The following is a 123,916-nucleotide window of genomic DNA, read 5'->3' as shown; positions in this document are numbered from 1 at the left end:
GGGTGTATAAAGCCATATTCATTGGTAAAACAACTTGATAACATTTTTCATATACCTATAAATGATAAATGTTGTATGGTTTTCTTCAGGGTGTATAAAGCCATATTCACTGGTTAAACAACTTGATAACAATTTTATCATATACCTATAAATGATAAATGTTGTATGGTTTTCTTCAGGGTGTAAAAAGCCATATTCACTGGTTAAACAACTTGATAACGATTTTATCATATACCTATAAATGATAAATGTTGTATGGTTTTCTTCAGGGTGTAAAAAGCCATATTCACTGGTTAAACAACTTGATAACATTTTTATCATATACCTATAAATGATAAATGTTGTATGGTTTTCTTCAGGGTGTAAAAGCCATATTCACTGGTTAAACAACTTGATAACAATTTTATCATATACCTATAAATGATAAATGTTGTATGGTTTTCTTCAGGGTGTAAGATGGACCTGATTATTCAAAACCTTATAAGTAAAAGAAGAATTTTAAATTCTATTCTAGAATTAACAGGAAGCCAATGAAGAGAGGCCAATATGGGTGAGATATGCTCTCTCCTTCTAGTCCCCGTCAGTACTCTGAATGAAATGAAACATACAAAGGAGTACTTGTAAAACTTTACCACCAGAAACTTTTAACGCAAGGCACCTGTCACATTACATTGGGGCGGTTGTCCAGTTTTTCTATTCCATCAACTTTACTTTCCTATAGTTTAGCAGCTTGTTAAAAACAGGTTATACCCCAATTACAAGAGTGTTTTTATGCTGTCCCGATGTACAGCTGTTTTAATTAGTTGAGAAATTGTCTTATGTCAGGTGTTTGTTTGACACATATTGTAGTGTGGGGAAAGTATTGCTTTAAAATGTGACTTTAACAACTAAACAAACTTTTAAGAGTTCCATTCTACAAAATGTCAAATTATTTGAATCTTTTCCAGACGCAATTTCCATCAAGGAACATTTAAAAATTTGCATCTTTACATTGCCTGCTGAAATACTAGAGGACAACACAGATGAAAACTAATCATATGCTATGACATTCTGTATGTCTTTACTGTTGTAATATAAACTGACATAAGCATACAATGGCACCATTAAAAAGTTTATGCACGCCTACAATTCAGTAATTAGACTGATATCATGGCTATGTGTCTGTTCAACGTAAATTGTAGCCTGTGGGTAGTATAGCTTTAATGTTACATCAACAACTAAGTACAGGCTTTTAAAAGTGTTTATACAAAATAAACTGTTATGCATTAAATCCACAGGTTCCAACAACAGACATCTTAGAGCTGGGTCATGCTGCCCGCTGGACTCTAGTTCTGGGAATTTCTATGTGGCTGTTTATTTTTGTTTGCATGTTTGACAATTCTTTGCTTTATTTTGTTCACCTATTTTTCATTATTGCTAGTATGGCCTAATCAGTTGGTCACTCCTCTCGAGTCTGGTCTGCTTGAGGTTTCTTCCTCAAAAACGGCAGAGGGAATTTTTCCTCTTGCCTACATGCTTACTCAGCGGGGTTGCTAAGGTTGGCCCTTACCCTTGTGAAGCGCCTTGGGGTGACTTATGTTGTGATTTGACTCTATATAAATAAAATAAATTTAATTGGAATTGATGTGACATTTCAAAAATTGTATGTTGACAGTGCATACTGAATATATTACAATACAGAAAAATATTAATAAAGCTCACGCAATGTAGCATTTTGTAAGTTTTTTGTATAAATGGATGTAAACTTCTAAAAATAGCTAACACCCAAGATTGTATGTCTGCTTAATGAAAGGATTCTTATTGCATAAGGAGGTTGTTTTTAATTTTTTAATTCTTATTGCTATTATTTTTAGGCCAAATTTAGAACATGTGCATTTCAAAGATGTTTTGTATTGTATTTTTTCCACAAATAATAAAACTATCCTTTTTCCACATTTCTGCATTTGTATTATTTATAACTGAGTTATCGTTATTACAGGTTTGCAAGCTAATAAATTAGTCAATAATGTACTACAATTACACCAAGATCCTCAAAATAGATATTGTGGATACGTATCAGATTTTTGTAAATACTTTGCATTTTCATGCTGCCTCCACTTTGAAATTTTTGGACAGATTTCTCAACATGATTGCACATGTTTTTTAATTTGTCACACTTGGGACAGAAAATGCACCACAACCTTAAAAAAAATAAAATAAACACAGACTTGCCTCAACTACATTTTTTTCTTATGTAAAAATCAATGACACACTACAGGCCATGGTTTTGTACACTGCAGTAACAAATGATCATCATGATTTTGTGTTTGTATAGGCACAATAATGCTATTACTATGCTGTATGCAAAATAGGGAACAAATAGTTAACTGTTGCCATGTGCTCTACAATAACTGAAAATGATGGGACTGTTTACACCGAAATGAAGGAACAAATGTAAAATGTGACCACGTCATCATGTGGAAGGCACAGTTGTAAATTGTGTCATTGTTTTTAAGAAAATGAGGAAACAAATCATAAAACATGGTACTGTAGCACATAGAAAACATAGAATGTGACCATGAGTTTGCTGAAATTAAGGGAACAAGTTGTAAATTGTGGCAGTGGTTTTAGGAAAATGAAGTAACACAGTAGAACATTGTCATTGTGGCACTGTTCCACTAACACGGTGCAACAAATAGTAAAAGGTGGCAATGTGTTAGCTAAAATGAGGGAACAAGTTGTAAATGGTGGCACTATTTCTATGAGAATTAAGGAACAAGTAGTGAAATATGTTAGCTAAAATGAGGGAACAAGTTGTAAATGGTGGCACTATTTCTATGAAAATTAAGGAACAAGTAGTGAAATATGTTAGCTAAAATGAGGGAACAAGTTGTAAATGGTGGCACTATTTCTATGAAAAATAAGGAACAAGTAGTAAAATGTGTTAGCTAAAATGAGGGAACAAGTTGTAAATGGTGGCACTATTTCTATGAGAATTAAGGAACAAGTAGTGAAATGTGTTAGCTAAAATGAGGGAACAACTTGTAAATGGTGGCACTATTTCTATGAAAATTAAGGAACAAATAGTAAAATGTGTTAGCTAAAATGAGGTAAGAAGTTGTAAATGGTAGTATTTCTGTGAAGATTAAGGACAAATAGTGAAATGTGTTCGATAAAATGCGTTAATAAGTTGTAAATTTTTTAAAAAAAATAGGGAACAAATAAAACATGCTCATTGCGGCACTCTTCTAATAAAATTATAAAATAAATGTTAGCTACGTGGGAACAAGTTGATGTACTTTTTGCATGAAAATGAGGCAACAAATACTAATGGGCAAATATTCGCTAAAATGAGGAACGTTTAAACGTAGCTATGAGTACAAGGAACAAATGAGTAAGCGTAAATATGATTTGCATAAAACAAGATTTTGAAATGGGGGGAAACAGCGGCCATAAATCCGGAAACAAACAGTAAAATGTTTTTACTTAAAAGGCCAACACCTTTGAACTCAACCAGGAAGTATAGGGAAGACATAATAATAATAATTTTAAAAAATGGTTTATGTTCAAGAAAATAAAAAATAATCACGATTTAATTTGATGAGTTGAGTACGTGTTAAAAGATGTTCTGGCGGATGGGTAATTGCTAACGGGGATGTAGCTCAGTGGTAGAGCGCATGCTTCGCATGTATGAGGTCCCGGGTTCAATCCCCGGCATCTCCACAGCTTTTTTTTGTTTGTTTTTCCTTTTCTCCATTTTATGTATTATTTATCCCATATCGTGAAAAGTGTACCCCAAAATGTGGTGTGTCGGTTAAAAGAATATTGACGTTTTTCCAACCGATAACGTTAAGAAAAAACGAAGAGGAGAGTCGCTGTTTTTGATTGGTCAAATGGACGATTTGGTCGAAAATGATTGGACGTTGGGAGGTATTCGGCTGTGGAGATTACAGAAATGGCAAATATGAATTTTTCATCGGTTAAAAAAAAAAAGTAAAGAAATAACAAAACGGGACAAGTTAGTCAGCGGTATCTCTGGAAGTTAGATTTACTATTATAATAATTTGTATAATCAACACTGAAGCGTGCAGTGTCGGCCTCTCACCCTAACTTGAATGAGTCCAGCAGACGTCACTCATCTGCATAGTGAATAAAAATGCATTGATCCTGCGCTGCACCGTGCATGCACGCCGAAAGGAGGGAAGGATAGAAAGAGACAAAAAAATCCGAAGGCTCTACTCATTGCTACGCGTGCAAAACTACAAAAATGGAAGGTACGATCATGTGAAAGGGGGGGGGGGGGGGGCAAAATGTACATGTATGTTTGTTGAGACCACATCTGGGTTGCAAACTGCCCAAGATGGATGCAGCGCCGCTGTGCACAAGGATGCACGGATGAGCTGCAGCGCATCCGAAGCGCCGTCATCCTCACGATGATCGCTTGCATTTAAACGTCAACATCACCTCTGATTTTTTTTTTCTTCTTTTTCTCTCGCCTCTGCAGGAGTAGGATGTTACTAGCGTCCGCAGTAGTTGTATGGGAATGGCTGAACGAGCACGGTCGCTGGCGGCCGTACAGCCCGGCTGTGTGTCACCACATCGAGGCGGTCATCCGGAGCGACCCCGGTGTGGTAGCGTGGTCCTCGGTCAGGTGGACTCTCGCCTCTCGCCTACATAATCGATTTGCATTCCATGCACCAGTTCCGACAAGACACAGGTGAGAGGGCGTTAAGATGACAAAGCTGAGGCCTCTGATCAGGTGGAGGCCCAGGTGGTCATTCATCTCCAGGAGGTTTTTGTTAGAATATTAACAATCCAGCTACTTAGAAGGATGATCAAAAGACCCTCCATTAATTTTGGGTCTTGATTGGAATTGGGATATGGATATGGATTGGGTCCTCTTTCAAATCACACTTATCTGAAAAATCTGTCAATCCATGTCAATCCATCCACTTCCATGTGAACTAGAAGCTCAAGGCACTTTAGTTGATGCCAGGAGCAACTTGAGGATATAGAAGATTATAGACCCTCCATTTTTGGGTCTTGATCGGGATTGGGATATACATATGGATTCTGGGTCCTCTTTCAAATCATACTTGATGTCTGAAAAACCTGTCAATCGATCCATTTCCATGTGAACTAGAAGTTCAAGGCACTTTATGTGATGCCAGGAGCAACTTGAAGATATAGAGGATTATAGACCCTCCATTAATTTTGGGTCTTGATCGGGATTGGGATATGCATATGGATTCTGGGTCCTCTTTCAAATCATACTTGATGTCTGAAAAACCTGTCAATCGATCCATTTCCATGTGAACTAGAAGTTCAAGGCACTTTATGTTGATGCCAGGAGCAACTTGAAGATATAGAGGATTATAGACCCTCCATTAATTTTGGGTCTTGATCGGGATTGGGATATGGATTCTGGGTCCTCTTTCAAATCACACTTGTCTGAAAAATCTGTCAATCCATGTCAATCCATCCATTTCCATGTGAACTAGAAGCTCAAGGCACTTTATGTTGATGCCAGGAGCAACTTGAAGATATAGAGGATTATAGACCCTCCATTAATTTTGGGTCTTGATCGGGATATGGATTCTGGGTCCTCTTTCAAATCACACTTGTCTGAAAAATCTGTCAATCCATGTCAATCCATCCATTTCCATGTGAACTAGAAGCTCAAGGCACTTTATGTTGATGTCAGGAGCAACTTGGGGATTATACACCTTGGTGATTTTTTTGTCAGATGGGGATTTGAACCAGGGATCCTCTGGTCTCAAACCCACCGACTGTTAAATAGTTGTTTTGATCTTGATCCAGATTCCTTTTTTCAGACTATTATGATTCATCTTTTGAGTCAAGGCCTTGTTAAAGTATGATTTTGATCAGGAACCAGATATGTATTTTGGAATCTTTTTTCAATTTCACTTTTAGTCAAGTCAAGCACTTGCCCAGCATTTCAACTGATGTCTCACAAATCTGCCAATCTCCACAAAACCTCATAGAATGGTTGCTCTTATTAAGGGGAAGACTCACGTAAAATTTGGATTTTGGTGTTGATCTGGATCCATATGTGGATTTCACATCCTTCGCTATGAAATGAGGCATTTGTCCATATCAGTCCAGACCAGTTGATCTGTTTAAGAAGAATCAAATCAAATCAATTTTATTTATATAGCGCCAAATCACAACAACAGTTGCCCCAAGGCGCTTTAGGAACAAGAAGACCCCATTAAATTTAGGTGTTGATTTGGATGTAGATTCTGTCTTATTTTAACCTTTCTTTTTGTGAAATAGGGAATTTTCCCAACATTTAGAGTGATTTATCAAAAACCTCACATTCTGTAATCTTCACAATACGTAGTGAAGTTTTGGTCCTGTCAAGAAGATTAAATTTGAGTGTTGATTGGAATCCAGATGGGTATTATTTAGTTAAGTGGCTATTTATATTGTACCATATTCCTTCAATTTGTATGCTATACAATAAGAATAGAGCTTTAATTGTCACTGTACATATATACATACATACATACAGTGAAATTTTTCTTCTGCATTTAACCCACCCTAATAACAGTTAGATACAAGCTAACCACTAGGAGCAGTTGGCAGCCACAGTCCAGCGCCCAACTCCAGAAGTAGAGATCCTGCCTTGGTCACTGGCAGAGAAAGGAGCAGACCCAAAATAAGCATGTTTTTGATTGTGGGAGGAAACTGAAGTACCTGGAGGACACCCACACATACACGGGGAGAACATGCAAAGTCCACACAGAAAGGGCAAGAAGCGATCCCACGACCACCACGCTGCCCCCTGAATGATCAAAGATGGACATCATGATGTTGTACCCTGATTGCAGCACTTCAGAAGCTGAGCGAGAAACAGAAGCATCCATGTTTGCGATTGTCCTGGATCAAGACTAAGATCCAGGCTTTCACTGACTTCCTCGACCCGGCCGTTAGAAGTGTAGTTGTATGCAGCGAAAGTGTTGATCTCGTAGAGACGTTCAATTATCTTATGGAGTCTTGAAGTCCCTGGGCAGAGGTGTTAGGTGATGCAGATATATATGCACAAGAATGAAGGTCCAAGTCTTTTGGTTCCTGGTGCTTTCTGTCTTGCTGAATGTTTGTGAGACTTGCATACTAACCCGTGACCTAAGATGGCTATTAGATGGCTTTAGTACAAGGTCATTTTTTGGAGGATCCTTGGGTACTGGGGGAATGACCAGTGGAATAGTAGATAAAAAAAAATATGTTCTTGAAAGCTGGCTAGTCAAGTGTATCATGGCTGGCGTACCTAATAGATACTTAGGGAGACTAAGATGAGGAGTATCACTTGTATTTGTAAGGGCATATCAGCTATGACATTTTGGCTATGTGGTACATATCTCTGGGCGTTATCCAGCATGCAGGTGCCTCAGTTTTGAGGACCCCACTGGCCAGATTAGGCCAAGGGAATGCCCACATTTGATTTGGCTCTTGCAAAGAAATGGTTGAGGGCGTGTACCTGTTGTTTGACTGAGTGGTCGTCTTCTAGGACTCAGGGTAATTCCATGATGTAGTTGATGCGGCAAGATGTTATACTAACATGCTCCCCAGACCTGACCTGAATTGAAAGAAATTTCCCATTTTCATTTGCAGATATATAATGGATCACAGAAAGGGTCTTATGTCAGCTCAGGAGATTGTGGTTGCCCCCCAATTCAAGGGCTGTATACTTCTAAGGCTGTGTGCCTGACAAAGATTTGGCTCTCCGAGACTGGACGCCAAACCAACCATTCTGAAATGAGATTATACGTATATATCATGTTTTTGGGGGGGCTTTGGTGGATGATCGCTCTTTGCTTTCTGACGTTGGTTGGACGTGGAATTATAAAATTATTTAACTGCTTCTGGATTCATTATTGCTCCCGCTGATGGAAGGAAATTGGAAAAATATACATTATTATACCTGATGTGAAAAATACATGCTGGATGGAAAGAATAATCATCTCTATTTGAAACACAAAGTGGAATCATGATTGCAGGAAGATCTCATCTGTCACTGTAAGATCAGGCACCAATATTTGCCCCACTTTGTGTTCTGTCCATAGGCTTTGATGTAGAAAGGCTTTATGAAGTAACTGTAGAGTTTCTCTGGACACCCTGGGAAAGCAAACACAGCCAGCTATAGGTCAGATCAAGCCAGCCAGCCAATCAGAATTCAGAGCACAGTGTGCTGTTACCAGGGGCAACCTGTTTGCCCAAATTCTTAGCAAGCAAACACAGACATGTTGAATTTTATAGAGCTGTAATCTCCAACATGCTTGTCCAGTGCAAACAGTGATGCAGCTGTGTCAAATAGACATTTACCTCATATTTAATCTGTGTTTCATCCTCCAACATAATAACTGTAGTTCAACTGATTCAGTAGACTTGATGTGAAACACGCTTCAGAGGTTATGTTACAAAAGGCCTGCAGATGTCTAGAAATCTGTATCAGCTCGTCTCTGCCCTTGTTCCAGGTACCCTTCGACCAGTACGACGTAGTTTCTACGATCCCGCCTCGGCGCCCGGCCAAGGCTGGTTGTGGGAGTGGGAGAACGACGCTGGGAGTTGGACAGCTTACGACACTGAGGTGGGCATCGCCATTCAGGCAGCACGTGACCGTCAGCAGCCCTGGCTGGACCTGGCACCACTGGGTTTCTGCTACCTCATTGACTTTGAAAGCATGACCCAAATCAATGGGCAGACACAGCGCTGCCGACGCATTCAGCGCCGTTCCGACTTGGCATACCCACTGGTATCAGGGGCCCTGCCCAAATCCCACCATGCCTGGGGTCCCACATCCATGCCTGCTCCTGGAGGGCTCCTAGGAGTGGATGTATCCAGCGTGGGCATGGGACTCAGAATGAGCAGCAGTGGGACGGGTAACGGGAGTGCTTACCCGAGTGGAGAGCCTTCCTGCATCTGCCATCACTCTTTAGGACAGCCTTGTGCCTGTCAGCAGTGTATGTTGGTGCTAAGTGTCAAAGCAGGCACTCTGTCGACTGCTCACACGCTGGGTCGTAGAGACCACAGACCAAACCTCCTAGTCCTAAATAGGCGGACATCCTGTTTCTGGAGGATCTTACTCACTTACCCTCCCTCGGCCTCCAACACTGACTCGGTCACTCTCCCCTCACAGGACGTCAATAGTTGGTGCGGCAGGTGGTTTCAGTGTTGGTGGTATTGGGGGTCCAGGGGGTGTGGGTATTATTGGTGGCAGTGGTGTAGGTAGTTCTGGCTTTGGCATTGGAGGAGGTTTCCCCCACTCTCTCTCCTTCCTTAACTCTGCCACTGCTGCCCTGTCCATCTCCTCTTCTCGGCCCCCTCCTCCACCTCTCCCACCTCCTCCACCCCTCCTCCTCCACCCACCACAATCGCCACCACCCTTCATCAGCCACCGCCGCCCCCTTAAACCCCCCCAACTCCTCCCTCTCTGCTTCAAGTTCAACTGCTATGGCAACAGCTCCCAGTCCACCCCTCTTTTCCACAGCCGCCTCCACCTGCACGCCCTCACCTTCTGCCCGTGTTCTGGGCCCAGTGTCCTCGTCTGGTGCTGCCGCATGTGCAGCCCCGCTGCCACCCCGCTCCAGCCTGGCAGGACTGAGCCGTCCTGCACTGCAGCGCATCGCCATGGCTCAGTCACGTGCACTCATTGCCTCTGGGTGAGTAATGAAACACTACAGCACTATAACCTGTTGTGAAGAGTTTGATGCTGGCGTGTGCTTGGAATTTTCTTGTTGAATCCAACAGGTGATGTTATAAAAAAAAAAAAACAATCAAGCAACCATCAGAAGAAGTAATTAATTCAGAGTAGCGGCCTTATGTTTGTTTGTATTTTGGTATTAGCTATCCAGCTATTAATTCTGGAATTTATATACTACAGTAGGACTCTTAACATTCTGATCAATTTCTGTTCAACTAATACACCCTACGTCAGTTGTGCACAGGACTGACAGTAAATTGAATGCAGATTTGTGTTCCAGTCTAGATCCAGGATCCCTGGCAGATTTCCTAAATACACTTGCTGTTTTCCATTTTGTCACTGACAGTCAGCGAAATGTGTAACGTTACTGCTGTTGATTTGTTGTCCTGATTCCACAATAAAAGTCAGCTCACATCAAAGCAAGGGCTTCGCTTTACGATAAAAGCTTGACATCTTCATTGCATGGTGCTAATATTAGCAAGCTTAAAAGGCTTCATTAACATGAATCAAAATTTTTGTCAGGAAACCTCTCAAAAACATTGCATGTTTAAAACAGATGCCGCCATGAAAGAAAGCAAAGAGGATACTTGGAATTATGACAATACTTGTTGTGATACTTTGTATTACAAACTGGAGTACCGTCTTTCATTTCTTTCATTATGCTATTTAATCTCAAAAGATGCCTCTTATTATACTGCATATGTAACAAAACAAGAGTAAATAATGTGCATGAATTTCCCATTTTGTTAAGAGCCTCATTACACAATGGCTGGGTACAACATTCATTAAGCATTCATGAGCTTTAAATCTTTGTGACAAAGTCCGTCAGGCCGTTCATTTCCCCGAGAAATAAAGCAATGCATTCATACCGAACAAATGAAGCTCTCACATCGTTTCAGGCATTCCAGACATTAGTCATCCAACTACGTAATGATGGATTTAGTTCATTATCCCCTCATCCCCAAACATTAGAGCATACTTGATGTAGTTTTTATGCATGTTTCAAACAGCTAAGACCTGGGAATTTTGTTCTCAAAATTCCAAAGAGGGAAAAAGACAAAGAAACTAAACACTGGAATCACAGGTACAACTGGGAAATTTGAGTGTGGGTTCTAAAATGGCATAAGTAAGCTCTGTTTCACAATGACTGTTCACTGTGTCAACAGTCTAACAATTTTACGGCTGCGCATTTCTGAACAGTTGTGCATCACACAGTCCAAGAAATTTGATTGACAGGTGATAACATCCGATGCTACACAGTATTCATATAAAATCACCAAAATAATTCCAGTTTGTAATGACATTTTCAACACTAATGTTCTGTATTTCAGGAATATATCCTAAGAGTGTCAAAGGCTGAGGGGATTGCGAGGAAGGCAACTGAAAATGTTTGTTTCTGTTGTCTTGAATACTCATGGAAAAAACAAACAACTCAGAATTTAAGAAAAGTGCCACAATGTGACTGTTCCCACAGTTTTGTGCACATGCACCATAGGAAGCAGCACATTAATTCACAAGTCATGCCAAAACACAGACTCGGTTAACCTGTGATGCCTAAGAATTGTTAATCATACATCTAATAGTAGCTAAATTAGCAAGTTAGCCATTAAGCTAGTCGCTATAGCAACACTTGCTGTTTTTTTCTTGCTCACAAATGTATCAACTCTCAATCCACAGGAAAAACACCTCCGTTGGAAGCCTTAAGGACAAGTTGGAACATGCCCTGCTGTTAAACAATTTCTCAGATACTCACTCAACTGAAAGCCACCAAAAGCCGCCTGGATTTTACAAATGGTTATCAACACGGGGGTTTTTCCTGTGGCGGGCGCACGGCGCCAGCTGCGAGCCGACGCGCCAATCCGTCCGCACGTCTTTCGTTAAAAAAAATCTTTAACAGTGGAATGTCCGGATAAACTGCTGATTCCGACCTCTTCTGAAAGTTCTCTGTTCTCTCACGACATCCTGGGTCAACAGAGGCTTAAATCTGGAGGTTTTCAGCTTGAAACAGGATGACGACGTCGCCTCAGAGTGCTGCGCGACGTCCCGCTCCGTGGGAAGTCCTTAAGGCGATAGAAACAATCCAAAATCTCATCAGCCATTAAAATTTTCACCGAAAACCAGCTGAATTTCTTGAATGGTGTCCACTTGGATGTACCTCACAGTTTTTGAAAAAATTTTGATCAAGCACAGCGCCAGTCTCTCAGCAACTTCTCAGACAAAGGAATTCTGACGAGGGGGCTGGACCACCCCTTCCACAAGGCGTGCTCACAGGCGAATGACATCACCGACAGGCATGAAAAAACTCACGCATGCGCACGAGGGTTCAAGCTTGGCTGATGTAATCACACGTGATTCAAATCCATATAGTTTTTTTAAAAAATAAAACTGTCGGTTTCTTTTCTCGCAGACCTCATATTATATATATATATATATATATATATATATATATATATATATATATATTTTTATTTTTTTTTTTTAATTTATTTCTTCCGCAGCTTACAAGTTATCATGATACAACTTTTAACTTTGTGTTATGTCTTCAGAATTGCTCTTTTGCGTGCTCTCCACCTGTGTTGCCGCACAGCTCCTGCTCTTAGCTGCTCCACTGGAGTTATTATCTTCCATGGCTTTAAACACACATCCACTTTCACGCAGTCACCCAAATTTTAACTTTGTGTTTGTTCAATATTGACTGAAATATCACTCTTTTGTGAGCTGGAGCTCTGCCTAAATGCTCGTTTGAAGCGTGATGAGTCACTGCCTCAGTGCGCACACACAGCGGAGCTCATGTGATCCATTAATTCCAGAAGTGATTAGAGGTGTTTCAGCATCCAAGGTTTGACAGACAATGATTAATCCGCTACAAAATAATTATTTTATATAGAGTCCAGCGCACAGAGCAGGTGGAATTGTGTGCGCAAGAGCCGCTCCAAAAATAGCCTCTCAGGTCTTGCCTCAGTGCGCACACACAGCGGAGGTCATGTGATCCATTAACAAGATATTAAATCAACATACTTTTACATACAACAAACATCAACATACAGACATACTTTTACAGCTAGGAACTGTTTTATCAAGCTATAAAAAACATTAAAAATAATTACCATAAGCTGTTTAAAATACATTCCACATGGAGCAGGAAAGAAAGGGAAAAAAAAAGCGTCCAGATGAAACAGTCCTCTGATTCTAGAAGTGATTAGAAGTGTTTAACATCCAAGGTTTGGCAGAAAATCATTAATCCACTACAAAATAATTATTTTATATAGAGTCCAGCGCACAGAGCAGGTGGAATTGTGTGCGCAAGAGGAGAGCTGTTCCAAAAATAGCCTCGCAGGTCCTGCGAAGGTGCCAGGCGCACGGATAATGGACTTTTGTAGACTCGTAAGCACCACGCAAATGCCTCTAAGCCATCGCAGTAACTCGAACAGAAACTGCGCCACGCTGTTGTTGCTGCATCATATCAGATCTGCTCGTTAGTCTGCATCTAAAAAGGAGTGAACACACCTTGGAGAGCTGTTGCACCAAGTGGACTGACATGAATCATGGCTCCAACACGAGAGATGTCAATTGAAACAAAGGAGAGGATTATCAAACTCTTAAAAGAGAGTAAATCATCACGCAATGTTACAAAAGATGTTGGTTGTTCACAGTCAGCTGTGTCTAAACTCTGGACCAAATACAAACAACATGGGAAGGTTGTTAAAGGCAAACATACTGGTAGACCAAGGAAGACATCAAAGCGTCAAGACAGAAAACTTAAAGCAATATGTCTCAAAAATCGAAAAATGTACAACAAAACAAATGAGGAACGAATGGGAGGAAACTGGAGTCAACGTCTGTGACCGAACTGTAAGAAACCGCCTAAAGGAAATGGGATTTACATACAGAAAAGCTAAACGAAAGGCATCATTAACACCTAAACAGAAAAAAAACAAGGTTACAATGGGCTAAGGAAAAGCAATTGTGGACTGTGGATGACTGGATGAAAGTCATATTCAGTGATGAATCTCGAATCTGCATTGGGCAAGGTGATGACGCTGGAACTTTTGTTTGGTGCCTTTCCAATGAGATTTATAAAGGACTGTCTGAAGAGAACATGTAAATTTCCACAGTCATTGATGATATGGGCTGCATGTCAGGTAAAGGCACTGGGGAGATGGCTGTCATTACATCATCAATAAATGCACAAGTTTATGTTGATATTTTGGACAATTGAAAGGATGTTTGGGGATGATGAAATCATTTTTCAAGATGATAATGCATCTTGCCATAGAGCGAAAACTGCAAAAACATTCCTTGCAAAAAGACACATAGGGTCAATGTCATGGCATAGGGTCAATGTCAATGAGCAGATCTGATTTGATGCAGGTGTTAATTTGGGGGATGAAAATTTACAGGGTGATTCCATAATTTTTTCCTCAGAATTGAGTGATTCCATATTTTCCTCTGCTTGGTCTAAAAAAGTAACTGTTACTGACTGCCACAATCTTTTTTTCTTGATTTCTTATAGTGTTTCTTAAAGCCAGAAAGTTGCCATTTGAAATGACTTTAGTTTGTCATGTCTGTGATCTGCTTTTTTTCTACAAAATTAAACAACTGGACCCAAACTGTTTATTTTGTATATCAATGATTTTGTGAATGTATCCAATGTGCTTGGCAGCATTTATTTGCTGATGATACAACGCTGTTTTACTCTGGATCAGATATACAGGAAGTAGCACAAGTGATAAATACAGAGTTGGAAAAAGTTAAACATTGGTTTGATATAAACAGATTGTCACTAAATATTAATAAGACAAATTTCATATTGTTTAATGATAGAGCGAAAAAAAATAATGTGTCATTACAAATAGATGGAATGGATATACAAAGGGTAAAAGAAATGAAATTTTTAGGAGTCATGATTGATGAAGATCTTACATGGAAGTCACACATAAATTACAAAAAAAAAATAGCGAAAGCCATTGCTGTTTTGCATAAAGTAAAATATTCATTAAATAGTTATGGTTTATTAACATTGTACAATTCATTGATTGTCCCATATTTAACTTACTGTGTAGAAATCTGGGGATCAACATATACAACCTATATACAACCTTTATTTATTTTGCAGAAAAGAGCTTTAAAAGTGATTAGTAACAGTGGTTTTAGAGATCCATCTAATCCATTGTTATTAAGTATAGGGTACTTAAATTTCATGATTTAGTCGATTTGAAAATATTACAAACGATGTACCAAGTTAATAAAAATACTTTACCAACAAACATTCAAAATATGTTTGAAAAAAGAGTAAGTAGTTGTAAATTGAAAGGAATAGAAGTCTTTAAAAAACCAAGATTTAGAACCAAAGTAAAGGAAAGGAGTATTGCAGTAAATGGTGTCAAATTATGGAACAATCTTAATAAAGAAATTAAAGAATTAAGGTCGCTTAAATTATTTAAAAAACATATTAAATTAGATGTATTAAGTAAGTATGAAACTATGAAGTAAGTCAGTGGGCTGCAAGAAAGTCAAAAAAAAAAAAGTAAACTTAATAATGTTTGGAGTGTCTTAAGTTTAAATGTAACCTATCAGTGATGTAATCTATTAATTAATGGTCATAATTATGAAATGGGTCAGTGGTATGTAACAAGTTAAAGAAATGCAATCTGTTAAATAATGTTGACTATGATGCTGTATATTGAAAGATTGTATTGTTAAAAGGGGCAGAAATCATAAGACTTGTTCTTCTTTCTGCTCCTTTTCATTCTGGTATTGTGGTGCTTTTGTTTTTTGCTTTTCTGTTTTCTTTTAAATGAATGAAATAAATATAAAAAAAAAAAAAAAAAATGAACCATGATTCCATAATTTTTGCCAGGGGTTGTATAATGCCACGATAGCTCACAAAACAAAAAAAAAAAAAAAAAAACAGGGTGCGTGGCTCTTTCTTCATCCTTCATTATTCGGTGGGACCGCGGCTTTAGTCTCAGCACATTCCAGTCCCTGGAATGTGCTTTGACTTTTAAGAAGCATTTGAAGACTCTTCTCTTTAATAAGGCTTTCAGAACTGACCAGTTGTTAACCTTGTCCTTTGTTTTATGTATGTTTTATTATTTTTAATGGTATTTTAACCTGTGAAGCACTTTGTGACCTATGTCTGTGAAAGGCGCTATATAAGTCATGGTCTAGTGGTTAAGGTGTTGGGCTTGAGTCCAGAAGATCATGGGTTCAAATCCTCGCCTGACTGGAAATCACTCAGGGTCCTTGGGCAAGGCCTTTAATCCCCTATTACTCCCGGTGTGTAGTGAGCACCTGTATGGCAGCACCCTGACATCGGGGTGAATGTGAGGCATAATTGTAAAGCGCTTTGAGCGTCTGATGCAGATGGAAAAGCGCTATATAAATGCAGTCCATTTACCATTTGTCACTTTTATGTTTTCACTCCTTCCTCTCCTGTCTATTTTAAAAGTTTTTGCAGCGCGCCTGCTGATTACATCTTGATCATGGATCAAATACGTTTGACAGGAAAGTCCACAAATATGACCAGCTTTACAACAAGGAGTCAGAAAAAGATGCTGCAATTGAGAAATGACCTGCAATTTATGGAAATTGTACATACAGTATAATTGGTTTTTGGGTTGATAATTGCATAAAGAAGTGGAGCTCACTGAGGGACAAATTAATCCAGAAAAGGCTGCTGTTACTGCGGCAAACTGCATAAAGACGCAACAGAGAACTTTAGGGTCACGCGCACGTCAACGTCATTGCATGGCCACAGAGTTACAGAGTTGCAGAAGCATAAATCGGGCTTTAGGATTTTAAGGTACCACTCTGCAGTGGACTTATAAAAAATGGATTTTGCCCATTTTATACATTTAGCAGAGTTTCTCAGTTTTATACATAACATTTATTAATTTATTTTATAATGGACAAAATTCGCTGGTCCACCTGAATTTATTATATGCAAGTTTTACTGTATGTATAAAAAAGTAAGCCCCTTCGGCTGCTCCCTCATTTTCACAGATCACGTTAATTTGCACAAGTTCTAACACTGGATGCTCTTCTTGACGCACTCCACATTACATGGAGAAATGTGGCATATTACATCAACAAAAATAAAACGCAACACTTTTGGTTTTGCCTCCCATTTTGTATGAGATGAACTCAAAGATCTAAACTTTTTCCACATACACAATATCACCATTTCCCTCAAATGTGTTCACAAACCAGTCGAAATCTGTGATAGTGAGCACTTCTCCTTGCTGAGATAATCCATCCCACCTCACAGGTGTTGCATATCAGATGCTGATTAGACACCGAGATTAGTGCACAGGTGTGCCTTAACTGGCCCACAATAAAAGGCCACTCTGAAAGGTGCAGTTTGTTTTATTGGGGGAGATACCATCAGTATCTGGTGTGACCACCAATTGCCTCATGCAGTGCAACACATCTCCTTCGCATCATCCGTAAAGAGAACACCTCTCCAACGTGCCAAATGCCAGCGAATGTGAGCATTGCCCACTCAAGTCGGTTACGACGACGAACTGGAGTCAGGTCGAGACCCCGATGAGGACGACAAGCATGCAGATGAGACTTCCCTGAGACGGTTTTCTGACAGTTTTGTGCAGAAATTCTTTGGTTATGCAAACCGATTGTTCCAGCAGCTGTCCGAGTGGCTGGTCTCAGACGATCTTGGAGGTGAACATGCTGGATGTGGAGGTCATTGGCTGGTGTGGTTTCATGTGGTCTGCGGTTGTGAGGCTGGTTGGATGTACTGCCAAATTCTCTGAAACGACTTTGGAGACGGCTTATGGTAGAGACATGAACATATCAATACACGAGCAACAGCTCTGGTTGACATTCCTGCTGTCAGCATGCCAATTGCACGCTCCCTCAAATCTTGCGACATCTGTGGCATTGTGCTGTGTGATAAAACTGCACCTTTCAGAGTGGCCTTTATTGTGGGCAGTCTAAGGCACACCTGTGCACTAATCATGGTGTCTAATCAGCATCTTGATATGGCACACCTGTGAGGTGGGATGGATTATCTCAGCAAAAGGAGAAGTTCTCACTATCACAGATTTAGACTGATTTGTGAACAATATTTGAGAGAAATGGTGATATTGTGTATGTGGAAAAAGTTTTAGATCTTTGAGTTCATCTCATACAAAAGGGGAGCAAAACCAAAAGTGTTGCATTTATATTTTTGTTGAGTGTATATAAATAAATGTACTATATGAATGTCCTAAAAATATCAGGTTCATGTGGCTATTGATGTTGGTGTGTTTTGGCTGCCTCCATTGTCCAAGGTGACCACAACGGATCTACTGCATTGGATTTGGCACAAGTTTTATGCTTTGTGCCCTTTTTAGTTCAGCAGATAACTGAAACAATCCTTCACATGGTGATACAAGCACCAAATTTGGCACAAACCTCCTTATAATACATTACGGTACTCTTAAATAAAAAAAAAACGACTGGCCACTTGAATTTTCATTTGGCGGCCAGGTAGCGGTCAGTTGAAGAATTACACAAGGGCCAAATTGAGAAATGCTCCAATCACATTATAAACTGTACCATATTATGTGTCCAGTCATAAAGATTCTAAAAAAGAAAACTTGGACTGTCAATGACTGAATGTTATGGGTTTAAAAACTGCAAGAATGGTGACAAAGGTCAATTTCAGTTTGTACTGGGTCAAAAGTATAATTTGCTTCTATTTGGTAAAAGTGAAGCAAATAGGGCCAGCACAGTCTCATTTGAACCCCTGCATGATATCACGGGATTTGACCATTTCTGGGGACAGCCTCCCATTGCGCAATACAAATACAGCATCACTTCTCACGGCAAAATGGTGTACCGTTTTGTTTTTTGGCTGCAATCATCGAAGCAGTCGTGAAAAGTGCAGGTTTTTTTTCGGTTCCCAGTGGACAAGGGAAGACGATGCAAATGGGAAAGGTTGTGTCTGTGTTAGCCTACACAGCTAGCCAGAGTAGCTGGATTCTCTCACCCGCAGGACCGCTTCGACATGTTTAAGCTCCGGGTCATAAGCAGACCTCAACACCTGTCTGTTCTCCACTGCATTGTCACTTTTTCTTTGCATTTTCACTTTGTTTGCCGTGTAATTTTCCCAAAAACTCAAGAGGTCTGCCCCCGGATGTAGGATTATTGTAGGGTATCAGTTAAAGCTCACAAATCCAGGACATAAATGGCACTCTTGAAGTCACTCGAGCCTTGTAATTTTGCGGTCTGGATGGAAGCCACGTTCATGCTAATAGATTAGCGAGGATCACAGAAACATGAATAGCTGACATTCTTTCTCACCATTTCTCTCCTTTAAATTCCCTCTGTTAATTTTTCCCTGTTTCTCTTCGTCATACATTCATTATCAAACACAAAAAAATATCATCTCCGAGATGTATCTAGGGACAAAACACTAAAAAGAAAAAGAAATGCTGCTAATTACGTGACTTTTTTGAAAGAGGGGATCTGCTAGCTTTTCAGTTGGGAGAATATTGTCTGTTTTTATTGAGCTTTTCAGTAGCTTTAAAATTTAGTTAGCATTTAGACCTAAACTGCAACTAAAAAGCTAACAGACTATAGGTTTAGCTAAATCTTCGCTAAACCTCTATTCTGTTAGCTTTTAGTTAGCATTTCATCTATATATTAAAAGCCAAGTGGCCTCTGTGTTGGGGGTTATAGCTAACAACAGTGAACAATGGATTGTTGATAATCAGATCTGAACTCACACGCCATTCCAGCAGGGGGCGGTAAACCATCAATACATTAAAAGCCAAGTGGCCTCTGCATGTGCCTACCTTTGAACACAGACAAACTGGGGCGAGCTGACATTTGCCGTTTGGTGTGCTTATGTATTTTGGGTCAACGATGAACCTCGCCAAAACGGAACATTGATGGACTATATGTTTTAGAGAAATTACGGCCATTGCGTAACAGTGAATAATGGCTGTTGATAATTACATTCTGGACTCACGCAATTCAACTCATTATAGAAATTTTGCATCATTTATTAACACCCTGAAAAATATCAGCTACCTATTTTATAACACTACCCAATCTAAAACCTGTGGATCCCTACTGGCAACGTTATCTTTGTTTTTGCTTTGTTTTTTGTTAGCTTTTTAGTTTGCTTTATTTTCTGTTAACTTTTCAGTTTGTTTCAGAGTTAGTTTGCTTTATTTTCTTAGCTTTATAGTTATCTCATTTCACAGCTAGGACCATAATGCCATCATTGGCATTCTTGCCTCACAACTAGAAGCTGGTATGTTTCGCTCTAGCCCACTTTCTTTCTGAACGGAGTTTCATATTTTCCCATGTCTGTATGGACTTCAAAACATCCACGTTAAGTTCACCTTCTAGTGGAGTAGTTGGCAGGTTCAGCACTACAATCACTATTTTAAATAAAAACATGCCCTGCGATAGATAAGCTGGCGTCCTGTCCAGGGTATACTCCACTTTACATCCTAAAGATTGCTGGAATAGCGCCAGCTCATCCCCCGTGACCCTTGATTGGAGTAGCGGGTATGGAAATGATGAATGAATGTGGGTTTTTACCCAGTTGAAACCCACATGAAGATAAAGACTGGTGTGGTGCTCGGGTCCGGAAGGGAATCAGCAATGTCCAAGTGGAAAGTGCACGCTCCTCAATCTTTCGTGCATGAGCTCGACTGTGTTCCCTCTAGCTTTCTAGTTTCCTGGCAGTATGATGTGGTAACTGACAGGTAATCCTCCAGTGACGCCTGTCTGCTGCAACCAATGTTTAGGCAACAGATGGAAACAAGTGGATTATCACTATAAAAAGAGGAAGAAGACCTGACACACACACACACGATTGTTGACAGTGAAGGTGAGACTGCAAAGAATAGTGATATGACTAAAAATAAAAGAAGCCAACGGATACAAGACCAATGCTGGTGGAAAAGTCTTGATTTATACTTGTGACTTCTGGCAGAGAAGATGACCGTTATCAAAGTGGGCAGATCGTAAGTCATCAAGTCTGATAGGAAAGTCATGACAGATTTCTTACATTTCTTACTGGATTGGCCCAGTTCAGTAATTCAGAATCATATATCAAGGCTGTTATTCTGGTCTGTGACCAACTATTCGTTTCTAAACATGCTTGACAGGGTGAACTCCAAAACCAGCATATGCTGTAGGCAGCTGTGTGTAATTCTAACTATTTACACATCACTCATTGGATCTTGACACCTTGATTTTGGGATAAGATGACCAGGCAGGGTTGGGATTTTGACTTGAGGGTGCCAAGTATCTGGAGATTTATGTGATTTTTGTGTTCTTGCTTTTCAGAGTGCCAACAGTTCCAGTGAAGAATCTGAATGGATCTAGCCCTGTTCACCCTGCATTGGCAGGTGACAATATTTCTTAAATTTTTCAGAATGACATCTTTCCACGTCTTGTTCGGGGTATGCTAAGATATGAACCCAACAGTTGCTTCTACTGAGTCTGTAAGCCATGGATGCACTACAACATTTTGGTCTTTCTGGACTGTGTATGGATCCCTACGACATGGGGCAGGAGATCAAGCTTTTATGTGACGGGTGGTCTCAACTGTGACCAGATTGTCAACTGTTCAATCCCCCAAGCATACTAATACATCTAGATTTAGATATGGTTTAAAAAAAAAAGTGCTTGCCCCAACCTCATTAGAACCACCAAGGTGCCCGTAATCAAGGCCCTTTGTCCTTAAAGGCTCCAGTGGAGCTGCTCCACTCCAGAGAGGTAACTGCCCAACTATAATTCAATTAGTTAGGCAGGGTGTCACCTATTTAAGAAGTTGTTGGGCTCAGTCCCGTTTAAGTGTCTTGAACTCATGTATTGTTCAAGCTTGTGGGATATGAGGAATTCTTTGATTGTACAAAGTGGGCCATTGAAATAGCCTGTTGTGATTCTGCTGGACTGGCATTGTCCGCCATTGTGACTATTCTGCCATTGTGAAGATGGGAGGTACCGTCAACAGCTCTTAAACAACAGCAGTAGCTTGTGGTGTTGAAATTGATCCAGGTAACAGATGTAGTAGACATCCAGCGAGCCACATGTCACAGTCATCCAAAGCAGTTTATCTAAGACATTGTGTTGTTCAGCCAAAATCCAATTAGAAAACATCCCTAGGACGTATATAGAGGTTAGCATGAACGTTGTTTAGCCTTCAAGATGTTTTGCCAAAATGGTGAAATGTCACAAGGCATGTGGCAGGCTTTTATAACCTGATCGTCTAGAATCTTGGTGAGCTCATGATAGTTTTCACCCAATAGTTAATCCGCAGATGCAGTGTCTGACATTGCCCTCTACTGGTCGTACACAGGTATTACAGGCATACTTATGAGTGCGGCAGGACTCCCAGTCTGTCTGACTCGTCCCCCCAAGCTGGTTCCCATCCACCACCTGTCAGAAAGAGTGAAATCAAACCTGTTCCTGGTTTGGGCCCTGCTGTCGCAAGACCACCAAGAAACAGGCCCGCAAAGGTGGGTTGCACCAGGATGAAGCCCATTCTACAGACGTCTCTCTCATAAATATAAACTCACAGGCTTTATTGGAATTGTGTGCTGGAGAAAAAGGTCAGTATCATTCTTTTTGTGTAGGAAAGACCCCTGAAGAGGTGGTGAAACGGTACCCTCCACAAGGTCCGCAATCCCCCAGAGGAAGTGAGTTGTAAATTTACAACCAGCATTGGCAATTAGGGTTGGATGAGACATATGATACAGCTAATATGTTCTCAACACAGGACTGCACTATCTGCATGGAGGCTCTGGCTGGTGCATCAGGCTACAAGGGGCCTGGCGTAGGTGGCATCTCCCGTGCAGAATCAGTTGGCCGCCTCACACAGTGTGGTCACCAGTACCACCTCCAGTGCCTTGTTGCTATGTACAACAATGGCAACAAGGATGGCAGTCTGCAGTGCCCAACCTGCAAGACCATCTATGGAGTCAAGACTGGAAACCAGCCCCCCGGCAAGATGGAATACCATGTTATACCTCACTCACTACCCGGCCACCCTGACTGCAAAACCATCCGTATCATCTACAACATCCCTCCTGGCATCCAGGTATAGTCGGGGTGCCAATGTTTGTGATGTATACCAACTACAAAAAGTAGCAAAACATGAAGCCTTACTTTGTCATTGTTCACTAGGGGCCAGAGCACCCAAACCCAGGCAAACCCTTCACTGCCCGTGGGTTCCCCAGACACTGCTACCTCCCTGACAGTGAGAAGGGACGCAAGGTAAATGACAAATCCCATTGACTCTCTCACTTCAGCTTTCTGCTTTGACTATTACCTGACCAGATAAAGGCTATGTTTTATTTCAATCTCTCCATGAAGGTTCTGAGGCTGCTGCTTGTAGCATGGGACCGTCGCCTCATTTTCTCGGTGGGAACATCCAGCACCACCGGCGAGTCAGACACAGTCATCTGGAATGAAGTGCACCACAAGACCGAGTTTGGGTCTAACCTGACAGGTCACGGCTACCCGGACCCTGGCCATTTGGACAATGTTCTCGAAGAGCTCAAGGCTCAGGGCATCACTGAGGAGGAGTGCCTACCCAGAGACTGAACAGGAAGGAAAGCAGATAGGAAACCCGCCTGGACACAGCTGGATTTTCAGCAACAAAATCTGGAAAGAATTTTAGAAAATTATTTTAAAAACTCTTCACGAGAACTTTACTGACTTGGGGTTTCAGCTGAAGTGGCTGAAATTAATTCATCTAACGAGTGCATGAGTCAGCTTCACTCTGTGGGGAAATCTGTTTTTCCTGATGCAGTAACAGTGTCATGGTTACAGATGTTATTCAGTGTGAAATTTAAGACCACTGTGCACATAGAAGTCAGTGTTAGATAAAAAAAAAACATTTATACTGTGAGAATTTAACAAGAATGTAAGTGTCTTTTGTTGAACTGACAGCAGAATTTATCCAAGGTTAAATAAGAACTGGGATTCTTTTAAATGTTAGTCACAAGGCAGAAACTGAACTTTTTCTGCTACAGACTTCATATATTGCAACTGGGGCCATAAGTATCTGACAAGTGTTCAGCATATTGGAGTTTGTCTTTATGTCTACATCCCCCCCAACCTTGTTGTTTTCTAAGTTTACATCTGTTCTCAAATACACAAAATACTTGGAGGGTGTTTTGATCTGGCCACTTGTTTGTTTGCCCTCAGTACTTGTTTTCTAAGATTACTAGTTTAACCTGTGTTGTGGCTATATTTCCCTTCTCAAATACACAGAATTCTTGGAGGGTGTTTTTTGATCTGTTTATCTGTGGTAAAGTTTTTCCTTTGCTCTGATTTTCTTATTTTCTAAATTTCTAACAGTTTATATGTGTTAAACACATACACAAATTTCTTGGGGGGGCGGGGTGTTTTTGATATGGTTATCTGCAGTAAATGTTGGTTTTTTTCTGTCCTCTTTTTTTTTAAGTTTAATTCATGTGTTAAACACTACATTTTCCCTTACACATACAACAAAATACTTGGAGGGTGTTTTTGATCTGGCCATCTTGGGTAAATGGTTGGTTGTTTGCCCTAAACCACTTGTTTTCTAAGATTACTAGTTTACCTGTGTTTTTTTATGTTTTCCCTTCTCAATTAGACAAATACTTGGAGGAATGTTTTTGATCTGGCCATCTTGGGTAAATGGTTGTTTGCCCTAAACTACTTGTTTTCTAAGATTACTATTTTACCTGTGTTTTTCTATATTTTCGCTTCTCAATTAGACAAAATACTTGGAGGGTGTTTTTGATCTGGCCATCTTGGTAAATGGTTGGTTGTTTTCCTAAACTACGTGTTTTCTAAGATTACTAGTTACCTGTGTTTTTCTTATGTTTTCAACTTCTTAATTACACAAAATTCTTGGAGGGTGTTTTTGATCTGGTGGTAAATGTTTTTCCTTTGCTCTGATCTTATTTTCTAAAATTTCTAACAGTTTATATGTGTTAAACACATACACAAATTTCTTGAGCGGGGAGGGGGGGTGATATGGTTGTCTGCAATAATGTTTGTTTTCTGACCTCATTTTTTTAAGTTTAATTCATGTGTTAAACACTACATTTTTTCCTTCACCCATACACAAAATACTTGGAGGGTGTTTTTGATCTGGTCATCGCTGGTTATGGGGTTCTATTTTTTCAGTATCAGACTGTTATGTCACAAACTCAGTGTATTAGCCTTTTTTTTTTTGGTTTGTTTTTTGTTTTGTTTTTTTTAAACAAACGTACTACATGTGGCCACACCTGTTTCTGCAGTCCTTCCAGTTGGTTCGTTTGGGTTTTTCCAGCTTAACGGTAGCCAGCTTCACCGGCGGTGACAGCTCTTTGGACTTCACCTCGACGTATTACAGCCACAGATTCTTAAGTGCAACTCCGGACCGTTTTATTACTTTATCTGTAAATGAAATCAATGTAAATGCCTGTTGTGCTTTTGGTGAAATGGGAAAACACAGACTAATAAAGTGCAGTTTTTCTTACACTGTGCATTATTGAAACTGAAAATCTTCCCTTTGAGCTCATGGCAGTTTGCTTTCAACTCCAATATGCTGTAACACAGTGAAAAGTGAAACCTTGCCGGTGTCCAAATAGTTATGGTCCTAACTTTTAACTGGACATCTGAGCATGGATATTTGCTGACCCCTAGTGTTACTTTTCTTTTTTTTTTTTTTTTTTTTAGAATTATACACCTTTCTAAGTTTGATTTGTATTACTAAATTTTATTGCTGTGAGTACTTTATATATTGTATTATTTCCATGATATAATTTTAAAAAAAAAAATTTCATTCTATGTCTTGATTTCATACAATGTAATTTAACTGCATTGTTTAGGGGCATGGTATGACAAAGATATGCTATTTATTAACTGGAGTGCCAGAATTTGGGGGTTTTTTTCCGTATTTTTTTCTTTCTTTCTTTTTTTTGACATTCACAGACTGACATTTCGTAATTGTTCTTTGTGCATGGTTGCATAATGGCTTTTCTGGTGTCCTTTTGCATCTGTGTTGCCATTAGATAGTGGAGACATCTATGGATTCTTGCAGGAGGAGTGATTTCCTCAGGTTTGGTTTGGACCAGCTGCCTGAACTCAGATTTGCACAAAGCTTTTTTCTATTTGATATGATAGTCAAAAGTCTGTTTGTTTGTTTGTGTGTGTAGAACACCAGCCTCAAATGCTCTAATCACACTCCAAGTTGTAGAGGTCAGGGTTTTTTTGTTGTTGTTGTTTTTGTTTGTTTGGGTTTTTTGTTTTTTTGCCATCATATGTTTTAACATCAGCAGGTGCAGAAAACTTATTGTGGATCCGGCTTTGGTTTGTTTGTATTCAGTCAGTTGAGGGTCTGTTTATTAAGCCGTGGCAGGAACAGTATGTGCTCACATTATTAATGTAAGACAACATTAAAAACATTCTTACTTTATAATAATTTATGTATGCACTGTAGATGTTTAATGTGCACTAATTTGCATTAAAAAAAATTCTAAACAGCAATACTCAGGCTCACTAAGTCTTGCATAACATTGATTTTACTTAACCTTTATTATGAGTAAATTCTGACATCTTGAGTCTCTTTTGAATCTATTTGCTTTTGATTACTTTTTTCTTGCACATATATGGTATTTAATCATTTTAAAGCAGAATCTGACACCAGTTCATTTCGTCAGCACTGATGTTGAACTGTTTCTAAGACCAGAAATCATTTGGTTATTGAATGCTTTGCATTTACTGAATGGATTGATTTTCAAAGTTAACTCTCACGACTGACTTCTAATACTAGGCTTTAGTGGCGCACGAAGAGTTCATCTGTAAGATTAGTCTGGTTCCCAGATTAGTCATCTGGATTAGCCCCCATTGAATAAATAACAATTTAAAAAAAAATGCAGTTAACTGGATAGTTGGATGGATTTTCGTTATGATTTTTAAATCGACAAATCTAGAATTCTAAGACACCATGAGCCAAAAGTTGGAATTTTATCTGTAACAGGATCATCAGCATTCAGTAACCAGGCAAAAATATGTTACCTTTAAGGTGGTTAGTGAAGATATGAATATTAAAGCTGTACAGCCTTTTTTTTTTTTTTTTTTTTTTTTTTTTTGGTAAGATTTAAGTCATAAAAATAATTTTCTATGGCACTACTGTGATTTTATTCTTTAGCATTTAAATAAGAGATTCATAATATTATATTGTCAATATGATCAAAATTTATGCTGTCTGGAAACAATTTCAACCCCTGAAGGGGAGAAATTCAAGTGATCACACACCATGACCTACATTTGGTAGCACCATTACAGATCACATGGGGGCTTTCCCTGATCTGTGGAGGGATGCTGGGAAAGACACAGCAACTGCCAATCAGAGTAAAGAAAGGCAGCATGACATCAGCTGGCTGCTAGCTCATACAAAATAAACCAAGATAGTGGAAAATGCTCCGAAACAGCTTATTTCTGTATAAATCTAGAATGTTTGTCATATATTTTGTAAACTCTTATTATATATATATATATATATATATATATATATATATATATATATATATTCAACAAAAATATAAACGCAACACTTTTGGTTTTGCTCCCATTTTGTATGAGATGAACTCAAAGATCTAAAACTTTTTCCACATACACAATATCACCATTTCCCTCAAATATTGTTCACAAACCAGTCTAAATCTGTGATAGTGAGCACTTCTCCTTTACTGAGATAATCCATCCCACCTCACAGGTGTGCCATATCAAGATGCTGATTAGACACCATGATTAGTGCACAGGTGTGCCTTAGACTGCCCACAATAAAAGGCCACTCTGAAAGGTGCAGTTTTGTTTTACTGGGGGGGGGGATACCAGTCAGTATCTGGTGTGACCACCATTTGCCTCATGCAGTGCAACACATCTCCTTCGCATCATCCGTGAAGAGAACACCTCTCCAACGTGCCAAACGCCAGCGAATGTGAGCATTTGCCCACTCAAGTCGGTTACGACGACGAACTGGAGTCAGGTCGAGACCCTGATGAGGACGACGAGCATGCAGATGAGCTTCCCTGAGACGGTTTCTGACAGTTTGTGCAGAAATTCTTTGGTTATGCAAACTGATTGTTTCAGCAGCTGCCCGAGTGGCTGGTCTCAGACGATCTTGGAGGTGAACATGCTGGATGTGGAGGTCCTGGGCTGGTGTGGTTACACGTGGTCTGCGGTTGTGAGGCTGGTTGGATGTACTGCCAAATTCTCTGAAACGCCTTTGGAGACGGCTTATGGTAGAGAAATGAACATTCAATACACGAGCAACAGCTCTGGTTGACATTCCTGCTGTCAGCATGCCAACTGCACGCTCCCTCAAATCTTGCGACATCTGTGGCATTGTGCTGTGTGATAAAACTGCACCTTTCAGAGTGGCCTTTTATTGTGGGCAGTCTAAGGCACACCTGTGCACTAATCATGGTGTCTAATCAGCATCTTGGTATGGCACACCTGTGAGGTGGGATGGATTATCTCAGCAAGGAGAAGTGCTCACTATCACAGATTTAGACTGGTTTGTGAACAATATTTGAGGGAAATGGTGATATTGTGTATGTGGAAAAAGTTTTAGATCTTTGAGTTCATCTAATACAAAATGGGAGCAAAACCAAAAGTGTTGCGTTTATATTTTTGTTGAGTGTATATATATTAAACATTTTTTTAAAGGTTGCATTTGCATATTAGCAAACAGAAAACACAGCCATTGATGATTTCCGTTGTTGCATTCCCTCTTTCCCTTTATCCCACTGCACAATGGACTTGTTGGCACATTTCCATAACATGACATAAAGTTAGCATGCTAAGCCACAATGAATCATGACATGGTATCTTTCGAAGTGTCTTCTGGTTGTTGTTTTTTGTAACATTGAAAATCATTTCTGTTTCTACGATACAGACAAGAGTGCAACTCCACTCAAAGTATGGGGCATTTGGTTTCTACATGTTTTCTGTCAAGCTTCTGTGAAGGCTCTCAGTTATCCAGGTGGTTTCCATACTAGAGAAGCTTGAATCTCCGGCTGGACTGGGTTGCTTGATGCGAGAAGAATAGAGAAGTAGAGAAGAATATTCTTCTCTACAAGAGTCAAGACAAATTCAAATTTATTAATTTATATAGCGCCAATTCACGACAAACATATATATATACATATATATATACATATATATATATATATATATAATGTGTTTATTTCTGCTCTAAAATTGGATATTTTAACATGCTTTTCTATGGAGATCAACTTTTATTGCCAGCCTCGAGTGGCCATTCAAGGAATTGCATGATTTTGCACTTCCGCATGGGCTTGATTTTTCTGCACCGGAGGTTGCTGCTTGGTTTTCAGCTATATTTTCCAATAATATGTGTTTTTAACACCCATTCTGACTTGTTAGCTCAGACCAAATGTGGAGAATGTGACCCCCTAAACACTCTGAGGAAAAAACAAAACAAAACAAGACACACGAAAAACCTTTCACACTAACTTTCAGTTGCCTTCTTCTATTTGTGCAACAGCAGAAGCTTATCTTAAGTGACAGATGTGATGGATTGGATGAAGCCGCCAATTTTGTTGTATATAAATGCAACCGGCCTCCTGTCAGGGTGCGGAGGAACAGATGGGATAATCGTTTAATCAGGCCAAAACCACGTTAAGATGGTCTGACAGCAACCAGTGGCCAACCCCCCCCCCCCCCCCCCCCCCAAAAAAAACAGACAGATTGCAGAAAAGACTTTTGCATGCAAGAGATGCTTCATGTTCTGTGCCAGAATGAACATTCATAGAAGGAGAAAGAAAGGAGTGCAGGAAGGGGAATATGGCGGTGGATTCGGGGTGGTTGGGGCGAACAGAGGGGCAGTCGAGGCAGATTTGCCCCCCGCCTCCTCTCCTTTTGCTGGAACCTGAATGGGGGAGGGGTCTGCTTAGAGAAAACCATTGTCAACAGGCCCCTGCCACCAACAGAAAGCTGATTACAACAATCAGCATATTGTAATCCAGCGCACTGAACCTACGGGCGATTCCCCACGTGGTGCCATTTCGTCTCCCTCCCTTCTCCTCTGATTTGTGTTTCACTTGAAAAGCTTTTGGTTGCCTTTTAGGCACAGAGTGGAAGCATTTTTCTCCACGTTCTGCATCGCGCCGGATAAAACACACCCTCTCTCGTCTATTATTAAAAGCTTTTAAACAGAGTGACGTCTTGGCTGACTACCAAATGGAGCGCCTTGTTGCCAGGGAAACGCTGTCTGGCTCTCTTTTTCCTTCCTCCCCCCCCGAGCCTCATATTTCAAACCTGTCAGCTCACAGTGCAGCCTTTCAGCTAAAAGCTTTTTGTGCAGACACTGGAGCAAAGTGCAGCAGATGGGCGGAGTTAGGAGGGAGGGAGGGGAAAGGAAGGGCCGCCCTCCCCGTTGCTAAGGCAACAGTGACATCACGCACCACTAAAAGCTTTTAACCGGATTCCTCTCCTGCCTTAGGCCCCATTTTGAGTCCTCTTTCAGCTAGTCTAGGGGGAAGGGCCGGCCGGGGCTGGACAGTCTGCGTGAGCTCTCACTCCTCGCTGCAGAGTGTAGACAGCAACGAGCAGAGTAAAAAGGCTTTCAAACTCAAGATTTCAGGCTGAGGCGGCCCTTTCAAAATGGCACTCGAGGATGGTTTCAGCTACCTGATTCCAGGCCACAGTGAGAAACACAGGCGGGCCCCCAACTGGACCGATGGCGAAATGAAAGCCCTCCTGTACGTGTGGGAAGAACACCACAACGAACTGAAAATGAGCAAGAGGAACGCCAAGGTTTACGAGAAGATGTCCCAGAGGTTTTTCCACCTCACCGGAGAACATCGTTTCAAAGAGGAGATCAAGATGAAAATCACCAACATGTCTTTCCAGTACAGGCAAGTGCACCAACATTCGGAAAAAGCAACCTCTGGTGAAGCTAGAAAGTATGAACTTGTCTGTTTTCCCCCTCTCTCTCTGACAGGAAATTAAAATCCAGCCTCACGGAAGGTTCAGAGATACCTGACTGGCCATACTACACGGCCATTGAGAAGATCCTCTCCAAGCCGCTGGAGAACGGGAGGGTGAACTCTGCGGAGTTACAAGCCTCCGCTGCAGGCCCGTCTACATCGTCCCAGTCAACAGACAACCTGGCATCCCAGTCAGAGGAAGGCATGATGGGATACCTGCCCGAGTACACAGGCTCCTCAGACGAGATGGAGATCAAACAAGAGCTGGAGTCTCTGAGCTCCGACAGCGAACACACGCAGGGCTCCAGGTAACGTGGCGGGGGTGTGGGTCTCACTCTCAACCGTCAGGACCGGCAGATAAACAGTTTCAGGGAAGCAAGCCATCAAAGCTGTGCAAACATTATTCAAATCAGATGATAGAATTGCCCTGCAGAGTTTGTCATGATCACATTTCCAAAAGACAGCATGGGCCAGATCTTCACCAAATTACAGGTTTTAGGACATCTTCACTTCGGAAAAACATTTAAATTGTAGTTTTCTTTGGGGAAGCTTTTACCTCAGTGTGTCTACTTAGCAAAATTATGAGAAAACTGATGAAACGTTTGTTGTTCCTTTAGTTATTATAATGATCCAAACTCCCCTGTCTTGTGAGATAGGGGCGTTTTTAGCAATTTTGTCGAGAACTCTAAAAAAAAAAAAAAACAACAATGCTAAAATACCCTCGGCCGTATGAGTATAAAAACAGGAAACAGAATGTGACCTTTTGACCTCTTAAAGTAGATCAAGGTCAGCCATCTTTGAACTTATCCAAGGTCTGTGTCCCAAGAATGCTACCTGTGAATTTGAAGACCCTGAAAATAAGACAACTGGACTTATGGACAGACGGATGGACGGACTCAAGGCCTTTACAATACCTGATGGCCATATTTTGGCCTCAGGTAACTAGTGGGCAACAACAAGAGAGCACATATTGCACAACATCCCTTTGTTTGTGAGGGATGTGGTTTTGACAGCCATGACCACACTATGCACACATGCACGCACGCACACACACACTTTGTTGGCATTTGGTGTAAAACATCCATTTCCATTTGTAAGAAACAGCTCTGTTGACACTGCACTTTTACACAGATATTACGGCATTGTTATGACAGTAATGTCAACATTTAACTTGTGCACGCTTTTATTTAGCTTTATTTAGCATGCCTACATTTCCATCTACAGTATCGCCTTCAAGGGTGCCGTTTTTGTTGTTTGTTTTTTTTTACATAATGAATGTTCCCATTTCAGTTTGTATCATTCTTTGTTATTTTTGGCACCATCCCAACTGCAGTTCATCTCCTTTTCCAGAAATGTACCACCTGCCATTGGTTGTTGGAACTTGCTCAGAAAAAATATATAATATTATCAGTTATCAAGTTGTTCACCAATTGGTTTTCTTCAGGGTGTATAAAGCCATATTCATTGGTAAAACAACTTGATAACATTTTTATCATATACCTATAAATGATAAATGTTGTATGGTTTTCTTCAGGGTGTATAAAGCCATATTCACTGGTTAAACAACTTGATAACAATTTTATCATATACCTATAAATGATAAATGTTGTATGGTTTTCTTCAGGGTGTAAAAAGCCATATTCACTGGTTAAACAACTTGATAACGATTTTATCATATACCTATAAATGATAAATGTTGTATGGTTTTCTTCAGGGTGTAAAAAGCCATATTCACTGGTTAAACAACTTGATAACATTTTTATCATATACCTATAAATGATAAATGTTGTATGGTTTTCTTCAGGGTGTATAAAGCCATATTCACTGGTTAAACAACTTGATAACAATTTTATCATATACCTATAAATGATAAATGTTGTATGGTTTTCTTCAGGGTGTAAAAAGCCATATTCACTGGTTAAACAACTTGATAACGATTTTATCATATACCTATAAATGATAAATGTTGTATGGTTTTCTTCAGGGTGTAAAAAGCCATATTCACTGGTTAAACAACTTGATAACGATTTTATCATATACCTATAAATGATAAATGTTGTATGGTTTTCTTCAGGGTGTATAAAGCCATATTCACTGGTTAAACAACTTGATAACGATTTTATCATATACCTATAAATCATAAACTTTGTATGGTTTTCTGAAGGGTGTAAAAAGCCATATTCAACGATTTTATCATATACAGTGGTCCCTCGTTTATCGCAGGAGTTACGTTCTAAAAATAACCCGCGATAGGCGAAATCCGCGAAATAGTCAGCGTTATATTTACAATTATTATAGATGTTTTAAGGCTGTAAAACCCCTCACTACACACTTTATACACTTTTCTCAAACAGGCATTAACATTTTCTCACTTTTCTCTCCTGTGTAAACACTCAAAGTTCAAACCTTAGTAGAAAAAAAATAGAACGATTTCCTATAAATAATTATGATGGCTTTTAGAACTAACGAATTTAATTTTAACGATCAACCTACGAGGTCGGACACACAAGAAATTATTAATAGTGACTCACCAGTATTTCACAGTTCCTCTGACAGCGCCTCTTCGTCGTGGCGCCGCCCCGGTGTCCGGATTGGCTGATTACTCGGGTGGTATGAAAAATATTACCCGTCCACGAAAAGGGTGTATTGCTATTTATTCTTTAGTGTTTTATCCAATCATACTGGCGTATCATTTATAGGTATATGATAATATATGATATTCCTTTGCGGCATTCTGACTTGGGGCCATTTAGATCAGGCACCTTTTTGACTAGGGGCCATTTCAACCAATTTGCACCATAGATTGTCATTAGGCCATGGAAGACTTCATTATCAATCTGGATGCAGATTGGCGGACGTCAGAAATCTCTGGTAGCTCTTGTTACACAATTGCAATTTGCTCAGGAGATAACAGACCCATGTATGACACTTAGTGACTGCATGCACCCTTCTGCACAGCTGTCTGATTCCTGGATGTGAAAGATCTTCTCACACAATTCCCTCCATTCTGCAGTTCCCATCCTGCTCCACCCAGGAAGAAGCACATTTTCAAGCACCTGTCCTTGAAGAAGAAGAAGCTGAGGCTCATGCAGGCCACGTTACAGCAGCAAAGGAGGTCCAGCCGAGCCATTGAGGAGACGTGCAGGGAGGTGCGTCGAGCTTTGCACCAGCAGAATGTCCTCCAGGTCCAGTGTCTCCAGCTGCAGGAACGTATGATGAACATTCTCGAGAAGATGATCCAGCCTCCCTCCATCATGCCAGGATCCTGGAGTCAGTGCGGGGTCAAAGATCCAGGGAAGCCGTGAGGTTTGAATGTGTCCAACCTCACCTGTAGTTCCAAAAACACAGCTGTGCTTTAGGTTTATCAGTGCAAGAAGTGTGGCAGCATTTAATGTCTTTAGGTGGCAGAAATGACTGCAGATGGTTTTATAGTAAGTCTGGTTACCAGAAGAGTTTTCACCTTAAGGATAGCTGTATTATGATCCTTTATCTTGATTATGGAGTAGCCTCATGTACATGTACTGTGAGAACAACAGGCTTGTCAGTTTATATTTTGGTGATAGACGATGGTTAGGTTTTGATGCCAAAACAAAATGTGTAGCATTATAAATTACATCTTATCTGTCAGAGTGGAGCTTTCTGACCAGATACGTAAACTTGGATTGAAATGGGTTTGGAGCCACTTGTTAATATTGAAAACATCAACGACACCATTAAACCTAAGCAATTAATATTTTTTTTTAGAAAGTAGTCCTTTTTTGTTTCTTTTTTTTTTTTTTTTTTTGGGGGGTTTTTTTTTTTAACATCAGCAAACCACTTTAAAAAAAAAAATCACATTTTTGTTATCAGTTGACAAACATCAATCTACAGAGGAAAGTGGAGGATCTGTTAATTTATGCAGGAGAAATTGCAAACAAGAATGCTCAAATGTTACAAAACCTTTCAGAGAGGGCCACAGGGAAATTGATTTAAAAGGTCACACTATGCAGAATCAGATTTCATTACAAGTTAAATATGGTTTGAGTTTCAGGTTAATCTTCCTTGAAGTCCAGTAACTGTTTGCGTATGTGTAAACGTCCTGCTTTAAGTGCAACATAGGCCTGAAACAGAATGTTTTACACTTCCGTGACATATGTCACGGAAGTCGTTATCCGAAATCTTACTTCCTGTGACACACCCACTGAGTTACCTCCCTTCACAGAAGGGGTGTGGCCTGCTCCTTTGCTATTTAAATCAGTAGGCACAGAAACAGGTTATTTCTGAAGCTGTGTTTGCAGATTGATGTTAACGTAGCAATGATATGCTCGTGGCATTACGGCTCGATAGGATGATGGTAATGACATCTACATTTAAATGCTAAGTTACTGACGTATCAAGGGGCAATACTGAGCCTAAAGGTGCCCTGACACTTGCGTGACTTTGATCTGCGTACTTGCACGCACTCTGCTGTGCAGGAGAGTAAACTTGTCGCAAACCGTTGTAAACTGTGCGCGGCTTCCTGTAAGTGCGCAAAGAAAATTTTTAAATGTTCAAAATCTCTGTCAGGCATTAATTATGTGAACATTGCGCAAACAATTAAAAAACACTGAGTGCGAGTGATTGCGTCAGCGCGCCGCATCACAGCGCATCTCATCTGAATGATAACGAGATGTTAAATCAATCATAAGCATAGTTTTACAGCTGCTCATAAGAAGGAATGAACATGCAACTGTTTTACCAAGACATTACAATATAAACATTAGAAATATTTACCTTTTAGGCTGTTCCAAATGCATTCACCTCATGAAGTGCAGAAAAGAGAGAGGGAAAAAAGCTCCTTTGTGATTCCAGAAGCGATTAGAGGTGTTTTTAACAGCCAAACTCAGAGAAAATTATTAATCTACTATGAAATAATTATTTATATACGCAGCATCCAGCGCACAACACACTGCATCGAGCTTGGAACAACGCGGGTGGGATAGTCACGACTCAGTGCATGAGAATGTGGAGCCAAAATGCCTGCAAGTGTCAGGGTACCATAACCTGGTGTCACTGAGCTCATCCTCAACTTGTGCATGGACTTAACAAGGTATAATCTACAGTCGTCCAGTGGTGTCATCGTGTACATTCGGATTCAGAGACTCAACCCCGTTGACAACAATTTGAATCAAAATGCACCCAATGTCTTACTTGTCCAAGGTCTTAACGGGGTGACCTTGCATACCAAGTTTTATCTTGACATACATCATCTTTGTCAAGATATTGTGGACACAAGGTTTCAAAGACAGCCCCTGGTGGAAACAAGTAGAATTTGTACATGCCTAACGTCAAACTTACCCTGTGTCTTAGTAAAGTGACCTGTATACTAAATTTCATCTTTCTACACAAAATGTTTTTAATCTATCCCAGGCACATGTTTTCAGAGACTTTGCCCCCTGGTGGCAAAACGTAGGACCGAAATATACCCTTGGTCGAACATGTCTGAGGTGATGTGACCTTCTGTACTATGTTTTACCCTGAGACATGAAGGCTTTTTGAAGATATTGCATATGCGTACAGTAGACCACATGAACAGACAGACAGACAGACAGACAGACAGATGCACGCACAGAGTCAAACAAGTCTTAGACATGTTCTTTCTTCTGTGATGAAGGGAAAATAATTACACTCTGCTCTGTGTTGGAAAAACAGGACTTTGACCATTTCCATGATAATAAAAATAGAGTAGATACTTGGAAAGAAGTTATCACAGCAAAGTGCTACATTTTCTATCATGGAATAACATATGTTACAATCTGTAGCGTAAAAATGTGTGAATATTGTCTACTTAGGACATTTGGGCCTGGTTTTATGAAGCGGTACTAAAAGGCTTTGGGCAAAGTCATCATCCAAGACACACTAGACCAGTTAAAATTTTTTATCATACAAAAAAAAAAAAATGCGCTATGTGCCCTTTTTATGTTGCCTACTGAAATGTTTTTTTTTCCAACTATGGAAAGTCCAAGACTAAAGTTGTGTACAATTTTTGGATGCTCGATAGTCAGGAAACACTTTGTTGTGGTTTGGTTTTCACCGTCGTCAATGCGTCTTCTGTCAATGTGAAACCTCTCTTTGCCTGTAATATCGAAACGATGCCAAAAGGAAAACAACAGAGAATTCCACAAAGAGAAACAATGCGGCCAAAATTAAACGACGACGTGACAAAAACACACAAATTAGAGGTTGGTTCTATGTTAAAATTTTAGTGTGTTAAAATGAAATATGAGTGGATTCTTGGTTGTGGTACTTTGGAAGGAACACAACACTATGGGATGACGTTTCCGAACCAAAAATTAAAGTTATAATCTTGATTTCCCTATTTTTGCCAAACTGTCAATTTTGCAGCAATTTTTAAGATGGAAGAGGAATTCACTCAGGTGTCAAACACAGTTTTAGCCTTAGCAGGCTTAATACCACATGCTTCTAGCTGCACCTTTCAAAGAATGTACTCAGTCAAATGTCCTTTAATATTGTATCTGGATTAACATAATTCAAACATTTTTTGAATTAAATTAAAATCAAATTTAAATCAAAATTGGCTGAAAATATCACAGATTTTAGGGACTGGAACCCAAGTACAGATCTTTAAAAAGAAAACTTAAAAAAAAAAATTGGATAACGGTGAATTAATTGATGAAATGTTTTGAAACTCAAGAACCTTGTAGTATCTCCTCTGCATGTAAAAAAAATATCTAAAATTTTATTATTTTTACATGCAGTCCTTCATGGTCAAAAGTAATTTTTTATATTCGACAATACATGACTGGTTGCCCGATACAAAATAAAATATCATTTGGGTTTTTTTTTTTTTTTCCAGATATGGTGTCAACTTGCCCAAACAAACAGCTCAAGAAAGTTCTGGTGATCTTGAAAAATGCTCTCTTGATGTCTATGTCTTGAAGCACATCAGTCTGTGCCTTCTTTGCCAGAACTAACAGGCCTCAACCACCGTAAATGGGTGGTCTACATTTTTAGATCTTTGGACTAGAGACAGACAGGTTTAACTTGTCCAGTCTGTCCCCATAGCACCCCACCATTTTTAGCTTTTGGATAATATTTGAATTCGTAGATAGTCTCAGTCTATCTGTTTTAGAACTGCTTCATGAAACCTGGCCCTGATTATCCTACTTGTCTTGTTGAAAATGTTTGTAAGATCATGTCTTTAAGGTAAATGAGACAATATATCTAGGGCAGTGGAACTGGCAGCAAATATAGCAACACAGCCAACCAAAATTTGTTAATTTATCATCATGAAAAATGATGGAAATGGACATTTTTACATGTTTATTATAGCATTGCAGGACTGCAGTCTACCACTTCCCATAGATTAGGGTGTTTGTGACATTATCAATGTGACTTTTCTATCAGTATGAGCACACTGACACTGCAACCCTGCTGAAAATCTCTCAAATGTTATTTTTGTGCTCAGATGTAACAACAACAGATGTTCACAAAGGCTCAGATGTTTAATATGACATTTCAGCCCTTTTATTTGCAGAGATGTCCTGTTCTTGTTTGTATGTCTGACTAATTAAACTGTATTATTCTGCCATTGCTTCATGCGTTTTGTTGTTCTTTCTCCGTTGTTAAATGGGAACTTCCCACTAGTCTTCGGGTCCACTAGTCCTAGTATTAAGGAGAGCATGTTGAAGTGGTTTTACCCAAGGCCAAAACAGCCATCAAGTATTGCGAAGACTTTGCATCCATTCGCCTGTGCTCAGCATAAATGGACTGCATTTACATAGCACTTTTCCATCTGCATCAGATAAATTTACAAATAATGCTTGACATTCACTCCGATGTGAAGGTACAAGGTCACTACACCCTTGGTCAGGCTAGGATTTTAACTGAGGATCCTCTGGTCTAAAGCCCAATGCTTTAACCATGAGACCATCACTTACCCACATAAATTATTTGTAATATTACCATAACAGCATTAAAGATGCCATTTGTCACATTTTTAATCACTTTTTAACAATGGTTGTATGTTTCAGAAAATTTTCCACCATGTATATTTTTTTTTTCAGTTTTTCTGAGGTAGAAGTGCACACGTGACTGTGCAGCCGTTACAGCCCTTTGTACAGGTGTTGTTTGCAGATTACCCAGAGTGCAACGCTGCTTTTTAAGTGTGGAGATACAGTGATACAGATACACACCTGCAGGTATAAGTGAACGGGTAAGTAAAGATATGCATGTATGGTAACAGGGGAAAAAACAAATCTGTTTTTTTTTTTTTTAACTTATTTATGTTAGTTTAGCTTATTATTTGAATATTTGTAAACATGTAGTGTAAATGTTTTAATTTGATCAAATTCAAAAGTTTTAAACTCGTTTTAACTCCTGCTTTATTTGGTTATTTATGTTCAGTAACGTCTTTTAAACGTCATTTATTTCCGAATATTTTTTGTTTCTGGGTGGAAAAAAAATAGTACGATTTTAGAATCAATACAAATCCTCAGCCAATGGCGTTACACGGGTAATTTGAATGTTGACCGGGCGGGCGTGGTGATTGGTCAGGGCTGGTCATCACGTGCCACCCGGACGTTACGCTGTCATGGTTACCAATGAAAAAGGCATTGTGGACGAATGGAGGGGTGTCCGTCGTGGAGTCTTTGAATGACTTCAGTGTAATACTTTGATTTCAAAACAAACAAATAACAACAATAACGTGGGAGGGGGAAAAAGGAGCCGTACCGCAAAGAACGTACGAGTGTGACGCTGCAGGCGCTTTGGCGGAACTTTAGCGCTGGAAAAGGTAATAAAGTTTAATAACGTTCGGTGTTTTTTGGCTAGTTTTGGACATGCAGCTTTTATTTATTAAAAGTATTCGTGGTTAATGCACTCTGTTGTTGGTGAGCAGCTGGGAGACTTTTAACGAGTGGGTGTTGGGGTGAAATAAGAGTAATTTACAGCCTGTGCTGGCCCCGAATAGCTTTTCTTAGCTTTGACGCATAATTAGAAAATTAAGATCGACTGTCTTACTTATTAAATTACTAAAATCAGAGTAAGCAATGTTACAGCCACAATGGAAATAAGTGGTTATATAGCATTTTATGTGTGTTATTTAATAGTTTCACGGCTACGGAGAATGAAACCATTTTTATATATAATATATAACATAATATTATATATATATATATATATATATAAAAATAAGATAATATAATATACATCTCACAGTGAAAGCCACCTCTCTGAGATCTTGCAAGATTTCCTGGGATTTGAATCCTCAATATTTAATTTAATCTTTATTTAACCAGGTTAGTCCCATTGCAATGGGGATCTCTTTTGCAAGGGAGACCTGGGCAATTATAAAGTTTCCAATTCACCTCACCTGCATGTCTTTAAATGTGGGAGGAAACCCACGCAAACACAGGGAGAACATGCAAACTCCATACAGAAAAGCCACTGGTGGGGATCGATCCCATGACCTTCTTGCTGTGAGTCAACAGTGCTAACCACTAATCCACTGTGCTGCCATAGCGTGAATAGCACAAATTGATTGCTGGCTATGAAGAGTGTTGCGTTCTTGGCCTATTTAATAAGTAAGACCGGCGGAAACCAGTCTTAATTTACGAATTATGTGTCGAAGCTTTTTAATGACCAACAACCCCCACCCACTCCTTTATCTTTCACATTTACTTGGTTGACTTTATTTGTTGAATATGTTCAATGTGTGACAATTCTATGACTGTGCATATGAAAATGGTCCTCCTATGAAGAAAACATGTAACAAAAGTTCATCTGTACTCACGATGGCTTTGAGAAACGCCCACATTATTTGTGTGTATCTATGTGTAGCACTTATTATATTACTTAATGCAACAGATTGATGGTCATTCGCATTACCAATTGGTAACAGCATAGGGCTTGGACCGTGAGTTAGTCCATCTTTGTGTTGGTAATAACACAACCACAACAAACACTGTCATCTTCTACACCATCAGTTTTATAGGGCATATTACAATGACAGACTGATTGAAATCTGGTGAAGTTTGATGCACCAGATCAGTTAAAAAACAACAGTATTTAGACTATGTTATGTCCCATAGACATGTCTACCACCTGCTGGCTGCAGCACCCGCTTTCACATGAGCTAACAACATGGCTCATGTAAAAGTTTTTTTCTGTGTCTTCAAATTTTTATCAAGCTTCATGAAAATCAGTTTAATAGTTATGCTTCCAGCAGTCATATAGATCCCATGACCTTCTTTCTGTGAGTCAGCAGTGCTAACCACTAATCCACTGTGCTGCCATAGCGTGAATAGCACAAATTGATTGCTGGCTACAGAGTGTTGCGTTCTCGGCTAACAACTTGGCTCATGTGAAAGTTTTTTTCTGTCTTCAAATTTCTATCAAGCTTCATGAAAATCAGTTCAATAGTTATGCTGCCAGCAGTCATATAGAGCAATAAGCGTTTTAACAGACTTGAGAAAAATTAACATTTTCATGAGATGGAATTAATTGAGCCACAGAAAATTAGTCAAGTTATTTTTGTGATAGTTTGTAATTCGTTGAAGTAATTTAACAACCAAAAATCCTGAGTATGTTCTGGGTTAATGTGAAGATTTAACGATTTGCCGGCATTTTTGGCTATTAATCAGAAAAGCCATTTGAAAATTAAGCAGTCACCTGAACAAAGAACCCCACAGAGAAATTCTGATAGCTGAATTGATTAGATATTCCAAGAACATTTTTGAGATATTTAACTCATTTCGGCAATGGTAGACACCCAAATTCTTTCAGTCTTGCATTTTTCAAATGCACTGCTTTAAAATGTATATCTTCCTGTCTTTTGTTGTGTTTCTAAATCTATAGGATGACAAAATCATAATAGTGTTGGCACACAAATGTGTTTGAGTTCCCACTCATTGGATCTCACAGCATCTACGGTGAAGATGAGGATACATGGACAGCCTGAGGCAACAAGAAGGCGTTTGTTTTTTAATCCATTTGGACAACTCAGAAGTGTGGAGGTTGTTCGTGGTCGGACAGGATATGGCTTCACTATTTCAGGACAGAAACCGTGCCTGTTGAGTGGGATCCTAGATGGAAGCCCGGCTGACCTGGTAGGACTCAAACAGGGTGACTGCATTATGGGTGTTAATGGAGCAGACGTGTCCACAGTTTCACATGAGACTGTAGTGCAGTTAATTGGGAGCTGCAAAGGTCCTTTGCGACTGGTGGTGCTTGGCGAAGAACGAATAATAAAGAACCCCATCCTTAATGATACCAGATTTGGGATTGGTAATAAAGAGAGTAGTTTCCAGAAGGTTGCTGTTCTTCGTACTGTTTCAGATGATTCAAGCAATTCTTCCTTTAACTCAAGCCATGGTTTCACTGTTAAACACAGGCCGGTATCAGAACCTGATCTGTCACACTGGCTGCAACACTGGAGCTCTTCAACCAAGCAGCCAAATGTGCAACCTGCCAGGGTGGAGGACTCAGACTCTGTCTTTACAGAGTCAGAAGACGCAAATCCAGACTGGAGCATTTTAAATGTGACCATGGTTGTCGGCTACTTGAGCTCCACAGAGTTGATCTTGAACACTGCTGAATCAGAGGTGGACTGTTTAAAGGCCATTCGGGGGCGAATCCGGCAGCTAGGCATGGAGCAGAATACCCACACGCTGGTGATGATGAAGATCACCTTTGATTGCATCCACCTTTGTGACGATGCAGGAGTTGTTCTGGCAGCTTTTCCTGCTGAAAACCTCATCTTGGGAGCGCTGTGTGCTGAAGACCCTCGTTTTTTTTTGCTTGGTCACAACAGCTCATGTTGTCAATGGCCGAATCTCAGAGGATGGTCCACTGCGGGCCTCCTCCCATGTGTTCTTCATTGATCCACTCTTAGGTCACCATGAAGACCACATAGGCATTGCCGGTCTCTTTGGCTTTGATTGCACCTCAGATCCAGATACTTTGGGTTGCCTGGAATTCCCTCATACCCCAACTGATGTCCTACACTTTGTAACTGTCCTGTACAGTGACATGGGAGGGGCTGTGGAGAGACTTCGAGTCAAGCTTGATATGGAAACTCGGGACCAAGATAAAGAGAATGGCAGCACTGGAAAACAAAGTAGTAGTAGCAGTAATGGGGACAGTGGGATTGGCAATGCATCCCCCCCTGAGGGGAGACTGGACAGGGATTTCCCTTCTGCCGCCCAAAACCACCCTGGAGGCCACCTCCCCAGCTGTCCCTGGGATTATCCTCTGCCTGAAGAGCTCACCCCAGCAAACCCTTCTGAGACTATTCGATGCCTTAATCCAGGGAGTGATGCGGGCACAGATTCCCTTTTTGAGTCGCTGTCTGGCCCCGATTCTCTTGCTAGCTTTTATGGAGGTCCACCACCCCTGCTTAAGTTCCGTTTTAAGCCCCCTCCACCTCCTTTGCCTTTAGCTAAAAAGACAAATTTCCTTGGAGATCCTCTGAAAAGAAGTAGTCAAAGATGGTTCTCAAAGCCAAAGTGGTCTAAACCCCAAGGGAATGATCCTGAGCCTCAAGTGACGTCCATAAATAAATGGTTCTCCATTGATAGCCTTAGCACTGGTACAAATGTCCTGCCTCCCCCTATGAGTCAGATCCCACCAGACAAGTCCTTGTCCACAGAGGTGTTGATGCTGCCTCCTAGAGAAGAATGGACCAGACAGTTCTTTGAGCAGAGGGAAAAACAGCAGAAGGATGGTGCCTGCAAAACTGTGAGTAAGACGCTTTAATTATGGATTTTTTAGAATTTTAGGAATTTGTATTTGATTATATATTATTTCTCAGCCATGTGTTGGAATCCAGTGTAAACAATGTGACTATGAATAGCTGCATTGTAAGTTACTGAGAAAAGAACATCTGTGTTTGTGTTTCATTCACGATAAACACTGCAACACCGGAAGGATTAAGTGGCCGTAGAGAATTGGATACCAGAAACTGAAGAGGTGTTGGTGTTTTTTTGTTTTTTTTTGTAGTGTAAATAAAACACCATTCTGCAATTTCAAGTCATTCGCTGGTTGGCTGTTGGTATCCTCACCATCCACAAGATGTCACTGCTTGTTCATGCAAGTCTTTCAGGAAACTTGTCATGATATTTGTTTGGAGTTTGAGCTGTCAATATGCATGACTTAGATGCTTAGTTATACTGGGTAATAGGGTCATATATTTGTAAATGGTTTAAAAATTCAAATGCAGTGCAATTTGTGTGATACTCAGATCTACATTTCTGCATTATTAATTAGGGATTTTGACAGTGCTTATTGCCGATAACCGTTTTCCTGTGTTTATAAATCTGAGGTAAATTGTGTTTGTCTTTCAGCTTGCATTAGATCAGAATGAAGACAAGCTTACACAGGAAACCAGGCAAATTACAGGGTAGAGCCCATGTTATGCAGCAGCAATTATGTGCATTTCTTAAACTATTGTTCTGACACAGCGTCTCATACCATACGTACCATATGTGTTTCCGGAAAAAATAAAAAATGGGATGTTAATGGTGTCTAGTTTACATTATCTTGAACATGCATGGTGTAGATCATGATCATGTTATGGAGAAACCAGACTGCTTTTCTGAGAATACAGAATGTGATCCAAAACCTGCAGAACTCTTTGCATATCCAGATGATATTATTCAGCATTTTATGCAAATCTCACTTTTTGTTGGTAAGGCTTCCATGTTACTTTTGTCCCATTTGTCAAAAACTCTATTCAGTATGGAATGTCGTTGAATTTTTTTCCCTGAGTCGCTTAATTTTAGACAATAATATTGACAAGCTCAAAACTAATCTCAAACAAATGTGTTTGTAACACATTGTAGTATGCAAAGATGGCAGTGAACCGGTGTTGCCGACAAAACGGCCCCCCCTGCCTTCACTGCGCATGCGTCATTAGCCGCTGTTCACGGATTAACACCTCGTTTCTGCTTAAAACTGTACTCCAGTCATCATCTATCTCAGCGACATAAGCTTTTGTACAATTATTTCCACATAAATTCAGCATTATTTCATCATAAAAGATGGAAGAAGAAATCAGAACGCTGCAGCTACACGAGCTGCTAGCTGATGAGTTCACTGCATATCAGTCATTTCAAAGCGTCACGGAATTTCGCCTCGTTTCTGCTTAAAACTGTCTTTAGAATATTTAAGAGGTTTTACCGTGTCATCTGATGATTAATAATCACATCAATGTATTTGATTGCTTTGAGTGAAGAGACTCCGCCTGCTGCTTTGACCTGCTGCGGTCCGAAATGGCGCATGGGCAATGAAGGCGGGCGGACAGATTTTTAGGGGGGGGGACTGTTCAGTCTGCGACACTGGCCTTTATGTCATTGCCTTTTTTGTTGTTGTTTTGTTTTTTAACAGGGCTCCAAATTTTGGGGCAGAGGTGTCCGTGCTTCTAAGAGGCGATCTGCAAAACGTCTCAGCCTGGCACGATCGCTGGATGACCTCGAGGTAGGCATGAAGCTCTTTTACTTCCCACCGATTTCTGTGACATGTCTGTAAGTCTTACTTTTATCCTGTTTGAAACACAATATTCATATTGTTCATCTTGTTGTTCTTTTTTTAACATAGCAATTGAAGATTCACTGAACAGTGACAGGGTTTTCTCGAAAATGTTTAATCCCCTCTTCATATTTCGTTTATTATGCAGTTTTGTGATTCTGATTAAAATGAGATCTGTCCTGAAGGAGTAGTAACTTCCACTGAATCGACACTGTAGAGTAGGGGGACACATATTGTATATAGGCAGTCATTGACACTGAAATCATCCCTGATTTGACCTAGGAAACACAGGTCAAGCTCAGTGCCATCTGAACTCACGTGAGATGTTTGTGAGATTAACTTTTATCACAAAAATCTTGGGTCTGTAATGACATGATATCAACTAATGAGATGGAGGAGGCCTGTTTTTATGTGTTGACATGGATTTGACCCAGAAAACATAGCTCAAGGTTGGCACCAACTTATGCGAGACATTTGTGAGATGAACTTGTTTTCCCATTATTTTGTGTCTGCAATGATTTAGGGTTGTGTATTTGTGTGAAGGCCAAATATGCAAGTGCTGCAGCAACTGGTACACAAGTTTATACATAAACCTCATCTTTGGTGTTAAAACATTGTAGTAAGTATTTCTGAAATAAAAATTTGTAAATTATTTTAAGCAATAAATGTAAAATATGAAAAATTGAGTTCCTTATAAAAGCAATTATTTCTTAAATCTTGTAATATTTTGTATATTAATATATCCATAAATTATATATTGTGTGGAGGTATGGGTCAACACGTAAAAAATACAAAGCTGTGTTTATCTTCAAAAAAAAAAAAAAAAAAAGTTCTGTAAGGACAGTTAAAGTACAATATTCATTATGTAACCCATTGTTTAATAAATTGCTTATTTTTGAAGTGAGGAGGCTTAATGCTGTACATATTTTACTACTACAGAATATTGAAGAATTGTTCAAACTTAATGGTTCTAAACATAATATGCACAGACTGTGCATACTAATAAAAACGATGGAAAAATTAAATTGTGGTCAACCGAAATGTGTGGAACCTTTGACTATTTTTTAAAAACCTCACCTTACAGTAATTACCAAATATATAGATGTTTAACTGTTGTTCTTGTAAATTTTGGATGCATCTGAATGGGCTTTCATTGTATATTATTATTGTCTATGATTTTGCCAGTGTGTGGAATAAGATGCCCCAAGTTAAAATTGAAGCAGATTGATTCATTTGTGCAAGAAGTGTAAGGAAAGAAGCAATGATATAATTGACAATGAAGGCTATATTACATCTATAAAATGGCACTTTAACCTACGCCAGTGAATCCAAGCGGGCATGAGCTTATTGTTCTCATTTGTTTGTATAAATACCTGTCTGTTAAGCCTATATGCAGAGAAGGTCAACTCGACTGATGTTGACGTTTGGTTCAACCATCCCTCTTCTCATTCTCCTCCACATTTTTTTTTTTTTTTTTAAAAGGCTGTCTTTTCTGGTGCCTTGAACTCATACATTTGGTGTTACACTTGTGGTAAGAGGCAGCTTACAAAGTGGTCTTTGTGTAGACCAGAGTAATGCCCATGTTTGTTTGGCCTTCACTAATGAGCACCACTGAATCTCATGCTGACTGAAGTAGTCACACAACTCAGTTTTTTTCTTCTTGTTCTTCTTCATCTGCTTCTTATGATCTAAAACATGCATGCTAAGTAAAACTCACAAATTCACATTGAAATCCTGCACCAGCATCACATAATTCACTGCTAACACTCGTCTGCAGACACAGTTAATATCTAAAACGGCCTGCTGTATTGTCTTTCCATGCATCTGTCGCAGACGGACACCCCCCCGCAGACCACACAGTGTCCTCAAAGCTACGCACCACAAACCTCACACAATAAACACTGTTGTTAGAAAGCTGCAGGTCTGACCCAGACGTACAGCTGCAGGATTACAGATGATGATAAAACATAACGACAGCTGCAGCAGTTGTGCTTCTATATCAAAACGTGAATGCCTTTGTTCATTGTTGACTGATTGCAATTCCCGCGCCACACAGTGTGCATAAACAATGCAAATTGTAATTATTCTCCTCTGCCATTCCTGTTTCTTCATATACTAAATAACTTTCTTTGAGGTTGCTTTATTCAGACTAATTGTATACAGTGGGAGATACTGACTCACTGTGATGTTACAATTGTGTGAACATTTTTTATGCGTTGGTGGTCCATTTTTTCATGTTGTATTTTTAATGTGCTGCCATGGTATTTGCTAATTAGGCTGCTTCAATCAGGGTTAAAATTACTTTGCAGTTGACCATCATTCCTATCATTGGGTGTATCTGTTCTTCACATATGAGGTCTGTTAGAAAAGTATCCGACCTTATTTTTTTCAAAAACCATGTGGATTTGAATCACGTGTGATTGCATCAGCCAAGCTTGAACCCTCGTGTGCATGCGTGAGTTTTTTCATGCCTGTCGGTTGCTTCATTCGCCTGTGAGCAGGCTTTGAGTGAGGTGTGGTCTACCCCTCTCGTCTATTTTTTATTGCGAATAAATGTCTGAACGATATGGATCTTTGCTGCATCAATTTTTTTCCAGAAACTGTAAGAGACCTCCAGGTGGACACCGTTCGAAAAATTAATATGGCTTTCAGGGACGATTTTATGGGGATTAAACAAGATTAGGGGGTGTTACTGCCCCTTTAAGGACGGCCCACAACTGCTGAGAGCGCAGCGCGCGCCCAGCGCTGATGGACAGGCTGACACCCCGCACAAACAACCAGATAATTTCCAACGTGAAAGCTTTGTTGATCCGGGACCTCGTCTGACTTTCACAAAAAGGCAGAAGATGTGGACATCAGCACTTTTTCCGGCACATTCCACCGTTACAGGAGTTTTTTTTCCATGGAAAAAGAAGCAGAGGGACGCGCCACGGAGCCGTTCATTACGCGGGACAAAACCACCTCGGTGTTGGTCTCACAGGACAGCTTAAAGGTGGATTTCAGACGGATACCGGTTGCTTTCCAGTCGTGTGAATATCCGATTGTGATTGTGCATGAGCTGGACATGCCAGAACATGTCCTGTGAGGCTTCATCACGGCGTTTCTTTTCGCCATGCAGCTCCGCCGCGACGCGCGGAACTCCTCCGCCTTTGTTCCTCTTTCCATGGCAAAAACTCCTGTAACAGTGAAATGTGCCTTTCATTTCTAAATTGGACGCTGTCTTGATCCGGTATGTCCTCTGACTAGCACAGGAATTGTGAAAAGACTTCAATTTTGTCACTGATTTATGAACATTGTTCTCAAGAATCTGTTGATTTGACTGGAATCCATGTGACCCTCAACTTTAACAAGATTCCCAGTACCTGCACTGGCCACACAGCATGATGGAACAACCTCCAAATTTTACTGTAGGTAGCAAATGTTTTTCTTGGAATGCTTGGAGTGTTCTTTTTCAGCCATGCATACCGCCCCTTGTTACGCCCAAATAACTCAGTTTTACTTTCATCAGTCCACAGCACCTTATTCCAAAATGAAGCTGGCTTGTCCAAATGTGCTTTAGCATACCTCAAGCAACTCTGTTTGTGGTGTGTACGCAGAAAAGGCTTCCTCTTCATTACAGCATCATACTCTTTGTGCAAAGTGTGCTGTATAGTTGAACGATGTACAGAGACACTATATGCAGCAAGATCATGTTGTAGGTCTTTGGAGCAGGTCTGTGGGTTGACTATGACTGTTCTCACCATCCTTCGCTTCAGCTTATCTGCGATTTTTCTTGGCCTGCCACTTCGGGCCTTAACTACAACCCCTGGCAAAAATTATGGAATCACCGGCCTCGGAGGATGTTCATTCAGTTGTTTAATTTTGTAGAAAAAAGCAGATCACAGACATGACACAAAACTAAAGTCATTTCAATTGGCAACTTTCTGGCTTTAAGAAAGACTATAAGAAATCAGGAAAAAAAATTGTGGCAGTCAGTAACGGTTACTTTTTTAGACCAAGCAGAGGGAAAAAAAATATGGAATCACTCAATTCTGAGGAAAAAATTATGGAATCATGAAAAAACAAAAGAACGCTCCAACACATCACTAGTATTTTGTTGCACCACCTCTGGCTTTTATAACAGCTTGCAGTCTCTGAGGCATGGACTTAATGAGTGACAAACAGTACTCGTCAAAAGGTCTCTTCATCAATCTGGCTCCAACTTTCTCTGATTGCTGTTGCCAGATCAGCTTTGCAGGTTGGAGCCTTGTCATGGACCATTTTCTTCAACTTCCACCAAAGATTTTCAATTGGATTAAGAGCCGGACTATTTGCAGGCCATGACATTGACCCTATGTGTCTTTTTGCAAGGAATGTTTTCACAGTTTTTGCTCTATGGCAAGATGCATTATCATCTTGAAAAATGATTTCATCATCCCCAAACATCCTTTCAATTGATGGGATAAGAAAAGTGTCCAAAATATTGACGTAAACTTGTGCATTTATTGATGATGTAATGACAGCCATCTCCCCAGTGCCTTTACCTGACATGCAGCTCCATATCATCAATGACTGTGGAAATTTACATGTTTTCTTCAGGCAGTCATCTTTATAAATCTCATTGGAACGGCACCAAACAAAAGTTCCAGCATCATCACCTTGCCCAGTGCAGATTCGAGATTCATCGCTGAATATGACTTTCACCCAGTCATCCACAGTCCATGAATGCTTTTCCTTAGCCCATTGTAACCTTGTTTTTTTCTGTTTAGGTGTTAATGATGGCTTTTGTTGAGCTTTTCTGTATGTAAATCCCATTTCCTTTAGGCGGTTTCTTACAGTTTGGTCACAGACATTGACTCCATTTCCTCCCATTCGTTCCTCATTTGTTTTGTTGTGCATTTTCGATTTTTGAGACATATTGCTTTAAGTTTTCCGTCTTGACGCTTTGATGTCTTCCTTGGTCTACCAGTATGTTTGCCTTTAACAACCTTCCTATGTTGTTTGTATTTGGTCCAGAGTTTAGACACAGCTGACTGTGAACAACCAACATCTTTTGCAACATTGCGTGATGATTTACCCTCTTTTAAGAGTTTGATAATCCTCTCCTTTGTTTCAATTGACATCTTTTGTGTTGGAGCCATGATTCATGTCAGTCCACTTGGTGCAACAGCTCTCCAAGGTGTGATCACGCCTTTTTAGATGCAGACGAACGAGCAGATCTGATTTGATGCAGGTGTTAGTTTTGGGGATCAAAATTTACAGGGTGATTCCATAATTTATTCCTCAGAATTGAATGAGTCCATATTTTTTTTCCCTCTGCTTGGTCTAAAAAAGTAACCGTTACTGACTGCCACAGTTTTTTTTTCTGATTTCTTATAGTGTTTCTTAAAGCCAGAAAGTTGCCATTTGAAATGACTTTAGTTTTGTGGCATGTCTGTGATCTGTTTTTTCTACAAAATTAAACAACTGAATGAACATCCTCCGAGGCCGGTGAGTCCATAATTATTGCCAGGGGTTGTAGTACTGTGCCTGCCGTCTCCTCACTATGTTCCTCACATTGGAAACTGACAGCTGAAATCTCTGAGATAGCTTTTTGTATCCTTCCCCTAAACCATGATGTTGAACAATCTTTGTTTTCAGGTCATTTGAGAGTAGTTTGAGGCTCCCATGTTGCAAAGAGGAGAAACATTTGCAAATGGCCACCTTAAATACCCTTTATCATGATTGGATTCACCTGTATAAGGAGGTCAAGGGTCAATGAGCTTACCAAACCAATTTTGTGTTCCAATAATTAGTGCTAAATGTATTCAAATCAATAAAATGACAAGGGTGCCCAAATTTATGCACCTGCCCAATTTTGTTTATTGCACACTTTCTGTAAATACTAGAAACTTCATTTCACTTCTCAAATATCAGTGTGTACGTCTGCTATACGATATATTTAACTGAAATTTCTGATCCAGACAACCAATGATTTATGAAGGAAGATCATGAAAATTATCAGGGGTGCCCAAACTTTTGCATACAACTGTAGATGTCTCAGTATCGTGTACCCCAGCAGCTGCGGAAAGCCAAGGAAATGCCAGTATTTGACCTGCTGTGACAGATTGATGATTAGTTTTGAGATGTCGGGATGAATTGGTTCTGCCTGGAGGGGTGCCATCCAGGAACCAAGGTGGTTCAGTAATGTTGTGGATGTGGTATAACCAGTGCAAGACCTGACCTAAATTAAAAGTTATACATTTTCTGGTGAGAACAAATGAGGGCGAAAGGATTTGAGATTTAGAGGATGTGAGTGCTGGGTGTTAAATTTGTTGGGTGGAAACTAGCAAACTTCAGTTGTAGTATGCACAAAGTTTTGGACCGGGTGCAAGACAGGACCGCAAATGTTGACCAGAATTGTGGTCGATGTCGTGCACATTTACAGACTGAGTGGCTGAGTGGTTATTTTCTGGAGCACTTTAAGTTTTATTTTGAAGGATACTTTGAAGGTCTTTTCTCATGGCGTATAAAAAAAAAATCTGAAACAAGCTCACTCAGTCCAAGCATCTGGGCTCACAAGGACATAGCAAAACTATTTTGGAGTTCACCATCAGTGCTTGGGGCAGGCCCGCGTGGATAACCCCTGCTTGTGGCCTTGCTGCATGCTGTGAACAAGTTCAGAATAATTTGGACACGTGTGGCTGTTTCTTTTTCCTGTGGCTGATGGTGTGCGTCACAGCGGCTGGAGCAGGAATAAGCAAACGCTTAGGGTCTAACATGTAGATTTTGCTGCCTACGCACACACTCACAGTGGTGTGTGTATATATAGTCTTGTGTATTTTAATGTCTTTCTGGCTCCAAGGGGGAGAAAATGCAATCTAAATTTATGTTTCTTTGGATTTGCTTTCACTTTGTTCCCTGCTTTGGTAGCTACGAAGGGCTTGTGCCACACAAACGTACAGTGGTGGGTGGGTGAGTTAGTCAGCAGCTTAAATGCTATAATTTTGTAACAATTCAAAATAGAAGAGCACATGTTAAAGATGAAGTGACGTGACATGGTTAGCATTGATGCACCAGATCATTGAAAAGCCAACTTTATTTTGCCTATGTTATATCTTATGGATGTATGTGCCACCTGCTGGATGGATTATGAAAAATTTTGAACAGCTGTGGTTGAACTTGTAGTTTGTGTGCCGCCTGCTGAACACCGGGCACATCATGTGTTCTTTGGTACGTTCCGCCCACCGGTACACAACATACACAACAGACCGAGAATTTTCGTTAGTATGCCAAAATAGTGATGCCAAACTCAAAATACTGTTCTCGAGTGTTTGAAACCTTTGCAACACCTGTGTTTCAGGACATCATTCTAGGAAGGAAGACCTCGCGTTTGGCCGCTCCCTTGTTTGCACTCAGGGTTGCCACAGCAGATCCGAGGTGGAACTGCATATTGATTTGGCACAAGTTTTACGCCGGATGCCCTTCCTGACACAAATGATTGAAAACAAATGATTCAAACTTTTCCCCACTGGATTTGCCCCCTCTGCTGTTGAAACATTAATTCATTCATTCATTTTCTAGACCTGCTTATTCCAGTTCAGGATCACGGGGGGCTATTCCAATGGCTCATTGGGTGTGAGGTGGGGTACACTCTTGACAGGCCACCAGTCTGTCACGGGGCAGACATCTACAGTCAATTTAGACTCACCATTTCATCTAGCCTGCATGTTTTTGGAAGTGGAAATAAAATGGAGCAACCAAACCCATACTAACACTAGATTAAAAAGCCCTTATTATTTATCTGTTGCACATACGTATGTGTTTCCACCTGAGATTTTCTTGTTCATTTTTATTCTTATTGTTTGTATTGTTTTGTTTTATTTTTATCTTTTTGAGATACCCGGCTGCTACGACAACTCAAATTTCCCTTCGGGGATTAATAAAGTTATCTATCTATCTATCTAACACATGGAGTCTTGTGTTATCTTTGACGGCCCAAAGTAGATGTCACCGGTGTGTAGTGAGCGCCTTGTGTGGCAGCACCCTGACATCGGCGTTAATGTGTGGCATTATTGTAAAGCGCTTTGAGCATCTGATGCAGATGGAAAAGCGCTATATAAATGCAGTCCATTTAACGAGTAATTTTCTACAGTGACAGGGTTCAATTTTCAGGAACATCACATATGGCTAATGAATACACAATGTAGCTAGCCGAGTTTGCTTGAGAATTATCATGTGACTAATAGAAAAATAACCATAAAAATCTGAGTAGTACAATTGGCAAAAACTACGATTTCTGCCCTTTTCTGATGAGCAGTAAAGGCCTGTATGTGATACACTCTGAATTCCATTATTTTCAAAGGCATTAAACATCATGCACTGCAGGCTTAACTACAGCTGCCGCTGCCTGACAGGAAAAAAAAAGAAATCAATCACTGTAAACATTGAGGGTATTTTAATGAGTTAATAGTTTAGTTCATGGTTGTTTGGCGAAGAACGATAAAATGTCTCCATGTGTAACAAGTGTAATGCAGTTTTTCGCAAAGTACTTTTTGACACGACTGCTGATCATCTCTATCATTTACAACCCCAGTTCCAATGAAGTTGGGACGTTGTGTAAAATGTAAATAAAAACAGAATACAATGATTTGCAAATCTTCTTCAACCTATATTCAATTGAATACACCACAAAGACAAGATATTTAATGTTCAAACTGATAAACGTTATTGTTTTTGTGTAAATATTTGCTAATTTTGAAATGGATGCCTGCAACACGTTTCAAAAAAGCTGGGACAGTGGTATGTTTACCACTGTGGTTACATCACCTTTCCTTCTAACAACACTCAATAAGCGTTTGGGAACTGAGGACACTAATTTTTTAAGCTTTGTTGTTGTATTTTGTGCTTCATAATGCGCCACACATTTTCAATGGGTGACAGGTCTGGACAGGCCAGTCTAGTACCCACGCTCTTTTACTACAAAGCCACGCTGTTTTAACACGTGCAGAGGGACATCCCTGAAAAAGACGCTGCTTGGATGGCAGCATGTGTTGCTCCAAAACCTGGATGCACCTTTCACCATTGATGGTGACATCACAGATGTGTAAGTTGCCCATGCCATGGGCACTAACACATACCATCACAGATGCTGGCTTTTGAACTTTGTGCTGGGAACAATCTGGATGATCTTTTTCCTCTTTGTCCGGAGGACACAACATCCATGATTTCCAAAAACAAATGAAATGTGGGCTCATCAGACCACAGCACACTTTTCCACTTTGCGTCTGTCCATTTCAAATGACCTCGGGCAGCGTTTCTGGATGTTGTCAGTGCATGGCTTTCGCTTTGCATGGTAGAGTTTTAACTTGCACTTGTAGATGTAGCGACGAACTGTGTTAACTGACAATGGTTTTCTGAAGTGTTCCTGAGCCCACACAGTAAGATCCTTTACACAATGATGTTGGTTTTTAATGCAGTGCCACCTGAGGGATTGAAGGTCACGAGCATTCAGTGTTGGTTTTCGGCCTCGCGTTTTATGTGTAGAAAGTTCTCCAGATTCTCTGAATCTTCTGATTATATTATGGACTGTAGATGATGGAATCCCTAAATTCCTTGCAGTTGAACGTTGAGAAACATTGTTCTTAAACTGCTGGACTATTTTTTCACGCAGTTGTTCACAAAGTGGTGATCCTCGCTCCATCTTTGCTTGTGAACGGCTGAAACCTTTGGGGATGCTCCTTTTATACCCAATCATGATACTCACCTGTTTCCAATTAAGTGTTCTTTGAGCATCCATCAACTTTCCCAGTCTTTTGTTGTCCCATCCCAACTTTTTTGAAATGTGTTGCAGGCATCCATTTTAGCAGGTGTTACAACAGCGTGGCTTCATAGTAAAAGAGTGTGGGTACTAGACACAGTGGTAAACATACCACTGTCCCAGCTTTTTTGAAACATGTTGCAGGCATCCATTTCAAAATGAGCAAATATTTGCACAAAAACAACAAAGTTTATATTTTGTCTTTGTGGGGTATTCAATTGGATATAGGTTGAAGAGGATTTTCAAATCACTGTATTCTATTTTATTTACATTTTACACAACAATTGGGGTTGTAATTATGATGAAGTCTTTATGTGAAGGCAGAAAAAGTTTCATGAAAAATTCTGTAAATCTGTGTATGACTTTAGTTCAGACTGTGTGACAGTTTTGTGGTGTTGGACAGCGACATGGAAACAGAAAAGAAACATCAGTATTCATTTAATCGTTTTTGTACACACTGCGTGTCATGCTTTTATTTATTTTTTAATTACAAGTGTTACATCATAACATCTCACAGAGTTGATGAAAATATCGAGTAAAAATGCTGCATCACACCTGTGAATAAAGTATAACATTTGGATCCAGTTAATAACAGAACCAGGGGCAGATTAATACATGGGCTTGCTTGGGCTGAAGCCTAGCGACCCAAAGTCACATGGAACTCCACATTATTGGCTGCTAGAATTTCTGTTCATTTGCATTGTGCCGCTGAAGCAGAGAGAGAGTGTTATTGAACCGCAGTAACGGGATCAACGTTGAACACCAGAACCAGCTGAGCATTACCACCTTATATTGCGTTGTCTGACTCAGCTATGCTACTAAGCAGCGGAGGACTTCCCATTTCAGGAAGCTGCTGAACTTTTCCTGCCTCACCCGAGGCAGCAGGATATCATGACTTGTGTTGACAGTCTGATTCCTTTTTCAGAAAATCTCCAGCAAAAATAAATAAATAAATAAAAATCCTGTTTTAAGCGCTTCTCCCAGCTGCTTTTTCACATTGCTCGTCTTGTAGTGCACAGAAAAGTGTTTTGATACTTGCTGCACATTTTTGCTGTCAAGGTCCTTTCTGTTTTGGGCATGTCAAATAATGCGGTGCTTTTTAACTCGCTCTTATTTCCACGCAAAGTTGCACAGTGCCACTGGGAGGGCATTTCCTCTTCATAAGCAGACTCCTTGTTTCTGTATCTTCAAGCAAATCCAAGCAAGACCTAAAGATGGATGCAGTGTCCATTAATGTTTAATAGAGGTTCCAGACGTATTGTCCAAAAGAACCTCCAAAACCCTCAGTTCACTTAAATTAAATAAATCTTTCTCAGTAACCAACTGTTTGGTTGACCTGTAGGTGTCTGCTGGTTAATTTGGGGTTGCCTTCTTTTGCTCTTTTTTCCCCCTTCTCTCCATTCTTCCTTTGAGTGTGGAGCTATTTGCTGCTCCTTTTGCGCGCTTGTGGGTAATGGATCTGTCCTGTGGGCGTAGTACAACCAAAAGGAGGCACGAAGACACGGGGAGGGAGGTAAACAGAGAGGGAAAAGAAGAAATTCACAGGAAAGAGAGAGAGAGAGAAAGAGGGAGGGAGAACTCCCAGCAGCTGTCAGGATTTCGGCTCTCCTGCACGCCCTCTTCTCCCCCGTTTCAGCTCCGTCTCTCCACACTGCAAACACACGCTTGCACACGCACCACGACGCTCCGGCGGATGGACCGGTCAACACACAGCGGGCGTGTGGAGCAGCGCTGAGGACGAATTAGACCCCTCCACCCACCCCCCTGCTCCACACGCACACAGCACCATACATGGAGGAAAGTTTAACTCTCAACTCTGTAAGTGCCGCCGTGAAATTCTTCAGTCTTTTATTGTTGGGTTCACTTTTTCCTTCTTTGGGATACTCACTGTGTGGTCTGTCACCGGAATGTTTTCAGGGGTGCCTGTATGATAGACACTGTGCTGCTGCGTGCGCCAGATGTAATCCTGCATCTACATCAGGATTCACACTGGTTTGGAACCAGGCTTCACACGAGGTGTTTTTATGAAGGGGCTCCGGCTCATTACAGGCCTTTGAGTGACCCTTTTCAAATCACTTGGCACCGTTTGGAGAAGTTGCATGCAGCACGAGCGAGGCAAAACTGAAACAGGGAGCTCTTGTTGTCAAATAGAGTGAATGTCCAGAGATGTTCTATTTTTAGGCATACTGCCATGCTTGACTTTGAATTTGAAATGATTTCCTGCGGTTTTCCCTCATTTTGGGCAGGCAGCCCTCTGCTGTGATTTGTCATTGCTGAAATATGTCTTCTTTTTGGTGCTGCACGCTCATACACGCAGCGAGCAATGAAGCTTTTAATTATTGTTAATGTAGATACTAAATTTACACAATTGTGATGTGGCGGCTATTACTTGGCAAGACTAGAAGGAATGGTGCGTCCCTCGGGGATTAAGCATAGAGGAGGCATAAGAACACTTTTATCTTGGTGACATCTCATGGGCAGCTCTGGAGTGTGGGTGGAATGTGTCCTAAGGCTTGCATTATAGTATGCAAAGACAAGGCAGCCTGACATTTTCTAAACATCTCCACACCATTTCCATTTCCCTGCTCCCAGAAGAGCTTTTATTACATTTGCAGACTTACACCCCCCCCCCCCCCCCCCAATCCAATTCTGCTACACTGGAAAAATCGTGTGTTAACACACCAAAACTTTGGTTAAAAAAAAGAAGTTATTTAATGCTCCAGCCACTCCAAGTATGAACATTCACCAGCCAATAACCAGATGACCAGATGGTGCTGTGGTTTGCTGAGTTTGCTATTTGAATCTAGCTAACCACGGAAAATACTAAAAGTTGAAAAAAAGTTGAACTTTTCTTTTCCGGCTGTCGTCATATCATCTGTTGACATTCGCGATTACGACAATTTGTTGTAGACCGCCCCACATCTCCCCCCCCCCCCCCAACCCCTCAACAGCTGATTAGCTTTAGGAAAAGCTCTCTCTCTCTCGATGATGATGACGACGGTGAATGTGATATGCAGTCTTTGGCAGTGATTCATTCCCCGCACAATGTTTATCTTCCTCAAATGTAGTATTACTAAATTTCTCTGCTTCTTTCAAATGGAGTCTGCTGCCAAGGGTGTGGAGGTTACTCAATAGGGAACGACCTCAGAGCTGCCAAGCTGTTTTATCACGTCTCTGGTAAGAGTTCGGACTTGTCTGGGCAGCTCTTTGTGCTCACACCTGTGGTTTAGATGTTTCTGTGTCGCGTTCTGGCTCATGTCTTAAACATTGAGGAGAAAGACCAACTCTTTTGTTGGCACTGGACTAAGAATGTTAATGTGGTGGGGTGTCTTTCTGGCCTTGTGTTGGTTGAGGATACTGTAGATCCAGACCAAGGTCTTGTCTGTGTAGCACTGTGGAAATCTTAAACACAGATTGTTCAAGCAGTCAGACGTGTTGTGAGCGATTGGCTCAGTCCTCGATTTTGGCAGCCTAAACATTAACTTTCCCTTGTGAACTGTTTCTGTGCACAAAATGAAATGCGATATGTGTTCATGTAAAATAGCATGACATGCTTCCTGCAGATGAAGTAAAATGCCACATGTTACGATTTGAAACGTGTCACGGTCTCACGGATTATAAGGTTTTCCTAACCTAAAAGGTGTATTGTATACAGTAGTAAAAGTTGCTTAAAGTAGGTAGGAGTATATATTTCGTATTGGTGAAGTGATTCATATCCAAGGATAAAATACTGGAGAATTTGACATCACGAGAGGTTCGATTTGATCATTTGAAGGGGGCTGGGACTTTGTGAGTATAGCATGTGTGGATAGTCATCAGTGAGTCATACATTAATATCCACCTGTTTTCAGCTGTGATAATCACCTACACCCTCTGCTAACTCTGTTGTTGGTCCTATTTCCTGTAATTGAGCAAATTCAACCATTTCAGGGAATGTAAATGATGTAATTCACACCTCGAGTATGCTATTGTTGTATTAGCTGCTCCAGGTGGATAGAAATCCAACACATCGCAAAAAATAAAGAAACTGGGCAAAATCTCCTGCACTGCTGCTGGATCATTGTTGTGGGTTTTTGAGACATACAGAAAAAAAGTGTGAAGTGCTGGTTCTTATTTTCATCTCATTTGCACTTAAACTTTTTTTTACGCCATTCTTTCCGTTTTCGCACATGGTGGGCAGAGTTTACATAACCTTCAGCTCCACACTGCATTTCATATGCCTCCAATAGGAATGACAGGATGCCGAAGATACTTTCTGTCAAATAAAAGACAAAAAGCAGATAATTTGAAGGTGTCGTCTTGGTCCTTAGAAAATAAAAATAGGCTTTTATTTAGTACTGTATAGTAGTGTTCAGAATAATAGTAGTGCTATGTGACTAAAACGATTAATCCAGGTTTTGAGTCTATTTCTTATTGTTACATGGAAAACAAGGTACCAGTAGATTCAGTAGATTCTCACAAATCCAACAAGACCAAGCATTCATGATATGCACACTCTTAAGGTTATGAAATTGGGCTATTAGTAAAAAAAAGTAGAAAAGGGGGTGATCACAATAGTAGTAGCATCTGCTGTTGACGCTACAAACTCAAAACTATTATTTTAAAACTGCTTTTTTAGCAATTCAGTGAATCACTAAACTAGTATTTAGTTGTATAACCACAGTTTTTCATGATTTCTTCACATCTGCGAGGCATTCATTTTGTTGGCTCGGAACCATGATTTTGCTTGGTTACTAGTGTGCTTGGGGTCATTGTCTTGTTGAAACACCCATTTCAAGGGCATGTCCTCTTCAGCATAAGGCAACATGACCTCTTCAAGTATTTTGACATCCAAACTGATCCATGATACCTGGTATGCGATATATAGGCCCAACACCATAGTAGGAGAAACATGCCCATATCATGATGCTTGCACCACCATGCTTCACTGTCTTCACTGTGAACTGTGGCTTGAATTCAGAGTTTGGGGGTCGTCTCACAAACTGTCTGCGGCCCTTGGACCCAAAAAGAACAATTTTACTCTCATCAGTCCACAAAATATTCCCCCATTTCTCTTTAGGCCAGTTGATGTGTTCTTTGGCAAATTGTAACCTCTTCTGCACGTCTTATTTAACAGAGGGACTTTGCGGGGGATTCTTGCAAATAAATTAGCTTCACACAGGCGTCTTCTAACTGTCACAGCACTTACAGGTAACTCCAGACTGTCTTTGATCATCCTGGAGCTGATCAATGGGTGAGCCTTTGCCATTCTGGTTATTCTTCTATCCATTTTGATGGTTGTTTTCCGTTTTCTTCCACACGTCTTTTTTTTTTTTTTGTCCATTTTAAAGCATTGGAGATCATTGTAGATGAACAGCCTATAATGTTTTGCACCTGCGTATAAGTTTTCCCCTCTCCAATCAACTTTTTAATCAAACTATGCTGTTCTTCTGAACAATGTCTTGAACGTCCCAATTTCCTCAGGCTTTCAAAGAGAAAAGCATGTTCAACAGGTGCTGGCTTCATCCTTAAATAGGGGACACCTGATTCACACCTGTTTGTTCCACAAAATTGACAAACTCACTGACTGAATGCCACACTACTATTATTGTGAACACCCCCTTTTCTACTTTTTTTTTTTACTAATAGCCCAATTTCATAGCCTTAAGCGTGTGCATATCATGAATGCTTGGTCTTGTTGGATTTGTGAGAATCTACTGAATCTACTCGTACCTTGTTTCCCATGTAACAATAAGAAATATACTCAAAACCTGGATTAATCTTTTTAGTCACATAGCACTACTATTATTCTGAACACTACTGTACTTCTCTGACTTATAATGAATTGCAGAAATCACTAAACTAACTGATGGCAAAAACTAGAATGGGACTATTCAGATCCCTTATCAGTAACCACTCTGATCCACCGGATCTTGATTAATATCAAACCCCATATACTTTAAATGTAGGTTCTGTCCTTTGGACCAAGGTCCACAGGATTAATGCTATCAAGATTCATGCATGGTGCATGATGCATTGTCTAATGATTTTCTGAAAACAGTTCTTCTTCTTCTTTCTTTTTTCTTTAATTTTTTTTATATAGCGCCAAATCACAACAAACAGTTGCCCCAAGGCGCTTTATATTGTAAGGCAAGGCCATACAATAATTATGTAAAACCCCAACGGTCAAAACGACCCCCTGTGAGCAAGCACTTGGCTACAGTGGGAAGGAAAAACTCCCTTTTAACAGGAAGAAACCTCCAGCAGAACCAGGCTCAGGGAGGGGCAGAAGTTGAAAACAGTTGAAGTTTTCTGAAATTTTGTATTGACAGTCCTTGGGGGACTGTCTGGCCATGGGGCCACCTTGAAGGGCAAAAATGCCATTTTTCACACGGTCAGAGTGACTACAGAAAATCTGTTCAATAACTTTCTTAATTGTGCATAAAGATTCTTTGCGAGACTGCCAACAGATAAATAATAATAATAATAATGCCATTGTCATTGAACTGTTCTAAGGGCCACTAACAAAAATGGCATTTTTCACACAGTTCATTTTATTTCAGAAAATCTGAATTTTGAGCAAACAATCCATGAGTGACTACCTGGCCATGGTAAAATGGACTCCTCATAGGCCCCTCCAGGTGTGCCCCGAAAGGTAAACAATTTCAGGCTAATACAAGACATATAGTGCATCTAAAAAGTATTCACAGCACTTCAATTTTCCACATTTTGTTTGAGCCTTATTCTAAAATGGACGAAATTATTACTTTTTTTTAACCTCAAAATTCTACACACAATACCCCATAATAACAATGTGAAAAAAGTTTTGTTTCTTTTTTTTTTAGCTCTTGTTTTGAGCTCTTGAATTTCTTTCCGTCCCCCCACAAAATAAACTAAGAAATAACATGTACATTAACAGCCTTTGCCATGAAGTTCAAAACTGAGCTCAGGTGTCCACCGATCATCTTTGAGATGTTTCTACAACTTAATTGGAGTCCACTTGATGTACATTCAGTTGACTGGACATGATTTGGAAAGGCACACACCTGTCTACATATAAGGCCTCACAGTGGACAGTGCATGTCAGGGCACTAACCAAGCATGAAGTCAAAGTAATCATCTGGAGACCTCTGAGACAGGATTGTCATGAGGCACCAATCTGCTACTTTGAAGGTCCCAGTGATCACAGCGGCCTCCATCATCCATAAATGGAAGAAGTAAGGATCCACCAGGACTCTTTCTGGAGCTGGCTGTCCATCTAAACCAGGGGTGGCCAAGTTTGGTCCTCAAGAGCCACCTTCCTGACACTCTTAGTTGTCTCCCTGCTCCAACACACCTGAATCCAATGAAAGACTCGTTAGCAGACTTTTAATGAGCCTTTCATTGGATTCAGGTGTGTTGGAGCAGGGAGACAACTAAGAGTGTCAGGAAGGTGGCTCTTGAGGACCAAACTTGGCCACCCCTAATCTAAACTGAGCGATCAGGGGAGAAGGGCCTTTGTCAGGGAGGTGACCAAGAACCTGATGGCCTCTCTGTCAGAGCTTCAACATTCCTCTGTGGAGAGAGGTGAAGCTTTCAGAAGGACAACCATCTCTGTAGCAATCCACCAATCAGGCCTGTATGGTCGAGTGGCCAGACAGAACCCACTCCTTTGTTGAAGGCACATGGCAGCCTGCCTGGAGACTCTCAGACCATAAGAAACAAAATTCTCTGGTCTGAGGAGGCAAAAAAATTAAGTCTTTGGCGTGAATGCCAGGCATCATGAGGAAACCAGGCACCATCATACTGTGGGGATGTTTTTCAGTGGCAGGAACTGGGAAACTAGTCAGGATTGAAGGAAAGATGAATACAGCAATCATGGGTGCTAGTCTTCAGTTATACGACTAATTTCAGTCAAAATCAAAATTCAGATTCTGTTATTGCTGTATAATAATTGATACTGCTCTTGCAGCACTGCTATACGAATGGTGTCATCTTCTGATGTTTTAGCTTGAGACTTGGTGGGAATCTGACTGAGCACAAACCCGTTTTTGTGGAGAAATTTTGCATAAACAAATTCAGCTCTATTTTATCCTCTTTTACATCCAGATGACACATAACAAAACACAAATGGGGGGGGCATGCCGGCACCGAGCATCACAGAGGCCGAGGCCAGTGTACAACTGACTCCATCAATGCTGTCTGCCGCAGGACTGGCCAGATCGGAGGTGAACAGCAATGCTGCAGCCACTGTGACAGCAAACAGTGAGGGAAGAAAATGGCAGAATGGAAATTGAAATTCTTATTTCATTATTCCTGACAGGACCTAGTGGAAGTCCCTAGAGGACTTCACGCCTTTGGCATACAATCCGTCCACCACAGAAATGTTTTTTTTTTCTCACCAACACCCATGAGGAACGTACAGAGACATCCTGGATGAAAACCTGCTCCAGAGTGCTTTTGACCTCAGACCGGGGCGACGGTTCAGATTTCAACAGGACAATGACCCTAAGCACACAGCCGAGATATCAAAGGAATGGCTTCAGGACAACTCTGTGAATGTCCTTGAGTGGCCCAGCCAGAGCCCAGACCTGAATCTGATTGAACATCTCTGGAGAGATCTGAAAATGGCTGTGCATCGACGCTCCCCATCCAGCCTGATGGAGCTTGAGAAGTGCTGCAAAGAGGAATGGACAAAACTGCCCAAAGATAGGTGCTCCAAGCTTGTGGCATCATATTCAAGAAGACTTGAGGCTGGAATTGCTGCCAAAGGTGCATCAACAATGTATTGAGCAAAGGGTGTGAATACTTACGTACACGCTTAGAGGTTTATATATGTCAGGAATTGGACTTTGTGTGGGTTGTGTTTGGTTTGCTTTTGTATCTGTCTCTTGCGCCGCCTTTCTGCTTGGGTTTTCTCTGTCCTGCTCTTTCTTGTCCCCCTCCTTCTCTTGGTTCTTCATGGTGGGTATTTCCCTCTGTCTGGCCACACCCTGGTTCTGGAAGTTTCCTCACACCTGTTCTTGATTTGCTGCTCATCACCTGGGTGCTTTATAAGCCTCACCGTTTGCCTGTATTCCTTGCCTGATCGATGCGCCTTGTGCCTCTTTCTAGCTCTCTTTTTTCTTGCCTTGCCTTGACTGCCTTATCGTGTTTTTTGAAAACCTGCCTGTGTACCTGGACCATGCCCTTGCCTGATGATTGTGTTACTGTTGCTCTTGTTGGACTGCCTTTCTGTGTACTGACCCCTGCTTTCATATCAAGTAAACGCCACAATTCTACAGAGCTGTTTGTCTGCGTCTTGCAATTGTGTCCTGCCTGCTCTGCCAGTAGAACCTGATATATATATTTCATATTGTCATTATGGGGTGTTGTGAGTAAAATTTTGAGGGGGAAAATGAATTTATTCCATTTTGAAATAAGGCTATAACATAAAAACTGGAAAAAGTATAGCACTGAATGCTTTCCGGACACATTTTAAGTGTCGGGTTTCAGGTTGGAAAGTCTTTTTTTGATGTAATTTAGAGAATGGGTGTGGTGGCATTTTTTGTGGTTCGTCTGTATGAAGCCCTCCAGCACTTTGTGTCAGCACAGCGTTTTCGTGGTGACAATACATTGTGATAGAAGCGGGGGTGCATGGTGCCTGGTTCTGGTTTCATTCTCTAAAGGTACTTTATTTTTGCTTTATCATCCAAAGTCCTGAACATTTCACATAATAATAATAATAATAAATTTTATTTATAATGCACTTTACATTTGACACCAAATCCCAAAGTGCTACAGTATAACAGAGAAGAACACAAAAGACTATAAATCAATGTAAAAACAAAACAGTAGCAATAAAATCAAAATAAGAGCGATAAAACAGTAGCAATAAAATCAAAATAAGAGCGATAAAACAGTAGCAATTATTTAGCTAAAAGCCAGAGTAAAAGGGTAGGTTTTGAGTCCTTTTTTAAAAGCATCCACCATCTGTGGAGCCCTGAGATGGTCTGGGAGGGCATTCCATAGATGGGGAGCAGCCACTGAGAAGGCCCTATCACCCATGGTCTTGAGCAGTGTCCTGGGCACGGCTAGACAGTGCTGTTGGCCTGACTGGGTCCTAGTGGAAGTGTGTGGTGTGAGCAGTTCAGTGAGGTAAGTGGGGGCCGCTCTGTGAAGACAGTGATGATTGTGCAGGAGGACTTTGCATTGAATACGGCAGTGAATGGGGAACCAGTGGAGGGAGTGAAGAATGGGGGTGATGTGCTCATGCCTGCGCACCCTCATCAGGACCCTGGCAGCGCTGTTTTGGACATACTGGAGCTTTTGAATGCTCCTGCCAGAGATCCCGATGGGGACTGCATTACAGTAGTCCAGCCTGGATTACTGTAATGTACTCGTCACATTTCACATGACAAGAGTACATTTTGCAGTTGGTTTATTTACAGTTGGACAATGGAAAAATGAACCCTCATAAGTCAGGAAACCCAAATTCTGATGTTGGTTAAATAAAGTCTTTCAGACGTCTCCATTCTGAGGAAAGTTGGCCTTCATTGTCTTTTTTTTTTTTTAAAACAGCAGTAAGTGAGTAAGACGTGCATACCGGAAACACTGCACAAATCGTAGTAATGCCGGTTTAATCCTTACAAAAGCAGAGCTGCACCCATCTGTTGTGATAAAGTGGTTAAGTGTCAGAGAAGAAGCCACAGATTCCCGCAGATCAAGTAGATTAAGAGATGAAGTACTTGGTGACAATGGCCTATCTCCTCAAATCTGTCCAGTCTTTAAAAGAATGAACCATTTCCAGAGGTGACGCTTAAAACCAACCTTGACATAAATCTGGACATGATGTCTGTCCATGCAGCATGACAGGCTTTTTTGATACAGAGTGTTTTTTGTGTTAGAACAGATTTGTTTATTTAAAGCATCCAGCACAACCTCTATGCAGCAGAAATAAGTTAAGTCACTGTCAGTCTGCATCTCTCCTGTAAAACAAGTAGGTAGAAATCTGCCACTGGGCTGATTTAATGATCTCTGCGCACACATTTTTGGAAATGCTTGTGTTTTTGTGTTTGTGTCTCTGTAAACATTATTTACATATGTATCTGTAATTTTAAGGAAGGAAAGTTCAACAATTGACTAGCGTGTTGCCCGTGGGGATCCATGGGTTCTAGATTGGGTAGTGTTTATTGAAATGGGTAGCTGACATTTTTCAAGGGTGGTATAATTTAAAGTTTCCATCATGATTTTAACTGAAAGTGCAAGAAATTTAAAATGAGAAAGTTTTGTGAATAATTGTATTTATTATTTGGCACATTTAGTTTATCATGTTTTACATCTGGCAAGGTTGAATATTTAATGTTCAGTTCTTGTCTGGTTACCAGGGACTAATTAATGGTGATTCAACTTCCATTGTTCACTTTTTTTTTTTTTTACCCAGTATCCATAATTTCTTCAAAAACTTTAGTCCCATCAACTTTCCGTTTTCATCCTCGACCCAAAATACATACGCAAACCAAACGGCAAATGTCAGTTGTCCTCAGTTTCTCCATGGTTATGATATAAATGTATATATTTATTATATGAATATGTTTATTTTTCCCCTAACGTTGGGTAATTTAACATGGGCTTTGATGGGAATATGTTTGCTTTTGGAGCCAGCGTCAAGCAGCCATTCAAGGAAATGCATTTTTTTTCCCTCTTCCAGTTTGGCTTCATTGTTAACAGCCAGAGGCTTGGTTTGCACACGTGCGGACAGAGAAGCATAGTGTGTTAATATGTGAATATACTACTTATGCTATTTTAGCCTCATAAGCATGCTGATCTCATCGTCACCTTGATAATGCGAGAACATCTAGCAGGGTTGTTGTGAGAAATTTGATTTATGACAGTAAGAAGAGATGGTGCATAATTCTCTCAAATCAGTGTTTGCTCTTTCTCGCCTACATGCCGTTTCGTTGAGATAGAAACGTCTCCTCCATCTTATCAGTCACCGCACCCTCAGCCTCCCTCAACAGGAAGCGGCTTTCATGCAAGGATCTTTCTTGATGTTATTTTCAGGGAATAGTTTGTCGTCTGCCTTACAGCAGATAGCTGCTTCCGATTGTTTTCCATGTCCGGTCAAGATAATTTGGCAGAGGAATTGACATGGAGTCATTTACAGTCTGGGGTTTTTTTTTTTTTGACAAGCAGTCTTTGTCACTCACTTGTTTCACAGTTGCAAAACTGATTAAATCATATAAAAGTGACGGCTCGAAACGCAGGCAAAACCTGTTTGCACAGTTCCTTCACTTTGGAACACTGAAGCAGAAAGTGGAGAAATTAATTTCTACATCAAAGTTCCAACATATTATGGTCTTGAGGGCCTGCAGTCTAGATGGGCTCACCTGGTTGCAATATAATGTGCACTTCAGGAGGGTCAGAGGGCAGCATGGGGAAGAGGACCGTCTTGCGTCCTGGTAATTAGTGGCCACCGTAATGGATGACTCATTGCCTTCATGGCTGCATAGCTGATGGATATTTGCACACAAGAGCAGACAAATTCCTGTATCCCAAGTCAATATTAAATGCTAAGACACTGTGACATGGTTTAAACGCTGAATGTCACTGACAATGTGAAAGCATTCTGTGCATGCAAACGTAGATGTGTTTTTGGAACCATAGATTACATAAAATTGCATTTCTTTAAGCATGTTTTTGATTGTGGGAGGAAACTAGAGTGCCCAGAGGAAACTCACACAAACACACGGAGAACAAGCAAACTCCACACAGAAAGGCCCAGGCAGGAAACGAACCCAGGAACTTCTTGCTTTGAGGCAGTCATGGTAATCCACTAATCCACCATGCCGCCCATCATGCTAACTTGATTCCACTGGAGTTGCTCAGAAAAAAAAATAAAAAATACAGTTGTTGTTTTGGCCATTTTTCAAAGAATGTGAATGAAAACACAACACCCCCCCACTCATGGTTAGTGGTTGGGTGAAGTCTTTTATTGTCAAACAACTGTGTTCACTCTTTTTAAATCATAATGACAGCAGAAACTACCCAAATCACCCTGATCAAAAATTTACATGCCCCTGTTCTTAATTTTTTTTTTTTACTTGGCTGTGCCATTAAGATCAAGACCTTTTTTTGCAAGGGAGACCTGGACAGTTATAAAGTTTCCAATTCACCTAACCTGCGTGCCTTTAAATGTGAAAGGAAAGGCCACAGGTGGGAATCAAACCCATGATGTTTTTGCTGTGAGGCAACAGTGCTACCCACTAAGCCACCGTGCTGCCCATAGTGCAAGCTTTGCATTTTGTATCACCAGTTATACAGCTTCATGATGAAGTGGAATAGAAGAGGATTTTTCTTAAAAAGAAGACCTGAAAGTTTAGCTACAAATTGCTAGAAGGTACATCTGAGATGCAAGCTGAGATTTCATCTGTTTCGGTAAAAGAATATACTTCTCTGCTCTACTCCACTATGAAGCTATGAGTGGGGATGCAAAATGCAAAAATTGCACTATGCACAATTTCTCCAATCACACCCACATAAGCCTATAACTTCTTCTGAGTTGTCTGGGTGTCTTGGTGGCTTTCCTCACTCTTCTTCTTGCACAGTCACTCAGTTTTTGAGAACTGTCTACTCCATGCACATTTACCATAGAGTGCCATACTGCTTGTATTTTGTCGGAATTGATGTAAATAAAGTCCAAGACACATTCAGTGGCAGCTTTACCATCAGAGATCCTCGTCCACAATGACCACAAAAGACTCCAACCTGTCATTGATGTTAAGGGGGGCAGTACACAGTATTAAGAACAGGGGTATTAAAACTTTTGATCAGGGTCATTTGGGTAGTTTCTGTTATTATAATTTAAAAAGGGTAAACACAGTTGTGATGTTTTCTGTATTACACAATTTTCTGCACAAGGACCCAACAGATCTGTTACCACTGTGAAGTCAAAATGAAGTGGAGTCATAGTTACTGTTTTCTTAGACAGCTGGTTCACAGTTGGATAAGTCACTTTATTGTTAGCAAGTGCCATTTGTGTCAATAGAACATATAACACTTGTTAGATAATAGAAAAAGCATCAAACCATTATTAGATCACCAGTTTGAGTCAAGCTTTTCATAATTCTGCCTTGTCCAACAACAAGAAAATACCAGTGTACAGTATATACTGTGCTCTTGTCTAAACGGAGGTGTAAAAGTTTTTTTTTTATTTACATACTTTGCATGAACCTTTTTTCCATCACAGTGTTTTCATAATTTTCTGTTTTAAATTCATTGTGTATTTCTGAAGTTTGATCTATTACAGAATACATCTCAGGAAAAGATTGTGTTTTTAGAAGATAATTAGTAAACTTTTACAACCTTGTCCGTGAATTGGCTGATTATGGAGTCTGGGTTTTCCGTTAAGTGCACAACCGCTGATGTATGACAGAAATCCAGTTTTTACAGTGAGCGCATGTGAAAATGTCAAAGAAATTGGTGAAATATAGTGTGAAATCCAAGATCCTAACCCCCCTGGCTACATTTAATCCGTTATTAATGGCAAAATGAAGTCTCGAAACGACTCAGTTCTCACTTACTGGCAACGTGGAAAACCTCAGTGCTTTAAGAATCATTTTTAGCCACACACTGATTGCAGAGACTTGCCAAAGATTTTGGGGGCGTAAGAATAGTTTCCTTTTTTTATTCAAAACATACATATGGCTTCAATTTATGCAGGCGGGGTATCTTCCCCCCCGCCTTTAAGTAAGAAGAGATGATCATGACAAGAAACAAAACGGGGGTGAAGACCACTGTGGTTTGTGTGCACGAGGGGGTGTTAATGCATCCGATTCCTTCATGCTACCGTGGCAGAGGCCGTATGTATTGCCAGGTGGGTTGCTATGGCAACAGCTGCAAAGTAAGGAAACAGGACTTTTTCTTTCCTCCTATCCAGCCCCTCCTCATCTGTCTGTTCAGCACCTTGTCAGATTTCTCTTTCTCATTCCCTCCCTCTTTTCCCTCCACATCTCTCTCTCTCTCCCTCCCTGACTTGTACAGACATGGTTTACAGAGTTTTGGGTGGGGAATGTTCAGGTATGCGTGTTTTTTTTTTTTCCCTCTGTGCACACACACATATGTGTCTGTGTGGTGCTGCTTGTGTAGCGCACTAGCACAATGAGTCTCAAAAAGAGACTTTCCTTCAAGAGATCCTGGAACATCAACACTGTAAGTAAAACCGTGACTTTCCGTCCGAGCCTCCACTTTCGTTCGTGAAAGTGGAGATTCTCCTTTTGTTCGATCAGCCGTTTCATTTTCCTCATTATTCCTTCTCCCTTTCTTCTCTCCAACCTCTAACACGCGGATCAGCTGTTTGAAGTGGTGTGTGGACTCGTGGCTGTTTGTTTGTGGGCTGGAAGAATGAGTCGTGAGTTAAAAAAAAAAGTTTCAGAGAGCTTTTTTTTCCCCCCCCCAGTCAACCGGCGCCTCTCAAGCCTGTGTTTGAAGGCAAGAACGTGCATGGACAGCTCCAAATTATTTAATATCTCACGTTTCCATTTTTAGAAATATTTTAACTATGGTTTTCATCAACCTGGCGCATGTCAGATTGTACACACACAGATGCCAGAGTGTGGCTGTACCATAGACGGGATACGCTGCACTTGTTTTCACCAAAATTGTAACTTTGTCAGTTTCCTTACCAACATATCGTATACAGATTTGGGATCTGAACAAAGTGTATTGTACTCTGGAGTTGCCCAGAGTGAACAAGATCATGACCAAAGGTGTCACGAGTTTGGAAGCAAAGCTATTGTTTGTGGATGAGAGAAGAAAGAAAACAGTGATTTTTTTTTGTCGTTTTCTTCACATTCTCCTAGAAGGCAAAAAACATTGTCATAACTCCACCACTAAATGACAACTTATATATATATATATATATATATATATATATATATATATATATATATATAAAAATAATAAATAATAATAAAATAAACCATTTAAAATTACGATTATTTTTTCACAATTCATTACAATGAACCTCGATAATTTCTTCTCATTATTATTATGCTACATCTCTGGAAAAGAATAAACTACCTTATCATATACCTATAAATGATACGCCAATATGATTGGATAAAACACTAAAGAATAAATAGCAATATACCCTTTTCGCAGACGGGTAATATTTTTCATACCACCCGAGTAATCAGCCAATCCGGACAGCGGAGCGGCGCCACGACGAAGAGGCGTGGTCAGAGGAACTGTGAAATACTGGTGAGTCACTATTAATAATTTCTTACGCGTCCAACCTCGTAGGTTGATCATTCAAATTAAATGTTAGTTCTAAAAGCCATCATAATTATTTATAGGAAAACATTCTATTTTTTTTTTTGACTAAGGTTTGAACTTTGAGTGTTTACACAGGAGAGAAAAGTGAGAAAATGTTAATGCCTGTTTGAGAAAAGTGTATAAAGTGTGTAGTGAGGGGTTTTACAGCCTTAAAACATCTATAATAATTGTGAAAAATAACGCTGACTACTTCGCGGATTTCGCTTATCGCGGGTTATTTGTAGAACGTAACTCCCTTTCGTGGCCTCGGAGTTTCGCGGATTTTTTAGTGCAATTTTGCATGCTTCTTTTTTTTTTTAAAACAGCGCATTGTGTTCTGTGTCCTTATCAGGCAGGCCGGATGCGGCATCGGTCGGCATCACCGCGATTGCTCTCACTGCCTCCAATGTGCTTACTTCGTCTGCGGGTGAGTGACACCACCCGTCTGCTGTGCGGAGCTGCATCCAACTCCAGCACCAGCACTTCAGCCTCAGGGTGTATGGTTTTCTTCAGGGTGTATAAAGCCATATTCATTGGTGAACAGCTTGATAACTGATAATATTGGGTCTTTTCTCTGCAAAGTGTTGACTGGTGCGGTGGGATTGTCCACAGCACGATGGAACCATAGTTCAAACGTAAGTTGCTTCCACTTTGTTCTGATTCTAGTAAAGGTGCCTTGATACTTGCACAAATTTGACTCAGACTGTTGTAAAGTGTCCATGAACTGTGCACAGCTGCATGCCAGTGCGCAAAGAAGATTTTGAAATGTTCAGAATTTCTGGCACACATACATTTCATGCCACTTGCATGAACTAGCCATGAACATTGCACAACCTATTTGCAAACACTGCATGTCAATGGGTGTCATTGTGCGCACAGTTTACAAATTTTTGCAAGTGTCAAGGTGCGTGCCATCTAATGCAGCAGTATGGAGCCAAAATTTGTGCAAGTACCAAGGTGCTTTAACCATGATGAAAATGACACAGGGGTCCTTGACTTTGCAAAAAGTCAGAGATACAAGTTTCTGCCATGTGGTTTCAGTGTCCAGAATGACACCACTAAACATTGGTGTAGCTAAGGAGAGTGAGCATGTTTTCACGAGAAAACTCTTGAGACTCATCCAAAAGTGGGGGATGTCTGCTTGGTGTCTCAGATTTCAAAATCAAACTGTTTCGCAGGAGTTTGATCAAGTGTAAAATCCAGGCTGTTGATGGATTCCTGGACTCAGCTATTAGAAGTGTATCTTGTGTAAAAATGTCGAACATTTTAAGGAGATTCATTTACGTTTGCAGTGGTGTTTGTGTGTCCGGGACCTTGATTGAGAGAAGTCTGAGGAGAGGTTATGAAGAAATAAGGTGAGGAGTACAAAGGTCCAAGTGTTTAGGGTCCTGGTTCTTCCCATCATACTGTATGGTGTTGACACCTAGGCACTAACCAGTGAACTCTCAGGAGGATCCATGAGTATCACTGGACTGACTGTGTGTCAAAAGAACTGCTGCTTGAGGGGACTCGGCTGGCATACTACTTGTATTATGAGTAACTGCGACATTATGGTCATGTGGTGCGTTTCTCTGTGCAAGGTCAAGCACACAGATGCTTCAGTGCTGAGGACCCCACCAACTGCAAAAATGCCAATTGAACACCTACGTATCACTTGGCTGCAGCTGGCTACCTTCAGGTGGTGTGGATGGTTCGGGGTTCTGAGTGGTTGCCAACCTGAATCCAGGGCAGTCCTGCAGTTCTGCAGTGTGACACGTGGTCCCTAACCTCACCTGCTCTCTAAACAGCCCACCCAAATTTCCTTATTTGTTTCCTATTTTTACCCGAGGACATCAAATATGGCCATCAGGTATTGCAAAGGCTTTTCGTCCATCCATCTGTCCATCTGTGCTCAGCATAAGTGTAGTCCTATTACTGCCAGACTCTTGAAATTCATGGAAAAAATTCTTAGGACAAGCACTTTGGACAAGTTCAAACATGGTTAACCTTGATGTATTTTAAAAGAGTTTTGTGTTTGAGTGATGTGGGTGACAACCAATCAGAGTAGGGCTACACTGTGATGTCAGTCTCTTCAATACCGATTCATTTTGTGTGTTTATATACATGTTTCTCATATATTATGTAAAAGCTAGAAAGAAACTGAAAACACTGTTTTTAGAAACTAATAACACCTCTGGAGTGATTTATAAGACATTTCGCGGATGTTAGCATGCTTGCTAATGTCCGCTAACTCAAAGCTAACTTGCTATGGGTTAAATTTGTCTTTTTAAGACCAGCAAATGCACAAAGGGTGATCTCCAGAATTTTTTTGATTTGAACAACTTCTGTTGTAAAAAGCTCATTTAAACACACGCAAAGCCTCCTGCTGATACCGTTAAGTTAAATATTGTTTTGATTGATTGATGGGTTTTAGTTTAGTTAAGTGATCAAAATTCAGTGAGACATTTTTCTGTATGTTGTAACAAATTTGGATTATACAGAGTTGTATTAGTTGTATTTTAATAATTGTGAACAAATTAGCATTTGTAAAGCAGAGAAGAATATGATCACAAAAAGGTTACAGAATTTTCCTTATTTTTAACAGTATTTCTTCACTGCTTTCAATAATTTGTTACCACACATATTGGCAACATGGCGAGCAAGATTTAGTTTTCACTGGTGTATGTCTGTGGACAGAATAAATAACTGAATAAATAAATGGGGGGGGGGGGGGGCTGGATGAACTTCCTTCAAACCTGGTGGGAATATTACTTGGATACATACCTTGAGGTGATTAGATTTTGGAGTAGTTTGGTCAAAGGTCACAGAAAACAATCATAAAAACACCTTATCCTGTTTCTCAACAACCAAGATGCCTAGATAGATCCATGGTCCAAAAATACCTTTTAAAAAATGTGGTTATTGATTTGCTTCTCTTACATCTCAGCAACCGAGATGCAGACATTCAATTGTTTTTTTTGTTTGTTTGTTTTTTGTTTTGTTTTTTAGTAGTTTAGTCAAAGGACAAAAAAACATGGTCAGAAAAATACGTCTTTTTTTGTATATCTCAGCAAAGAAGCAGCCTAAATGGATCAGACTTGGTAGGAATATTACTTTGATATATCTAGAGGTGATTAAATGTTGGACTAGTTTGTTCGAAGGTCAAAGAAAACATGGTCAGATAAACATTTTTTTTGTGTGTATCTCAACAACCAAGAATCCTAAATGCATGATCTGAACTTTAGATCATCCATCTAGATTCCAAAGCATATATTGTTCAGCAACGCATTTGTGATTGATTAGTATGAATAAATTAAAAGTGAAGTCACACAGAAGTCATATGATGAAGTCATAAGATGTATATTGGCTTGTACATTTATGGTGCATCTGGAAAATATTCACAGCGCGTCACTTTTTCCACATTTTGTTATGTTACAGCCTTATTCCAATATGGAGTAAATTCATTTTCCCCTCAAAATTCTACTCTCAACACCCCCATAATGACAACATGAAAAAACTTTAATTTATTTTTTTTATTTTTTTGCAAATTTATTAAAAATAAAAAACTAAGGGGTGCGCCTGGATGGGCCTGGGCCCGCCCCATCCAATGAGAAGGCTGAGTCGACACTCGACAGTCACCTGTTGCTGCCTCATTGTATTCCTATGATATGGTATTGCATTAGCACTGAGCGACAATTAATACATTTTGTCCAAAAAAAATCTGATTCATCTTCTGCGATTTTTATTTATTCATTTTCAGAGTACAGTGGTCCCTCGCTATAATGCGGTTCACCTTTCACGGCCTCGCAGTTTCGCAGATTTTTTTAGAGCAGTTTTGCATGCTTTTTTTTTAACGGCGCATTGTGTTCTGCATCCTTATCAGGCGGGCCGGTCACGGCACCGGTCGGTATCACCGCGATTGCTCTCACTGCCTCCGATGCGCTTTCTGCAGGCTTGGTAAACGCAGCAGCGGGCCACACCGCCCTCCTGTCTGCTGTGCGGAATTGCGCCAAATCTGGCAACAGGTCCAGAGACTACGCTCGCTGTTTTAATCCGGATGTTGACCGCAGCCTCAGAGCTCTGTGGCCGCCGAGAGAGGACTTGGATTCTTTGCGGGTCCCGCATCTGTACCTCCGGAGGCAGTGAGCGAAGTGAGAGTACGCACATTGTGTTCTGCGTGTGTCTGTTTATAATCTTCCTGCACAGAAGAGAAAAGAGAGGGTTTACACGAGAGAAAAGTGAGAAAATGTTAATGCCTGTTTGAGAAAGTGTATAAAGTGTGTAGTGAGGGGTTTTATAGCCTTAAAACATCTATAATAATTGCAAAAAATAGCGCTGACTACTTCGCGGATTTCGCTTATAGCGGGTTATTTTTAGAACGTAACTCCCGCGATAAAGGATGGACCACATTTTTCCTCAAATAAATAGTCTTCTGCGGGTCCTCATCACAATGCCAATAACATGCACTGTCGAACGGCTGTTTTCTACTGTTAATCGGATAAAAACGTCCACCAGAACATCCATGTTGACTCACAGACTGAATGCACTCTCCGTGCTTTCCCTTGAAAGAGAACTGACCGAATTGTTGGACTATGACGACGTAATAAGAGTTAAAAACCTGTCGTCTCCTGCTGTAGCATTAAAAGGATTCATCAAATGTAAGTGTGAGACCATTAATTACTTTTTTTTCTAAATAAGGCCTAATTGTTAATATTATATTGCAACTGCCATGAATCATGTTGGTGACCGTTCTGATGGTTTTTAATTTGGCCGCTGAGCCATGGTTTCCATTGTTTATCAGTTTCGTAATTTGGCCTCCGAGCCAACCTGTTTTCATGTTGTGGATATACTTTGAATTTTTATTTTAAAGGACTTTACATGACTAAGCGTTGCGTTGCTGCTTGCATTGTCCATGGGGTGCTTGTGTCTGACACTTTGCGTCTGTGTAACTGCACACAGCATCTGTGCAGTTGGCTGAGATGTGTTCATCATTAAACTTGGAATTCATTTTTGAAACAATGCCTTATTTAAATACCTATTGATGTTTTGGGTTTAGGCCGAGCCAAGTAGGCTACCAGACTTGCATTGTGTGTGTGTGTGTGTGTGTGTGTGTGTGTGTGGCGCTACACTGCAGCTTGCATTATCCATGAAGAGTACTTGTGTCTGATGTGTCGCATCTGTGTGCTCACTTTGCCAGTGCTGTAGACTAAGTGATAACATTGCTTGCGATGTCCAAATGAGGCATACATTTTCAAACGGTGTATTATAATACCAACACCTTACCTACAACCCCAAAGGTTGGGCCCGTCTGATTTTTTTCTGGGCCCACCTGTTTTATGATTTCTGCCTACGCCCCTGGTACAACCCCAATTCCAATGAAGTCAGGATGTTGTGTGAAATGTAAATAAAAGCAGAATACTATGATTTGAAAATCCTCTTCAACCTATATTCAATTGAATACACCACAAAGACAAGATATTTAATGTTTAAACTGATAGACTTTTTTGTGCAAATATTTGCTCATTATGAAATGGATGCCTGCAACACGTTTCAAAAAAGCTGGGACAGGGGCAACAAAGGACTGGGAAAGTTAATTAATGCTCAAAGAACACCTGTTTGGAACATTCCACAGGTGAACAGGTTAATTGGAAACAGGTGAGCGTCATAATTGGGTATAAAAGGAGGATCCCCAACAGGCTTAGTCGTTCACAAGCAAAGATAGGGCGAGCACCACTTTGTGAACAACTGCATGAAAAAATAGCCCAACAGTTTAAGAAGAATGTTTCTCAATGTTCAGTTGCAAGGAATTTAGGGATTCCATCATCTACAGTCCATAATATAATCACAAGATTCAGAGAATCTGGAGAACTTTCTACACGTAAGCGGCAAGGCCAAAAACCAACATTGAATGCCCGTGACCTTCGATCCCTTAGTCGGCACTTCATTAAAAGCCAACATCATTGTGTAAAGAATCTTACTGCATGGGCTCAGGAACACTTCAGAAAACCATTGTCAGTTAACACAGTTTGTCGCTACAAGTGCAAGTTAAAACTCTACCATGCAAAGCGAAAGCCATACATCAACAACATCTGGAAATGCACCTTTGGCAGCAATTACAGCCTCAAGTCTTCTCGATTATGATGCCACAAGCTTGGCGCAGTTTTGCCCATTACTCTTTGCAGCACCTCTCAGGCTCCGTTAGGTTGGATGGGGAGTGTCAGTACGCAGCCATTTTCAGATCTCTCCAGAGATATTCAGTCAGATTTAGGTCTGGGCTCTGGTTATGGCCACTCAAGGACATTCACAGACTTGTTCTGAAGCCATTCCTTTGATATTTTGGCTGTGATCTTAGGGTGACTGTCCTGCTGAAAGATGAACCGTTGTCTGAGGTCAAGAGCGTTCTGGAGCAGGTTTTCATCCAGGATGTCTCTTTACATTGCTGCATTCATCATTCCCGCAAATCCTGACTAGTCTCCCAGTTCTTGGTGCTGAAAAACATCCCCACAGCATGATGCTGCCACCACCATGCTTCACTGTAGGGATGGTGCCTGGTTTCCTTCAAACATGACTCCTGGCATTCACACCAAAGAGTTCAATCTTTGTTTCATAAGACCAGAGCATTTTGTTTTTCATGGTCAGAGTCCTTCAGGTGCCTTTTGGCAAACTCCAGGTGGGCTGCCATGTGCCTTTTATTAAGGAGTGGCTTCCATCTTGTCACTCAGACCTGATTGGTGGATTGCTGCAGAGATGGTTGGCTTTCTGGAAGGTTCTCTTCTCTCCACAGAGGAATGCTGGAGCTCTGACAGAGTGACCATCAGGTTCTTGGTCACCTCCCTGACTAAGGCCCTCTCCCCCAATTGCTCAGTTTAGATGGGCGTCCAGCTCTAGGAAGAGTCCTGATGGATCTGAACTTCTTCCATTTATGGATGAAAGAGGCCACTGTGCTCATAGGGACCTTCAAAGCAGTAGAAATGTTTCTGTACCCTTCCCCAGATTTGTGCCTCCAGATAATCCTGTCTCGGAGGTCTACAGACAATTCCTTTGACTTCATGCTTGGTTTGTGCTCTGACATGAACTGTCAACTGTGGGACCTTATATGTAGACATGTGTGTGCTTTTCCAAATCATGTCCAATCAACTGAATTTACCCCAGATGGATTCCAAGCTGTAGAAATCGCTGAATGAACAGTGAGAACAGTGCCTGAGCTCAGTTTTGAGTTTCATGGCAAAGGCTGTGAATACTTATGTACATGTGATTGCTTTATATATATTTATACCATGGTCAGTGAGAATTCCATGTCTAACTGGCGTGCTTTATTTTCGTGTATACACACACGTAGTTCGGCGAGTTAAGTCACTGTTATAATCACTCCGCTCTGGTCGTCACCATAGCAACGCACAAATCAGTTGGCGCAGATCAGCTATGTTTTGACAAGTGAATGACAAATGCGATAAAACGTGGATTTCCAAGTGAATTTTAATATTGTTGGCCAAAATAAAACGCTTGAGGAACGGAAAGAGGAGAGCAAACGAGAACAGCAGCAAAAGCAACGGCGTAAAAATTTAATATTGGACGAACTGGACAAGACTGAAGACGGGAAAGAAGAAGAGAACGGTTCTATCCTTGTGGGTGGCCGAGCACTCCGCATCAAAACAGCGAGCGTAGTTTCTGGACCTGTTGCCAGAGTTTGTCACAACTCCACATAGCAGAGGGGGGGCGGTGTGAGTGGCCCACTGCGGCGCGAGCCCGCAGACTCGGTAAGGGCATCAGAGACAAAACATTAAGTAGTCCCAAATACTCACACATTTTTATCAAGTTCTGTTAAATAAATATTTGTGTGTTAGCTCACTGTGTGGGACCATGGTATAAGCAGATTAAACAACTCGAAGCCGTGCATTATACGGTTTGAATGCACTTCGCGGAGAAACGCCACTCCGCTTCGCGTCATGGTGTTTCAGACTCCGCGTCATGCATTCAAACCGTATAATGCACAGCTTCTCGTTGTTTAATGCTCACACACACACACACACACACACACACACACACACACACACACACACACACACACACACACACACACACACACACACACATATATATATATATTTACAAAAATACTTTCACATAAACATTATGTAGAGGTGTGAGGCAACAAATGAATTTCATCCATTTTGGAAAAGGCTGTAACAGAAATAGGAAATAATGGCGTGAATGCAAACTGCATTGATTTGTTGGAAATGTTTGTATTCTGGTACAGTAGAATTGGTTAAAAATTGATTTTTATGGCATTGCTAACTAAAATGACAGTTGCTACCATAAGCTACCATGGAGGTACTTTGTAATGAGTGGCCCATGGTAGCTAGCAACCACAGATGGTCGTGATTAATACATTAATAACTGAATGAAGGGATTTAATGTACTTTATATTGACCTGATTTTAGAACAGTTTATACCTCCACAAGGCATGATTTGCAAACTTGGATGATGTGGCATGACTAGCTAATATGATAGCCTCTGCCATTTCAGGTGAGGCTTTTTTGGGGGCAGTGCTGTTTGTCAGATCAGCAATGTTTCCCTACTTCCTTGTCAATTTGCATCACATATTTGAAAGGGATGTGACATATGTAGACCTGTGTAAATAAAATATCCATCTTAATGCTTCACAGGTTTAACTGGGTTTTGTAAAATATTGATAAAAAAACAAACTCACCGCTGTGAATATAGTTTCATTTCTGCAAAGAAATGCATTAAATCAGTGACGTACACTATCTGTTTATTTTAATGATGGCCGCTATCTAGAACCGAACAGTCACAATTCCACACCAGCTAGCAGAAAAAGATTTTCTATTAATTTAGTGAAATTTGAGTCTTCTTCCTTCCTCTTTCTCCCCGCTTCTCTCCACCAGGTTTTCCCAATGTGGAATCTGTGGGTCACATTTGGCCCACCTTCCTTTCAGTTTGTCTTGCCGTGATAATGGACAAATTTTCTATAAATAACAGATTTTGTACAAATTAATAACAGATTAAACAAATTACAGCTCAGTGTAGTACTGTTTTGTATTTTTTTATATATATATATATATATATTTAGAATGTCAGTTTTTTAAATATCTAAAATGCAATGCATTTAACTGTTATGTAATTCACTGTGTGTAATTCATACATCAACATTTACTTTTGGCCTGTGGTCCTCCACCCACATTAATTTATGGCCCTTCAAAGGAAAGAATTTGAGCACCTTCTGAAATGACTTATAATTTGAAATTACTTTATTTACCAGTTTCTTTCATTTCCAAAGCAGAGTTCTGGTGGCCACTAAAGCCACTGCTGCTTTTTTGAAGGGAAAAAAGTGGAAAGAAGCGGTGTTTGCAGGTTTTGTTTTTTTTTGTTTTTTTTGGGCAGTATCGACATTGCATTCTGTGATTATAACAGGGCTTTAATGGCCCACACAGAAGTGTAGCCCAGGGACCCATCGAGGGCTAGTGACCACTTTTCATCTGCTTCTGACCACAGCTCAACATGAATAAAATAAAATGTCCACATGTACCACACATCCTGTATTAAGGAGCAACAAAATTCACAGAAAGCAAATAATACTTTTAACATATAGTGGAGCATGATGATGAAAAATTGTGGGGCTCTGTGAGTATAAGATGTCCTGTTGGTTTGTCTTTGGCTTCAGGTAGTGAGGTGGTAATCAAGTAACTTAAGGTGCCTTGACACTTGCACGAATTTGATCCCCGCAGGGGCACACAATCTGGTTTGCCAGTGAGTAAACTCTTTGTAAACTGTATGTGAAAATTTTGAAATGTTCAAAACTTCTGGCACGCATTAATTTTGTGAACTTGCTGTGAACATTGTGCAACCTATTCAAAAACGCTTTGTGTCACTGTGAGTCGGTATGTCTCATTGTCGCAGAGCATCTGAACGATTATGACGAGATGTTACATCTATAATAAAGATAATTTTACACATACATTATCTAACTCATAAGAAGAAATGAAAATGCAACTGTTTTACCAAGCCATTGCAAATAAATAAATAATTACCTTTGCATCCCCCACCCACGATGCGCACGAGACAACCTGTAGCTGTATATAGTTTGTGATTTTGGGAGCGATGAGAGATGATTTCATCAGCCAAGTTCTGAGAACAAATGCGTCATCGGCTATGAAATTATTTTATATAACGCGGCATCCAGCGGGACAAAGTGGGTAATATTGGCACGACGAATTACGCAGCAGCACGGGGATTACATTTGTGCAAATTTCAAGGTGCCTTTCCACTTAGTCATTCATGAATGTCAAAAAGGACTCATCACAGAATCACACTGGTCTGGGGCAACCTACTCCTCAAACATGGGGACATTTTCTTTCTTCTCAACCAAGCTTTGCATCACAAATGTGACATCTATTCTCTTCTTCAAACTGAACCGTGGTCGCAAACAGTCTGCCCTGTGCATACTGCTCCTGTGTATTTAAGGTTTGAGGTTAAGCTGTTTTAGACCCAAAGGGACAGACAGATGAAGTGGGTGTTCTGTGTTTTTTTTTGCTTCTTTGTGCTTCAGCTTCGAAAACCCACCCATGATTACTGTACACATGCTAGCCACCACAGAAGGGGTGGCTCTTGGGTGTTGACTGTACTTGTTTGGATTCTGCAGCTGCACAGTTGTAAAGAGGTTATGACAGACGATTAGTGGTTTAGTGGTTTGTGTCTGATAGAATTTTTACATGTGGCCAGTCCCAAAACGGAATGACCCGTCACGGCATTGAATGTGACAATGACTTCATTCCCTGCCTTCACATGGCAAGTTGCACCAACACTTAAAAATAAATGGCCCACAGTATGTCTGAACATGTTGTCTGGACATGTTCTTTGGCTGATTGATCAAATAGAACACATAAAAATTGCAGTGTTCAAAGCCTATAAATAATTGGTTTGATTTAACTATATTAAGATGGTTTACAGCTCTGTAATCTATGTGAAATTGTGCCAAAGCTCACACCAAGACACCACACAAATGCCTTGTTTAGACGCATTATCAGCCTGGAATATTCATACTTTGAAGTGGCAGCTCACAAAAGGCTCTTTTGGGAATAATGTCTCCTTTTGAAACAAATCCACCAACACACCAATATTTTGAATGTTCTTGGACCAAACCAGAAGAAGCGCCTCTCGTGTCCTCCCCTGCATTTTTAAAACATTTACAACAAATGCTTCACAGTTCCAGCATTAGTCTCTCTATTATCTGAACCAAATTGGTGCTAAATGTTTTGACACGAGCCAGAATCAGAAGATTTCATATGGAGTTTGCAATGTAAATATTTGTTGATCAATTATAAAATCATATGTTATTGCAGTGAAATTTCCATCCCCCCATTTCTCCGTGTAAGGCGGAGTTGCCTCAGGAAGGTCATTCGGCTTAAATTTTGTGCCAAATCAGCATGCAGATCTATATCAGACCTGCTGTGGTGACTTGAGGGGAAAAAGGGAGAAGCAGAGAGGGGCTTACTTTTCCACCCCCCTGCTCCCCCCCCCCCCCGCCAGTGTTCATCCTGTTTGCCCTTTTTGGAACATCTATACAAACCAGTCGTTCCCTGAATTAGCAAAAGAAAAGAAGACCATTACAGGGCTGTAATGGCTTCTAAAGTTGCTTGGAGCTGAAGACCTCACAGTAAAATGAGGGGGTGGGCCTTGATGTGGAGGTGCAAACTTTAACGTGATGGAGATCGGCTGTCCCACCCACTTGCAAATTAATGGTGTTGTCCAACCCCTTCCCAGTAGACCACAGATGCCTGGAGAGCTCTCAGGAGGTCATGAGGGCAGCCACTCACTCATGTCTCTCTTTGTTCTCTTTCAGTCTGCTGCTTCTTCAGATGGTGGTAAGTACAGTTACTTTTTCTCATTAAAAACGTGAAAAATTTTTTAAGATTTGTCTGCAAGATTTCCCTTCAGTAGCCCTTTTTGTCTGATCTTTACCAGCCTATTTTCTGAAGGCTCCACAAATAATAAAACCATTTCTCTTTTGGCTGATTAACAAAGGGTGTTTGCTGAGTGTGCTTTGGGTTACATTGGAGACCTGTGTGCATGCTGATGTTTTTTTTTTTTTTTATTAGCCATTTTATTAACATTTGCTAACAGGGCAACTGAAATTGCTTCTTTCACAATGAATGTGACAACATGTGCACCGGTGTTTGCTTACTAGAGCCATCTCATTAACAATGCAGTTAAACTTGGATCCCAAAGCCTCAGCCGTAATCCATCAACCCAATTTTAAAGAATCTTTGGCTGGGGAACTTTAAGTGCTTTTGAATGAACAGTCTCTGTGCAATTTGATGATCTATGCACAGATGGGTGAGTTGGTTAGAAAAATGCAAGTATTGAGGACACATTACAGTCGCATTCGTCACTGCCTGAACCACTTGATTATATTTTACAGTGCTGTAGCTGAACTGTAGTTTTATTTTGACGTGCAACACAGCCTTACATGACCTTGATATTGTTATTTTGTCATTCGAAGCAAATAACCATTCCATTATTAACCCTGGTTGACTCTCTATGGAATGACAGCAGTTGTGTTTGTAACAAGCCCTTTGTTGTTTTTACTATGCACTCCCTTCTTGGTCATCCCACAGCTCTAATGTGGCCATCTACCGCCATGATAGCAGGTACTGTGCAGTCTGAGGAGTCAGTAGATGACCTTTAGTTCCTGGGACTTCTCCTTCTGTGTATCTCCTGTTGCCCTCATGTAATCTATGTTCTTGTGTGTCTTTGATTGATACCAAGTGGTATCTGCTGGTTTTCCTTGTGGGTTGCAGTTAGAATTGTTAGCACTGAGCACTATATTTTCACTCGTACAATGAACATCATTTTCAATAAAGGCCCACTGACACTTGCACGACTTTGATGCACGCACTTGCACGCCCTGTGTCGTGCAAGAGAGTAAACTTGTCTTTAACAGGTGCAGACTGAACGCAACAGAAATTTGAAATGTTCAAAAAATCTTTCACGTGTAAATGTCGTGCAACGTGGTGTGATCTGCTCACCAGCACTATGTGCAGCTCATCAAGTGGAGTAAAGAAGATGTGAACAGAGTGAATGGCTGCATCAGCGCACTGTATCAGAGCGCAGCTGGTCTGAACGATTATAATGAGATGTTAAAGCTATCACAAACATACTTTTACAGCTGCAGACAAGAAGGAAAGAACATGCAACTGTTTTACCAAGCCATGACAATGTGAACATGATGAATAATTACCTTTTTCGATGGCTCCAAATGCTTTCTCCAGCTCGTTTGGCTAGAGCGCTCCTCTGTGATTCAGGAAGCGATTAGAGACATTTTCAGCAGCCAACTTGCAGAGCAAAGGATTCATCTGCTACGAAATAATTATTTTATATAACCAGCAGACACTCAGCACGTGGCAGTTGGTGGAACAAAGTACGGCATTCAGCTGGGAACACAGCAGGTGGAATCATCACGACGGCGTGTGCATCAAAGTCCTGCATCTGACGGGTGTACCAGACGGTACAGTCAGAATGATAACGTTCCTTTTACCCACCCTGTCTTGTGCCTTCCTTTCCTGTGGCTTGATCTGTTTGCCCTCTGAGTTCTAAGCATTTCTTTAACCCAAAGGATGTGGTTCTCGATCTAAAGCCCCTTTCACACCGGGCCTGCTTCGAGTTGCGTCATGCGGCGTCAGGACGACGCCAAGTTGATGCAACCTAAAGCCACAATACCGTGAGGGACACAAAGGGTGATGCGACATGAACGCCGAAAATTAAACATGTTTAATTTTTTTCTGCGTTGAGCACAGGACGCACAAAGGAAGTAGTTTTCTCGCAAATTGAGGCAACTTAACTGTACTTAACATGACTGGATGCCACACCCATACAACATAATGTTACCCGATGCCAATTTATGATTCCTGCTGTGCTCCATTGTTGCAGAGCTATAAATCACAAAGGATTGTTGTTGAACTTTTTATACCATGTACACAATGCAGTAAAACTATACCGCTCAAAGAGCACGTGAACAATTAAAAGAAAAAAAAAATGCTCATTGCAGCCTGGCTGCAGCTCCTTGCGCTCACCTCCTCAAGTTCTCTCATGATTGTGTTAAATAAAGTCCACATGTCCTGCTCACAGACTGATTGCCAGAGACAGGACAAGTCCACATCCAGTGTACTCCTCACGTAGGACATCGCCACGTCCACTTACGGACTGTGCGTGTGAATGCCTGCTGCAGCTCTGCGGTCACAGGAAGAATGATAAACTTTTAACAGAAATCAGAGGGCACACCTGCAGCGCTACACAAGAAGAAATATAAACAAGAAGAGAAATAAGAGCGCACTCCTGCTCATTTAACAGTCTGGCTGCAGCTGAGCTCCTCAGCGGTCTCAGACATTCCTGCGTTATTAGATACACAGCATATGCAACTTGAAGCAGGCCCGGTGTGAAAGGGGCTTAACAGTCGTATCCATGTTATCACCTAACATGAGATTGCAGTACTTTGACAGAGTGATGTAAACGTTTAGAGCAGTAGATTTGGAATAAGTGTCTCATTTTGGGAGATATTGAAATCCATACTGACATTTCATTTTTTATAGTTTAAATGGACATTTCTCATACACCGAATGGTACCAAAATCCTCTGTGACAGGTCCGAATTTCACTTTGGATTCCCTAAGGAGAACAGAAGCATCCCATCCGAGCATCTTCTTTAGATATCTGGTCCCAGAAAGGTGTTTTTTTATTTTTTTTATTTGGTTGTTTTATACAAATGCAAACAACACATCGCAGAGGAGAGCAGTGAGGCACCAGTCATAACATGAACATGATTAGGTAAGAGGGGAAAAATCTGTATGGATTGGAACAGAAGTCCTACGTGTTGCGCTCTCCTGCTGGAATGTCAAAATTTCCATAATTGTTGAGTAGATGTTTCCCTTCAATGTAACCTGTTAGACATGGAAGAGGGGCCTGTGTTGACTCTTCTTTCAACTGCTAACTCAGACATGTGACAGAAGAGCTGTCATCATGGATTTATGGTGAGAGGAGATTATTTGATATATTTGGGAGGTTTGTCATCATTATGATCCACTTGTCATTGTTGTTGGCTAGCATGCTTTGGCAGTAAAAAAACATAACAAAACAAAAAAAAAAAAACAGAGTTCAACATCAGTCTGGAATAAAATTTATTTTTCTGAGGACTTCTAGTTATGGCGACCGTGTGAAAAGCCATGTTCTTCACTGCTCCGCTATTGTGCTACTTTTTGGCGTTAATCTTCCTTAGCTCTAAAGAACGTTCTTCAACACTCCTAACTCAACAGGATGCCTCCAAAAACATCAAAAACTCCACAAGAAGTCAATGAAAAGGCAAAACAACCAAAGCTAACAGACTACACTCTCCGTGATCTGCAGAAAGCTAATGCTAACGAGAGCGTCCTCGCTCCACAGCTAATCGAGGCAACAAATGCCGAGGAGAAATCCCAGAACAGTAAGGTGGATGAAATATTAACTATCATCACCACTATAAAATCAGATTTGAACAACATTCGTGGAGAAATAAAGGACTGTGCTAAAAGGGTCAATGAAGCGGAAACTCGCATTTCCAACGCGGAAGATGAAGTAGAGATCCTGCGGGCTAAAACTAGCGCTCTGGAAACGAAACAGAAAGCGCTGGAAGAAAAAATACTGGACTTGGAGTCGAGGTCCAGGCGCAATAACTTGAGACTCGCGTTTCTCCCAGAGGGATCTGAAGGACGAGACCCTTGTAAGTTTTTGGAAAAGTAGCTACCGGAGGTATTTGGCCGCAAAATCTACGCTACTCCCATGATCATCGAGAGAGCCCGCAGGATTTGGCCCGAAGCGAGACAACAGCGAGGCGCCCCGTGTTTTGATCATGAAATTCCTCAACAACAGGGATAAGATGGCTACTGTTACCGCGGCAAGAGCAAAAGGGAACATTTATTACGAGGAGCATCTGGTACGGTTCTATCCTGATTTTGCCTCGGGTGTGCACCAGCAACGCAAACAATTTGATCCCGTCCGAGAAGAGCTTCGCAAACTGGGACTGAGACACGGACTTGTCCACCCGGCGAAACTACTGGTGACTCAAGACGGAAAAACTTACGTTTTCAAGACGCCAGCGGAGGCTCGGGAATTTTTACGCAAGAACCAGAAGAATGGAGAAGACATGTAACGTTGTAATTTGTAACATTCATTATGTTTAAGAGCAGTGTCACACCGTTCATGATCTACCTTATGTTGAATGACTGCCCATATTCACTGCTCTACACTTAATACAACTAAAGGACAGCAGCTAAGATATACTAATGTGAACAATAGCACATATAGCAGCAGTTTATATTTGTTTTGAATACAAGAGAAAGGTTTGACTGCTCCTCACGCTGTGTGGATCGGTCACATGCGATAACGGAAGATGAATCAAGGAGGGAGGGGGGCCCACAGAGGGGATGGTTGGGGTACTGTTTTGAGTTAAGGTGTTACATGCAGGTTCGTTATGTTAAGTGTTATGCTTCTCTCAAATTATTATTTATGTCTACTGGTAATCCCGAAACAACTGAATATAGTTATTCATTATATGATAATGTTACTTCTATGTTTCTGCTTTATGAATAACTTTAAAGGGTTAAAATGGCACAGGGTGTAAATCAAAATTTTGTAACTTGGAATTGCAGGGGACTACAGCGCTATAAAAAGGTTAAACAGGTCATGAACAAACTAAAAAGTATGGACTCCAAAATCATATTTTTGCAAGAGACTCACCTGATGGAGGAAGACGAAAAAAGGGTTAGGAGAAGGTGGCGGGGTAGTGTATACACATCAGCATTTTCCTCCCGTGCAAGGGGAGTAATGACACTTATTCATGAAACTGTTCCATTCCAAATAAATAATGTTATTAAAGATAAGAGGGGTAGATATCGAATTATTCAAGGATCATTACTATTAGAAAACATAAATTTAGTCAATGTGTATGGTCCTAATATTGATGACTCTTCTTTTTATGTTGATTTATTTTTTTTTTGCTTTCAACTCTGTCGGGACATCATATAATAGCAGGGGACTTTAACTGTACCCTGGAACCAGGTCAAGACCGATCAACGGGAGTAGATCAGTCTCATAATAACTGCAGATCAACTATAAAACAATTTATGAGCAAGCTGAAACTAACAGATATTTGGAGAACACTAAATCAACAAAATAAATCATATTCATGTTATTCTGCAACATTCCAAACATATTCACGTATAGATTATTTTTTAATTTCAACAGATTTGATATCAAAAATTCAAAATTGTTCATATGATAATATTGCTATCTCAGATCATGCACCATGTAAATTAATTTATCAAGATGAAGATATCACCTGTGAACCACCCAGATAGAGGTTTCAACACAAATGGTTACAAGATGAGGAATTCATCAAATTTATTGGAAGTAAAATAGATGAATATTTTATTTTTAATAAAAATCAAACATCAGCAGGAATCAGATGGGATGCTTTTAAAGCATTCCTCAGAGGACACATTATTAGTTACACTGGCCATAAATCTAAAAAAGCAAAACAAGAACTAAAACAACTGGAAAATAATAACAAAACGCAAGAGAAAGTATTTGAGGAAAATGATCCTGTGGCGGCAAAAGAACTTCTACTTTTGAGAGCAGATTATGAAAAACAAACAAGCTTTAAAGCTGCAACTAGTCTTTTACGGTTAAAGCAAACATTTTACGAGCAAGGGGACAGAGCTGGAAAGCTACTAGCATGGCAAATTAAGCAGCTTGAAACAAAAACGACAATTACTACTTTAGAAAATAAAGGTCGAACAATAGTAAACCCAAAAGAAATTAATGATGCATTTAAGGATTATTATAAAAAATTGTATAATACAGAAACAAATTGTAGTATTCAGACCATGAATGCAGTCTTGGATAGGATAAAGATTCCAACTATTTCAGACAGACACAGAAGAGAATTAGATCTAGAAATAACAACAGAAGAAATCTCAAATGCCATCGACGCAATGAAATTAGGTAAGCGGGCTGGCCCAGATGGTATTCCTATTGATATATACAGAAAATTTAAAGATAAACTGCTAAAGCCACTGCTAGATATGATAGAAGAAACTTTCGAAAAAGATTGCCTACTGTTGTCCCTAAATGAAGCACTAATAGTTCTGCTGCCAAAACCCGGGAAACCTCCAACTAAATGTGAAAATTTGAGACCAATTAGTCTCCTCAATTCTGACCTTAAAATAATTTGTAAAATATTGGCAAGGCGACTTCAGAAAGTCCTTCCTAGTGTAATAAATATCGATCAGAATGGGTTCATAAGTGGAAGACAAGGCTTTCACAATGTGAGAAGAGTTCTGAATATTCTTCACTACAAAAAAGATGAAAAAGACTGCGCACTCCTTTCAATCGACGCAGAAAAGGCCTTCGATAGAGTCGAATGGCCCTATCTCTTTAATATTTTGGATAGATTTGGCCTTGGAAGCAATTTTACAAAATGGATAAAAATACTTTACAAAAATCCAACAGCAGAAACTTTAACAAATAGACATCTTTCAAAACCATTTAAAATCAAAAGAGGTTGCTGTCAAGGCTGCCCCCTCTCTCCCCTGCTATTCTCCTTAGTGATAGAACCTTTCGCATCAGCTGTATGCTCGCACTCACAAATATCTGGAATAAGTATAGGTCAGAATGAACATAAGATCGCATTATTTGCTGTCGACGTCATTTTATTTCTATCAAAACTTGCGTCCTCAATCCCGGCAGTTTTGGAAGTAATACAACTATTTGGGAATATCTCAGGTTATAAAGTGAATGAAAAAGTCTTCAATGTTATTATTAAATGCAATGGAAAGAAAACACCCCAATATTCATATTTTAACTTACAAATTTAAAATAATAAAACAATTCGAATATTTGGGAATCTTAAATCTTACCAAATACAGAAAAATTGGTTAGGGCAAATTATGACAGGCTAAAAGAAGAAATTAAAACATCTGTAGATCGATGGAAGCCATTGCCTCTATCTATTATGGGAAGAATAAATACTTTAAAAATGATTATATTGCCAAAATTGTTGTACCTATTTCAAAACATCCCTTTACCCCCCCTTCTGACTTGTTTGCTTGGATTAAAAAAAAACAACTGAGTTTGATATGGAACAATGGAAAATCTAAACTCCGTCTCTCTCTTCTGTACATGCCATTTGACAGTGGAGGGTTGAAATGCCCCAATTTTCTATGGTACTACTGGGCTACACAATTGCGCTCCATGACTTTTTATTTTAATGACAACAATAACCCACACTGGGTAGAAATGGAAGGCCAAAGTGTAAAACTACCCCTGCATTCATTCTTTTACTCTGACACAACAAAACAGCTATTGAAACAAATAACAAATCCCCTTCTCAAACAAATGGTGAAGGTCTGGTATGATGTCAGAAAATACTTAAAAGAGACCCAAACATTATCTCAGCTAAGTCCTATATGGGGTAATCAGCTGTTCACTCCCGGAAGAGCAGACGCCACTTTTAAAACATGGGCAACTAAGGGACTTACAACAATTGGGAATCTCTACCCACCAAAATCGGATAATTTCATGTCTTTTGGAGAACTCAAAGTAAAGTTTGATCTTGACAACAAACACTACTTTAAATACTTGCAACTGAGAAGTTTTGTAAATAAATATCAAATCAACCTACAAAAAATTCCACTTACACAGTTAGAAAATTTGATATTAAAAAATAAAACTAAGAAAAGGCATAATCTCAGATTTTTACAAACTACTGCAATCATACGCAAATGAAAATTCAACAAGAAAATTAGTATCCTGGAATGATGATTTAAACATTAAAATCAGTGAGCATGATTGGGAAAAAGTTTGCGAAAAATCTCAACAAATATTAATAGCCATCTAAGAATATTACAATTTAAATGGTTAATGCGAGTATACACTACACCAGTTAAATTAAATAAATATAGTAAGAACATTCCAGACACATATATAAAATGTGGCTTAAAAGGAACATTAATACATTGCATATGAGAATGCAGCCAGATAAGACATTTTTGGCTAAAAGTAAAAGACCAAATAGAGAAAATAATTTCAAAAAAGATTACTTTAGAGCCCTCAATGTTCTTATTGGCTCTATACCCGAAGAAACACAATTTCAGTAAAACAGACTGCATTTGTAATCATATAAGCTCATTAATAGCTAAAAGATGTATTGCTCTGACCTGGAAAAATGTCAATGGACCATGCGCCTCCCAGTGGCTAAAACAAATGCTCTTGCCTACCATTGGAAAGAATATCATACATACATAAAGCGAAACAACATCTATTTGAAAAGATATGGAGACTGTTTATAAATTTTATAAAGGATTTGGACTCATCTGATGACCTCATTGATTTTTAAGCCCACTGCAGAAAGTACTAATTGTAACGTTTACAATGTTATAAAATAAGAGAAGCCGTTTTGTTCTTTTTGTTCCGTTGCCTTTTTTTTTCTTTTTGCTTTCTCTATACAGAAACACCATGTAAGACATACTCTGTAAAATAATTTAGTTAAAGTTGTACACGGATAAAGGGTGAATAAAATGTATTTGGCAAAAAAAAACAAAACTACTTTTTCTGAAAATGACTGTCAGGCACAACCATCCTCCCTTGAGGATGTCTGAAGAAGGGCTTCCATCTTTTTGTCAATCCAGTCTGGGTTGTTTGACACACACAGCTGGCAAAGCTCCCCACAGGATAATTGGCATCAGTATTTACTCACTTCTTTATCTGCATGAATCTAACACTATAGAACGGGAAGCTTTTGCCTTATTCAAGAAAGGAAGGTGCTTTAAAGACTCATTATTATTGGAGATAATTATTCTTATTTTATTTGACAAATTCTTGCAAGAGCATTACATAACCACAGACCTACTTCTTGTGTGCTGTTATTGCATCGCTCTGCAAAAGTCTGCAGGAAAGTTGAGCGGAGAGATGAAGAGGGCACACTGGAGATTGGCTATAAAAACCCTTTAACATTAGAGCTATCTCACCTTTGGACTGCTGTCTCATCTTGTAGACTACACTGGTGGAGGTGGAGTTCAGTTGCAGGGATGCTGCAGCCAGAGCAGCCTGAACAGTAATGGCAGCCTTCCAGGAGCAGGCAGCCATCGCAGGGTTTCAGAGCAGCAAGTGGCCAGCTGGGCAGGCTGCTTTGAGCACCTCCTTCAGGACCCAGTGGGTGTGCGCTACTTCTCGGTAAGACGGGGAAGTTTCTTAAGCTGATTGAAGTTAGAAATTTCCAAATGCGTGTTGGCAACAAAGAGTTACCGTTGATATGAAGTTTGAGAGTGGGTGGAAGTGGAGCTGTTCATTGGTTTATACATAAAGAAAACTATCTTCTCTTTCCATAAGAAATGTACTCCCCCCCCTTTTTTGACAGTTTATGTTGAATGTCATTAACGGATTGTAATCAACTACTTTATCAATTTTAAATGTGTTTTTTTATTATTATTTTATTGATTTTTTCCAATTAATCATTTATCCTTTACTTAATTTACCAGGAAATCAACTATTGATAAATAACTTTCAAACTTGCATTCAATTTTTTTTTCATAAAAGTCTTTATTTTACAAATCTCTAAATAAATAAATAAACCCCAACATATAGAAAGCGCCAAAAATTTAAAAGGCAGCTGAGAAAATGGTGCGGAAGAAAATCCTGTACACAGCTTTGCTTTTTCTTGAGATGCACAAAGACAGAAAATCTTATTTAATAGGAGTGCAGTTCATGACTATTTTCATTATCATTTCATCTGTTTATTATTTTCTGGATTAATTTGTTTTTTGCTTGGCCTCTAAAATGTCAGAAAATGGAGCAAGATATCAATTAGTGCTTTTCAAACTCCAAAATGGAGTCCTGAAATGTCTTATTTTGTTCACAACCTGAAGATACTCAGTTTTTTTTAAATCAGAGAGGAGTTGAGAAACCTGAAAATATTCACATTTACAAAGCTGAAACCAGAGAATTTGGACATGAAAAAAACACAATGATTAATCGATGACCAAAATAGTTGTCAATTAATTTAATTGATTAATGTTCTATTAATCCTTGCAGCAGTTTCTTGTACCTACATTTGGAATAGTTCTGAATTTAGGGTTGGATTTTGTTAGCACGTAGGCACCTTTCATATTTAATATGTTTGAATTTAGCTAACAACACAATGTGAAGGTCCAACAGTAAGTTTTAGCCAGAACCACCTCCCTCCACACCTTCTACCAACACTGATCCGAGCTGCACTCGCCCACACTGTTCTTCGCCTACACTAACAAATCTTGTTCAGAACATTACATATAATAATTTTTAATCTTCACGACTGCTCTCAGCAGTGTTACTGGAAAAACAATAAAAATGAGCAGCAGTTAAAGATGATATATAAACTCATATACTGTCTGCTTAAACAGGAATTTCTCAAGAAAGAATTCAGTGAGGAGAACATCTTGTTCTGGCAGGCCTGTGAATACTTCAGTCATGTCCCTGCAACTGACAAAAAGCAGGTAAGGCCGCAGTGTGCAGCTACATATGCAGCTCATGTTTGGTTTTCTGGTTCATGGTGATTCAGTAGAACATGTTCGGTTTTGGTTTCCTTCACAAAGGATATAATGGCCACAAATGAGCCTCAGAAAGTGGAAAAAATGATGCTGATGTCTATAGCAACATACAGCCTGTAAAAATACTCACCCTTTTTTTTTTTTTTACACACAAATTATTTGTACTAAACAGGGCTTACACACGCGAAATGTGAATGAGCCAGTGCAGCAAGATTAACATAACTCGCAAACAAATGTATCAATGAATGTGTAGTTTCGAATGAAGATAAACAACAATATGAAAATGAACTGAGTAGAATTTGGTGTATCTGGTCACAATCAGTTATGAGATATTGTGAATTATTTGTCATTGACTGCCACAATGTTGCTCAGACATACGGTTTCACACTGCTGACACAAATACCTCTCTGTGGTACGGTATTAAGTGTTGACACATTCACAGCACCAATTTGCTTTATAATACAGTTAAATTAGCAGTGTACTGGTTCAGCATCCTGTACTGGATGTTGAACCAGCCTGCATCTGTGTAACACATCAGGCTCCCCAAGGGTGGTGCAGAGCTGGTGAAGTTGGTGGGTGAGCTGAGGTGGTGCTATCTGGTTCCCACTGTCCTGCAAGATGTGTTTGAAGTTTACAGCCATTTGAGTTTAGTGCAGTCAGGGGATGGATCCAAGAACATTTTCAAGTCACTGAATACACATTTGCGTTCATTTGACTTACTAATTGAAAGAGAATATCTGCGTAAAAGAAGTAAATACACAAGAGTGCGAGTTCATTTTGTAAGAACTCTCAACTGTAGAGTTGTACTTTAATTCTGTGCCATTTCCTACAGCTATCCCAGAGAGCAGGTGAGATCTACAACAGCTTCTTATCTAGCAAGGCCACCACGCCGGTCAACATTGACAGCCAAGCCCAGCTGGCTGATGATGTCCTCACCTCCCCAAAGCCCGATATGTTCAAGACCCAGCAGCTACAGGTACTAGAACTTCTTAAGATACTGGAGCCTCTTCATGAAGTAAACGCAAGCAATGTTTGTGCAGTTGCGGCTGTTTCATTGCTTTATAAAATTTTAGGCCTGTGCCCTTGACTAATTACTCAGGAAAGGACAGCATGGGATGTTTTTGTAATCTAGATGGCATTATTCCGAGGAGGGTTTCTATGTTCACTTCAGCGGGAGGGGGGTTTGTTCTCATCTAGCCTTTAGTCACTTTGCACAAGCATATTGGGTTTTTTCAGTGGCCATCTGGGTTTGTTTACGAAAGGGCTCTGAGGCATTACCACAGAGATAAACACAAACTGGCATACACCCACAGATAATCTAGCACATACTCTACACATAGACATGCACTCGGCGATCTGGATATTTACAGATCATCTATAAGCATAATAAAATATTAACTTTTAAAGGACTCATCAAGATGTTGATTCTGACCATATGTCAAGGCTGGTTTCTTTAATCACTTTCGTCTTCTTCTCCACCTTGTTTCTGCTCCTCTACAGATCTTCAACCTGATGAAGTTTGACAGCTATTCACGTTTTCTCAAGTCCTCACTTTACCAGGAATGTGTGCATGCCGAGATGGAAGGTCGCCCCCTGCCAGATCCCTACCAAATACCGTGCAGTCCCGCGCCATCCAAACACAGTGCCAGCTCAGACCGCTCCACCCTTTCCACTCCCAAGAAGGTGCTTTCTGAGGAGCTTTGAATTGAGAACATGAATGAAAATCCAGGATGCTGTGGTTAACCTTGCCCAACAGTTCCGTTTGGCAGAAAACTTAACATTACTTTTCCAAACCACAGGACGCTCGAAAACAGAGGTCAGGGAGATCCCTTAATGAGGATAGCAGAGAGGAGAGTGCTGACAAAAAACGAGGGATTTTCTTTTCGTGGTCCCGCAACAGGAGTTTTGGAAAGGGTCCAAAGAAGAAGGACATTGGGGATATTAACCTTGGTGAGAAAAGTTTTAAATTTTGTAAATAAACAAACCTGCTGTCTTTTGGCTGAAACATCACTCGAGTTTTTAAGGTTCTACACACTTCCAGTACAGAATCTCATCATTTCCAGGGTTGCCATGGCTACAAGCAGTTTTGGGCATGTGGAAACACACTAAATGTACAATAATCAAAGTACTGACTGATTTATATGCTCTTGTGTAACATGGCAACCAGTACTGGTAGTAAAATGTGCACCATTTTTCCCCCCCAAGAGGCTCTTGTTGTAGCTTGCATGCACGTCTTTAAAAATATAACTGTGCATTGAGCAACACAAGGCTACATGCGCTGTGATTGGACTGACTGAGTTAGCTTTTGTTTTTTAGTTACTGCAGCCGACTGGTCTATGACAGCTTCCACAGTGTAGCGAAAAGGGACATAGATGGCCTATTGGAAAAGCGTTTTTTTTAAACTGATATATTATTTACGTACACCTTATAAGCATTTTAGTTAGAGATTTTATGGTAGTATATAATATAGTAACACTGCTTATTATCATGCTCTGATAAGTTAAAGAACTAAGTCCTGTACGGGTCCTGAAGGGCTCATCTCCGGATTATATAGTGTGACACGGGTGAGAGTAACCTGTGTCTTGTCTGACACAGGTTACTTCCCCAGCCAAGGCTGGCTCTCCATTGACAGCTGGGTGGAGTGAGACAGTGTAGATTAGGTTTCTTGTCCAAGGACAGCTGACATGAGGTGGATACAGACCCAGGTCTGCATATTCACAGGCCAGCTCCTTGTTCACTAATCCACCTGCTCTGAATAACTGGAATGAATAATAAATGCTTCTCACTCTTTAATCTATTATATCTTCATTTTTTCCCCCAAATATTTCTTTTTTTTAAAGATTTCATAAAAAGCCATTAACACGTGACTCAACATAGTCTCATGGATAAGTGTGACTTAATCAAAGCAACGCACCAGTTTTTCACATCTGTGTGAGAATTGATTCAGTTGTCAAGGTCAAAGGGCAAAGTCAGCAAAAAATCCCTATCTTTAACATTGAATGAATTTTCACAAAGTCACTGTCTAAAAGATCAAATTTCTTTCATATTTGAGAGCGTTATGTAGGATGGTATCCTTTATCAACTGACAAAGTTTGATCTTGATCTGATCCAGATTACAAGTTTTTTGGCCATTTATATTTAACTTTGAAAACTCCATTTAATGTATATTTTATATTATATCCGCATCAAACGTGCCCCAATCACTCTCATATTTGAAAGTGAGGTGCAGACTGGCACTCGCTATCTCCTGACACAGTTGATTTGGATCTGATCTGGATTGTGGATTTTGTGGACATTTAAATTTAATATTGAAAAGCCCATTTGGTGAACATTTTGCATTATATCTCAGTCAAAAGTGCTTCAGTCACTCATTTGTGACAGTGAGGTGCAAACTGGCACTCAGTGAACAGACAGTTTGATCTGCATCTGATCAGTACTGTGGATTTAGTGGATCTTTGATTTTAACATTGAAAAGCCCTTGTGATCTATATTTTGTATTATATTTTAGCTTATGAAAAGCCACTTTTAACAGGACTTTGACCTTGAAAATTTTTTTCCAAGGTAAAAATTTGTGGAATTTGGAATTACTGTTGTGGAGGTTTGCGTTCTACGAGTGCAGTGCTCTAGTTTTTTATGTTTTTAAATTTTCTTCTCTCCAGACTATTTGGGGAGCAATGGACGGCGAGAGTCCCAGGGCTCCTTGTCCTCTGGTACCAGTCTGGAGATGTCCACTTCCTGCTCAGCTGGCAAGAATGAAGTAAGATTCTTCTGGACAGGTCACTATGGCAACACAGAGCTTAGTGTGTACTGAAATCATCATTAAAGGCTCGAGTTGATTCCAATATTTTCGTCAGCCCACTATTTTTTTTTTTTTTTTTTTGAGCATCAAATCAGAAAGAACAAACTGACTTTCAGATCTGTCTCCTTATATTAAACACTTGATAATGTGTTGATTAAAGTAAACAAGACATAACTCAGTCATTCATTTTATTATATATGCTTTTTATTTTTATTTTTTTTTAAACTGTGCATCTCTTTTAGTCTGATAATCGCCACTCACTACCTGTGTGGGAGCGGGTGCGCGAGTGCTCGCCCAAACACTGCACCGTGGTGCTGCCTGACGGCTCCTGCTCATCTATTACTCTCCCGCCCGGCGCCTCCATTAGGGAAGTCCTCCAAGATCTCTGCCACAACATAAGTGTCAATATCGCTGCTGTCGACCTCTTCCTGGTTGGAGGGGAGAAGGTAAGGAAGCAGATGCCACCAACTAATTAGTGACGAATGCTAAGAACATCTGCTGCCAATATCTTGGCAAACAGAATGGTGCTGCAAGCGTCTCCTGAATAAATTGAGTTGAGGCTGTTTCTTATAAATTCACTAAATCAACAACATTTTTTTTCTTTTGGTCTTCTAGCCTTTAGTGTTGGATCAAGACTGCTTGACCCTGAGTTCACGAGACGTGAGGCTGGAGAAACGCACTTTGTTTCGGTACTGGCAGTCAGTCACAGTTGGCTTCCTGAGAAACATTTTTTTGTTGATGCTTTTAATGCCAGAACCTTTGTTCTTCTCTTGTTCTAAGGTTAGACCTGGTACCCATTAACCGCTCTGTGGGGCTGAAAGCCAAACCCACCAAACCAGTCACTGAGGTCCTACGTCCTGTCGTGGCCAAATATGGCCTCCACCTCAGTGATCTTGTGGCCAAAATAGTAAGTTGTCCCTGGTGGCTACAGTACCTTAATCCTTTTGAAGCTCTTGTGTATCCAAAGACTGGCCTGTACGGTGTATGACGGTGCCACAGGGTGGAGTACTACGGTTAGGGGAGGGAAGCAACCGCATCCTTTTCCATCTCTACATGGTGGTTTGCACTCTGACTCAATCCAGCCTCCGAAGATGGAGGACTGAGGCTATAATTAAGAATGACGACAGCCCTCGAACATGCCAACTCCACACTCCTCCCCTTGCCAGATGATTTATTTTGGTCCTGTGGGTTTCCAGACATTATAGCTGTATTATACAGTAAGAACCAGGGCTGAAAGCTGTTTTATAAATTCAGCCTCAAGTACCAGCCAACGCTAACACTCACACGGCAAAATATTGATACTGCAGCTCACCCTTTGACATGCAACATTTTGGTTCCAGAGCGGAGAATCTGAGCCATTGGACTTGGGTGCCCCTATATCTAGCCTGGATGGATTGCGTGTTGTGTTGGAGCGAGCAGACCCAGCCTCAGTGAAAGGTGAGACCAGAATCATTACAAACTCTTAAAACACATTAACAAATGTTGGAAAAATAATAATAATTATTATCTATGTTGATGATAATATCCATTATTATCGAGAATAAAAAAATTTAGGTCGTTCTTACAAAATAGAAAAATTGATATTTTTAAGAATTTATTTTTAATGGTCTACCAGTAATTCCTCATGGCAGGGCCGTGGCCAACATTTCCAGAATCACAGCAGTTTTTGAATAAGACACTGGTTTGTGGGAATGTAGCTGCTAATTTATAAATAATAAGACATTCTTGCACATCTTTCGTCTCGTTAAATATCCTGCTCACCCAATTATTCCTTGTCTCTTTCTCTCTTTGTCACATTCAGACAAATTAAAGTCTTCCTCTTTAAAATGCCACCCGCCAACCAGGAGTCTTTCTGCAACAGTAAGAATGACATTAATGTGGTTTTGTCCTTTTCTACTCCGCTGCTGCTTCTGCAACATTCAGTATAATTGATTAGCGCCCCATATTAATCTGTACTGACATTTAGTCAACAGACTTAATTGCCGTTTCCTCTTTCTTTTCTTCTTCACCCTAACCCTGCCTCTGCTCGACTGGCTCCTTCCTCTTGTTTCTGTGCCACACACATTTCTGTCGAACTTGCTTAAGATACGTCTGTACTACTGTAGGTCCGTTAAGACACAGTTAGCGAGCCAGCAGATGGGCCCAGCTCATTGTGAATCTGGACACTTTGCTCAGTAGGGCGCTCGGCAGTACATGCTTAGCCTGATCGCGGCGCCCTCCCCTTATGACCCTTCCCATCCCTCCATCCCCTAACAGAATGCATTGTTATTGTTGCATCTGCAGGGAGATGAGAGGTCATCAGGAAAGGACTTTTCTGTGAGAGCAAGTGGACCAGACTCTGCGCACCCAGGGGAAAAGAGAAAACAGAAAAAGATTAATATAGATGAAGCTGAAGGTAAATCCCCCCCATTTCATTCTGTTACCTTTTCTCTCTCTCTCTCTTTAGTGACCTGTGGTGCATTTTTTAGCTTTTGCTTTATCTTAGGACTAACATTTCTCTTTGGTGGGCCTGGACAAGGTGGAGGTCATTTCCTCTGATGCTGCTATGCTGCATGCTAAACCAAACTAATGGTTCCAGGTGCTTGCTAACCTCAGCCGACCCAGTCTAGTTCCAGTATCACAAAGGTCTTTCAGTGCTAAAATAGAGAATGACACATTCTCACCAAATTGCAAAGTACAAAAAGCGGCTGGTCTTTTCTTTGTGGTAATTAATGGGTTTAACCAACCTCCTTTTGCTGTATTACTGCCACTAGCAAGCCCGAATATAGCGTTGACAAATGGGAAAATAAATGAGTCACTCTTACCTACTGTACATCCCACACCACTAGGTGGCAGTAATACACCCTAACAATGAAAAGGGAGTAAATGGGCAGTGTGTTAAAATGTTTGACTTATTTTGAAACTGATCTCATATGTTGTACTGAGGTAAAGGTAAGACAGTATCCTTTATGACAGACTACAGGTGGGAAGTAACTTAAGGATGTAAGAATCCCACCCATTGGCAGACTAACTCAGGTCCTCACCTTTTCTTTTACTTTTTTCTCCCCCATTGCAGAATTCTTTGAGTTGCTGAGCCGGGCACAGAGCAGCCGAGCCAACGACCAACGCGGACTCTTAAAAAAAGAAGATCTGGTGCTTCCTGACTTTCTGCGCCTGACTCCTCCCATCTCATCTTGCTCCGTGCCCCCTGACCTGGCCTGCTCAACCCCGGACTCCTTGAAAAAAACACAGGGGCCAGGCCGGGAGAACGGTTTCTCCTCACGTGCGCTGCTTAGCTCCAGCCATCGATCGGAGAGCCTGGACTCCTCCCTCAGCTCCAGTGCCAAAGGACACTCGGGGGCCAGGCGGTGCCTCATGCCCCCTCCTCGACACCCAACGTTTGGGACCCACCTGTCCCCCATTCCACAGTCCTCAGACTCCCGGCCAAGCCTTCGCACTGTGGAGGAGGACAGCCACACCGACTTGACCCTTGTTGGGGAAGGCGACATCAGCAGCCCGAACAGCACCCTGCTGCCTCCATCACCATCCCCCATGCCATCTTTAGAGAGCAGTCTGCCAGAGGCCAACTTCACCCCGCCACTGCCTTGTCCTCAGTCTCAAGACCCAAGTGGAGACGGCAAGTCCACTTCAGGTATTTCTACAGCATAGTAGAATAGTACTCTGTGTGTTTCTATATGTGTGTGTGTGCGCCGTCTCCAGTGGCCATGATAAACTACGTCTACACTGACTCTGATGCACTTTAATGACAAATCAACTTTAGCTCTCTTTAAAATCATTCTGATTTGTTGGAATAAACAAAGCATGTGTTTGACTGATCTTGATTCCTTTCAGATTGTTTATGAATAATGGTGTGTGTGTGTGTTCAGTGAAGAATTTGTTTTTATCCTCAGCTGTCATTTCCACATATTATCCCCGTTTGATATGTATTTTGTACTTTTGGGTTGATGTATGTTTGTAGAGGTTATTAATAATATATGCATAATGCATATGGATCATTGATCAATATTTGACAGTACTGTATCCAGCAGTAAAATTCAGAACTTCTTATTGCAGAAAGTTTTTGTTTGTTTGTATTTTTTTTGGTGGGATGATACAGTTAGCAGGCTGAGGAAATTGTTTTTACTGTGGAAGCCAGTTATCTTCATTCCAGAATAAATTCTATATTCCTCTCCACCCCACCACCTCTGGCTCAGCGCAGTCCAACAATGTCCGTGTCAGAACGGTATTTCTCCTTACAATAGCGCTTGACAGCAGTGAGTCATTATGCATTGTCAGCTCCTGCTGCAGTGGTGAAAATAATTAGTCACCGAAGGACAAGTGCTCCTTCACGTTGGCGACACTGTTGGATTGCCCGTCATTCTTCATCTGGATCATTCGCTCCCTTTCGAAGCGCCTGTTGTAGATAATCACTGCCAATAAACTCTGTACCTGTGAATGAGTCGATTTAATAAATGTTAGAATTGGAAATCACTCTCGTCTGTCTTTTTAGGTGTTTGTGAGTTTAATTCGTTCCCCACTGCCGCTCATGTCCACCTCCGCTTGCTTCCTTCCAGCCTCCCTTAGCTCGGTGTCGTTTTGTCCTGCAGCATCCTCATCATTTGTGGACTTTTGTGTATATGTGTGTGCTTGATATGTTCAGCTGTGGGGTGTTTGTGCAGTCTTGTTAAGCTTTGCTTGGCTTTTAGTTGGCTTGGTGTACCTGTTTGGTTCATGTGGTTTTTCTGCGGCGGGGGGTGGGTCACTGGGCTGTTGTGTGTAGCTTTTGCGTCACCAGTCAGCATGGCTTTGTGGATTTGTGGTTTTTTGTGTTAAACTTGTGTGTTTTTATGCTCTGAGTTAATTCTGCACGGACCACAAGATCATTGTCATCCTCTACAGATGGAAGGTGATACTACTGGTAATGTGTGTGTGTGGGGGGGTGCTGCATTATTAATCATTGAGTTAACTGCCAGAAAATGAATTTCTTACAGATGACAAGGAGGAGGAATTGCACACATACATGTGCAGGATTCCAAGTTCACGCTTTGTTCAGTGGAAACTGGGAACTTGCAACTCAGAGAAGTACATACGAGGTCTGTCAATAAAGTATAGGTCCTTTTTATTTTTTTCAAAAACTATATGGATTTCATTCATATGTTTTTACGTCAGACATGCTTGAACCCTCGTGCGCATGCGTGAGTTTTTCCACGCCTGTCGGTGACGTCATTCGCCTGTGAGCACTCCTTGTGGGAGGAGTCGTCCAGCCCCTCGTCGGAATTCCTTTGTCTGAGAAGTTGCTGAGAGACTGGCGCTTTGTTTGATCAAAATGTTTTCTAAACCTGTGAGACACATCGAAGTGGACATGGTTTGAAAAATTAAGCTGGTTTTCGGTGAAAATTTTAACAGCTGATGAGAGATTTTGAGGTGATACTGTCGCTTTAAGGACTTCCCACGGAGCGAGACGTCGTGCAGCGCTCTCAGGCGCCGTCGTCAGACTGTTTCAAGCTGAAAACCTCCACATTTCAGGCTCTATTGATCCAGGACGTCGTGAGAGAACAGAGAAGTTTCAGAAGAAGTCGGTTTCAGCATTTTATCCGGATATTCCACTGTTAAAGGAGATTTTTTAATGCAAGACGTGCGGACGGATTGCAGCGTCGGCTCGCAGCCGCCGCGACGCTCCCCCACAGGAAAAACACCTCCGTTGGAAGCCTTAATGACAAGTTGGAACATGTCCAGCTGTTAAACAATTTCTCATATACTCACTCCACTGAAAGCCATCAAAAGCCGCTGGGATTTTACAAATGGTTATCAACACGGAGGTGTTTTTCCTGTGCCGCCGCACCGCGCCGGCTGCGTCCCGACGCGCGGACCCGTCCGCACGTCTTTCATTAAAAAAATCTTTAACAGTGGAATATCCAGATAAAATGCTGAAACCGACTTCTTCTGAAACTTCTCTGTTCTCTCACGACGTCCTGGATCAATAGAGCCTGAAATGTGGAGGTTTTCAGCTTGAAACAGGCTGACGACGGCGTCTGGGAGCGCGCACGACGCGCACGACGTCTCGCACCGTGGGAAGTTAAAATTTTCACCGAAAGCCAGCTTAATTTTTCGAACCGTGTCCACTTCGATGTGTCTCACAGGTGTAGAAAAAATTTGGATCAAACAAAGCGCTAGTCTCTCAGCAACTTCTCAGACAAAGGAATTCGGACGAGGGGGCTGGACCGACTCTCCCACAAGGAGTGCTCACAGGCGAATGACCGTCACCGACAGGCGTGGAAAAACTCACGCATGCGCACCGAGGGTTCAAGCAATGTCTGACGGTAAAAACTATGAATGAAATCCATATAGTTTTTTGAAAAAAAAATAAAAAGGACCTATACTTTATTGACAGACCCTCGTATATCTGGTCTAATACGATAAAACCGTTAACTTCAGACAAACCAAGTAAAAAGGTCGTAACTGTAATTTATATTAGTATTGACAAGACCAGACCTGTGCGAGTCTCATCTATCTGTCCGGCAGGTGTCCTGGCAAAACTTTCATGTTGAAATTTCCTGAGGGTTTTACCCAAGAGTTTCTCAGTGGGCTGTCTAGTGTACTACATTTACAATCTGTGATCATCACCGTCTTTCTTTCTTTCTTTCTTCTTTTTTTTTTTGGTGCCTCCATTCACTACCATTGAAGGTCTACTACATGATGCTAACATTAGCATACTTTTCATGGGTCACAAACACAGACACACACCATCTGTGATTTCACCACAGGAAGCATGTCATAGTGTCTTGTCCCTGTATTCAGCCCATGTGGGACAAAATTCAAAACTGTTTCTAAGACAAGATGTATTTGATCATATTAGGGGTATATGGTTTGAATATAAAGGGAAAAAATTACATGCTGCAGAAAATCCTTTTAATGACTTAAATAGTAAAAAAAAAAAAAAAACGCCCCAGGGAAGGGAGCTCAACTGCCTCAGTGGGCATGTCTCAAAAGTCTCAAACTAATATTGAAAAATTTCAGACCTATATTTCTTTATTGCAGGAGACTTTCTGCATCATTAAAATAAAACAGAATTGGGTGATGTTTAACATGCAACAGCAAACATACATACCGCCTTGAAAAGAGATTAAAACTTGGTCAAACACATTGTTTGACCAAGAATATGGAGCTGGTAGTTAATTTGCTAAAAACAGAATGAGAAAACATTATCAATCTGAAAGGTGAATTTCTGATATTTGCTGGTGCTCAGATATCTGCTGGACACCAGAAAAGTCTCATTTATGCACAGATTATTGTGGTTCACATTTTCAGGTGCTGATATTCTTGGCCCAAGTTTTTCCTGCAGGGTTTAGAATCAAATATTTAAAAGAAAATCCCAGTAATGCCTTCTTTTAACATGCCATAATAAAGATGGGGCTCGATGCACTCTAAAGCCTGTTGTATTTAAACTTCAAAGTACTTCACAAACCCTTTCGGTGTGACCTTTGAATCGCGTAGGTTGATGTATAATAGACAAGTTAATAGACGGCTCACTCTGGAGACGAGGAGCTTTTACAGGCTCATCCTTTCTGGTTGCTAAGTTCACCAGGCTGATTCTTCCCACCACCGGGCGCCATGGTAACCTTATCCACCAGTTTGTCTGAGCTACACATAGAAATTGTCATTATTGCAATTCCATCTCTGTGTGTGTTTCCCCATCTCTAAAATAGAGCATAGCTATGATTCAGAAAATATCCAGTTTGATGCACTGTGTGTGCAATCTCTGCAGAGATCTGAAACTTTACACGCCTCCACTTTTCTGCATTTTTGCCAAGTTTTTAATGTGCAAACTTAAGGTGGGCACGCTATCTCATTTCAGACCAGTTAAATCACACTGGTCTGGTCACTGCAGTTCTACTGTCAAGCCGACGCCTCTGCTTTGTAGAGTTATACATGTCATTACTGCAAAAATGATTTTTACTTTATCTCAAATCTAAACTTTGAAAACTAACGTAAAAATAATGCCCCCCCCCCGATATGAGTTCACAAGTGTGAAGGATTTTGTGAATCACAAAAAAAACAGGGTACAAGCCTGCAACAATTATTACATTACTGTTGAATTAGTAAATTATTTAACAATAACTTTTTATATGATAAAGTAAACGTGCAAAACCCCCCAGATAATGTTATGAATGAAATACAACATAAAAATAATATTTAATATGTACACTTATTATATATATTTTTTAATGTTTACATATATAATTGTCAAATTGTAATAAAATGCTTTCTATTAATTCAAAGAAGTTCATGAATACAACGTAAAAATAACTGACAAAACAGCATGAACGTGTAGGCAGATAATGCTCAGGTAAATTCATACATCAATTTTTTTTTTTTAATTTGTCAGATTATGAAAGGCAAGTGTACACAAAAATACAAGGCAATTAATTAACTGGTTGAGTATTTCAGCACTATTACAGTAAGAGTCAATAACGCTGATCAACTCTAGCCAGAAAAATAATTTTCTTCTTGTCAGTCATGCCTCAGTCAGGACAAATTATTATTAATGAGGAAAAGTGTCCTGGATATCCACTAGGGGGCGTCATTACACAGTCTAAATATCCATGCATGCTGTCCCTGTAAACATGGACTGACTGGAGAATGTCCACAGCATTGACATCGTGTCTCTCGGTCTTCTCTGCAGTCTTGATGAGAAGTTAGTTTTTTGTTTTTCTGGACGAGGAAAGGCAGAAGATTAAAGGATTCCAGGGAGTAAATGAGACATCTGCCCTGTAGCGAGTCTCTGAAGTGTAATGACTCAGAAAGGCTTTGAGCAGGTTGCACCTGACGAGGCCATATGGCTCAGTTTTCCTCCACCGTCTTCACTCTCATGCCTGCGCTGGCTGCGATAGCTGGCAGTAGCTGACCCCGAGGCGGCCGTGTCATCTGTCCCAAAGAGGCTTGAATATGGCATTAATGAGCCAGCCACGTTGTGTGTACCAAGACACATAGCTTCAGTTTCATGGTACGAAATGGACACTGATGGAGGCAGGTTTCTTTGTTTGAAATCTTGGCATGGAGGGGCTCAATGTCAATTTATGACATTAGAAATTTGAACAGATCACTCGTAGAGGTGGTGGGTAATATCCAATAGACGTGTCTGCCACCTGCTGGATGGTTTTGTGGATGCTGGCTTGATTATACTACATTAGTAAGAGCTGTGGTTGAACTTTCATGTAGTTTGTCTCCCTCCTGTTGAACACTGCGCATGTCATGTGCTTGCTGGCGCATGTTGCTTTCTGTCATGCATGAAGAAATTTGCAACAGAATGTGAAAGGAAAAGCAGAAATAAAGAATGGATAGAACGTGTGGCTGGGGATTACATAAAAACTTTTTGTCTGTTTTATAAACTAGTGATTTTGACTTAAGCCCCTTTCACACCGGGGCTGCTCCCAGTTGCTCCCCGTGGCGTCATGACGACGCAGGAATTTCTGCGTCAGGTGCGCGCAGCAGGGGGCAGAGAGGAGGTGAGAACGCAGCCTGCAGGTTTCTCTGCACAGAGAAGTCAGAGTGCACAGTTTGGCTGCAGACAGGCTGTGCACTCTGACTTCTCTTCTGCTTGTTGTGCTGAGCTGCAGGGCTGCGCTCTGAGTTCTGTTATAGTTTTATCTTTTCTCCCTTGACCGTAAGATACGCGCGCGCGCGGACCGTCCTTGGGCAAATGTGGAGATTGTTGGAGTTCTACTTGATGTTGACATGTCCTGTCTCAGGACTTATGTCCTTTTTTGTCCTTTTTTTTTTTAACTGTAATGTGCGAGTTTGAGCAGATAACAAGGAAATAATGCCTGAAGCCAGACTTTTTTTTTTTCTTTAATTGTTCACATGTGCGTGCGTGAACAAACGTCCATGAGTGGACTCGAGATGTCCAGACTTTTTACTGGATATTTCTGGCAATCAGTCTGCATTTTTTTTTCCCAGCGTGTAGTTTTTACTGCATTGAGTACACGGTATAAAAACAATCCTGTGTGATTTATACTGCGGGAACAACGGAACACAGCAGGAATCATATATTGGCTCCGAGTCACGCCGGGTAACGCCTCTTTGCCCCGAGTTACGCCTCTTAGCCCCGGCTTGCGCTGGAAGCACTTCTTTTCTGCGTCGAGCACAGGACGCCAAAAAAAATTAAACAGGTTTAATTTTTCGGCGCCCGACTTGCTTCCTCCTTTGCGCCCTCGCACTGTTGTGGCGCCGAGCTGCATCGTCTGGGCACTGAGTTGCTTCCACGCGGCGGCGTCATAATGTCGCACGGCGCAACCGGGAGCAGCCCCGGTGTGAAAGGGGGCTGTTCTGCTTGAAACATTGTTCTAGTGCTTCAGACCTCATATTACCAACTGGTTTGAAACATTCAACACTACAACCAGTGCAGGGTTTCCACATGCGCTAGCTTGTACTTTGTTGCTTGTATTATAAATGCTATAAATTATGACAGTTTTGAAGTTCATCTTTCACAAATCAAGCTTGAATTTATGAATGTCCACAGGACTTCCGTCTGCATGGGTTTCATGCACATTAGCATCTTTCTCCTAAAAGATCTGTAAATGCATCAGGAAGGGCACCCCAGTGTAAGACTCATGGCTCTATACTGGATCTGCTGTGGCGACCCTGAGCAGACGGGTGCTCTCCTGAGGTTTTTTTTTTTAATCTGCTGTTGGGGCCAACAGGCCGTGTTTACATCAGTTCTGAGCAGCGGTGAATCACAGCGAGAAGAGTCCAGGTGTTGATGTGCTGTGTTTGCGTCACTCAGGCCTCTGTGTTTACAGTTTGTGGGGCCACCAAGTTCACGTCATCAGACATGCAGAGTTTTTAAATCACTTATAAGTGTAACAATAACAGCCCTGAAATTCTGGGTTTAGCCTCATGTACATCTCCATGTCATTTTTAGAGATTTTTGTGCAGCTCTGTAGTTGTGGCGATGAAGATGGTATCTTCTACATTCACAGTCAATCTAGAGAAGACTCTGCGTGGGTTTGCTTCATGTGCGAATGTTCTTGCATGCCAACAAGCACATGACCCTTGACAGATCCTTAGCCTGATTCGTCGGCTGAGAAATCCCAGACGATCAGGGAGTGAGGACCTGCTGCAGCCTTTATCTGCCTTCACAGCCGTTGGGTTACAAGCCATCACCTCCTCTGCCTCAGCTGCCATTGAGGACTTGTTGTTTTGCCAGATCCCTGTCAGCCGTCTCGTGTTCAGGGTTCCTGTTGACCCTTTATGGCTACCATAGCGGCCACGGGGCACACAAGGTCCCCGCCATGCTCCACCCCAACAGGCAGTCTCTTACGTGATCTCTTACCCAGGTGTCACAGTGCGGACGAAAGGGGTGGATTTTTGACACCCAGAGCACTAGTGATGATAATTACAATACAACACAAGAGGCAAAACCATTCAGTGCTTTTCTATTGACCTAAGCAACATGAGTCAGCAGAAAGGATTCTCTGGGTTTGTTGAGGTGTCTAGTTATGAAGCAGATGTGGATACAGTATTTAATTACTTTTGTACTGTGTTTAGTTATAGATTCATTTGGTTCGTGTTATATTCTGTTATTAACCTTATATTCAGTTACTTTTTCATACTGAGTGACCTTTTCCCGTTTTGTAATTAGTTAACTTTAGATTGGTAGCTTTTAGTTTGTGCCATAGCTTCTTAGCTTATCTTCCGTTGATCCCCATTAGGTTTATATTTTGTTTTAGTTTTACTTTGGGTGACCCCCTTATTTTCAGACGGGCTGGTCATTAGGAAGTCATTTGAGTTTCAGTACAAATACCGAACCCTAATGGTAATTAAAGTACTAGTCATACTGGGTTTTATAGTGGGACAGATATGTTAAATGATTGTGCATTTTATGGTAAAAGCATCAAATTTTGTGCAGACAGTATACATATATATTTAAAAAGAAATGGATATCATGCCAAGCTCTTTTTTTTAAATCAATGTTGGAATAGATTGTGTGTGAAAACACAGAAAATGTAATTTCATTTCTGTTGGCATCAGATACATATCGGGGCAGATATGTGGAAAAACATTTTTTTTTTAAATGGTAAACGCACCAAAATTACATATCAATGCTATGCTAATTTTTTTTTTCTCCTGAGGATAATAAATGGCAAAATCCAAGATGGCTGCCATGCTGTTCTGGAATGTCTTCAAAATGCTCCGTCTTTATTACTATATGTCAGACAGACACAAATGAGTCATTTTCTTGCGTGTTGAATCCATTCCAACCATGTTTATAGATTTTTTTTAAGTGGGGAAAAATATTTTTATTACCAGTGTATATCAGAATTAGAAAGACATTTATTATCATTACACATATGTGCAACAATGAAGTTACTTAAGGCTTTTCTCTCTCTGTGTCATTAGGTCTGTTGTCTAATTTGCTTAGACTTTATATTCAAGTTGACATATATTTTATATTCAGATAGTTGCGTGTTCTGTCTTTCTTTGTAATCCAACACTTTTATGTTCAATTACCTTTGGTTAACTTTAGTATTATATTGAGTTCTTTATATATTCTTTTAGCTTATGGTCTGTTTTATATTTAGTTTCAGATATTTTATGAGCTTTCATTTAAGTGCATAGTCTGATTTTCTTTATTTCAAGTTGGCTTTATGTTTAGTTAACTTTATATTTGATTCATTTTAATTCAGTTTGGTTCCAGTTAGGACTTTTGACCCACAGTAAGGTTTTTGGTTTGGTCTTTAGTTTCTGTGTGGAGTTTCATGTTCCACCTGTGCCTGCATGAGTTTCCTTTTACCGTGAAAACATGCGCATTAAAATCTTAAATTTAAAAACAGTTTAACTCCACTACCGTCACCTCAGCTACTACTTCGTTACCCTCTGTCGGCCTCCGCTGCCCGACATCAGATGCACCAGTCAAGCCAGTCAAGGATGCACTAGTCAAGCCTCTGGATCCCTTGGGCATGAAGAAATGTGAATGAATGTGTAGAACTCGTCTCCATGATGCACCAGTAGCAAGTGACACAATTGCAGAGTTACGTCAAGTTTATATAGGCAACATCACGTGAAATCTCAAACGCTGAATCGATCATGGGCTCCACCAAGTTACACTACTGTTCTGAGGAGTAGAAATGTGCCCACTCTCCGATGGTGGAAGTTAACCTACGTCCTGTGTGAGGACGTGGACTATCGTCAAATGTTGAGCTCTACCAATACAATGGTGCGCTTTGTTGGGCTATGTCAACCTGCACTGGAAACAAGAATTCAGACTCCTGGAGCGTGGCTTTGCTGGTGTTTCACAGAAGGCTTCAGCCACTTCACATCATAGTGTGAATGGAACCCAAAGGTTTCATGCATAATGGGACACGAGCATGCAGTGCATCCAGAAAGTATTCACAGCACTTCACTTTTTCCTTATTTTCTTTTTTCCCCTCAAAATTCTACTCACAACACCCCATAATGACAACATTAATTTTTTTATTTTCTTATTTTTTATTTATTTACACACACACACACACACATATATATATATATATATATATATATATATATATATATATATATATATATATAAATAAAAACAAGAAATCACATATACACAAGTATTCACACCCTTTGCTCAATTAATCCTCTGGGGTCTGAGGGCATTTTTTGGACAGTTCACTCACCTGGCATAAATGTTTTATTATTGTTGTTAACAGCTCTCCCTGCATCCCACAATCAAGTTTTCTGTCTTTTTTTTTCAGGACAACCTGTGCTTTCAGAATATATATGTTTTTGTTGTGTTTTATAAGTGTAATTAAGGTTTACAATCAAAAATAGGCAAAGAAAAAATAAAGCGAAAAATAATTTTCCACACACATTTATTCAAAACACACAGCAAACTATAATAAACAACTGTTTTGACACTTTATAAAGGTAATTTGAGGTCTTGTGTGAAAGATTCTACAACAAAAAGGTTCAAACAAGAAACACAAATGCACATTTTGAACAATATATACAAAATGCGTTTTGTTGTCCACTGATATGGTAAACAGTGCTTTACACAGAGAAAGCAACAGAGTTATCCAGTAACATTCACATGTAAACTAGTGGAGCAGTCCTGATAGTTACACACTCTTTATTTGAGCATGTGAGATTGTCATCAGAGGCTCTCATGAGCTCCTGCTTTCACTGATCGCTGTGTGTAATGGCGCAGGGCGCACTGAGTATGTACTAATAGTATATACTCATTGGAGCACCCAGGCGGCTAGTCAAACGGGCCAACTAGTAACATATCACTCCTGAAAACGATCTTTGGCTTTTCATGTGAGGTGAATCTGCCCTACGATTGGATTTTGGAAAACCATGTGACAGTGAACCAATTCCGACTGGACGCTCACATTGCGCACGTCATCACACAGCTTCTATGAGGACTACAAAGATGGCCGATGGCTGGCTCGAAATTCTGTGGAGTTAACTTTTCAGCAAAAAAAAAAAAAAAAAAAAAAAAAGAAAGGAAGTTTCTATCTCATATCATTCAAAAGTTATTTATAATTTAGTAAAGCTTGGTCTTAGCCGTCGTATACGACAGCTTCGGCCCCAGAGGGTTAACAAACCTTTGGCAGCAATTACAGCCTCAAATCTTCTTGAATATGATGCCAGAAGCTTGGCACACCTATGTTTGGGCAGATTTGCCCATTCCTCTTTGTAGCACCTCTCAAGCTCCATCAGGTTGGATGGAGAGCGTCAATGCACAACTATTTTCAGAGCTCTCCAGAGATGTTCAATTGGATTCAGGTATGGGCTTTGGCTGGGCCACTCAAGGACATTCACAGAGTTGTCCTGGGCCACTCCAGGCTGTCGCCCCAGCCTGAGGTCAAGAGCACTCTGGAGCAGGTGTTCATCTAGGATGTCTCTGTACATTGCTGCATTAATCTTTCCCTCAATCCTGACTAGTCTCCCAGTTCCTGCTGCTGAAAAACATCCCCAAAGCATGATGCTGCCACCACCATGCTTCACTGTAGGGATGATGTCTGGTTTCCTCCAAACATGACGCTTGGCATTCACCTCAAAGAGTTCAATCTTTGTCTCATCAGACCAGAGAATGTTTCTTATGGTCTGAGAGTCCTTTAGGTGCCTTTTGGCAAACTCCAGGCAGGCTGCCATGTGCTGATTGCTGCAGAGGTGATTGTCCTTCTGGAAGGTTCTCTTCTCTCCACAGAGGAATGCTGGAGCTCTGACAGAGTGACCATCGGGTTCTTGGTTACGTCCCTGATTAAAGCCTTCTCCCCAGTCGCTCAGCTTAGATGTGCGACCAGCTCTTGGAAGAGCGCGCGTGTGTGAGATAATGTGGATGCGTGTGTTTCCTGGTGCCTGGCTTTAGTAGGTGCGAATGTACATGAGTCTGCCGTCCTTCCGTTTGTACCCCTTTCTCTGTGCATGCTGGTGTAGGTGTGATGAACGCACGTCCCATCTGTGTGGTGGAGGTATGAGTAAATGTGTGTGTATATGTTGCGCCGCTCCTCCAGGAGCCCCTCCTTTGTCTCTGCGTGCGTGCGAGTGGTGAGACTCCTGCCCTGCCGTCAGTTGTGCGCAACACCTGTCATGTTCTGATCTTTCTTATGTTCGTCTGTGATGTGGGTCATTTGTTCGTTAAACTTTATCTTGTTGCTCCTGGTGTAGTTGCACTTGGTTCTCTGCCGAGCGGTATTTGACAGCTGTCATGCGAGGGGCCCCGCCCCCTCATGCATCTTGTGTTTAAGTTTTCCGGGGTTTTCATGTCTTATTTCTCCTTACAGTGACTGGATTTTGTTCTCTACCACGTTAGTTTATTCATGTTCAGGTTTCATTTTCCCAGCCTGTTTGTGTAGATTGTTTCTTATGCACTCATTGGTTTCCTTCCACGTGCGCCCTTTGTTCCGGTCATTATTCTCAGCTGTATGTAATTTGGTTTTGGCTTTATAAGCCACGCCCTTGAGTGTGTTAGTTGCCGGTCGATTAGATGTTTCATCCACAGGTTCTCCTCCACACGTCCTGTGTCTGCTGTTAGTAATTCAAACTGTCCTTTTTGACAGTTGATTGTAGTCATTTGTTTGTCACTTTGTTAGTCTTTTCAGCCACTTGCAGTTTGGCTTTCAGAAGAGTTTTGTTTTCATCCTCACTGTCTTCCTTTTTGACAGTAGTCTTGAGTTGCTTATTATCCTCCAGTTTGCTTTTTGATCTCAGTCACATTGGGTTTGAAATTTTTGAACATTTTTGTCTTTTGGAGTTTGTCCTGTTTTTTCTAGTTTTTGGATGTCTTTTGGATTTGATGTTCATTATTATTCTGGAGTTCAATAAATAACTGTATATTTGCCATCATCTCTTGTGTCTTTTGGCAACCTGCATTTGGGGTCCAAACCTGCCTTCTTTGGGGACTAAACCATGACAATCGACCGGCCAAAACATGGACCCCACAGGTAGCTTACCTGCCTTCCCTGTGTTCAGGAGGTTCTGTGAACAGTTCAATTTATGTTTTAATTCCTTCCAAGGAACTAAGAATAAGAAACAGAAAAAGAGATATGTCGTTACTGCTCAGACCGTTGTCAGTGCCCACCCATGGGCAGTATTCATTTTTCCAGAGCTGTCAGCATTAGAAAGTCTCTTGGAATGTACGACACCCCTGGAGAGGGCATGTGATCCTGTGACCTTTTTTCAGTCATGGAGACAGGAACCCCGGGTGCCACTCTCCCATCAGGTTGGTGGCCACACCCCCCAGGACCCTCCAGGGGGTTTCATTAGGCACACGTTAGCTGCCCAGTCCACCTCCAAGCCACCTCCCATTGTGACTGCCTCTACTGCCTGCGACCAGGGCAAAACTCCACAGAAGAGGAGAAAAGGCCATGCCAGGACTGTGGCTGGGGAAGGTGAAGGTTGTAATATATCTGTCAGGTCTGTGGCAGTAGCAGACCTTTCGGTGCCATCCGGGCCGCCTCTCATAGCCGAAGATAACCGAGATGTTTGTCTAGAACCCAAAGCCACCACACTGGCAGTCACTGACCTGTCAGGAGGTATCTCCCTTCTATTCCTTTAGCCCCTGATTTCAGCTGCCCAGAACATTCTGTCGATTAATTTAGTGTCTTTACTCCATGATACAGCCACTCAGCGCAGACTTGTGGCCAAACTTCAGTCCCCCTCCATCATGACAGATCAGGTCACCATAACTCTGTTTCCACACTCCGTGCAGTTTGTGACACCCTTCAAGTGGCTACTCCCCCGATAGCCGCCCCTCAGCCCGGCTCATCGGGGTCTTGCCCCGGATCTATGTTGCTTCCTGCGCCCCTGACCAGCTCACAGTCAGCAACCACAAAGGATTCAGCCTCCCAGATGGCGTTGACCTCAAGGCCTGCGCAAGAGAAGTCACTACCCCTTTTGGATGAGGTATCTCTTGGTTCTAGGGCAGGTTTGGGGAAGGTTAATGGCTGTGTATTGTCTCACAGGCCTACAGGCAAACTGGGCGGCCACACAGCTGAAGCAGATCCTACATCTCTGTGTGATACTCCACCAGTGGCTGACAAGGACCACTCAGTGCTGCTCGGCCCTCTGCCAGCAGCTGAAGAGGAGGCCACAGCGCCATTCAATCCTCTGTCAGCAGCCGATGGGGTTGCCACCGTGCCACTCAGTGATCCTCGAGTGGTTGAAGAGGATCCTAGAGTGCCGCTCAGCTCTCCTCCAGCAGTTGAAGAGGTTGCCACAGTGCCGCTCGGCCCTCTGCCAGCGCCCGATGGGGTTGCCACAGCGCCACTCAGTGATCTCAAGTGGTCAAAGTGGATCCCATAGCGCCGCTCGGCTCTCCGCCAGCGGTTGAAGAGGATCCCACAGGGCTGCTTGGCCCTCTGCCAGTGGCTGAGAATCTCGCGGTGGCGTTCGGACAACAGTCAACAGATGACTGAGGTGCCACAATACAACATGTCCATGGCAGGGGAGGATTCCCAAGGCACCGTCCTGGAGTCCTTCATAGGCACAGTTGGTGAACCCCTGCCGCCCGGTGGGTGTGTTTTTGTGTTTGGGCTTTGCTTTGTGTTCTTTGTTTGGTTCTCCCGTGGTTGTCCCTTGTCCATGGTTTCTTTTATTCTAGTCTGGTTGTTTTTTTTTGGGGGGGGGGGGGGGGGGGGATTGAGCTGTCGGTGGCCAGCTCTTGGTGGGGGGCTTCTGTTGTGGTCAGTTCCTGTGGGCTGGTTTTGGGACTTCATTCTAAGGCTTTTCCTCTCGTTGTCTGTGGGTGCATGTGTGAGAGAATGTGGATGTGTGTGAGCGTGCTTGTATCTGACGGGTGCGTGTGTGAGAGAATGTGGATGTGTGTGAGCGTGCTTGTATCTGACGGGTGCGTGTGTGAGAGAATGTGGATGTGTGTGAGCTTGCTTGTATCTGACGGGTGCGTGTGTGAGAGAATGTGGATGTGTGTGAGCGTGCTTGTATCTGACGGGTGCGTGTGTGAGAGAATGTGGATGTGTGTGAGCATGCTTGTATCTGACGGGTGCGTGTGTGAAAGAATATGGATGTGTGTGAGTGCGCGTGTGTTTCCCGGTGCGTGGGAGAGAATGTGGATGTGTGTGAGCATGCTTGTATCTGACGGGTGCGTGTGTGAGAGAATATGGATGTGTGTGAGTGCGCGTGTGTTTCCCGGTGCGTGTGGGAGAGAATGTGGATGCGTGTGTTTCCTGGTGCCTGGCTTTAGTAGGTGCAAGTGTACATGAGTCTGCCATCCCTCCGTTTGTACCCCTTTCTCTGTGCATGCTGCTGTAGGTGTGATGAACGCACATCCCGTCTGTGTGGTGGAGGTATGAGTAAATGTGTGTGTATATGTTGCGCCGCTCCTCCAGGAGCCCCTCCTTCTTTGTCTCTGCGTGTGTGCAAGTGAGTGGTGAGACTCCTGCCCTGCCGTCTCCTTTTCTCCCACTGTTTACGGTTGCCATGGTGTTCAGCCAGTTGTGCGCAACACCTGTCATGTTCTGATCTTTCTTATGTTCTTCTGTGATGTGGGTCATTTGTTCGTTAAACTTTATCTTGTTGCTCCTGGTGTAGTTGCACTTGGTTCTCTGCCGAGCGGTATTTGACAGCTGTCATGCGAGGGGCCCCGCCCCCTCATGCATCTTGTGTTTAAGTTTTCCGGGGTTTTCATGTCTTATTTCTCCTTACAGTGACTGGATTTTGTTCTCTACCACGTTAGTTTATTCATGTTCAGGTTTCATTTTCCCAGCCTGTTTGTGTAGATTGTTTCTTATGCACTCATTGGTTTCCTTCCACGTGCGCCCTTTGTTCCGGTCATTTTCTCAGCTGTATGTAATTTGGTTTTGGCTTTATAAGCCACGCCCTTGTGTGTGTTAGTTGCTGGTCGATTAGATGTTTCATCCACAGGTTCTCCTCCACACGTCCTGTGTCTGCTGTTATTAAGTAATTCACACTGTCCTTTTTGACAGTTGATTGTAGTCATTTGTTTGTCACTTTGTTAGTCTTTTCATCCACTTGCAGTTTGGCTTTCAGAAGAGTTTTGTTTTCATCCTCACTGTCTTCCTTTTTGACAGTAGTCTTGAGTTGCTTGTTATCCTGCAGTTTGCTTTTTGATCTCAGTCACATTGGGTTTGAGATTTCTGAACATTTTTGTCTTTTGGAGTCTGTCCTGTTTTTTCTAGTTTTTGGATGTCTTTTGGATTTGATGTTCATTATTATTCTGGAGTTCAATAAATAACTGTATATTTGCCATCATCTCTTGTGTCTTTTGGCTACCTGCATTTGGGGTCCAAACCTGCCTTCTTTGGGGACTAAACCATGACACATACTTGGTTTGTACTCTGACATACACTGTCAACTGTGGGACCTTACGAGGTCTGTTAGAAAAGTATCGGACCTTTTTATTTTTTGCAATAACCTTATGGATTTGAATCACGTGTGATTGCATCAGCCAAGCTTGAACCTTCGTGCGCATGGGTGAGTTTTTCACGCCTGTCGGTTGCGTCATTCGCCTGTGAGCACGCTTTGTGGGAGGAGTGGTCCAGCCCCCTTGGCGGATTTTCATTGTCAGGAAAATGGCCGAGCAACTGCCGCTTTGCTGCATCAAAATTTTTTTCAGAAACTGTTAGAGACAGCCACGTGGAAACCATTCGGAAACTTCAGATGGCTTTCGGTGAAGATCCTATGGGCATCACACAGATTAAGGAGCATTACAACCGGATTAAAGATGGCCCACAGCGGCTGAGGGTGCGCCGCGCTTCAAGCGGCCATCGACAGGCTGAAACGACCAGATTATTTCCAAAGTGAAGGCTGTGTTGATTCGGGACGTCGTCTGACTACCAGAGAAATGGCACGAGAGGTGGACATAGCACTTTTTCGGCACATTACACTGTTACAGGAGATTTTGTAATGAAAGACGTGCGACGGAATTCGCGCATCAGGACGGAGTCACTAATGGCGCAGAACATAAAGCACCTCCGTGTTGGAAGTCTCACTTGACATGCCCAGCTCATCCACCATTCGGAAGATTCAGACGGCTTTGGGAGGCTTTTCAGTCGAGTGAGTATCTGAGAAATTGTCAAAGAGTTGAGCATGTCACAACATGTCCTGTGAGACCAACACGGAGGTGCTTTCGTTCCGCACCATTAGCGGCTCCGTGGCGAATTCCTCTGCTCCTATTTTCATGACAAAATCTCCTTTAACAGTGGAATGTGCCGGGAAAGTGCTATGCCCACCTTTTCTGCCATTTCTCTGGAAGTCAGACGACGTCCCGGAACAACACAGCATTCAGTTTGGAAATGATCTGGTCGTTTCAGCCTGTCGATCGCCGCTCGGAGCGTGGCGCGCCCTCCGCCATTGTGCGCCGTCTTTAAACCGGCTGTACAACTCCTTAATCTTTGTGATGCCCATAAAATCGTTCCTGAAAGCCACCTGAAATTTTCTGAATGGTGTCCACCTGGCTGTCTCTCACAGTTTCTGGAAAAATTTGATGCAGTGCTGCTCCAGCCGTTCAGACATTTTCCTCACAATGAAAATCCGACGAGGGGGGAGGACCAGTGCTCACTCAAAGCGTGCTCACAGGCGAATGACGCAACCGACAGGCGTGAAAAAACTCACGCATGCGCAAGAAGGTTCAAGCTTGGCTGATGCAATCACACGTGATTCAAATCCATATGGTTATTGCAAAAAATAAAAAGGTCCGATACTTTTCTAACAGACCTCGTATATATAGCTAGGGGTGTGCCTTTCCAAATCATGTCCAATCAACTGAATTTACCCCGGGTGGCCTCCAATTAAGATGTAGAAACATCTCAAGGATGATCAGTGGAAACAGGATGCATCTGCTCAATTTTGCGCTTCATGGCAAATGCTGTGAATACTTGTGTACATGTGATTTCTAGTTTTTTATTTTTAATAAATTTGCAAAAAGAAAATGTTTTACATTATCATTATGGGGTGTTGTGTGTAGAATTTTGAGAATTCTGTTTTTATTTCATGCATTTTGTAATAAGGTTGTAACATAAACATGTGGAAAAAGTTAAGCACAATGAAATGTTTCTGGATGCAATGTACACTAACCAATTTGATCTCATCTGTTATCTTTGAGAACTCAATGCTCATGCAGTCGTGAGAGTCTATAATCCATTGTTGTCTTTGTAAGTCATTCGACATGTTCAGTCTTCGTTCCACTCTAACTTTTTGTCAATCTTCTGTGTCTTTGTTGTTTCTCTAGGCGTGGAGGAAAGAACAGATACAAACTCCTACACAAAATCACCTGTTGACAGAACCGACACTGCCCACACGGTTCAGGAGGTGATGGATGTGGCGGGAGTACATCTAGAAGAAGGAACACTGGAATTGTCCCACGGAGAGGAATCTGAGCTCAGCCTGAGTTTCCAGGGTTACATTGCTGAGCTGCGCCAGTGCCAGAGCAAGATGCGAAACACCCAGATGCCCCACAATGGCCGCAACCCAGCAGACGGCAAAGACTCCAAGACCGAGCTTTATAAGGCAACGATTGTCTGAGGGGAACCCCTGTCACTGCTGCACTTTGGAAGCCTGGCACTGTTTTGTTTTCTCTCTCTCTCTTTTTTTTTTTTTTTTTTAAAGAATGGGCTGCATGTACAAAAATGTTGACATCCACTTAAAAAAAAAAAATTCTGGTAATAGATATTGTATATTTGTTAGGAATTCTTGCATTGTGTTGTTAATTTTTAGTATTGTATTAATGTTTGGACTGTGGTCACTTTTTGTTCGGACATAATTAAGTATAAGTTATAATGTAAGCCATGTTAGACTTGGGATAAGCACAGATGAACCTTGAAATTCACTTTTTGCTACACCTTTCAAATAATGTATGACAGTTATTGTACGAGTTTCTTTCAAACCCTTCAGTAACATTAATTGAAGTTGCCAAAGCAGTGGTATATTTTCAAAGGCTAATGCTGTCAAATTCAATAAAAGTGTATTTTAATATGACTTACTTTGTCCTTCCAATACAGTGATGATGATAATAATTAATAATAATACATTTATATTAACATTTCAAACATGCAAAGCCATTCAAAATTACTTGTATCATATTTTTTTTTTTTTTTTTTTTTTTTTTAAATTTGAGGAAATTTACTAGTTACCTGTTTAAAGAAAATATTAAGTAATCTAATCCATGTATCACAAAGATAAAGTAACAAAAATTGATTGTGTTCACTTTTGGTTAGAGGTATGTTCTGAAAAACAATCAAGAGAAATCAAAAGTAAATGAATGTTCCCATTTACTGCATAAAAGACAAAACAGTATGTTCTAAACCTTCATTCTTGAGCTGATAAAGCTTTAATAACCACAAGTACTTTAATAAATGTACTAGAAAAGCTACTACTTTAGTAGCTTTAATAACTACAATAGCTACATACCTTTGTTGAAGTGCAGACTATGAAAGTCAGTTCATATTTAAACACTTTCTCTTTAAAAATTTCTTAAATTGAGTTCTATTCACCATAATGAGAAATATTTCTTTCCCCAAATACCCCATAAACTATTACTTACAGCATAGTATACCTTATAAGAAAGTGGTAGCTATTTTTGGTGGAAATGAAGTAGGAAATGATGAAGGGACAGGACTCTGGTTTTAGGATTATAAGGGACGCAATTCTCTTGCATATTTCACTACTTGCTCTTTTATCTTCTAAGTTACTACATGATGGTACTTCTATTGTCTGTACTTACTGTTTTTTGTGGTTTTGAAGTTGTTCACCTGTTGAATGATTAAAAAGCTTTGATGGCTTTTAAAAAAAAGAAATCTTTTTGGTTTGACTTTATGTAATTCATGTGTCGGTAGTGTTGTAATTTGTGTTACCACTGAAGCCTCTCACTATCCCACCTAAAAATGACCAAAATACTTCTGTACTGTAGTCCGAAAACCAAACTCATAAAAAAAAATGACATAACCCTGAATTCTCCAGCTTGCCATATTTATTAAGCTAATGTGTTATCTCTATCAGTTGGAACTGTCAATAATTAATGGCGTAGTTATCACAGTTCAACTATTTTCACTTTAGAAGCCCACAAACCTCTACAATGGCCTCATAACCCATAGGTACTTTGGTTGTCCAGCCTCCTGTTTCTATTTTTAGCTCAGCATCTGGAGTAAGATTTTTACAGATGGTGAAAATTAGATGTTCCATTAAAGTGCTGGGGAGTTTGTCTTGACACACAGCATGTCATTGGAGGAATGCTGACAGAATACTGTGGGTATAATTGGACTCTATATTCATACCTCATCCTTTTCAAAGTAGGTTGTTAATGATTTCTCCAGGTCCTTTTATCTTTCAAATTCTATTCATATAAACTCAAATTGCACTTGGTCTTAAGTATTTCAATTTTGTATTTATGAATGATTTATGGTGTCCAAAGTTTTATATATTAAGGTTTAAATTTTTAAAAGGGAACATCATCAAAAATCAATGTGCTTCTCTAAATATTTATTTTTATTTAATTTACAAAGGATCAGACATGCCTATTTTATTCTGAGCAAGGGGTAAATTCAACAGTACAACACGTTTTGTTTTGTAATATAACAAAAGTGAGCAATCTTCAATGTTACAGTTCTTGTAAGTTTAAAAATTCTAAAACTTAACTGCTTATTCTTGTCTGAGTGGGCTATCCTCTGTTGATACCTCAAAATGTGCAAAATTATATTTCCTTAAACTTGCGCATACACCTTATTTTATGAGAGGATGTTTGTTGAAATAAACTTAGAAATGACTTTCTTTTGGGAATTTGTTAGTATTTTATTGGAACAAATTATTGGTCTGTTTTATCTCAAGAAAGTACTGCACTGTAAAAAAGAATAGTTGAGAATACTTCAAATTGGCAGGCAACAGTCTGCACTAAGACTTTTATGTTTTGCCAATAAACTATATAGTATAGTATATAGGTCATCATCGGCAAAACATAAAAGTCTTAGTGCAGACTGTTGGCTGCCAATTTGAAGTATTCTCAACTATACTGTTGCCTGCCAATTTGAAGTATTCTCAACTATTATTTTTTTACTGTGTGTGGTATGTCATCTTATAGAGACAAGTTATCTTTTATCATGTTACACTGTGAAAGTTCTGATCTTGTGGGAACAAGTGGTTGTTTTGTATTACCAAGATTTATTGGCTTTTGGGAAGAAGCCATCTTCAGGGAACAAGCTCAAGACTTGTGTGCACAAGTTATAATAGAAAAACTTCAGTTAGAGGCAACAAGAATTCAAGCGGGAACTATGTTTTTCTTGTGGAAACGTAATTGTATAGTGAGTGACAACAGTAATCTTGTGGAAACAAGTTGCAATCTTTTTGGAACAACTGCTTGTTTTTGGTATCAAGATAGACTGTCTTTCGGAACAAATAATTGTATTATAGTAACAATATTGGAGGATCTAGCTGAGACATCTACGCACATCATTTAGGGAAGGATAACTAAGCTGTTCTAGACTAATAGAACCCCAATGAACAACTTGGGATATGTGCCAAAATCTCTATCCAGGACAAACAGACAAAAAATGACCACACCTTTTTTCGTCCCGAGTGTTACTTCAAATACAGCTGTATTTTCTAAACTGCAGCAGCTATAGATTTTACAAGGTATTCAAAATGTTCAGAATGACCAATACATGTTTGGGAGGGTCATAGAAAAGTATAAAATTTCTATTTTAATATTTTAAGACAAAAGGAAAAAAAAAAAAAGGTGGATCAACTTATTACCGTACATCAAAAGAAAATGAACATTTGGCAAATATAATTAAATTTTATTTTTTCAGTCATACTGTTTCAATGGAATATTGATTTCAAGTGAAAAATACAAAACAAAACTGTTTCTTTTGCAGGACAGCATTATCTAGAGATCTTAAATGTTTTAAAATTTAGCATGGAAATTTCCCAACATGTGGGCACATAATTTAAGCCCAGAAAGTTTAAATTACTAAGTGGTGATTCTGGACTGTGTGCAGTTGGTTGACCTAATGTTTTGTAACGGCTTTCTCTTAAAACATCAAAATTAGAAATTTTATACTCTTCTGTGATCCTTCTAAACATGTACTGGTCATTCTGAACATATTGAGTACCTTGGAAAATCTGTAGCTGCTGCAGTTTACAAAATACAGCTGTATTTGAAGTAACAGTCTGGATGAACAAAAGGTGTGGTCATTTTCAGGCAGTTTGTCTCTGATAGAGATTTTGGCACATATCCCAAGTTGTTCAATGAGGTCATATTAGTCGAGAACAGTTGCGTTATCTTCTCCTCAATGATGTGTATACATGTCACAGCTCAGTCCTAGACTACAAACAGTCAACTTGTGTGCACAAGTTATGTTATAGAAACAAATCATTTGGTAACAGGAACTAGTTATAAAATGGGAAGTAATTTTCTTGTGGAAATATAACTTTTTGTAACTGACAAGTATAATCTTGTGAGCACAAGTAACTGTTTTTTGGTAACAAGATATCGAATTGCAGACAGCATGGTGGCTTGGATAGCACTGTTGCCTCATAGCAAGAAGGTCCCAGGTTTGCTTCCACCCTGGTGCTTTCTGTGTGGAGTTTGCATGTTCTCCCCATGCTTGATTCCCTCCAGGTATTTCAGCTTCTTCCCACTTCCAAAGCCATGCAGGCTTGGTGAATTGGTGGCTCTAAATTGAATGTGGTTATGAGTTGGAGTGTGGGTGCGTTTGTCTATGCGATAGACTGGTGACCTATCCAGGGTGTACCCTGTCTCTTGCCCAATGGCCGCTTGGATAGGCTGCTATTTAAATCTTATGCAATTGGAACTAGGGTAAAATTTGTTTTGTGATTTGTACCATTTTATTGTGTAATTTACTGTGGT

The 123,916-nt window shown here is 40.7% G+C and overlaps 2 protein-coding genes, 1 non-coding gene and 1 pseudogene across 3 annotated transcripts; all 4 read left to right on the top strand.

Moving 5' to 3' along the window:
- Positions 1-3,630: 3,630 nt before the first annotated feature.
- trnaa-cgc lies at positions 3,631-3,702 on the top strand. Its single transcript has one exon. It is a non-coding gene; the product is annotated as a tRNA-Ala (tRNA).
- A 782-nt stretch (positions 3,703-4,484) lies between these two features.
- Positions 4,485-23,671, top strand: LOC117504723 (annotated as a pseudogene).
- Positions 23,672-30,340: 6,669 nt separating this feature from the next.
- msantd1 (Myb/SANT-like DNA-binding domain containing 1) lies at positions 30,341-34,289 on the top strand. Its single transcript, XM_034164885.1, has 3 exons — positions 30,341-30,594; positions 30,681-30,974; positions 33,680-34,289. Exons 1-3 carry the CDS (start codon positions 30,341-30,343, stop codon positions 33,969-33,971), a joined length of 840 nt encoding a protein of 279 aa, XP_034020776.1. The 3' UTR covers positions 33,972-34,289.
- Positions 34,290-41,509: 7,220 nt separating this feature from the next.
- Positions 41,510-119,949, top strand: rgs12a (regulator of G protein signaling 12a). Its single transcript, XM_034164203.1, is given in 18 exon segments — positions 41,510-42,434; positions 42,436-43,383; positions 45,031-45,120; positions 83,040-83,061; positions 92,279-92,457; positions 93,663-93,755; positions 94,642-94,785; positions 95,310-95,492; positions 95,609-95,759; positions 97,469-97,566; positions 97,851-98,054; positions 98,224-98,297; positions 98,389-98,515; positions 98,949-99,045; positions 99,410-99,468; positions 99,892-100,003; positions 100,664-101,239; positions 119,288-119,949. Coding segments are annotated over 18 exon segments (4,350 nt in total). The 5' UTR covers positions 41,510-41,534; the 3' UTR covers positions 119,581-119,949.
- The last annotated feature ends 3,967 nt before the right edge of the window (positions 119,950-123,916 follow it).

The sequence above is a fragment of the Thalassophryne amazonica genome, chromosome 23, assembly GCF_902500255.1.
Source record: "Thalassophryne amazonica chromosome 23, fThaAma1.1, whole genome shotgun sequence".
In the NCBI taxonomy this organism is placed as follows: Eukaryota; Metazoa; Chordata; class Actinopteri; order Batrachoidiformes; family Batrachoididae; genus Thalassophryne; species Thalassophryne amazonica.
The sequence above is the reverse complement of the archived record's forward strand: the minus strand, read 5'-3'. Positions and strand labels throughout refer to the sequence as shown.

Excerpts from the sequence above, each read along its gene's own strand:
- msantd1 (XM_034164885.1), top strand. The coding sequence starts at position 30,341 with ATGGCACTCGAGGATGGTTTCAGCTACCTGATTCCAGGCCACAGTGAG. Across the intron at positions 30,595-30,680 it reads AACATGTCTTTCCAGTACAG|GAAATTAAAATCCAGCCTCA; the intron begins GCAAGTGCACCA and ends TCTCTCTGACAG. Across the intron at positions 30,975-33,679 it reads GAACACACGCAGGGCTCCAG|TTCCCATCCTGCTCCACCCA; the intron begins GTAACGTGGCGG and ends TCCATTCTGCAG.